General features: G+C 51.6%; 2 protein-coding genes, 1 long non-coding RNA gene and 5 other non-coding genes across 13 annotated transcripts; 6 read left to right on the top strand and 2 right to left on the bottom strand.

The window, feature by feature from the left end:
- Positions 1-12,189: 12,189 nt before the first annotated feature.
- Positions 12,190-42,896, bottom strand: SYNGR1 (synaptogyrin 1). 4 transcript variants are annotated; one of them, XM_044940847.2, is made up of 4 exons: positions 42,707-42,896; positions 21,536-21,773; positions 20,006-20,151; positions 12,190-15,993 (listed from the first exon to the last, which is right to left on the bottom strand). In XM_044940847.2, exons 1-4 carry the CDS (start codon positions 42,803-42,805, stop codon positions 15,772-15,774), a joined length of 705 nt encoding a protein of 234 aa, XP_044796782.1. In that variant the 5' UTR covers positions 42,806-42,896; the 3' UTR covers positions 12,190-15,771. The 4 variants fall into 4 exon arrangements, with proteins under 4 accessions (XP_044796782.1, XP_044796783.1, XP_044796784.1 ...); XM_044940848.2 differs by having other exon boundaries at positions 12,190-15,927; positions 42,707-42,895; XM_044940849.1 differs by lacking the exon at positions 12,190-15,993 and adding an exon at positions 18,465-18,770 and having other exon boundaries at positions 42,707-42,886.
- A 24,201-nt stretch (positions 42,897-67,097) lies between these two features.
- On the bottom strand, positions 67,098-68,402 carry LOC123333162. 2 transcript variants are annotated; one of them, XR_006550318.1, is made up of 3 exons: positions 68,223-68,381; positions 67,719-67,954; positions 67,098-67,155 (listed from the first exon to the last, which is right to left on the bottom strand). It is a non-coding gene; the product is annotated as an uncharacterized LOC123333162 (long non-coding RNA). The 2 variants fall into 2 exon arrangements; XR_006550317.1 differs by lacking the exon at positions 67,098-67,155 and having other exon boundaries at positions 67,429-67,954; positions 68,223-68,402.
- A 6-nt stretch (positions 68,403-68,408) lies between these two features.
- On the top strand, positions 68,409-74,816 carry RPL3 (ribosomal protein L3). Of its 2 annotated transcripts, none has more exons than XM_006071299.3 (10): positions 68,409-68,582; positions 69,557-69,749; positions 70,491-70,659; positions 71,211-71,346; positions 72,248-72,434; positions 72,925-73,085; positions 73,588-73,689; positions 74,057-74,152; positions 74,396-74,515; positions 74,721-74,816. In XM_006071299.3, exons 1-10 carry the CDS (start codon positions 68,424-68,426, stop codon positions 74,763-74,765), a joined length of 1,368 nt encoding a protein of 455 aa, XP_006071361.2. In that variant the 5' UTR covers positions 68,409-68,423; the 3' UTR covers positions 74,766-74,816. The 2 variants fall into 2 exon arrangements, with proteins under 2 accessions (XP_006071361.2, XP_006071360.1); XM_006071298.3 differs by lacking the exon at positions 68,409-68,582 and adding an exon at positions 68,809-68,925.
- Positions 69,046-69,109, top strand: LOC112584802. The gene has a single exon (XR_003109200.1). It is a non-coding gene; the product is annotated as a small nucleolar RNA SNORD43 (small nucleolar RNA).
- LOC112584837 lies at positions 71,155-71,210 on the top strand. Its single transcript, XR_003109232.1, has one exon. It is a non-coding gene; the product is annotated as a small nucleolar RNA U82P (small nucleolar RNA).
- LOC112584829 lies at positions 72,494-72,587 on the top strand. The gene has a single exon (XR_003109227.1). It is a non-coding gene; the product is annotated as a small nucleolar RNA U83B (small nucleolar RNA).
- On the top strand, positions 73,851-73,944 carry LOC112584828. Its single transcript, XR_003109226.1, has one exon. It is a non-coding gene; the product is annotated as a small nucleolar RNA U83B (small nucleolar RNA).
- Positions 74,817-77,388: 2,572 nt separating the features above from the next.
- Positions 77,389-77,523, top strand: LOC112584813. The gene has a single exon (XR_003109211.1). It is a non-coding gene; the product is annotated as a small nucleolar RNA SNORA2/SNORA34 family (small nucleolar RNA).
- Positions 77,524-107,725: the final 30,202 nt, after the last annotated feature.

Raw genomic sequence — 107,725 nt, forward strand, 5'->3', positions numbered from 1 at the left:
AGCTGGGGAAAGATGTGATCAGGTCTGGATTTGAGGATGATCTTTCTGATCACTGGGACTCCTGGGTTCAGGGTGGATTGTGGGTGGTGGAGAGTGCCCTGGGCATCCTCACCTTTGTAACTTTTTATTTCTCCTGAATTACTCCTTAAGATCATTTCCAGAATGCTCACCCAGCCCCATACCCTGCTCTCAATTTCTCCGTGCACTACTTCTATCCTCACTTTGGTTTACCTCTTCAGAGATGCTGAGACCAATACCAGGGACGAGGGACTTCCCTGGTGCTTCAGGGGCTAAGACTCTGAGCTCCCAATGGAGGGGACCTGGGTTTGATCCCTGGTCAGGGAACTAGATCCCATATCCTGCAACTAAAGATCCCACATGCTGCAACTAAGACCTGGTATAGCCAAATAACTAAATAAATAATTTTTTTAAAAAAAATGAGAGAAAGAAAGAAAGGACTAGGTTTTACTCATCTCTGCAACCTCAGTGTTTGGCACACAGCAGATACCAAATAAATGCTTTGTGAATGAATAAACTTTTATTGAGCACCGAACGAGTGCCAAGTGCTTTTCTCAGTGCTTTACACATATGACTTCGTTTGCAGGGTGGTCATAACTACCCCTGTGGAACGTGTTACTATTACCCTTGGATAGGATATGCCATCAGATGATGATGCAGGTCTGAAAGTCTGACTCCTGGGGGATGGCCAGTGCGGGGGGTGGGGTAGGAAGGATCTCAGATGGCTGGTAGTGCAGTCGGAGGACAGTGTCAGCCTGGCCACCTGGGGAGTCACATTAGCTCAGCACGCGTTAGCTCCCCTCTGCTCAGTCATTGGCTGGAAGCAGCATGTTCCTGCAACCTCAGCAGCAACATGAGGGTGGATCTGCAAAGGCAGCAGCTGGAGACAGCTGTCATCGATACACACAATCCCCAGTTTACAGTCATGAAAACTGAGGCCCAGAAAAGTTAGGTCACTTGCCCAAGGTCACACAGCTAGGAAGCAGTGGAGCTCCTTTGCTTCAGGGGCTGTCTTTGTGACCTCCTACTCTGTGACAGTGTTGTTAAGGGTTGGATCATGTCCTCCCAAATTCATATTTGAAGTCCTAAGCCCCAGAACCTTGTCACAGATGTAATATGCTGGATGGGGTGGGAGTGGGGAGGAATAAAGAGGATCAGATCAAATCAGTTGCTCAGTCGTGTCCGACTCTTTGTGACCCCATGAATCGCAGCACGCCAGGCCTCCCTGTCCATCACCAACTCCCGGAGTTCACTGAGACTCACGACCATCGAGTCAGCGATGCCATCCAGCCATCTCATCCTCTGTCGTCCCCTTTTCCTCTTGCCCCCAATCCCTCCCAGCATCAGAGTCTTTTCCAATGAGTCAACTCTTTGCATGAGGTGGCCAAAGTACTGGAGTTTCAGCTTCAGCATCATTCCTTCCAAAGAAATCCCAGGGCTGATCTCCTTCAGAATGGATTGGTTGGATCTCCTTGCAGTCCAAGGGACTCTCAAGAGTCTTCTCCAACACCACAGTTCAAAAGCATCAATTCTTCGGCACTCAGCCTTCTTCACAGTCCAACTCTCACATCCATACATGACTACTGGAAAAACCATAGCCTTGACTAGACGGACCTTTGTTGGCAAAGTAATGTCTCTGCTTTTGAATAAGCTATCTAGGTTGGTCATAACTTTCCTTCCAAGGAGTAAGCGTCTTTTAATTTCATGGCTGCAGTCACCGTCTGTAGTGATTTTGGAGCCCAGAAAAATAAAGTCTGACACTGTTTCCACTGTATCTATTTCCCATGAAGTGGTGGGGCCGAATGCCATGATCTTTGTTTTCTGAATGTTGAGCTTTAAGCCAACTTTTTCACTCTCCACTTTCACTTTCATCAAGAGGCTTTTTAGTTCCTCTTCACTTTCTGCCATAAGGGTGGTGTCATCTGCATATCTGAGGTTATTGATATTTCTCCCGGCAATCTTGATTCCAGCTTGTGTTTCTTCCAGTCCAGCGTTTCTCATGATGTACTCTGCATATAAGTTAAATAAGCAGGGTGACAATATACAGCCTTGATGAACTCCTTTTCCTATTTGGAACCAGTCTGTTGTTCCATGTCCAGTTCTAACTGTTGCTTCCTGACCTACATACAAATTTCTCAAGAGGCAGATCAGGTGGTCTGGTATTCCCATCTTTTTCAGAATTCTCCACAGTTTATTGTGATCCACACAGTCAAAGGCTTTGGCATAGTCAATAAAGCAGAAATAGATGCTTTTCTGGAACTCTCAAAAAAAAAAATAATAAATAAATAAAATAAAGAGGATGGAGAGGTGGAAATCCAAAAGGTTTCCAGCCTTAGGCAACTCAGCTAACTTCTCTAAACATCTTGAAAGTGAAAGTGTTAGTCACTCAGTCCGTGTCTCTTTGCAACCCCATGGACTGTAGCCCGCCAGGCTCCTCTGTCCATGGAATTCTCCAGGCAAGAATACTGGAGTAGGTTGCCATTCCCTTCTTCAGGGTATCTTCCTGACCAACAGATCAAACCTGTGTCTCCTGTGTCTCCTGCATTGCAGGCAGACTCTTTACCATCTGAACCACTAGGGAAGCCCTCTGAGCATCTCATCAATTGTTTATTTTCTTTAATGAGTAATTCTTAGGCAAAGTTATAGTCATCAGAAGTGGATCAGTGGTTATCAGGGGTACAGGAAAGCAATTGCATAGCATTGTATGTATTATTTTATAAACTTTTTTCCACTGAATGTAATTTTAATGTTTTATTTCTTTATTCTTCTACAAGAAAGTTCTTACTTCCCTTATGGTATTCCACTGTAAAAGTAAAACCAAGATTACTTAACCAGTTTCCTTTGTGTGATGTCTTGGTTGTTTCCTGTTCAGGATTCAACTGAAGTTTGCATTGCAAATCCCTGTAGACCAAGATTCCTTAACTTTCTCTGAGCTTCTGACCACTAGGAGGAGCCTCCACCACCAGCACCCCCTCCCCAATAGTATTTTAAAATGCACAAAATAATATACCAAAGTTTATAAAGGAGATCAATTATATTGAAATGCATTTATCAAAATATATATATTTAAATTGGGTACAGTGGTCCAAAGAAGGTATGAGACCGTGGAGCAAAGCCGCCCCAGCAGACCCGGAAACCCACAGTGAGAGACAGAACAGACCCAGCTGTGCGGCTTGAAGCACCCAGCCTCACCCAGCCACAATCAGCTGAAACTCACAACACCTACAGATGTGTGATTTTGTTTTAGAATAGTGTGTTAACACAGCAAAGGCTAACTGATACAGTGGGGGGAGAGTAGCCCTCCAACAGAACCCGTCACCTCAGCGCATGTCCCACTCCTTGCTACCCCATGGACTGTAGCATGCCAAGCTTTTCTGTCCATGGGATTCTCCAGGCAAGAATACTGGAGTGGGTTGCCACTTCCTCCTCCAGGGGATCTTCCCGATCCAAGGATCGAACCTGTGTCTTTTACATCTCCTGCATTGGCAGGCAGGTTCTTTACCACCAGCACCACCTGGGAATCCCCCAAACCTGGAACAGAAATGGCAGATAAGCGTATGAAAAGATGCTCCACATGTCTTCACTGTTGTTGTTAAGTCATATTCAACTCTTTTGACACCCCGTGGACTGTAGCTTGCCAGGCTCCTCTGTCCATTCTGTCCATGGAAATTCCCAGGCAAGAATACTGGAATGGGTTGCCATTTTCTTCTCCAGGGGATTTTCCCAGATTGGGGATTAAACCTACATCTCCTTGCTTGGTAGGTGGATTCTTTATCACTGAGCCAATGGGGAAGTCCCCCACATGTCTTTGGGGAACTGCAAATTAAACAACAATGAAATACCACTACACATCTATTATTATGTCTGAAATTCAAAACATGAACACCTCCAAATGTTCACAAGCATGTAGAGCCATAGGAATTTTCCTTTATTGCTGGTGGGAGTGCAGAATGGCACACACACTTTGGAAGACAGTTTGGTGGTTTCTTGCAGAGTTAAACATAGTTTTACTGTATGATCCAGCAATTATGCACCTTAGTATTTATCTAAATGAGTTGAAAATTACATTCACACAAAAACCTGCACATGGGTGTTTACAGAAGCTTTATTCATGATTGCCAAAACTGAAGCAACCAAGATGTCCTTCAGTAGACGAATAAACAACTGTGGGACATCCAACCAATGAAATATTATCAAAGATAAAAAGAAATGAGCTATTGGGAGTTCCCTGGCAGTCCGGTGGTTAGGACTCAGTGTTTCCACAGCCATGGCCCCAGGTTCAACCCCTGACTGGGGAACTAAGATCAGAGTATGCGCATTTTTAAGGATTTTGCTGCAACTGGAAAGTTGTCTCCCACTTTGCAGTTGCCATTTCCAGTCACCCAGCATAGAAAAGGGCCTGTTCTCCTGCCTCTGACATGCAGCCAAGGGTCCTGGAATTCTGGGGTTTGGGCCCCTGGGCAACACTGCTCTTTAATACAGCCCATGAGACCAAGCTTTCAAATGTTCACTTTGCCAAGTGACTTGCAAGCCATGCTTCCTGTTTCCTGCTCTGACCTGGCTGCCACTCATCACCTGAGCCACCTCCCTTCCTCTGGACCACTGCCCTTCTTCCAAGAAATGGGTCACCTCCTGCCATCTACTGACATCTCCAGGCTTCAGCTCCAAGGACGGCTTCTCTAGGCTCAACACTCTCCCTGAATTCCCTAAAACACAGCTACCACCAACCTAATAAAAATCTGACTGCAGGTTTGAGGAGAACAAAAGGCAGATTTAAACCGGAGGTCACTGCTGCCAAAGTCCACAGTCTGGGATTCTCCACGGGGGCCACATGACTGTTGTCTTTTTAGCCCACCTCGGTCTCTGGATAGGGGCTCAATACCCTCGACTGGACCCCTATTGCCCAGCGTGCAGCCTACTGCCCAGCGTGCAGACCACCCCAGATGCCACCGCAGGGGAGAAGAATCCTGGCCTCCCATCTAAAGCATGCTTCAGGTCCTGCTCTTGCACCTTCCTGCAGAGAGCAGTCCAAAATCGAGTTTGGGGTAGGGGCTGGAGGCGTCCTTTAACTAGCTAACCCAGTTTATATAATGGATTAGAATATTTAACACCTTAGTCTAAAGAAGCTAGCTTGGAACGTCCCCAAGAGCATCAGGGGGCTGTTACTTTGCAGCTGCCTGACTAAGAGGGCTGGAGGAAAGGGTCTTTCCAAAACAATTCAGAACAAAGGGAGGATCTTCTCTGTAAACAGATCCCCTCTCCTGCCCTAGAATGCAAAAGCTGTGTATAACCTATACAGTGACCGTTTCTATCATCAGCAGTTTTATACGTGCATTCTCCCATGGTACCTCATGACACTTTCATTATTATTATTGGCTATGCCAGGTCTTAGTTGCATCTGGGATCTATTTCCCTGACCAGGGATCAAACCTGGGCCCCTTGCATTGGGAGCATGAAATCTTAGCCACTGGACCACCAGGAAAGTCCCAGATAATTTGGTAAATGTTAAACAGTGCCTCAATTTGACTTAACTCATATTTCTGTGATTACTAGAAAAATTGAACTTTGGCCCATTTATATTTCTTATATGTGAATTGTCTGTTTAGATTATGAACCTGTATTTCTGTCTGGTGCTGTGCTGTGCTCAGTCGCTTCAGTTGTGTCTGACTCTTTGCGACCCCATGGACTGTAGCCCACCAGGCTCCTCTGTCCATGGAATTCTCCAGGCAAGAAGAGTGGAATGGGTTGCCATGCCCTCCTCCAGGGGATCTTCCTGACCCAGGGATCAAACCTGTGTCTCCTGAATTGCAGGAGGATTCTTTACCGCTGAGCCACCAGGGAAGCCCTTTCTATCTGGTAGTATGTAGGAAATATTTTTCCTGGTTTTTCATTTTCACTTTGTTGACATATGAAGCATTTACCTTTTTACATAGTCCGGTCTCTCAGTACTTTCCTTTCTGGTCACTGCCTCTGTGTTAGGTTGACAAAGACTCCCCCTACCCCAAATTCACATAAATAGTCACTTAAATGATTGTGTGGTAAAGCACCTGCCTGCAGTGTGGGAGACCCCGGTTGGATCCCTGGGTCAGGAAAATCCCCTGGAGAAGGGAACGGCTACCCACTCTAGGATTCTTGCCTGGAGCATTCCATGGATGGAGGAGCCTGGTGGGCTACAGTCCATGGGGTCGCAAAGAGTCAGGTACAACTGAGCAACTAACATATTCCATTTGGAGTTTTAATGCCGTGTAAGGGATCCAACTTGATTGTTTCCATATACATAGCCAATTTCATACTAAAGTCTTTTATTGAATAGTCTCTTGAACTGCTTTGAAATGCTACCTTTATTGGTTTTGTAACTCTTATATACCAGTTCTTTTGTTTTTAAAATCCTTACCTCCCAGGGATTTAACAATGCAGGAGCATCTCCAGGGCCTTTAGCACAAAAACATAGAATCTGCTCCAAACGTGTTGGTTCTTGTCCCTTCTCCTCCCCTTTTCCAGTCCCACTTGCCCCCACCTCAAGCCATACGCATCTACCATTTGACCTTGGGATTCTGGGAACAGTTCCAGATTCACAGAAGGTGCTAAGGCCTTTGCCATTTGGGCCACCAAACTGCTTTTCTGGCCTGTTAGTCATCTCAGCCAAGGTGACCTTGCTGTGAGGACTGGATGGGTGAGCCCCGGGAAGAAGATGGTAATTACAGAGTGCTGGGGAGGTGGGAGCAGGTGATCAGGGAAGACTTCACGGGGGAGGGGACCTTGGAGCTGAGTCTAGGAGCACAGAGGAACTAAGCAGACAGAGAAGGGAGAAAGGGCGTTCTGGACCAAGGGGACAGCACGAACAAGGGGTGGGTTGGGGGGGTGTTGGGCAACAGTTGAAGTCATGGCAAGAGGCTGGAGACAGGTCTTGACTGCAGTATGCAAGATTTTCGATCTTCGCTGCAGCGTGGGATCTTCGCTGCAGTGTGGGATCTTCGCTCGCGGCATGCGTACTCTTGGTTGTGGCACTCAGGATCTTTGATCTTCCTTGTAGTGTGTGGGATCTAGTTCCCTGACCAAGGATTGAACCCAGGCCCCCTGCATTGGGAGCACGGAGTCTTAGGCACTGGACCACCAGGGAATTCCTACAGTGGATGTTTAAAGCCACAAGACCAGGTGGGTTCACCCAGGAAGCGAGTGTGGATGGAGAAGAAGGCCAAGGATGGGCCTGGGCGTCTGCCATGTTGACAGCTAGGGCTCAGCCGATGCCAGTGGCCCAACTGATGTGACTTTTAAAAAGCCTGCGGATTTGGAAAAAGTTTGAGGAAAAGGCTTTTGGTTTTGTTGAAGTTTTTCCAGCATTTGAAGTAGCATTTTCTAGGACACGTAACTGGGACAGGCTTGGGACGACAGCAGAGATGGGTGAACCCAGAGGAGGGTGGATGGCTTACAAAAGCCGAAGCCTTTGCTGATCCAGAAACATTCAGAGCCAGGAGAATTGCTGCATAAAAGCCTTTAAGGATCTGTGAATTACTGGGAATATACACAAATATTTAAATAAAAGGCAGCAAAATGCCTAAGAGCATGGGTTTTGCAGGTGGGGCCCTATGGTGCTTCAGGCTCTGCCCCAGTGTGACCCTGGCAGAGCCCAGCTCCTCCTCGGTAGAATGGGATAAGCATAGTGCCTCTATCCACAGGTGTAAAAGTGAAATAGATACTACGAAGTGCCTACCATAGAGCTGGCCCTAAAGGGAAAACCAGTTTTCTTCTATACTTCTACTCCCACTTCTGACACCAAAGGTATGTGGGTTTCCCACACCGACCAATTCTCTGACACCAGCTGAGTGTCCTAACCGAAGCTTATTCGGTTTTTTGTTTTCAAGTAATTTTATTTATTTTTGGCTCTGCTGGGTGGTTGTTGCTGCGCAGGCGTTTTCTCCAGATGCAGCGAGTGGGAGCTAGTCTTCATTTCAGGGCACAGGCTTCTCATTGTGGTGGCTTCTCTTGTTGCCGAGTACGGGCTCTAGGGTGCTTGGGCTTCAGTAGTTGTGGCTCATGGGCTCAACAGTTGTGATTCCCAGGCTCTAGAGCACAGGCTTAGTTACTCCAAGGTATGTGGGATCTTCCTGGACCGGGGATCAAACTCGTGTCTCCTGCAGTGGCAGGTGGATTCTTTGCCACTGAGCCAACAGGGAAGTTCCCTATTCAGTTATAACACTATGCGCCTGGAGTTAGGATCCCATCCCTCAAGTTAGGAGATCAGTTTCAGGGACTGCCCTTACTTCAGAAACTATTCCTGAGCTACTGGATATAAATCAGTGGTTCCCATGGTCTCCTTCTCAGGTTTAATACTTTGCTAGAATGGCTCACAGAATTACAGATAGTGCTTTACTTATTACTGCCTATTTATCATAAAAGGATGCCTTTCAGGAACAGCCAGATGGAAGAGACACAGAAGGCAAGGCATGTGGAAGGGGTTGCAGGACTTCCACACTCTCTCTGGGTCTGCCATCTACCCGGCACTGACCTAGAAGCTCTCGGAAGCCCTTTAGGTTAAGATTTTTATGGAGTGTCAATACATAGGCATGATTGATTAAATCATCAGCCGTTGGTGATTGAACTCAATCTGTAGCCCCTCCCCTCTGTCCAGAAGTCAGCGGGGTAGGGCTAAAAGTTCCAACCCTTTAATCACAGGGTTGTTACCCCTGGAAACAATCCCCCATCCTTAGGGGCTTTCCAAGTCACTTCATGAACATCTGCTCAGGTGTGGTTAAAAGGGGCTTATTATGAACATAAAAGACAATTCTCTTACCCAGTTCATTCAGAAATTCCAAGGATTTTAGGAGCTCTGTGCCAGGAACTCAGATTGAATGAAGACTAAGTATATGTTTCTTATTATAGCACAATATTACAGGCCCAGTCAAGTGTAGCTGTCTACCTGACAAGGAGACTAAAAGGAGGAGAAAAAAAAAAAAAAAAAAGATTCAGAATTGGACTTCCCTGGTGGTGCAGTGGATAAGAATCCGCCTGCCAACTCAAGGGACACGGGTTCGATCCCCGATCTGGGAAGATTCCATATGCTGTGGAGCAACTATGCCTGTGCACCACAACTATTGAGCCTGTGCTCTAGAGCCCAGGAGCCGCAACTGCTGAAGCCCAAGGGCCCTAGAGCCTGTGCTCTGCAACGAGAAAAGCCACCACAACGGGAAGCCTTCACACGGCAACAAAGGCTAACCCTTGCTTGCCCAATCAGAGAAAGCCTGTGCGCAGCAACAAAGACCCAGCAAAGCTAAAAATAAATAAATAAAATGATTTTTAAAAAAATCATATATTAAAAGATTCAGAATCGAATAAAGGGGAAGTAGGACGCTGAACTCACAGGCATGTGACCAGTGCGGTTACACAAGGTCCTGCTCTCAAAAGGGATCCAGTCTTCGGTTTACTGTCTGCATTGAAATTGCAGACAGTAATTCTTAACAATTGAAATTCTTAACAATTTTCTCCTTGAGCTTGTTTTGTAAGAGAAATCCAACAGGACTACGAAGCATGTGTGTGAGCAGAGAAGACACAGCAGGTGGCAGCAAGCATGTTCTGGCCAACAAGAACGGCGAGCAATGGGCAGTCTGGGTGAGGAGCAGTTGGCCTGGCCACCGGGCATGCACCCACATGGCTGGGCAATCTGAGACACTGTGGGGCTGCAAGGGGCCAGGATCTGTGCCCAGACTGGCAGCAGTGGAAGATGGCTGCGGTCCATCAAGGCTGTGATGAGAAGGGACCCCCACATGGAAGTGGATCCTGTAGCATCTACAGAAATATAAATGCTGCAGCCCAAGTCTGTGAAAGAACTGCCAGGACTCTTGCAGTAAACTGTCAGTAAATTATTACAAAACCAAAGCATACACGTGGATGTTGCTATAGAGCATGTCAGGGAGTCATTAGAATTCTTCAGAGCTTGAACCTCTCATTTTGAAAACTGCTGCAGCGTTGCAAAGCAAGTATTCACAGGCTTAGAAATAGAAATTAAATTTACAGACCATCTTCTATAGAAAGGAATTTCATTTTCATGTGAAGTTGCATTATCAGTGAGGAAGGCATTTTAAAAATTAATTTTTCCTTGTAACTGAGGATAGAGCAAGCAAATGTATAACAGGTTATTATATACAAATCATGAAGTCACTCTCAGTTTCTTATACAACTTCCATAAGTTACAGAAAATGTTGGGGAAAACATTAAAATGTCACTGTATAAATTTACATTTAAAATTACAAGTCAGACTTACATGAAATTGATTTGCATGAAGAGTTAAATCTTTTTAGAAAATGGTTCCACAAGAATCATGTGTGGATGTACTTCAACTTATATTTTGAAAGTTTATTAGAAATTTCTCCTAATGTGACAGCCTATGAAATATTCTTAACAACTCCAGCAACAGTTGCAGCAGCAGAAAGATCCTTCTCAAAATTAAAAGTTATAAAAAATTGTGATCTTGAATTAAGCAGGAATGATTGTCATAGCTTTCCATTATTTCAATTGAAATGATACTGGCAAAAGTATGTGTTTTGGTAAATGAATTTGCAAAAAAGTGAGTCAAAAAAGTTTAATAGTCAGATATCATATTAACAAGGTGTTATTGTATTATATAAATTTATGACAATGAAAATTTGCTTTGCAATTTTAGGTTTATAGTGTTACTCATGTATCACTATTACCCTTTACATATAAGTAATAAAATATTTTGAAAGGAAAAATCTTTATATTTAGTACCTTTAACTGTACTGGTTTCTTATTGCTTTTTTTTGGCTGTGCCAGGTCTTAGTTGCAGCATGTGGGATCTAGTTCCCTGACTGGGGATTGAACTCAGACCCCCTGCATTGGGAGTGCACAGTCTTAGCCACTGGACCACCAGGGAAGTCCCTTTTATTGCTTTTCAAAGAGGCTGTGCATTTAATTTTGAACTGGGCTTTGAAAATTATATAGTGGCCCTGATTCTCAAAACTAGTAATATTTTTTTAAAGCATTTTCGCATTTCCCCCAATTGTCCTGACTCTGTGACAAGCCTTTCAGGCTTTTACAGACTTCCCTCCAGTCCAGTGAATGGCCATCATATGATGACTTTTTGAAAATCCACATTGGTGTGGAGGGCTGGTCATCTTGGAATGCTGGCAGTCTCCACTGGGATGTCCCGTTCAGCCCTTTTGGGGACCCATCTTCTTGACCCAAGACTTAGTCTTTTGAATCACTCCCCCACCCCCACCCCAGATGGCAGATCTGAGTCCTTCATTGTCAACTTTTGAAGTCTTTTGACAGGCAACATATGTGGTGCGTGGTCACTGGAGAGTGGAGGGAACACCTGAATAAAGATTCAAGGACAGAAAGTGCAAATGGAGAACAGTGTGGGCACTGCTGTTGCTCAGTCGTGTCCAACTCTCTGTGACCCTATGGACTGTAGCCCACCAGGCTTCCCTGTCCTTCACCATCTCCCAGTTTGCTCAAACTCTCGTTCATTGAGTCGGTGATGCTATCCAACCATCTCTTCTTTTATAAATCTTAAAGACTGAGGGAAAAGCTGTTACAGTGAGGCTCAGGGTCTAGCCAAACCCAAAGGGTTGGAGCCCAGTCCCACCATGTCTCAGGGGTGTGCTTCAGGTTAAGGGTCCTCTGCTCAGAGGGGCTCAGGTCTAAACTGCATCTCTGACACTCAGCACTCACGCAGTTGAGATTTTTGCTTGCATGTTGGTTTAACATCTATCTCCCCTGCTGGAAGGCCACCTCTGTGAGGTCAGGGACTGTCTACCTGGTTAACTGTTGAACTCCTAAGGCCAGTACAGAGTCTGGCACTTTACAGATCTGTTTAAGTATTAAAACAGCTCAGGGCAGCTAACTTTAAAAACAGTGTCCTGCAAACATGTGTGTACATAAGCGCATGGGAACAGTCTGGAAGGAATGAGGTCACGCTCCTAATCTTCGCTGACTCTAGAAGGGACCAGGCTACGGAGCAGCGATGGGGTGTGTGTGCGTGTACACAAGTCAAGTTGGGGAGTACTGGCTTCAACTGTAATGATTTTACTTTTTAACTAAACAATAATGAACAATAAAGCATGTTCCAGGTCAGGGGAGACAGAGGCGACAGGGAAATGCCAAGCCACACTCATGAAGAACAAAGAAACACCGTGACGCTCTGCAGTCCACTGGTGGGTTTTGAGTCTTCACTTTATTACTATGTCACCAGAAGTCACCGCCTTCACTTGGTTCACCACAAATGGACAGATGTCATAGAGAAGGGTGCCACGGGGCCACTGGATTCACTCTTGAGAGACTTAACCAGGTGGTGGGGGAGTCCAGAGTGGGGGCCCAGGATGGGGACTGCCATTCACTGCGCGCACACACACACACACACACAGATATATTTGTGGAGCCTTATATTATACATCTTATATATAGAAAATATATATATTTATACTATACACAGGCAGTAACGCTGCGGGCAGGGCAGGGGCACCCAGACAAGGGCTGTGGGCACCTGGGGATGGGGAGTGTCACATTGAGGGGCAGCGCCAGGAGATGGGTGGACACGTCTATCCTCCCACAAACTCTTGTTGGGAGGGGTGCTCCCCCTTTGTGCTCCATAGAGAATCAAAGGGGTCTTGGGCCAAGACTGGGGGCTCCCGAGGGGTAGTACGGGGTTGGGGGATCTTGGTTACATGGGGGAAGCCTGGGACCCCCAACAGACTTTGAAGATCAAGAATCACCTGGGAAGGTTGGAGTGCGGAGAAGATGCTGGGATCCTCTGAGCTAGCCCCAACAGTTACACCCCCAGGTGTGGCAGGAGCCACGCCCAGGCAGATGACCTGTGACTGCACAATCAGAGGCTGGAGACCTGGATCTGGAACCTCTAGCTCTGTGCTTAACCATGGACAAGTCACTGTCTTCCTGGCCCAGACTTCACCCCTGTAAGGGTCCTCGAAGCTCTAATCTCGTGTGGAACCCAGTTTTCCTTGGCCCTCTCTAGTACTCGATGGGAAGAGGGGGTCCAAACTCAGCAAGGTCAGACTGCAGGGGTGCCCTTCTCCAAGGAAAGGCTTGGAAGCAGAGGGGAGGCAGAGGAGGGGCAGCAGGGAGGGAAAGGGGGTGCCACTGACCTGTGAGCACTGGCTCCAGGCTTGAGGCCTCCAGGGGATTGTCCTCAGCCAACAGAAGCAGCAAGACTTGCCCACCGACCACTCAGAAGGGGAGTCAGGAGCCCTGGGTCTCAATTAAATCCTGCGCTCCACATCTCTGGTCCTCTCTTTCTCACCCACCAGGGCACAGCCTGACCCCGGATGGGGTCCTGCCTGGGCGGCACCCCAGGACTAGTGGGGAATGCTGAGTGAAATGATTCAGCACCCCCATTCCTGGCAGGGGGTCTGGTAAACCTTCCCATTCTGGGGTGGCAGGGAGACTCTGTAATAAATACCCAGTACCTTGCTCTCTCACCCAGCATCACCAGCAGCTGGTCAGTGCCCAGGGGAACAGACAGGCAGCACCCTGGGGTCTCCCCAGCAAGGGAGGCTTTTGATAGGGAGGGGACGAGGGGGAGGACTTCTCATAGCATCCTGTGTGGACACCAAACTTCTCTCTGCCAGAAACAGACCACATTCACCCCCCTGACCTGCTTTGCAAACCTCTGGTCTAGTGCAGGCTCCACTGCTCAACTTGGAGGAAACCAGAGTCCCAGCCTGTCCCAGCCCGGGCCACCCTGGGGGAGCCCCTTCCCCAGACGTGGAAAGTTGAAGTCCCCAACAAGCAGCTGTCACCCGGCTGTCTGGGGTCCTCTCCCGTCACCACTGCCCCTTGGGAGGACTTAATCAGACCTGATCCATGCTCCACTGCTAACCCACTCGTGCGCTGAGCCTCAGTTTCTCCTTCTGTTAAGTGGGGGCAATGATGCTGCTTCTCTGCCAAGGAAATTCCCGCTCCTTCCCTCACTGCCACACTAACACCTACCCATCCTCCGGGCCCCTCCGTGGGGACCTGCATCCACACAGCTGTACTCACACAGCGCCTGGCCCCCGTAAGGGACCCTGGGTCCAGCAGTCGGTTTAACGCTCATCTCTGAGGACAGTCAGCTCCTCGAGGGCAGACACCACACCCTTTGTGTTCCCGCCACAAATGCCCCATCACTGCTGAGTCAACAGGCAAGTGGGTAGCTATGACCTGCCTCTTAGGGTTCTCGTGGGGGCTGGTGGTGGGAACACCCAGCACTGCGCCAACCCACAATCCCGCTGCCCCACTCCCCGAGGCAATGGCGCGTGGACACCGTCCCCACAGTCTCCCCGCTTCAAGGCCTGCCCATCCTATAAGGCTCAGTAGAGAGCCTGCATTATCCAAGAGTCCCTCCTCACACCTCCCGTGCCTCGGGGGACACCTGCCACCCTCTCCCCTGGCCTGTGGCCTCCCCCGGACTTCCATGCCCGAGGGGCTCTTGCCACTCATCTTGGGGACAGTCTGTCCCATGGCAGCAGCTTCCAGGTGGAGGCCAAGCTGGGTCTAGAGCCCTGTCTTCCCACAGAGAGCCCAGTCACATGGCAGGCCTTCTGGAAGACCTTGGCTTGGCCATCCCCGCCCCTCGGCCCCCAGCTGACCCCGGATGAAGGAAAGATGACACAGTGTCCCAGATCAGTTCTGTTTCCTGGGAGGTCGCAGGGGCAGGGAAGGGGGCGCCTGCTGGGTGGCTGGGACGAAGTAGCCCAGGTAGCAAGCCCAGCTCTGCCACTCACTCACTGTGATCCTGGGCCAGGCACTCCCCCTCCAGGCCTCCTTGTCCACCCAGCCCCAGGCAGGGACTTAGCACGCCACTCCTAGAGGCAGGGACAGTGGTCATTCCGTCGGGAGGCCGTGAAGGCCTGCTGGAGCTCCTGGGAGGATGCACACAGCTCGGAGTGGTACATGGGAGCCAGGCCGGCCCGCTCGGCTCTCTCGCCCGGGAAGGCGGCCAGGGCAGAGGCCGGCGGGATGTGGGGAGAGGGGCCTGGAGGCAGGGCTGTCCCGCTGGGCGGAACAGTCGGGGCAGAGCAGGCCCCTGGCTTGCAGCAGAATCAGGGTGTCTCACGGGCTGAGGTCCCCAAGGCCTCCCAGAGGGACTGTAGCTCTGAGCAGCGGAGCCCCGGGCTCGGGGATGGGAGATGGTGGGGACCCTGGGGGACAGAAGGTGCTCTGCCGTCGGGTAGCCTGTGGTGGCCCCACCTCTACCACTGGCTGCCTGAGTGCCCTGACCTTGCCAGGCCTCAGTTTCCTCAACCATAAAATGGAGGCGGCCCAACACTCAGAGCAGGGCGGGGGTGTCACTTCTAGCAGGTGACAGCCCCCAGCGTCCTGCGGGTACTCACACCCCGCAGTCAAACCTTCCCAGCATCCTCCCGGTGGAACATTCTCTCCATTCCTTCCTCTGGTTAAGAGCAGGGCCTCCTCCACATCACCTCTTCCTCGTCTCCGGGGACCATCTGCCTTAGCACTCGTGCCAAGCACAGGCCTGACATACAGCAGGTGCTCAATGAAGGCTTGCAGACATAAGGAATGAACGCAACCTCCCAGGGCGCTGCACACCTGCACACACGTGGACACCCCCAACACCTCACTGCCCCCGCCCACCCGAGTGGCCCTGGACCTCAGTGGGACCACCTGGAGGTGCCAGGCAGGGCAGCCGGGGAGGGAGCAGGGGGGCTGGGCATGGAGGGAGGGGGCAGGGGGCAGCTGGGGTGGCTCAGGGGCAGGCGGGGGGCAGGTGGTCCCTGTGGCTCAGTAGCCCTGCGACTGGTAGCCCTGGGGCTCGGGCTCGAAGGCGCTGGCCGGCTGCTGGTAGGTGCCGCCCATGCTGGTGGGCTCTGGCCCGGTGCTGGGCTCCACGTAGGGGGCGTAAGGCATGCTGGAGTCCTGGCTGGGGTCCATGTAGTCCTGGGAGAAGAGGGCCGAGTCGGCGCCAATCTGGTACCTCTGGAAGGCCAGCACAGCCTGGCCCGCCTGGGGACGGGGGTTGGCAGGGACAAGGACAGGTGGGAGGGGTGGTTAGGGGAGAGACAGACAAGAGCACTGGGTTAGTAGAGGTTAGTCCACAGGACACGGACAGTAGAGGGTTAAATATCCTCAAAACACGCTTGAGGGGGGATGGAGGAAAGCTGTCCTCAGAAGCCAGCCCAGAACCACACTGTCCAGCCAATAAGAATTTCGGCGATCACCTGCCTGATGACCCCTAATGCCAAAGGTTACTGAGGGTAAAAAAAAATTCTAGAGTCTCCACTCTGGAGTGTTAAAATGGCCTAAGCCCCATAATATCCTTCTCCAACTGTGTTCTTAGGATGTTAGATGGAATGAAGAAAAAAATTTCTTGGTGGGACAGAGAAATGTTGGCCTCTCCTAAAAGTTATTCTGTCCCTCTTGCAGCTAGGCATAGCCATATCACTAAGCTCTAGCCAATGCGTCGGCCCCAAATTCCCTGTCTCACCCTTTGACTTGATGCCTGGAATGCAGACGTGAGAGTTGGCACTGTAGCTGCCATAATGGACCATGAGGTCCATGAGGCAAACTGTAGGGATGGAAGAGGCCTCAGTCACTAAAGACTTCTGGAGTCACTTATGCCAGCCCTGGACTGTCCTCCCAGACTTAGACTTTTTCAGACCACTGTCATTTGTGATTTCTGTCATTTGCTGCTGAACCTAATTCTAACTGAAATGCTTAATCAAATAAGTTTGGGAAACTGAATTAAACAGAGGACCACAGGAGTCATCAGAGCTTTGATTATTTCATGTATGCTGGGATCCCCAAGCAAGCAACCACTTAACTGACCACTGAAACCCTTTTTACATAGAACTCAGTTGGGAAAGACTTATCTACAGCTTATACACATAGGTGGGAAGCCCTTTTTAAGTAAAAGCAATTACATTATTATTAAGGACAATGAAACTGATCATACCAAGCTAGGGAATAAATTAAACCTGTCATTAAAAGACAGTGTTTACAGGTTTACACTGAAAGCCTTCTCCAGAGGTCTTCCCAACCCAGGTCATCTGCCTGTGATGGGAAAATGCTTATGTTCTACATAATTCTGTTTGGGGGCCAGGAAGACTGAGGCCTAGAAAAGGGGGCCTCATGGCAGAGTCAGTGCCAGAACCCAGATCTGAACATAGGGGTCCTGCCCCTTCCTAGGCCAGGGCCCTCCCCATCTCCTTCCTTTTGATCAGCCAGTTGACAAGGCCCTAAGTCAACCAGGAACCTGAGAGGGCCAACAGATGAGAGGCAGTGGCAAAGTGCCAGGGGCCTGGAAAAGGCAGACCAGGCCTTAAGGAGGTGGGCTGAGGAATCAGGAGTGGCCCTTTTGTATTTTCCACGATGCTGGTATGAGGTCCTGGCTACAGGGTGCTCAGATGCAGGAGCCTGGGGCAGGGAGGTGGAAAGCCCCTCCCCCACCCAGGGTAGAGACCACGTCTTCAGCACCCTTGAGCCATCAGCGAGTCCACAAGAGCACAAAAGGAATGGATGAATGAGTCCCTGAGAGGAACTTCTGCAGACATGGTCCTCCCAAGCTCCCTGGCTCTACTGCTGTCCTGCATGGAGGCAGAGGCCTGGAGCTGATGACCTTCGCAGACCCTTCCAGGGCGGGACTCTGGCTACAGGCAGCTAGTGCTGTCTCTGCAGTCACTCCTTCACCTCAGCTGAGTTAAGGACTCTCTGAGCCATCCAGTTCAAAGAGCCACAGACAGGAACCATGGAGGGGGTGTGGGCCCCTGCTGGGCCTGCGTGCAGAGGTGAGGCTGGGAGTTCCGTTCAGAGCCCAGGGACCTAGTGGTCCACCTGGCTCTGCTTCTTCAGAGCAGGCGCACTCTCTGCGGCATCTCCACTGCACAGGGCTTTGCCCCGGGGGCCGGTCTGTGTTCCAGGGCAGCTGAGGGCCCCAAGGAGGGAACCTGTGCAGGACTGGAGGCCAAGGTCCTTTGGAAGATCAGGGATTCACCACACAGGAATCACTCCCAAAGGAGAAGTTATGAAGGTGTCCCTGACTCCTTGGAGAGAATGAATGAATGAACAAAAGAAGTGACATTTATTGAGCATCTCTGTGCCAAGCCCCGTGCCAACCTTCGTTTCATCTGCACAACAGCCCTGAAAGGTTGGCTCATTATCACTCCTCAGTCCAGGGAGGTAGACTGAGGCACAGAGTGGTGCATGGTTCTGCCCAGGGTCCCACAGCACACGAGAGCAGAGTCAGACCAGGAGTCCTCTGCTGTGCTGGGCCAGGTCCCTCTTGGCAGCCAGCCTCCACGGGGGCTATAAAATTGGCCTTCATATTGCAGCTGTAGGAGGGGCTCTCAGCCCTTATGGAGCCACCTCCAGCCTGTGGCAGTGAGTTTGAGAGAGATTTCGGTTTGTCTATCTTCCCATCCCCAGCCTGTGGGCTCCTGGGGCCAGGAACCACCTCTGATTCATCACTAGGCACAGAATAGTTGCTCAATAAATGTTTACTGAATGAACAGACACATGAAGAATCATCAAAGGAGGTGATGAGGAAGTGGTGAGCCTTAACTGGCCCCTCTAGCCAGCCTTCCGCTACCCTGCACGCCCTGGCATCTTGGCTGGTCCAGGCAGTGGGCTGCCCTTCAACCTTGCCACTGGGCATATACTTAGGGCTTCCTGCTTCTGGACGCTGTGCAGGCCTACGGCTGTGCCGAGGCGGGAAACAGCGTGTTGTATTCCTCCTGGAAGGTAAGGTCCTTGAATCTCCGCACGGCCAAGGCTGCGGTCAGGCTCTGCCAGGAGAGAGCAGGGGTGAGGCCGGCAGGGAAGAAGAGGGGGTAGGCAGAGGCGCCATCTGGGAGGCTGGCTTCAGGGTGCCCGGTCGGCACCTGTCCGTCAGCCATTCAGACTCCGCCCCTGGAAGTCCCGGTGACCAATCACTCACTCCTTCTCTGCAAGCCCCGCCCCAGGGGAAAAGGGGAAACAGGGAAGGCTGGGGCAGCAGTCTCACAGGAGTGGCCGGCGCTGGTGCCTATATACAGCCCCGGGGCGGGCGGGGGGCTTCTTGCAGAAGGCCGAGGACAGCTCGAAGGCCTGCACGGGAGGGGGTTGTGGGAGGGGAAGGGAGAACCCTTGGGAAGGGGGAAGGGAGCCCATATGACCCTAGATATTTGCAGGAGGGAGACGGGAGAAGAAAAAATATGTTGGGAGGACAGGGAACCAGTGGGAAGGAGGGGTCAGTCACGCTGCCAGGCCGACTGGCGCGCGAGACCACCAGATCCAAAATCCACAAAGGGGGCGACCTCTGGCCAGGGGCGCCCAGAGACATGCTTTTTTTGACCTACATACATATGTGGAGGTCAAATATATATGTATTTTTAACACAAAAAGATCAGAATCCACATAGAAGTTCAGATTCCTGGCCTCCCTGGGAAAACCAGAAGCCCTGGCCTCTGTGGGTCCCCAGTCCTGCTCAGAACGGGGGCCGGGTAGAGGGGGCCCTTTCAGGATGCTGTACACCTGCCGCCGGCTCCACTCACGCCTTCTCTCATTCTGCCTGCCAGATGGGCACCTGTATTTGTGACACAGCCCACTGCAAACCCAATCTCCCCATTTTACAGACAGGAAGGCAGAGGCCCAGAAAATCAGGAGAAGCCCCAAGATTCAACCCAGAGACTCTCAGCCTCTGCTCCTTCTCAGCCTTGAACCTCAAAGCCTTATCTTTCCATCTAGGCCTCAGCCTTCTCGTCTGTAAAAGGGAACAGTAAATAACTACCACTCAATGACCGGAGTGGTTAGGAGGAGAAGCTGCTCCCACAGGAAGGGTGCCCTGCACCGGAGCCAGGGTCTGCTATCACCCCTGACCGTCCTGGCTGGCAAAGGGCAGCGGTCTACCTCCTCAGGGAGCAGCCCCGCCTTGTGCATTGAGGCGGGAAGCAGAACAGAGACCCTGGCTGTGCTCAAAGGCCACCCGCCCGGGAGCTCGGCTGGGGTGGGCGGGTGTGGCCTGGCTGGACGGTGTACTCACCCACGTGAAGATGGAGAAGAAGGAGAAGGCGATGGCGGCCCGGGCCGCGTCCGTCCCCTCGTTCAGCGGGTTGTCCTTGGGCTCAGAGACCTGCCACTGGTTGGCCAGGAAGCAGAAGCCCACGAACCAGAGGAAGGCCCAGAAGGCTGGGGTGGGTGCGGGGCCAGGCAGCCCACGTGGGCGGAGAGGGCGGATGGGGAGGAGGAGACAGAGAAAAAAAACCGAGGAACCAGGGAGGTTCAAGGGCGAGTCTCCCACACTCCCCACCCACAGAGGGAGAGGAGGTGGGGGGGGGGTCAGAGTGCGGGGAGCGCGGGGAAGCACAGGGGAGAACAGAGAGGCCGGCCAGACCCGGAGCAGGAGAGAGACCCCGGGGAAGGAGACGGCCAGGCCGGGAGCAGAGTCAGGGAGGGGCGGGCAGTGAGAGAGGGAGGGACGGGGAGAGACAAAGAAAAGTCAGTGAGCCTCGGCCGCGCTGCTCTAAGCTCAGCCAGCACAGGCTTCCCAGCTCAATCCCTGACTGACCCGTGGTCCAGCCTGAGGCCCGCACCTCTTCTGTGAGGGGCGGTCACCTGAGCCCCCCCACCACCTGGCTGCAGCCTCCCAGAGAACTGGACTGGGGAGGACGAGGGGACACGTCTGTTTGCAGTCCCAGGGAGCCTTGAGGTGCCTGAGGGTTCCTTTGAGAGCCCAGGTCTGGGAGTTTTTAGGGTGGGAGCCTTGTAGGGACAAGTTCTTCTCTGTATGCCTACAGTCTACCTAGAGAGCCCCAGAGCTGCTCTGGATGAAGAGCGTGCATGCCCAAGGGCTGGCACCTAGAGCCCAGCCCCTCCCAGAGGCACTGCTGGGGAGCCCTGGGGCTCCGTGGAGTACAGTTTGAGAACTACTCGCGGCATATCTGTACCTTCAAGTCGAAGGGGCCCCAGGCCTCACTGCCTGCAGACTAGACACATCCTGAGAGTCCTGGACGCGGCTGGAGGGGCCCCAGACAGAGACCTGAGAGCCCCAGGCCAGGGACACCAAGCCCAAGCCTCCTCCAATCAGTCTCTCAGACTCACTGGGACAGAGGCCAGGGCACCTCTGCCAAAGCCACTTCTGAAGGGCAAGGGCAGCTCCCCAGCCCCCAGTCTTGACCCTCCCAAGGCACCTACTGTGTGCAGGGCCTTTGGCCATCGCCCAGCTTAGTTCTCACGGGGCTCCACCAGGGAGGGGAGCCAGAGGAGGCCAATGAAAGCAGAGGAACCCTCTCCAGACATTGTGTTCCAACTCTGCTGTGAGCTGTGGGCTATCTTGGGGTCTCGGGCCCCGCCCTGACCCTACATGACCCTGCTGCCAGCCTTGTGACCCCAAGTCTGTCCCTTTGCAACAGCCTGCAACTCGGTTTCCCCATCTGGAAAACGGGCAGAAGGGTGGCAGCCACCTCTCAGGTGTGTGTGAGGCTGAGCAGGATCACGGTCAGGAGAGCCCCCTGCAGACTCTGTGCTGCTGGCGGGGGGAGGGGGGCACAGTACCCACTAGGGTGGGGCTCACCCGAGACTCCGATGTCGGACAGGACGGCCTTCTTCCGGTCCTTGACGCTGCTTATCTGGGGGAAGTACACATCCAGGGCCAGGTAGAGCAGGCAGGTGAGGAAGGCGAGCACGCCCACGGTCACGCCGTAGCCGCAGGCGTTGGGGTTGCGGTTGTAGATGCAGAACTCCTCGCTTTCTGAGGGGCTGTTGAGGTAGCCCTCATTCACGATGGAGCCGAACACCACGATGGAGAACACCTGTGGTGACAGGGGAGGGGTGGGGGTGGCCGTGAGACCCGGGTAGGAGGTGGGCAGGCCCCTCCTAGGACCAGCCCAGGGTGGGGGGTGGGGGGGCAGGAGGGGAGGGCTACCAACCCCCTCACCGGCTGCCTGCCCCTCTGTGAGCCCTCTTTACCCCAAACAGTCACAGGGCCGAGGTGAGGCAGGCAGGTCAGAGGGGGAGGCCCAGAGAGGGAGGGAAACTTGCCTGGGGTCACACAGCACAGGTGGGGTCAATCACTTCCTTCTCCAGCTGGAGGCACTGAGGACCACCCCCCTACCGCCAACCACAGATGTGGCCCCACTCCCCTTCCAGCCAGGTGCTAAGAGGCCTTCCTGGGCCCTGACACCAAGGTTTCTCTAGGACTGACCCAGCCTCCCAGAAGAAGCGTTCTCAGCCCTCCAGGTGGTGAACTGCCAAGCCCGCAAGCCCCTGGCTGATTCTGGCATGAGCCAGCCCCATCATGGGTTCTGTGGAATGACAGGCTGTTCTGGGGTCTCAGGCCCTGTCCTTGGTCCCACCCTTCCCTGATGCCCAGGCGCTGACAAGCAGAAAGAATGACAAATGAACAAATACACCAGTTATGAACAAATACACCAGTTACAACCCTGTCAATTACAGGGCAACCTGCAGGACCCCAAGTGTAACAGGTGTTACCTCCTTTAATGCCCCCAGCAACTTCCAAGACGGGTCTATTTCAGCTGAGGTGGCTGCCAGCAGGGGTGGCCGCTCCTGACCCTACCTCCTGTTATCTACATCCTTGTACTATCCCCTTCCCCTTGACTGAGGGCTGAGCCTAGCAAGTTGCTTCTGAACAAAACAGACTGTGGCAAGAAGTGATGGGATGTCACTTGTGTGAGGAGATTACAAAGCCCCGGCCTCGGTCGAGCTCATGCTCTCCGGCCCCTCCTTGCTCGCTCTGAGGGAAGCGGCTGCCAGGATTTGAGCTGCCTTATGAAGAAACACACGGATGTGGAACTGAGGGAAGTCTCCAGGCAACGGCCAACAGGGAACGCGGCCCACAAGGAATGAGGCCTGCCAGAGCCATGTAAGTGAGCCTGAGGGCAGACCTACCCTCAGCCTTCAGATGAGACCGCAGCCCTGGCCAACACCGCGATGTGCGAGGCGGTAGCACCTCACTAAGCAGGTTCCTGGCCACGGAATCTGTGAGAATACAGCGCTTTTGTTGTTTTTCACGTGTGCTTTATCTACTTGGCTGCGTCAAGTCTTAGTTGCAGCATGCAGGATCTTGGTTACCATGTGCAGGCTTCTCTCTAGTGTTGCTGTGTGGGCTTCATTGCTGCACTGTGTGTGGGATCTCAGTTTCCTAACCAGGGATTGAACCAGCGTCCTCTGCATTGGAAGGCGGAGTCTTAACCCCTAGACCAGTAGGGAAGTCCCCGAACATTGCCTGTTTTAAGTCATTGCATTTGGGGGTGTGCTGTGACGCAGCAGCAGCTAACGCACACATCAGTATCGTTGGCGTTTTGCAGACGAGACAGGGAAGGTGAGGGTGTTAGTTTACGTGCCCAGAGTCACACAGCTGGGAGGTGGCAGAGCTGGCTTCAAACCCAGCGACCTGATCCTGAAGTCCATGCTTCTTCCTCCTGCCTCTCACCTCCCCTGAAACTCTGACGATGAAGAGGCCCACCCACAGTCAATGGACAAACAGACAGGAAGACAGAGCCTCAGATGTGGCCTGCAGTGAACCTGAGGTGCAGCTGCATAGGACTTTTTTTTTTAACTTTTTATTTCATACTGAAGTATAGCTGATTAAGCTTCCCCAAAGGCTCACTGGGTAAAAGAATCTGCCTGCAATGCAGGAGACACAGGAGATATAGGTTAGATCCCTGGGTTGAGAAGATCCTCTAGAGAAGGAAACGGCAACCCATTCCAGTATTCTTGCCTGGAGAATTCCATGGACAGAGGAGCCCGGTGGGCTACAGTCCATGGGGTCGCAGAGTCAGGCACGACTGAGCAACTAAGCACATAGCTGATTAACAAAGCTGTGATGGTTTCGGTGGACAGCACAGGGACTCAGCCATACACACACATGCATCCATTCTCCCCCAAACTCCCCTCCCATCCAGGCTGCCGCATGACAGACTTCCCTGTGCTATAAAGTATGTCTTTGTTGGTTATCCATTTTAATGCAGAGGATTTTAATTGCCCATTTCCCACTTCACTTTGCTTTCCAATTTTTCCACAATGAGGAACTATAATTTAAGTGTGAACCAGATACAGTTTTGTCCTTAGCTAACACCTTGGATGGGTAGAGACTCCATGGCAGGTGTGAGAAAAAATATGAGAAGCATCATTTTTTTAATTGTGTCTTTAAGATGTCTACACATGGATTTTATAACGGACTAGATACATCTGTGCAGTAGTAATATATATATATATAAAACAAATCTACATTTTTTATTGAAGTATAATTGTATATTATATAAGTTATAAGTATATAATATATACTTGTGATTCAGTTTTTAAAGGCTATACTCCATTTATAGTTATTATAAAATATTGGCTATAGTCTCCATGATGTACGATAAATCCTTGTAGCTTATTTTATACATAACAGTTTGTACCTCTTAATCCCTAACCCCTGGAGAAGGCAATGGCACCCCACTCCAGTACTGTTGCCCAGAAAATCCCATGGACGGAGGAGCCTGGTAGGCTGCAGTCCATGGGGTCGCTAAGAGTCGGACACGACTGAGCGATTTCACTTTCACTTTCCACTTTCATGCATTGGAGAAGGAAATGGCAACCCACTCCAGTGTTCTTGCCTGGAGAATCCCAGGGACGGAGAAGCCTGGTAGGCTGCAGTCCATGGGGTCGCACAGAGTCGGACACGACTGAAGCGACTTAGTAGTAGTAGTAGTATCCCTAACCCCTGTATTGCCCCTCTCTGCTGGTAACCACAATTATTCTCTGTATCTGTATATCTGCTTCTTTTCTGTTGTATTTACTAGTTTGTTGCACTTTTTAGACTCCATATATAACTGATATACAGTATTCGTCTCTGTCTGACTTATTTCACTTAGCATAATACCCTCCAAGGCCATTCATGTTGCTGCAAATGGCAAATTTTCCTTCCTTTTTATGACTGAGTAGTATTCCATTCCAAGACAGATTTAGAAAAGGCAGAGGAACCAGAGATCAAATTGCCAACGTCCGCTGGATTATCAAAAAAGCAAGAGAATTCCAGAAAAATACCTACTTCTGCTTTATTGACTACACCAAAGCCTTTGACTGTGTGGGTCACAATAAACTGTGGAAAATTCTGAAAGAGATGGGAATACCAGACCACCTGACCGGCCTCCTAAGAAATCTGTATGCAGGTCAAGAAGCAACAGTAAGAACTGGACATGGAACAACAGACTGGTTCCAAATTGGGGAAGGAGTACGTCAAGGCTGTATATTGTCACCCTGCTTATTTAACTTATATGCAGAGTATGTCATGCAAAATGCCAGGCTGGATGAAGCACACTGGAATCAAGATTGCCAGGAGAAATATCAATAACCTCAGATACACAGATGACACCACCCTTACAGCAGAAAAGGAAGAACTAAAGTGCCTCTTTATGAAAGTGAAAGAGGAGAGTGAAAAAGTTGGGTTAAAACTCAACATTCAGAAAACTAAGATCATGGCATCTGGTCCCATCACTTCATGGCAAATAGATGGGGAAACAACAGAAAAAGTGACAGACTTTATTTTTTTGGGCTCCAAAATCACTGAAGATGGTGACCACAGCCATGAAATTAAAAGACGCTTGCTCCTTGGAAGAAAACCTATGACTAACCTAGACAGCATATTAAAAAGCAGAGACCTTTGCCAACAAATGTCTAGTCAAAACTATGGTTTTTCCAGTAGTCATGTACAGATTTGAGAGTTGGACTATAAAGAAAGCTGAGTGCTGAAGAATTGATACTTTTGAACTGTGGTGTTGGAGAAGACTCTTGAGAGTCCCTTGGACACCAAGGAGATCCAACCAGCCCATCAGAAAGGAAATCAGTCCTGAGTATTCATTGGAAGGACTGATGCTGATCTCCAATACTTTGGCCACCTGATGCAAAGAACTGACTCCTTGAAAAAGACTCTGATACTGGGAAAGACTGAAGGCAGCCTGAGAAGGGGATGACAGGGGATGAGATGGTTAGATGGCATCACCAACTTGATGGACATGAGTCTGAGCAGGCTCCAGGAATTGGTGATGGACAGGGAAGCCTGGTGTGCTGTAGTCCATGAGGTCGCAAAGAGTCGGACACAGCTGAGCAACTGAACTGAACTGAGTATTCTATTGCATATATATACCACATCTTCTTTATCCATTCTTTATCCATCTGTTTTTTTAAAAAAAGTATATTTATTTATTTGGCTGTGTGGGAGTCTTAGTTGTGGCACGTGGGATCTTCATTGTGGCATGCAAACTCTTAGTGCAGCATGTGGGATCCAGTTCCATGACCAGGGATTGAACTCTGGCCCCCTGCATTGGCAGTATAGAATTAGCCACTGGACCACCAGGGAAGTTCCTATCCATTAATCTGTTGATGGACACCGAGGTTGCCTCCATTTCTTGGCAACTGTAAATGATGCTGCTATGAACACTGGGGTGCATGTATCTTTTCAAGTCAGTGTTTTTGGTTTTCTCAGATATAGGCCCAGGAGTGGGACTGCTGGGTCATATGGTAGTTCTATTTTTAGTTTTTTGAGACCCCCCCCATACTGTTTTCCACAGTAGCTGCACCAATTTACATTCCCATCAAAGGTGTATGAGGATTCCCTTTTCTTCACATCCTCATCATGTTCTTTTTGATGATAACTGTTGTGCCTGATGTGAGGTGATACCTCATTGTGGTTTTGATTTGCATTTCCCTGGTGATTAGTGATGCTAAGCATCTTTTTATGTGCCTGTTGGCCATCTGCATGTCCTCTTTGGGGAAATGTCTATTCAGATCTTCTGCCCATTTTTTAATCAGCATTTTTTTTTTTACAGGATTTTGTGTGTGTGTGTGTGTGTTGAGTTGTATGAGCTGTTCACCTAGTCTGGGTATTAACCCCTTATCAGCCTTATCAATTGCAAATATCTTCTCCCATTCAGTAGGGCTGTCTTTTTGTTTTGTTTATAATTCTGTGGACTGTTTAGTCCATGGGGTCGCAAAGAGTCAGACACGACTGAGCGACTTTCACTTTGGTGGGCAAAAGCTTTCAAGTTTAACTAGGTCTCATTTGTTTATTCTTGCTTTTATTTCCTTTGCTTTAGGAGATAAATCCCCCCAAAATATTGCTAGGATTTATGTCAGAGTGTTCTGCTTATATTTTCCTCTATGGGTTTTATGTTTTCTGGTCTCACATTTAGGTCTCTAATCTATTGTGAGTCTGTTTTTGAATATGGTGTGAAAGAATGCTCTGATTTCATTCATTTATATGTAGCTGTCCAGTTTCCCCAGCATCACTTATTGAAGAGACTGCTTTTTCTCCACTGTATATTCTGCCTCCTTTGTCATAGACTAATTGACCGTAAGTGCATGGGTTTCAGATTCACACTTCATGGGAGGACTGACTCAAAATTTTTTTCCTAAAGGAGTGCATGATCTAAAGTTTGGAGATCACTGGTTCATGACACTGTGTGTTAAGGATTCTGACCCAAATATCCACTACCAGATGAGTGGAGAAGTAAGCTGTGGCACATCCATACATTGGAATATTATTCGGCCACTGAAAGGGGCAGAGTTCTGATACAAATAGAGGAACCTTGAAACTGATGAAGAAAGAAGTGAAAGAAGCCAGACATGAAAGGTCAGCACTATGATTTCTTTTATGTGTTATACCCATAATAGGCAAAACATAGCAAAGAGACCAGCGATCACCAGCGGCTGGGGAAGTGGAGAATGGGGCGTGACTCCTCAATGGGTATGGGGGGTATTTATGGGGGTCATGAAAAAGTTTTGAAACCAGACAGGCGGCAGTTGTACAACACTGTGCATGCACTAAATGTCACTGAACTGTATACTTTTGAAATGGCTTATCGTGGGTAATGTGAATTTTTTTCTGCAATTCAAGAAAAAAAGAAAGGATTGATAGGCTGTGTCCTGGTTCAGCCACGGGCACCGAAGTGGGCGGTGGCGGCCCGTGAGCCACACGTCTGCCAATCCTGACTTGGGAACGTACACGTCACCACAACCCCAGGCCTGTGGAGGCCCCCAGGCTCACAGCTCTGCCCAGTCACAGGCTCCGGTCTTCACAATCACCCCATGGAACAGTGAGGGCGATCCCTACTGCCCCCAACTGACAAAGCAGGAAAACCGAGGCTCCGACAGAGAAGGTGACAGTGCTGTCGGGAGTACAGGCCGAATCGGAGCCCAGTTCCCCAATCTCAGCCCTAGGCTCTCCTCCACCTGACCGAGCTGGCTCGGCCTCAGAAGGTAGACCCCTAAAGGAGGGGCGACTCTTTCTTTCCAGAGACCCAGGGGATCAGCAGGAAAGCAGGCTGTGGGGCCAGAGTGGCGGGTCTGGTGTTCAGGGTCACAGGAGGGGAGAAGCAGGAAGTCCTGACTTCAAAGCAGTTGTCAGACGGACCCCTGGGCTACTGACACAGCCCAGAGGAGCAAGGCAGACACCCACGCAAGATGAAGGCGGGCTCTGACAGCCAGCTGCCTGGGCCACGCACTGCACAGCTCCAGGGTCCACCACTCACACAGCCCCTTGGACTGTGACCGAGATCAGTCTAAGACTCCTACCAGAAAACCGCCAGGTCGGGAATCTGAGGCCCTGTCTTCAGATTCGGTCACTAGACACCACCGATCCAGCAAAACGGAAAGACAGTAAAAGTCGCTCAGTCGCGTCTGGCTCTTTGCAGCCCCACGGACTATACAGTCCATGGAATTCTCCAGGAGTGGGTAGCTGCTTTCTTCTCCAGGGGATCTTCCCAACCCAAGGATCGAACCCAGGTCTCCTGCATTGCAGGCGGATTCCTTACCAGCTGAACCACAGGGGAAGCCTGAGAATCCTGGAGTGGGTAGCCTATCCCCTCTCCAGTGGATCTTCCCAACCCAGGAATCGAACCGGGGTCTTAAAAGCCTCTTGATTAGAGAGAGACTTCAGACACGAGGAGTCACACAGACCGGATGGATTTAAATCCCAAGCCTGCTCCACATGCTGTGTGGCCTCCGGCAAATGACTTAACCTCTCTGAGCCTCAGCTTGCTGCTGCTGCTGCTAAGTCGCTTCAGTCGTGTCCGACTCTGTGCGACCCCATAGACGGCAGCCCACCAGGCTCCCCCGTCCCTGGGATTCTCCAGGCAAGAACACTGGAGTGGGTTGCCATTTCCTTCTCCAATGCATGAAAGTGAAAAGTGAAAGTGAAGTCGCTCAGTCGTGTCCGACCCTCAGCGATCCCATGGATTCAGCCTTCTAGGCTCCTCCGTCCATGGGATTTTCCAGGCAAGAGTACTGGAGTGGGGTGCCATTGCCTTCTCTGGAGCCTCAGCTTAGTCCTCTGTAAAAATCAGCCCAGGGCTGATGGGAGAATGACATCAGCAAGCACCTGGAGCACAGCAGCTGGAACTTTGTAAGGGTTAACTGCCTTCTCCAGAGGCCCTGGACACTTCATGTCAGACATGCTCCCTGGGGGCTGGAACAAGGGTGGGCCCCCCCCAAAGTAGGCTTCGAGGAAGTTGTGGGGTGAGGGGAGCAGGTGAGCGGAAGTCTGGGCTTTGGCGACCGCAGAGGAGGAACCATTAAGACAAGCCCTCTTGGGGGAGAAGAGCAGGGCATCCTCAGGGAAGCCAGAGGAAAGTGCTGGCGAGGACGTGTCCCCAGGAGGGACGTAGCAAGATCAAAACAGCCTCCGAGGGGCCTGGAGGAGCCACAGGCAGAGCGGAAGGAGGGGCCCTCGGGCCAGCTCCCAGCCGCCTGTCCTTCTGAGCTCCCCGCCCTCCTCTCCACAGACACAGCCTCGGGAAGGCATCCATCACAGGCCACAGGCTTCTTGGTGCCTTACGTTGGGCTGAGAGGGAGCGTCCAGGGGTGACCACCTCCGTGGAGACACAGCTGTCAGGAGCTGACCAGCTCTGGAGGGACAGGAGCAAGGGGGCAAGAGCCTGGGTCACAGTAGCCTGGATGCTGAATCTGCCTGGCCCCGTGTCTAGCAGGTGACCCCAGGCCAGTCACTTAACCTCTCGAATCTCGGTTTCCAAGTCTGCACAGTGGGGGCGATAACAGTACCTAAACCACTGACGTTCTGTGAGCAATGAGTGAGGTCCTGCATGCAAGGATCAGCCTGTGACCTGGAGTGACCTTGACCTGGAGCATCCAAAAGGTGCCAGACTGACCCTAAACGAGTGGAGTAGATAATGCAGGCCATGACCCATGGGAGGGAAGTGGCAGGGATCAGGGAGGGAGCCCTGAGCAGGGATTTCTGAGCTGAGTCAAGAAGGAGGCTAAAGGAGCATCAGGAGGGACAGGAGGAGACAGACTGGGTGAACGGGGGTCACCCAGTGAGCTCTGAGCAGATGCCTGTTTGCAGGGATGTAGGGCCATGGAGATATCTGGGAGAGATGTTCCATGGAGAAGTAGCCCCAGGTGCAAAGGCCCTGGGGCAGGGATGAGTCTGGTGGTTGAAGAGGCTCACAGAGTATGGCTGAAGGGAATGAGCAAGATGAGGTCACCCAGGGCTTCAAAGGGAAGGCGGAGTTCAGCAGAAGGTGAGTGACTTGATCTGACTTAGGTTTTAAAAAACATCACCCCGGCGAGGTGGAGAACACTGTGGGTCAAAGGTAAAAGCAGGGGGACCAGCGGGACCACGGAGCACCCAGGTGAGGGATGAGGGGGCGGGCTAGTGTGGGTCAAGGGATGGGGTGAAGGGGCGGGAGGGGACCGTCCTGTGGAGGGAACATCACCAGAACCTGCAGACAGAGGCCCGCTGCTGGGAGGGGAGCGGGGCGTGGGGGGTCATGCCAGGTCCCCCGGCTGCAGGGCTGGGCCAGGATAGGGAGCCTCCCCGGGCCAGGCTGAGAGTCTGCTGGTCAAGAAACTGAGGCTCCAGGAAGGGAAGAAGTACTGCTAAGAACACACAAGCAGGCCCCTGCAGTCTGCCCACGCTCCCCACAGACATTCTGAGCCCAGGTGAACTCCTCTGTTTAGCCGCAGTCTCCCCGCCTGACTCAGTGGGCTGCTCAGGATCTCAGTGGGGGCCAAGCCCATAGATGAATCCCAAGCAGGAGTATGTGCAGGGCCAGGATCGGGGAGGGTGGGAGGCAGCCCCCGCTGAAAGCAGGCCCCAGCCTCAGGTTTCTGTTCCACAGTCAGACAGAGGAGGAACCGGGATTCCTCCAGGCCCACGATGGGGCTGAAGCACATGCTCTTGACTCCGCGAGGTCCCTGTCCTTATTCTCATTCTACCCGCGTCCAGGGGACCTGCCCAGGTCACACGGCTGGTTGGGGTGGATGCAGACTCAAACCCGGGTCTCTCTGAATCCAAGGCTGGTGCCCTGTGTCGGGCGGCCTCTGGGGTAACCTGCTGAGGCCGGATCTACGGGGACGGCGAGGTGTACACAGAGCAGCCACCAGAGAACCGGAAATGAAACCCAAATGAAATTTGATGCCGGCCACAGCCGCAAAGGCAGGGGAGGGAGACGCTTACTCCAAAGAGCAGATCTGCTGCAGGGACTGGAGACAGGTCTGCGGAGGCAGAACCAGCAGCTGGGAAACAAGAGAATATGAGGGTGGGGGCCTCGGGGGGCCCTGGTTACTGGCACGCACAGGAAAAACAACATCCTTCCCTTGCACTAAAGAAAATGTTTTTTAAAAAAAAGCACCAAAGTAAACCGGGCCAAGACACTGTTTTTTTTTCACCATCTTTATAATCCAATCCTGTGTCTAAAAAAAAAGAAAACCCAGATTCCAGATGGCATTTAGAGCAGAGCTATGCCAAACTCAGAAAAATAAATCGGCAGGGACCTCAGCATCTCAGGCTCCTGGATTCAGACACACAGAGACAGAGACTCCAGAACTGCCAGACCCTGCCTGGCCTCACATCTCTTCCTCTCCCACCCCACAATTCAGCCATCCCAGAGGGCCAGTGTGGGCAAAGCCACAGGCTGTTTGACCATTTTACCCCAGCAGTTCCCACCTCCCAGAACGCCCTTCCCCACCTTAACATCAAAGAGGAACAAAATCCTTCACACCCTTCAAGAGCCTGCTGGGAGGGGGCAACTTGCAGCCGCCCTCTGGGACACCCTCTTTCCTAGTCACCCTCCCTGACCCTGACCCTGCACATACTCCTGCTTGGGAGTCATCTATGGGTCTGTCCCCCGCCGAGACCCTGAGCCAACAACCCACAGCCTCCACAGGGGCCCTGCATCCACTGGGAATGCTTGACAAAAATCATCTTGTTTGATCCCCATCAAAACCTCTAAGGAAAAAAAAAAAACTAAAAACACCCCCCTGCACATTAGGAGACGCACACCACGGTATACTAAATAGATCAAGTCCTACAGGATAGCACAGGGAACTATATTCAATATCTTGTAATAACCTGTAATGGAAAAGAATCTGAAAAAATCCATAAACATATATGTAAAACCGAATCACTCCGCCGTACACCAGAAACTAACACAACATTATAAATCAACTACACTTCAATAAACAGCAGCAAGAAAACACCCCCCCACCACCCCCAAAGCAGGTTTACTTAGCCCATTTCACAGAGAGGGAAGTTGAAGCTTATCTGGACTTTGGCCTGCCCATGGCCAGCCCACCCGGAGCAGGTCAGTGTGCCTGCCAGCCCCATTCCAGGACGTGAGCCAACCCTTAACCTTCAGCTGCCTCCCCATGAGGAAGTGAACTCCAGACCCCAAACTCGAGGAGCAGGTGAGCCCCAGGAGTGACAGCTGTGTCCCGCGCCTGCCTCCACCCACAGTGCAGGAGGGTCCTGGCCCACTTTCCTCCACGTCTGCACACAAGCTGGCAGCCTGGGCCTGGACCACTGCCGGGCATCAGGCTAATTTGGGCTTCAGGGAGAGTTGGCCCAGCTGGTGGCGTGGGGTGGGGGTGGGGGTGGCAGGGGGAGGTGGGGGCAGAGGTCACTGCTGTTTGCCAGGAACTTCCCAGAGGGCTGGCTTTAAACACCTTTAGGCACCTGCTGAGTCTTCCCCCATAAACTATGAAGAGATGAGGTTGGGAGCCTATACTGCCCACCAGCTTTGCTATTTCCAGATGGCATCTTCTGCCTCACCCTGTACAAGGACGTCTGCTCCCAAACTGGGCGGCTGGGAGGAGTCCCTGGTCCCAGCCTCACACTGCAAGGCAGCCAGCTGATCTGCTCGCTGGCTCTCCACTTCGCGGTCTGGGCTGCTGTCCACTTCCAGGCCGCAATGTTCCACTCCCAGGCCACAATGTTGCTATCTGACCCAGGACTGCCACCTCTCCAGCCTCCTCCAAGCTGGCTCCAGACAGCCGCCAGGGGGCACTCACCACCCCCCAACTCTCATCAGTCCCTCCTGTGCTGTGCTTAGTCACTAAGTCGTGTCCGACTCTGTGTGACCCTATGGACTGTAGTCCACCAGGCTCCTCTGTTCACGGGGATTCTCCAGGCCAGAACACTGGAGTGGATTGCCATGCCCTCCTCCAGGGGATCTTCAGGACCCAGCAATCGAACTGGGGTCTCCTGCATTGCAGGCAGATTCTTTACCAACAGAACAACCAGGGAAGCCTTCAGTCCCTCCTGGGCTGAGCAAAAAGTCCAGTCCCTAAGATGGATTCCCAAGGTCCCCCTGCTTGGGTCTCTGGTCTCATCTCGGGTCTCTCCCAGTCTCCAGCAACCTCCAGCCCCTTATCCGTCTGCACACTGACCCCCTCTCAGCTGCTCAGACTCCAGAGTAGGCGTGTCCTCAAACCCCATCCAACCTGGCTCATGGGCCTAGTTTTTCAGCCTTCCCCAAACAACTCTGTTTCCTCTACGCCCCACACGCTTGTCCAGGCCACCGTCCCCTGTCGCCAGGCGATGACAACAGCTTCCCAGGCCCTGTGTACCACTCCTGCCCCCTGCCCCATCCACTTCACCGCAGCTGCAAAGATCTCTTTAGACCTAAGTCAGATTACGTCACCCCCTGCTGCATCCCACACCTCCACGGTGAGAGCCCCGTCCCCACCACAACCCCCAGGGTTCCTGCCTTCCGCTCAGCCTCCTTTCCTGCCATTCTCCTCTTGCTCCCCACTAAGCTCATTCCTGCCTCAGGTCCTTTGCACAGCTGTTTCCTTTGTCTGGGATGCCTAGAGTCCCCTGGGTCTTCCAAGCTGGCTCCTGCTGGCTCCTTCTCAATATCCAAATCTCACGACAAGCCACTTCCAAAGAAAAGCCCTCCAGACCTGACTCCCAGTATTTGCCAATACCCCCATTTATTTTCTTGATAACATCACTATGTACTTTCTTTTTCTTATGTATCGGTTCCGTTGTTGGGTGTATGTCTCTGACTCAAACCTAGAGGGAGGGTCAGGAGTGAACAGCAAGCCTGAACGACGGGCAGAGCTGCAGGCAGCACGAGAGTTGAAAGAGTATTCTCTCCTTGGCACCTTGGCTTACACACTTCTGACCACAGGGAGCTCACTCCCTAACAACAGGCTGCCAAGTCCTCTCCCTCAGTGAGAGCTGAACCACCTTCCTGCCAGCGTCCCTGTGAAATCTCTGCCTCCTGGGCCTCCAGGGGAAGGATGGATGAAGAAAGGGGCAGCCAAGCATCTGAGGGACGAGTCAGGCTGCGAGGGCTCCCTTCCTGGAAATGGGCCCTGCCTCCCCTGGAGTCATGTGAGGGGAAGGGCCTAAGCCAGCACAGCGGCGCGTGACGGGCACCGGGCGGGCATTCGGCTTCCTCAAGAGCCTTGTGCGGAGCCGCGGGGCTGAGGCGGGGCGGGCAGGCCCCCTTCTCTCCTCCCTGGCCTGGCCGGCCCCTCTGCTGCCTTGGAAGCAACCTGCGGCGGATTAGGCCGTAATCTTCCTGCAAGCTGTTCCCGCGTGTGCTCTCTGCGGTGGGGGTGGGAGTGGGCTTGCTGGGCAGGGGCCCTGTCCCCAAGGCACTGAGACTCAGTCTGCTGATCCGACGGCGTCCCGTCTTCCCCCTCCTGTGGCTGCATAACCTCAGCAGGGCAGGGACCCCCCTTAGACATGGGGAAACTGAGACCCACTCGCCCTGAAGACTGGAGACTTGAATGGAGAACGTGGGTAGAAGGAGGGTGGGGCAGGGAAGTTCCCAGCTTCATTCACCCACATGTGAGCCCCGACGGGATGCCAGGCGCCGTCTAGCACTGGGGACGTGACTGTGACCTGATAGACACGGTCCCTGCCCCCCAGAACTTACATCACCACGTGGTACCTCTCGGCCTCGACCTCTACCCCTGCCATTCCTTCTGCCTAGAACATCCCCCCTCCGCCTGGCTGGCCCCATCGCTCCAGCCCGTCCCGGGCCTGAGTGAGTGTCCCCTCATCCCCTCACTCTAGGTCCTGCGCTCACCTCCGGATCTTAAGTGGTTTCTCTGCTGCATTTCCCTCTGCTAGACTGTGAGCCTCGCACAGACCAGGCACATTAAAGAGGAGGCAAGAGTCCTGCGGCTGCTGGAACCACCAGGACGTACAAACCCCTCACTGGGCCAGATGCAGCCGAGAGAGCCATTAATGACGACTGGCCGTGGGATCTGGCCACGTGAAGGGCAGAGATGATCTTGACAAGGTGGAGGGGTGAGGGCAAGGGCCTGAACGGGGCACACGTGTGAGAGAAAACCAGAGAGGAACACCGGGGACAGTGACCACAGCCAAACCTTCAAACCAGAGAACTGGGCAAGGGGGTGGAAAGAACACACGTTTGTAAGCTGACAGGAGAGAGCCAGAGTGGAGGATGAAGGCGAGAGTGGAGGGAAGGAGGGAAGGAGGGAAGGAGGAAGAGAGGGAACTCGAGTCCTTGAGCAGGTGACAGTGTGGATCTGGTGAACCCTGCAAGGCTGGCCTGGCCTCCGGAACAGGAGAGAGCCTGGAGGAGGGCGGGTGTGCAGAGGCCGAGGGTGGATGCCAGCAGGACTTTGCCAGGTGAGCGCAGCAGCGACACAGGAAGGCTAGAGCCCAGAGCAGGTGGGTGAGACCACCCGGGAGCCCAAGCTGGAGAGGGGCACAGGGAGGATGCGGCGAGGGCCGGGGCACCACGGGAGGGTCCCGGGTCCAGGACACAAGGGAGAGAGCTGGAAAGACGGGAGGGATGAGGAGGGGCAGACACCTGAGTTCTCGCCAGGAACGACAGCCTGAACCAGGGTATGCCCTGTGAGAGTGGCTGAGGCGGAGAGGAAGGAGGCCAGCCGGAGAGAAGGGTCACAGAAACGGGGAGCTGCAGAGACCAAGAAGGCAGGCAGGATGGTGCTGGGGCGGGCCGGCAGGCGTGGCACAGAGTCTCTGCATTTTCCAGGGACAGGGGAAGTGATGGGGGGGGGGGGGAGGGGGAGGTGGCGGGCTGGGCCACAGTGAGGGCAGTGACTGGTCTGGAGCTGGCCTGAGATTCCAAGCTGGGGGAGAAAGGTCTGCAAGCAGCCTCAGGAGCCAGGAGGACTCGGCCCCATCTCCAGGCTCGGTGGAGGGAGGGCATGAAGCAAAGAGTAGCCCCCACCGAGAAGGCGGCCTGTGCTGGGGGAAGCAGGGCCGGGGCGGGACCAGGTTACCCTGCAATTTTAAGGAAGGGGTCGGGGGTGTTCAGAAAAGGGCCAGAGATCACACCATGTCCTCTTGACCCCTGGACCCTGAGCTGTTTGAGGAGCCCGGGAAGGTTGGGGCTCCTGGATGCTTGCTTTCTAAACAGCCTGGGCCTGACAGCCTGGGACTGTCCCAGCCAAAAGGCCACCCCTTCCCTGCGGTGCCCCTCCCCCATGCATCTTCCCCAGCAGAGGGGGCGTGAGCACGATTTCCTCCTGGGTGGGAGGGCTTCCCCAGAAACACAGGGAGGGCGTGGGCCACCCTGCCAGCTCCAGCTGACACTGTCCAACTCACACGGTTCTGGCCCTAGGGCCAGGCCCGCTCTGCAGACCCCCACAAAGCATTGTGGGGGGCAGGGGGAGATTGACATCACTTCTTCAAACACTTACTGGTCTCAAAGTTCCCACCTGCAATGTACTAGGAGCAAGAGGTGGGTTCTTTGAGGGTGGAAAGGCTGGGAACTCACCAGCCCAACCTGAGTCTCCTGTTCCCATCTAACAGATGGGGAAACTGAGGCCCCATCTTGGCCTGTTACTCAAGTCACACCACCCGTCGACAGTTGGAGTGGGCGCAGAATGTGGCCTCAGGACTTGGGCCCCAGACACTCCTGACGCCCAGCCTGGCCTCCCCTCCTACCAGACAGCTGGTTCTTCCGGTGGAGGTGCCAACGCGGCTCCCGTGCCAGTTCTACCATCTGCCCTCTCCCTTCCCCACCCGCTCCTCCTGGCTTTTCCTTCTCTCCGCTCTCCCTCCCCCAGGCTTCGTTCTTTCTCCCCAGGCTCAGGCCCGCCTAACAGCTCTGCACAAGTGGCCGTGTGGGACTCCCCATGTGGCTGGGGACTCCCCAAAGCAGGAAGCAGGGGCCACGTCCTGAAAGTCAGGTGCAGGTTGCAATCTCACTTAAAGTGGGGGGGGAGGGACGAAACCCACTGGACAGGGATGTCACGTGCCCAGAGGAGCAGATTGGGTGGCAGGCCCTTTATACGTCCATTTTCACAAACCGAGTCAGGTTACCCCCTGGAGCCCGAGTACCCCAATCCCATGCTACTGATGAGGCTGGGACTTTCCAAGGTCCCCTTCTGGCGGCTCTGTGGTCGAAGCCAAACCCAAGACTCCTCAAGCTCCTGCACGGTCCCAGGACGCGAGATGCCCAAGACACACGCAGAAACCTACCAGCCCTCTCCTGACCCCCTCCTAGGCCTGAGAGTGATGGGACCAGCCAGTCACAGGTCAGCCACAGGCGAGGAAGATTTCAAGACCTTCAGCGATAAATGCCAAAGGAGCCCCGGACCCAGCTCCCTGAGGAGGGCAGGAAGGCAGGGCCTTGCCTGGTGCTGGAAGAGGACAGGTTGGACCATTCCACACATTTCCTGCTGGGCCACCTTCCCCCAGAACCCTCCCTAAGTCACACCTCCACCCTGACCCAAAGTCACACCTCCCACTGCAGGGAAGCTTCCAAAACATGCCTCTTTTCTCGGCTTGAACTCCCTCTCTGAGACTCTCCATGGCTCTCAGCTGAGGCTCAGCTTGTGAAACTGGCATCCAAGGCTTGCCCTGGGCTGCCCACCTGCCTGCCCCCATGCCTCTGGACCAACTTCTCACTCTCACTCACACACCCAGCGTCCCCATGAGCTCAGCATTTCTGAAGCCCACTCAGACCTGCTGTTCCTCCCACCTGGAATATAAACTTCCCCCGCCTTCTTTATCAAGATCAGCTCAGGAATCATGCCCCAAGGCAGAGGTAGCCGCTCTGCATTGGACCTCCTCCTTGACACATTCCAAGCCTTCTGGATGGCTCCTGTCGATTCAATTTTGTTCTCACTGGACGAGAGGATTGCTGGTGGGACATACAGGCAGGCACCCAGCAGGGATTTGGTGTCTGTGGAATGAATGAACGCCAGAGCTGGCCACAGGCTCTGTCACCACCCTGGACCCGTTTTACCCACTGCCACTGCAGGCTCCAGAATTTCTAGGCAGGACAGGGAGGGCAAATGGTTGGAAAGAGAGACAAGGGGGTCTCATTTTGAAGGCGCTGCCTTCGCAAAGCAAACTCAGCTTTTTTTTTGGCCATGTCCATGGCATGTAGGATCTCTGTTCCCCAACCAGGAATCGAATCTGCACTCCCTGTAGTGGAAGCACCGAGTCTTAACCACTGGACCTCCAGGGATATCCTGCCAACTCAGCTTTCAGACTCAGTGTTTGCTTGCATGACTGAGGGAATCTGATAAAAATGAGGGTGTAAAACTGCTCCCTCAAGCCACTCCTTGACGCCACCGCAACTCAGGGAAGCCACGGGTGTACACTGAATGTGGACCCAAGTGGGCTGAGTTGAAACTGCGGCTCTGACAGTCCCAGGCCCAGTCTCTGTCTCCAGCCAGCAGACAAGTCACCTCCAGCCTGCCCCTTACTTCTGTCACGGCAGGAAAGACGTCCCACTCTACTTACAGCATCCTGAGTGTTATAAGCCAAAGCCCTTAAGAGATCAACTCTGAAAACACCAATACCTCAAACAGTTTATTGTTTAATTTGTGCCAAAACAGAGAATTAATCTGGAAAGAAAAAGAAAACCTCTCATTTATCAGCGCCAATATTTTTTTCCCCATGGGTCATTTCAATGCTCTAAAAGTAAAGATGTACATTTCAAATAGAAGGAGGGCCTTCATATGAAATCAGCTAGCTCCCTGCTAAAATTCCTTTGTTCTCACCTGGCTCTGGACAAAGAAAGGGGTCACTGACAGGCTGCGGGATCAGAGCCGGATTGGGCACCTCTGACGGGGAGACAGAGGCACAGGGGGTGGCCATGGCTGGCGCCAGACCTCCTGTTCCCCCAGCCAGCACAGAGGAGGCAGCTCTGAGCTCTACCTGCTCTACCTGAACTTCACCTTGCCCAGGTCAGGAAGGATCCAAGTTGGAACCTGCCAGAGGACTCATCAGCTCCCTCCCTACCTTAACCCTCAGGGTCAATTTCTCAATCCCCATGGTGAGTAATAACCCTCACATGTTGGGGGAGGGGGCGAGCTAGGGGAGTGCAAGGCGAACAGGGGTGGAGAGGAGCTGAGAAAGCCTCAGTCATGAGATCAGGGGGTCCTGTGGGCCTGGGGGCTTGGGTTCTAGGGTAGGTCCAGGTTTGGTGACTCCCTGAAGCTTACGTGCTTTGGGGGCCCACTTTCAAATAAATAACAGAAATAACAAAGATCTTTCTTTTACAGATTTTTACAAAATCAAGAGCCCATGTGCTCTCAATGCTAGGGCCCCTCCAGGACTGCGAGAAGGGTCTGGGGAACACAGGAATCCTGGACAGAGTGACCGGCCGTCTTGTCTGTCTGGGACAGGGCTGCTCCCAGGATATGGGACTTCCTGTGTAGAAGGCAGGAAAGTTCTGGCAAACCAGGGCAAATCGGTGATGGATGCTCAGACTCCATTAGCTCAAAGGTGAAGCTTAAGACCTGCCAGACTCTGTGGGGAACAGAAGGAACACAAGGGCAAAGGACAGGTCGGCACATGTGTCCACGACATGACACCACGTGTTTTTGAGAAAGACTGTAAGGAGACAGAGGCCCTTCTTATGAGGTGGGATCACATGGGCTTTTCTTCCTTTTTTTGTGGTAAGATATATACAGTATTGGAATAGAAAATGGCAACTCCAATAACCTTGCCTGGAAAACCCTACAGACAGAGAAGCCATGCTGGGCTGCAATCCATGGGGTCACAAAGTCGGACACGACTGAGCACACACACACATAACATAAAATTTACCACCTTAACCATTTTTAAGTGTACACATCAGTGGTGCTAAGTACACATATGTCATGGTACAATCATCACAAGTGACTTGGCAGGTATTACTTCTAATGATCAGGAAAAAACCTATGTACATTTTTTAAAGTGTCAATCAGCCTGTATCAGATGCCTCTGCTCACGCAAAGGTAGTAAGCAGGGCTGGGAGGCTGTGGGGGCCTTTTGGGTATTGGATGGGGGGATGGAACCAGATGACCCCTATCCTTCCCCAATCTGAGATCCCAGGATTCCAAATGCTCCTGATCCAGGGGAAGCACTGTGCTTTGGAGACAGGAAGATTTGGGTTCAAATCCTCTCCATTTGCCACTGCGATGCTCAGTAACCCTGGGCCTCTCTGAACCTCGGATGCCTCAAGTGCGTTTCCAGGGGAAATAGGTGAGCAATCGTGAGTACAGTCCTGCACACAGTAGGTGCTTAGTGACTTTTTCTCTCTTCTGCTTGGAAGGTCCTCCCTGTGGTTGGAAGTGCACGCCTGTCAACCCTCCTCATCCTTCCAGGCCCAATTTGACACCACCTTCTCCAAGAAGCTTCTCTGATTTCTCCCCGAGCGCTCCCAGCCTCTCTGCCTGGGGGTGCCTGGCTCACTCCTCGGCAGGACCGGAGGCTCCTTGGCACTAAAGGGCTGTGTCTGAGTCATGCCACCTTCCCTCCGGGCCTAGCCGACTCAATAAAGCTTCGCTAAATGAAGCCATCACCAGCAGAAGTGACCCAGGCAGACAAAACGCCCACACCCCCTCACAAAGCCCGTGACTTCACCCTCCCAGGCCAGCAGCCCAGAGGCCAGGTGAGGGAAGCAGAGCACAGAGCCGGCCCACCTGGTCAGGGAGGTGTCCCCCAGAGCTGCACTGGATTTGCCAGGGTCTCTGCAGAGCTGGAGATGACACGGATGAATGAACTCGGCACCACAAACCCTCCAAGATGTACCCCTGGGGTGCCGAGCCATGTGCCATCACCGGGCTTCCCTGCCCCGGGAGAGCTCCCCATCTGGGGGGCACCTGAGAAGCCTGGAGTGTAAATGTGGCCACGACGCTTCCTGTGGCACCAGAGGCAGGTTTGAACGTTTTTAGACAAAGCAAAGGTAAATAGCTCCCTTTTCCTCTGGGAGGCCAGAGATAAACACCCAAGCGGTCCCACCCATCCCACGCTAACATGGCCCTGAAAATCCAGGAAGTGAGGGAGCTTGAGCATGCCTTGGCCACAGCTGGCTTTAGGTGTACCCCCTGGGGTGGCTGGTAGGGCCCCTGCCCAGTGTCCCCAATCCAGGCACTTCTAACCTAGGCCCACAGGCAGGGGCCCCAGGCCTGCAGAGGCGAGACCCTCTAGTGAGTGGGCCTGGGCAACCCGAGGGAGCCCCAGATACCCCTCTCCAGAGAGGGGCAGGCCTCCTTTCCGTGGGGGTGCCTCCCAGGCCATGTGAACCCTTCGCCGTGTGCTGGTTCTGTCCCATCCTCTCCCCGACCCCAGCTTTGAACAGAGACCCCCCACTCAGCTCTCTGCACCTGGGGTATTCTGCCCTTACCAGGCTGGAGGTCCAGATCGGGCCTCTCTGCCCTTCTCTGTGGGCAGGGGTCCTTTCTCCGGCTCCCACCCCTCGCTGCTGGGGCATCCAGGTGTATTCAGGAAATACCCCAGCCCAAGGAGGTCTCAAGGAGGCTCCTCCCATCTCGCCACAAATAGGGAAACTGAGGCAAGCCAGAGGAGGTGACGCTGCCCACCTCGGAATTTAACTACTCGTTTCCCGTGAACATTTCTCGGGTGGCTTCCAGCCCAAGGTCACGCTGCGGAAAGGCAGTTCCCGGTGGAAGCCAGGAATCCGGCTTCCGCCGCGTCGCTCCACACTGTCCAGGTTAAGCCACAAAAACCCGGTTTCCTGCCCTCTCCTCCTTGAACGTCCCTGGCAAGCGCGCGTGCACCCCCGCGAGACGATCCACGCCCTGATTCACCTCCCCCTCAAAAACAAGGCCACCTGGTGATTCAGACACACACCCCCCCCCCCCTCAAAAAAATAGCCACCTGAAACCAGTGTTTGGTCCCACGGTCGCCAGTCCGCCCAAGCGGCCGCACGCAGCCCGAGCCGTGAGGTGCCTGGTCGCGGCCTGGAGGTCACCGCGACGTGGGGCAGAGCAAGTAGTAGGGTCACCGGGAAGCCAGGGGTGGGGGCGCAGGAGAGCCTCAGCGAGCGCTGGGCACCCCCGTCCGGGGGCTCGGGAAGGAAGGAGGAACGGGCGCCAGGATCCCGGCCGGACGGCTCCCCACCAGCGGCCGCGCCCGGGTCCCCCTGGGCCCCGGGGGGAGTTGGCGTCCGTCCGGGAGCTCGGCCCTTGCCCGCGCCCCCCACCCCGGCCCCCTACCCCGAGTCCAGCCGGGCCACCCGGCCATCCTTACCCAGGACACGACGCGCAGAATGGTGTGAGGCTGCCGGACCAGGGTGTAGGGGTCGAAGGCGCCCCCGGCTTTGCCAGCTCCGTACGCACCCCCTTCCATCGTGGCTGCACCCGCGCGGTGCCCCCCGTTCGGCGCGCGCCGCCGGCCCGTGCGCGTGCGCGGCGCCCCCGCCCCCTCCCCGGCTCGCGCCACCGGCTTGGTCGAGGGTTCCCGCGAGGGGGCGCTGTGCGCGGAGGGAGCTGGGCGGGCGCGGGGGTGGGCCTTGCGCGCCCTAGATCGCGGGGGCGCGGGTTCTGCGGTCCCGGCGGAGGGCGCGCTCGTCGCCGGCGTGGTGACCTCTTTGCTAAGTAGAGGGGGCGGGGGGACGAGGAGGGGCTGTGTGTGTGTGCAGCAAACGCAGGACTTGTCGCCGCCCCCCAGGACCCGGCCGCCCTGCGTCCATCACTGCCCCTCCGAGCCTACGCAGCTCTGGGATGAAACCACCTTCGTTACTTGTTTGCTGGTTTCCTGGAGATCTGTCTTGCCCCCAATATAATGAGCGAGGAGGGACCGCCTTTGTCCTCCTTATGGGGTGCTTGGGACACAGGAGGTGCCGCAGGAAGACTTTTCGAATGAATGAACCGCGAATGAATAACCCTTCTCTCGAGAGCCTTCTGAAGCACAGCCCCCCACCCCCCGCCACCTCCTAGCCTTCCACCTTGCTTTTACGCTCACTGCTCACGTCCTGTGTGTCCTCCACTCCCAGCCTGGAGGGGTCAGCGATACTTGGCTCAGAAGCAAAGGCGGAAGAAGGGCAATAAATTATTTTGGAGAGGTCCTGCCTACCCCCACCCTACCAGCAGACTTCTCAGGTAGCTCAGTGGTAAAGTATCTGCCTGCCATTTCAGGAGATGACGGTTCAATCCTTGGTCCAGGAAGATCCTCTAGAGGAGGAAAGGCAACTCGCTCCAGTACTCTTTCCTGGAAAATTCCATGGACGGAGGAGCCTGGCGGTCTACAGCCCATGGGGTTGCAAAGTGTGGGACAGAACTGGGCGTGCAGGAACACCAGCCCACCATCATACTATGCATCCAGTAATTATTATTATTTGTTCATTGTCTTCCTCTGCTAGTGTGTGGATTTTGTCTACTTTGTTCACTGCTGTAACCAAGGGCCTGGCACACAGTTCAGTCACTCAGTCCTGTCTGACTTTGCGACCCCATGGACTGCAGCACACCAAGCCTCCCCATCACCAACTCCCAGAGCCTGCTCAAACTCTTGTCCATCGCATAGGTGATGCCATCCAACCATCTCATCCTCTGTCGTCCCCTTCTCATGCTGCCCTCAATCTTTCCCAGCATCAGGGTCTTTACCAAGGAGTCAGTTCTTTGCATCAGATGGCCAAAGTATTGGAGTTTCAGCTTTAGCATCAGTCCTTCCAGTGAACATTCAGGACTGATTTCCTTTAGGATGGACTGGTTGGATCTCCTTGCAGTCCAGGGGACTCTCAAGAGTCTTCTCCAACACCACAGTTCAAAAGCATCAATTTTGGCACTCAGCTTTCTTTATAGTCCAACTCTCACATCCATACATGACTACTGGAAAAACCATAGCCTTGACTAGATGGACCTTTGTTGACAAAGTAAAGTCTCTGCTTTTTAATATGCTGTCTAGGTTAGTCATAGCTTTTTTTCCAAGGAGCAAGCATCTTTTAACCTCATGGCTGCAGTCACCATCTGCAGTGATTTTGAAGCCTAAGAAAATAAGGTCTGTCACTGTTTCCATTGTTTCCCCATCTACTTGCCATGAAGTGATGGGACTGGATGCCATGATCTTAATTTTCTGAATGTTGAGCTTTAAGCCAACTTTTTCACTCTCCTCTTTCACTTTCATCAAGAGACTCTTTAGTCGTTCTTCACTTTCTGCCATAAGGGTGGTATCATCTGCATATCTGAGGTTATTGATATTTCTCCCGGTAATCTTGATTTCAGCTTGTGCTTCATCCAGCCCGGCATTTCGCATGATGTACTCTGCATATAAGTTAAATAAGCAGGGTGACAATATACAGCCTTGACGTACTCCTTTCCTGATTTGGAACCAGTCTGTTGTTCCATGTCCAGTTCTAACTATTACTTCTTGACCTGCATACAGATTTCTCAGGAGTCAGGTAAGGTGGTCTGGTATTCCCATCTCTTTAAGAATTTTCCACAGTTTTTTGTGACGATAGGTGCTCAGTAAACACACCCTAGTCCCCATCGCCCCATCACTGCTTGACCTAGAGCTCCGGGTGTCATGGAAACAGAGGCTGGATGGAAAACTGTTCACTGCAGTGAGGATGATGGCCTTCAAAGTCTGGCTCTTAGGATGATTCATAGTCCCCAGGGCCTCCATGTCCCCACTGGTTCCAGGAGGTGGTTGGATAAGGGTATCTATCGGCAGGGGCCTTTGTTGTCCTGGTGATGACAGAATATCTTGAATTCTGTGATGACAGGACACCAGATCTGTGCAGAGGAAACGTGGTGGGTGTGAGGGCACCTCTTATAAACATTTCATACACAAATATCCACCTTAGACTCTGTTTATTGATTCTTATGTTAACTCTGCAGCAGGCCCTGAGCTAAGGGCTTTGCATACGTTATCTCATTTAATACAGCGATCGTATTCTATGGTTGTATGAAACTTCTAAGAGAAAAGAAATTTTTTTGTGACTTTGGGTTAGTCAAAGAGTTCTTAGATGTATTACCTAATGCATGATCCATAAAAGAAAACAATCAATGGGTTAGATTTCATCAAAATTCAGAACACTCATCAAAAGACCTTGTTCAAAGAATGACTGAAAAGGCAAACCACAGTCTGGGAGAAAATATCTGCAAAGCATATTTATGACAAAGCATTTGTGTCCTAAATATATAAAGGACTCTAAAAAGTCAATTGTAAGAAAACAATCCTTTAAAAAAAAATGGGCAAAAGATTTTAACAGACACACTTCACCAAAGAAGATGTACAGATGGCAAATAAGCACACGAAAAGATGCTCAACATCATTAGTCATTAGGGAAATGCAAATTAAAACCAGAATGAGATACTGTACTTTCACACACCTATTAAAATAGCTAACATTTTTAAAATTTGACAACTTTGAGTGCTAATGAGGATTTAGAACAACTGGAACGTCTGTACATTGCTGGTGAAAATACAAAACGGCGCAGCCACTTAGGGAGACAATCTAGCAGCTTCTTATATAATTAACTACACATCTGCCATATGACCTTGCAACTCCTCTCCTAGATATTGATCCTGGAGGAATGAGAAGCTATGTTCACACAAAACCCAATACAGGAATGTTTATGGAAGTTCCACCGGGAATAGCTGAAACCCGGAAATGACCCAAACGCTCCTTTACTGTAGATTGTATAAACAAATTGTGGAACATTCATACAATGGAATATTACTCAGGAATCAAAAAGAATAAACAATTAACACACTCAACCACAAGAGACTACAGGCTGTGTGAGTTCCTTCATGTGACATTCTTGGGAAAGCAAAACTATAGGAACAGAAAACAGACCAGTGGTTGACAGGCGCTGGGAGTGAGGTGGGGTGTGTGCGTGTGTGTGTGTGGTGGGGTGGGGTGTGTGTGTGCGTGTGTGTGCGTGTGTGTGCGTGTGTGTGGTGGGGTGTGTGTGTGCATGTGTGTGTGTGTGTGCGTGTGTGTGTGCGTGTGTGTGTGTGTGTGTAGGGTTTACTACTAAGATGCACAGGGAAATTTGGGAGGATGATGGAATCATTCTATATCTTGTCTGGGGTGATGGTTACACAATTGACCATATATGTTTGTAAAATTTTGCAAAAATGTCCATAAAAAGGGTGATTTTCAAAGTGTTTAAGTTATTCCTATATTTTTTTTATGGAGAGAAAAGTGATGAAGGTTGATGGTCTGAATCCGTGAATAATATTCAGATCAGTGAGCCATACTCATTTATTTATTTATTCAATAAATATTTATTTGAAGCCTGTCTTGCATTAGGCTTGTTGCTAGGCATAGGGCCATAAGTGTGAAGAGTTTAGAGACTGTCCCTAGCCCTTCCAGCAGTAAGGTTTGATCACACTAATGAAAAAAATCTCAGCAAGGGTAGTATTTAGGAACCGGAGCTTCAGACTGAGATATTCTTGGGTGGGCATCCTGGCTCCCCCGACCCTCCACTCACTGTGTGACCTTGGACAAATGGCTTCAACTCTCTGTGCCTGTTTGCTCATCTGAAAACCGGAAATAAGCTTAGTGCCTATCCCTGAGGATTACCGCCAGGATTAAATGAGAGAACGCACAAAATGTGCTTGGAATAGTGCCTGACACAAAGGCTTTTAGCCTCCCCAGCCCCGTTGGTCTTCAAGGTAGGCCTGTACGACAGGGTAGGTAGGTATTTTCTTAAACAAGCCCTAAATGGGGGTAGCTTCCTGACTTACCTAGGAACCTCTACTTTTTACCTATCGTCGCAGGTCATAGAAACAGCTTCCTCTTCTACTGTCTGTATTTATGTGTTCTGTATTAGCAGCAAAGCCCGAAGGAGGAAGTCAGGTTGTCCTTTGTAGGTCAAGCTTTTGCAAGCCTAGAGCTGCCTTGTTCTGCCCAGACGTTCGAGTTCCCAGCCCAGACCGAGCTGTAACCTGCCTTTGCTCCTTCTCTCCTGCCCCCTGGAGGCTACTTTAGTATTGCAGGTGTTAGGTCTGTTTTCTCTGAATGTGGAGTTGCCTGGGCAAAAAATGCATTCATTGTATTTGAATGGATGAACCAAAGCCTAATGATAATGTTAAAAATTTGCCAAAGGTTCCTTTCTGGAGAGCTGTTTGGCAGTGTCTTTCAACTGAATAAAAAAAAATGTACCTTTTATTTACAAAACAGACTCACAGACTTAGAAAAGGAACCTATGGTTGAGGTTGCAGGGTGAGAGGGGTGCGGAGAATGGAGGGAAGAGATAGGGCGTTTGGGATGGACATGTACACGCTGCTATATTTCAAATGGATGACCAAAAGGACCTACTGTATATCACAGGGAACTCTGCTCAATGTTACGTGGCAGCCTGGATGGGAGGGCCGTTTGGGGGAGAATGGATACATGTGTATGTATGGCTGAGTCCCTTCACTGTTTACCTGAAACTATCACAACATTGTTAATTGGCTATACTCCAGTACAAAATAAAAAGTTTATTAAAAAAAAAAAAAAAACAACTGATGGCTTTCGATATAGCAATCCCTTTCTTTTCCCAAAGAGGGGAGGTAGGAGGTGCACACAGATCTAGTTAGCTCCAGGCCTCGGTTGCACATTCAGAGTCATTTGTTCCATATATATGTAACACCACTGTGCACCAGGTCACTGAAGAATGGTCTCTTTGATACTCCTCCTACAGAGAAGTGGAGTCCAGTTCTCCTCCCCTTGAACATGGCAGGTTTGAGATTCGTTGATCAATAGGATGACATCATGCCATTTCCTGGCTCAGGACTTAAGAAAAAAAACAGCATTCACATTCCCCTTCTGGGAACACTCAGCCCTGAGCTGTCATGTAAGGAGTCAGTGTTGACACCACTGAGACATCATGTTCACACTTGGGTCAAGCATCCCAGCTGAGGGAATTCCCTGGTGGTCCAGTGGTTAGGACTCAGCACTTTCCCAGCCACCACCACCACTGTCCTGAACCCTCCAGACTGACTCATGTACCAGCTGAATACCACAGAGTAAACACAGGCTGCCGTTGGAGGGGCGGGGGGTGGGTAGGGCGGTGGGATTTCCCTGGTGGTCCTGTGGCTAGACTCCAATCTCCCAATGCAGGGGTCCTGGGTTCTATCCCTGGTCAGAGAACTATATCTCGCATGCCCTAAGATCCGGCACAGCCAAAAAGAAAAAAAGAAATAAAGTAAATCAAACAGAATCTTTGTGTTTTTTGGCCACTCGGCTTGCAGGATCTCAGTTCCCCAACCAGGGATTGAACCCAGGGCACAGCAGTGAAAGCCCAGAATCCTAACCACTAGGCTTGCCAGTGAACTCCTTTGAAGTATTGAATGAAAAATATAAACATTGACATAAAGAACACAATCGGTGGAGAAAATAGCATGAATGCATCTGAGGAATGAATTAGTGATGAAGTTGGTCAGAGTGTTTAAATGCCCTGGTGCAGTTTTACTAATGGCTAGGGTGCCCAGTTGTTTGGTCAAACACTGGTCTAGAGGTTGCTGTGAAAGTATTTTGTAGATGTGATCAACATACATTCATTTGACTAAGTAAAGGAGATTACCCTCAATAATGTGGGTGGGCCTCTCATCTCACCAGATGAAAGCCTTAAGGCCTCTTGGAGTGGAAGGAATTCAGATTACATCAGCCCCTTTCTGAATTTCCAGTCTGTTGGCTGGCCCTACAGATTTTAGACTTGCCAGCCCTTACAACCACATGAAATAATTCCTTAAAATAAATAAATCGTACATATATTTTTCTTGGTTCTGTTGGTTCTGTTTCTCTGGAGGACCTTGACTGATACAAGTGTAATGTAAAAACCTCACCACCCTAGGACTTCCCTGGCGGTTAAGAATGTGCCTGCCAATGCAGGGCACGAGGGTTCCACGCCTGGTCTGGGAAGATTCCACATGCCTCGAAGCAACTAAGCCCATGTGCCACAACTACTGAGCCCATGTGCTGCAGCTGCTGAAGCCCACATGTCCTAGAGCCTACGCCCAAGAGAAGCCACTGCAATGAGAAGCCTGTGCACCGCAACTAGAGAGCAGCCCCCGTTCACTCAGTTCAGTTCAGTCACTCAGTCGTGTCCCACTCTTTGCGACCCCATGGACTGCAGCACGCTAGGCCTCCCTGTCCATCACCAACTCCTGGAGTTTACCCAAACTCATGTCCATTGACTCGGTGATGCCATCCAACCATCTCATCCTCTGTTGTCCCCTTCTCCTCCCGCCTTCAATCTTTCCCAGCATCAGGGTTTTTTCAAATGAGTCAGCTCTTCATGTCAGGTGGCCAAAGTATTGGAGCTTCAGCTTCAACATTAGTCCTTCCAGTAAATACCCAGGACTGATCTCCTTTAGGATGGACTGGTTGGATCTCCTTGCAGTCCAAGGGACTCTCAAGAGTTTTATCCAACACCACAGTTCAAAAGCATCAATTCTTCAGCATTCAGCTTTCTTTATAGTCCAACTCTCACATTCATACATGACTACTGGAAAAACCATAGCCTTGACTAGATGGACCTTTGTTGGCAAAATAAAATCTCTGCTTTTTAATATGCTGTCTAGGTTGGTCATAACTTTCCTTCCAAGGAGTAAGCATCTTTTAATTTCATGGCTGCAATCACCATCTACAGTGATTTTGGAGCCCAGAAAAATAAAGTCAGCCACTGTTTCCCTATCTATTTGCCATGAAGTGATGGGACCGGATATCATGATCTTAGTTTTCTTCATGTTGAGCTTTAAGCCAACTTTTTCACTCTTCTCTTTCACGTTCATCAAGAGGCCCTTTAGCTCTTCACTTTTTGCCATAAGGGTGGTGTCATCTGCATATCTGAGGTTATTGATATTTCTCCCGGCAATCTTGATTCCAGCTTGTGCTTCATCCAGCCCAGCAATTCTCGTGATGTACTCTGCATATAAGTTAAATAAGCAGGGTGACAATATAGAGCCTTGACGTACTCCTTTCCTGATTTGGAACCAGTCTGTTGTTCCACGTCCAGTTCTAACTGTTGCTTCCTGACTTGCATACAGGTTTATCAAGAGGCAGGTAAGGTGATCTGGTATTCCCATCTCTTTCAGAATTTTCGACAGTTTGTTGTGATCCACACAGTCAAAGGTTTTGGCATAGTCAATAAAGCAGAAATATATGTTTTTCTAGAACTCTCTTGCTTTTTTGATGATCCAGCTGATGTTGGCAATTTGATCTCTGGTTCCTCTGCCTTTTCTAAATCCAGCTTGAACATCTGGAAGTTCACGGTTCATGTATCGCTGAAGCCTAGCTTGGAGAATTTTGAGCATTACTTTGCTAGCGTGTGAGATGAGTGCAATTGTGTGGTAGTTTGAGCATTCTTTGGCATTGCCTTTCTTTGGGATTAGAATGAAAACTGACCTTTTCCAGTCCTGTGGCCACTACTGAGTTTTCCAAATTTGCTGGCATATTGAGTGCAGCACTTTCACAGCATCATCTTTTAGGATTTGAAATAGCTCAACTGGAATTCCATCAACTCTAGTAGCTTTGTTCATAGCGATGCTTCCTAAGGCCAACTCTACTTTGCATTCCAGGATGTCACATTCCCCGTTCACTGCAACTAGAGAAAGTCATCTTGCAGCAACGAAGACACAGTGTAGCCAAAAGAAAAAAAAAATCTCTTGTGGTTCAACTGGTAAAGAATCCTCCCGCAATGCGGGAGACCTGGGTTTGATTCCTGGGTTGAGAAGATCCCTTGGAGAAGTGAAAGGCTACCCACTCCAGTATTCTGGCCTGGAGAATTCCATGGACTGTATAGTCCATGGGGTCGCAAAGAGTAAAAATAGAAAGCCGAGCGACTTTCACTGTCTTCCTGCTTTATGTTGTAGTTGGCATATCTGTCACCTGTGCATACACTGCAAACCTCATCTGTGGGAGTTGCAATAAATTTAGAGGGCTGAAGGGAGAGCTTGAGAACGGGCCTAGTGAAAGTGGAAGCCAGAGAGGCATGATTTGTCTGTTTCTTAATGCGTGCGTGAGTGCGTGCTCAGTCGCTTCAGTCGTGTACAACTCTTTGCGCCCCCATGGACTGTATTCTGCCAGGCTCCTCTGTCCGTGGGGATCCTCCAGGCAAGAACATTGGAGTGTCTTGCCATTTTCTTCTCCACTGTTTCCTCATAACATGTATTTGAAACATTTGGACTTTAGTAGTTCACACATGATGTCGTGCACTTCAGCGTGCATCCCGTTGGGAAAGACACAATGCCAGACTGTCCCACTATCTGCTGTTGGCTCACAGTGTGACCATCAGTCTCTCCTTGATGTTGAAGTGCACTTTTCCTTGCTGATTAATAAGCAATCTGTAGCTGATACTTTGCATGACTAGAGTGTTTTTCAGCTGTGTTTCATCCAATGGTTTTAAGGTCTCTTGACAATACTTGCCTAATTCAATTAGGGATTACCAAGGGGTGATTTTTCTATTTTTATTCTGTATTTATTAAGAGAGCTGTTATCTGGTGTTTTGTTCTTAACAGCACAGTGGTAGGTTTTGATTGGTTGGATTAGAAACACAGCCCATCTAGAATCCTAAAAATAAGCAGAAGGGGCCTGGGATCATCCAGGAAAGAGATTCTGGTTCAACTGCATCATTTTCCAGAGATGAAAGGAATTTGCTCTAAGGCCCCTTCCTGGGGCTTGCCTGGTAGCTCAGTGGTAAAGAATCTGCCCACAGTGCAAGAGACAGGGGTTAGTTCCCTGTCGGGAAGATCCCTTGGAGAAGGGAATGGCAACCCACTCCAGTGTCTTTGCCTGGGAAATCCCGTGGACAGAGGAGTCTGGTAGGCTACAGACCATGGGGACACTACTGAGCGACTTCCCTTGTTTCCCTTTAGGGACTAAACAACAAAGGCTTCCAACATGAGCTTTGCAATGTCCTACAGGAGCTTCCTGGTATACAGAGAAGACATATACAGTTACTTGGATTTTAAGCTTAAATGATTTGCTCATACTTTCCCTAGCTGAGTGGTGCTTAATGGGGCATGCCCATCAAAATCACCTGGGGTTCCTTTACCACATAGCTCTGTTTCCCCTTCCCCCAGCTCCTGACTCATCAGGCCCCGGGGGTGGTATCTATATTTTGAAGAAGCCCAGATGACTCTTGTTTTGTTTCTTCTCAGAAGTTTACATTGGTTTTTATTTTTAAAATTGTATAAATAATTACCAGGTACATTTTTTGTGAAGAATAGAGCCCGGTACACAAAACTATCTGAGAAAGTCACCTGCACCCCATCCCTTATGCCCATGACACTGCTCAAATGTATCCAGTTTGATAAGTTACCTTCTGGTCATTTTTCTATTAATTTACTCACTATATGTGCATGGACATGCATCTAGTTTTTAAATAAGTAGGATTATGGCATTTGCACTGTTCCATGAATTGCTTGTTTTACTTAATGATATATTTCTCAAGTCACTATTTATAGATCTACCTAATCCTAGTCAACAGGCTGCAAACTATTTCACTATACAGAAATATCATTGAAGGAAACCAGAATATGTCACCCCAACACATGTCTTATTGACATAAGAATCCTTTTGAACTTATAAGACAACTGTGTGTGTGTGTTAGTTGCTCAGTCATGTCCAACTCTTTGCGACCCCATGGACTGTAGCCCACTGAGCCCCTCTGTCCATGGGATTCTCCAGGCAAGAATATTGGAGTGGGTTGTATTTTCCTTTTCCAGGGGTTCTTCCCAACTCCAGGATTGAACCCAGGTCTCCTGCACTACAGGTAGATTCTTTACTGTCTGAGCCACCGGGGAAGACTTAAGACAATTAAGAAGTAGCAAATACAGAAAAATCTCTCTTTCCCCTTCCCTCTTCTAGGGTATAAATTTTCCTTTCCTGGAGACAACTCTAGACTCCTAGCCCAGAGACAGCACCGGAGGAATCTGAAAACAAACTGTATTCCATTCATTTCCCCCCATATATTGGGTGGGTCAAAAAGTTCATTCAGCTTTTTCCATAGCATCTTACAGACAAACCCAAATGAATTTTTTGACTAACCCAATATTTACTTCCCCACTATTTGCCACCCTGGAAGCTTAAAGCCCTTTCCTTCATCTCGCCATTTCTCTACAACTTGGTTGTCCTTTGTTGCAGATGCAAAATAAGCCTGAGGTTGAGCCACCCTTTTGAGTTACTCATGGGTTTCTCCCGTGCGTATGTGTGGTATAAATGTTAATACACATGTCAAGAAGGAACAGATTCAGACATGGAACAACTGACTGGCTTAAAATTGGGAAAGTGCAAGGCTATATATTGTCACCCTGCTTATTTAACTTATATGCAGAGTACATTATGTGAAATGCTGGGCTGGATGAATCACAAGCTGGAATCTTGTCGATTCCAAATGTGGTCCAGGGACTTCCCTGGTGTTTCTTCAGTGGTTAAGACTAAGACTTTACACTTTCACTGCAGGGTGCATGGATTTGATCCCTGGTCAGGGAACTAAGATCCTACATGACTTGATGTGTGGTGAAAAAAATCTCCATGGATGATTCTAATGTACAGCCAAGTCTGAAGGACTCTGTCCCTTAAACTCCTCTCTACCTTTGCCAGCTGTGGGCCCCTCAACCACTCTGAGCCTCAGTGACCTGGGCTATAAAATGGGTATAAGTAATAAGATGTACTTCGGGCCTTGCTATTTAAAATGTGTTCTGGGACTTCCCTGGTGGTCCAGCAGTTAAGAATCTGCCTTCTAATGCAGGGAACACAGGTTTGTTTGATCCTAACAGAAGATCAACTAGGCCGGTACGCCACAACTACTGAGGCCCACATGCGCTAGAGTCTGTGCTCTGCAACAAGAGAAGCTCGCACACCAAAACAAAAACTCAGCACAACCAAAAAGAAAAAAACAACTGTGTTCCACGAACCAGTAGCCTTGGCACCCCTATCCTCCTGAACTGGAATCCACATTCTAACAAGCTGCCTGGTGAATTGTTTGCTTACTAAAGTTTCAGGAGATTTTGAAGATTGACTGAGATAGTAAATATTATAATTGTATAATGAATTACATAGAATGAGTCTAACAGCATCTAGTAACAGGCACTCATCATGTATTCACTGAATGAATAAATGAGTGACTCCTTGATTTAGACGTGATTTTTCCCATTTTAAACCTGAGGAAACAAAGGCTCTGTTGGCTACTGGGAGATCCGGTTAAACTTGTAAAATGCCGGGGGCGATGGGCTTGGTGTTTCAGTTCTGAACTGAGCTGTCGCTCAGTCGTGTCCGACTCTTTGCAACCCCATGGACTGCAGCACGCCAGGCTTCCCTGTCCATCACCAACTCCCAGAGCTTACTCAGACTCATGTCCATCGAGCCGGTGATGTCATCCAACCATCTGGGGGATGGCAAACAAGGAAGGTTCCAGAGACTTGAAGGCCAGGACACACACTGCACTTTTGTATATTCTGGGAGAAAGGGCTCCTTATCCTCATATCCCCCAGGGAAGAGAAATGTATTTTTGTTAGAGAGACCCAGGAGGTCCAACTATGTATACGCTAAAACAAACATACCCTAAAACAGAAGGCTCACCCTTCCATTTGCCCAAAATATTTACGCATCCTGCCTATGTGCTTGGTGCTGGACAAAACAAAAAAATAGTTTCATCTCTGAAAAGCCTGGGCTTCAGCTGGTAAAGAATCCACCTACAATGCAGGAGACCCTGGTTTGATTCCTGGGTAGGAAAGATCCCCTGGAGAAGGGATAGGCTACCCACTCCAGTATTCTTGGGCTTCCCTAGTGGCTCAGATGGTAAAGAGTCTGTCTGCAATGCGGGAGACCTGAGTTCAGTCCCTGGGTTGGAAAGATTTCCTGGAGGAGGGTATGGCAACCCACTGCAGTATTCTTGCCTGGAGAATCCCCATGGACAAAGGAGCCTAGCAGGCTACAGTCCATGGGGTTGCAAAGAGTCGGACATCAGTGACTGAGCATTAGCACTAGCACTGAAGAAGCTAAGTTAAAATCCACAGTGTGGATAAGGTCTGAGGAGGGGAGAGAGACTGGTTTACAAGATCAAGTGACTGGGGAAGGCTCCCGAAGAGATTATATAGACGGTACAATCTGAAGAGTACAGGGATATTTAAAGATTAAGAATAAGCAAGAGAGATCACTGGGAGTTCCCTGGTGGTTCAGTGGTTACGAATTTACCTTGCAACTCAGAGGAGGCAGGTTCAATCCCTGGTAAGGGAATTAAGATCTCATGTGCCTCAGGGCAACTAAGCCTTTGAACCACCACTACTGAGCCTGAGGACTCCAGGGCCGTGCTCCCCAATTAGACAGTCCCTGCACCACAACGAAAGATCCCACATGACACAAGCAAGACCCGACGCAGCCAAATAAATAATTATTTTTTTAAAAAACAGAGATCCCTAGTTATCCTTTTAATGACAAGCTAGAGTTTTGAGATTAGTTCTTTGTAGTTTAAAGGTTCTTCTTTGCCCTTAAACTATTTTGCAGCCCTGTACATTGTAGATAAAGGACAGCCATACAAATAAGCCTTATCTGTACACATGCAAATAAACCCTGTCCAGAGGAATGACACCTCCCAGCCCAGCAGAAAAAGCCAGTTTTATGTCTATTTGTAAATTCATTTAAACATTTCTTGACTCCATATAACTACGTGAGTCTGTGTTCTACTTTGATCCGTTTGTGGCATATGCCTGGTTCCCTCGTCAATTAATGAGCTAAATAAAAATCTTTGACATATGTTCATTTTATATCTGTACAAGTGTCGTGATTTTATCATCTTTTACAGTTTATGCTTTAACAAGAATAGAAGTCAGCTTGTGTTCCAGGCAGGAAGAGAAGCAGATCTCAAGGTTCTGCTTTGGGTGGGGTCTCAGGTGGAAGCGGGGAGGTCAGTGAGAGGGGCAACCTGAGGAACACAGGATGTGGTGGGTCCCAGGTGGCAGTCCTGTGGGTCTCATGGGAAGACACTGGAAGATCTTTTTTTATTTTTATTTATTTATTTCAGTTTGATTGCTTTGGGTCTTTGTTGTGGCACAGGCTTTCTCTAATTGCGGCAAGCGGGGGCTATTCTTCGTTGCGGTGGGCAGGCTTCTCGTTGCGGTGGCTTCTCTTTTTGCAGAGCACAGGCTTCTCGTTGCGGTGGCTTCTCTTCTTACAGAGCACAGGCTCTAGGCACATGAGCTTCAGTAGCTGCAGCACACAGGCTCAGGAGTTGTGGCTCTTGGGCTGCTCTGTGGCATGTGGCATCTTCCCAGACCAGGATTGAACCTGTGTCCCCTGAATTGGTAGGCGGATTCTTGTCCACTCTGCCACCAGGGAAGTCCATGGAGGGTCTTTTTTTTTTTTAATTAATTTATTTGGCCGTGTCAGGTCTTAGGTGCATCATGCAGGGTCTTTAGTTGCCGCCTGTGAAGTCTTTAGTATGGCATGTGGCATCTAGTTCCTGGACCAGAGATTGAACCCGGGCCCCCTGCACTGGGAGCACAGAATCTTAGCCACTGGACCACCAGGGAAGTCCCTGGAGGGTGTTAATCTGTGGTATAATGGTCTGATTCTTGGTGTAAAGGGCATCTAGCAGCTGGGTGGAGAAAGAATGTATTGAACGGGCAGGAGAGGGACCACGAGGGTGCGTGTTGGGACGGGTTCAGCAATCCAGGTGGGAGGTAACAGTGGTCTGGCCTTAGTGGGTTGAGCGTTGAGGAGGCAGCAGTATCAGCTGAACCACAAATAAATGGGGATGGCACAGGCGAAAGTCTACAAGGGGACATCACATCTGATTTCATTCACAGGGTAAATGCCATAGGCCTGGAAACAGAGGGAACTCAGCTGAGCTCGCATTCACGACACCAGTGTGCTCGTGCGGGGCGTGAAAGTGGCCACAGAAACCCTGAGCGGGAGGGGAAGGCTTGTGGTTGAAGGAGAGAGCTCCACTAGATGATCTCAGGGGGTTACCTAACTCTTTTTTAAAAAATAAATATATATATTCCTGTTGTTTAATCGCCAAGTCGTGTCCGACTCTTATGTACTTCCATGGATGTAGCCCACCAGGTTCTTCTGTCCATGAGATTTCCCAGGCAAGAATACTGGAGTACATTGCCATTTCCTCCTCCAGGGGATCTTCCCAACCCAGGGATCAAGCCCACATCGCCTGCCCTGGCAAGCAGTTTCTTTTTCACTGGGCCACCAAGGAAGCCTATATATATATATAGGCTTCCCATATATATAAAGACCTGGGGCAGATGATAAATTATATAAATATATATCTATATATTATATTAATATAATAAGTATAATCTGTATATTATATTCTATATATATATAACATGTATATTTATATAATTTATCGTCTGCCCCAGGTCTTAATTGCCGCACTCATGATCTTTGACCTTTGTTGAGGCATGCAGGAGCTTTAGTTGTGGCATTTGAACTCTTGGTTGCAGCATATGGGATCTAGTTCCCTGACCAGGGATTGAACCTAGGCCCCTTGCATTGGGAACATGGAGTGTTAGCCCCTGAACCACCAGGGAAGTTCCAGGAAGTTACTTCTTTTGAGAAAGCTCCTTTAAAATGGAGATGATACAAGAGTGGGTTGATTGAACAATCCAATAAAATAAAAAACTATTCCACCCTCAGTAAGTGGCAGCCAATTTTATTTCAAAGAATGAATGCCTCCAGCACATAACCTTTGCATTGGTATAGTGCTATAAATGTTTTTGAACCTTCTATAGAGCTGAGATACAAGATAAGATCTATTGTTTCCTGTGGCCGCTGAAACAAATTATCAAAAACTGGTGGCTTAAAGAACAGAAACTCTACTGCAGTTCTGGAGACAGGAAGTCTGAAAGCAGATGTCGCAGGGCTGGTTTCTTCCAGAGGCTCTGAGGGAAGAAGCTGACTGTTCAGGCCTCTCTCCTGGCTTCTGGTGGCTACAGGTGGCACCAGCACTCCTTGGCTAATCTGTTTCCCTCTTCTCACGGCCTTCTCTTCTTTTTCTCCTCCCTTAGCTTCTCTTATTAAGATGCCTGTCATTAGGGTTAGGCCCCATCCTAATTCAGGATGACCTAATCCCTAGATCCTCAGTTCAAAGTATCCTTGGCAAAGACCCTTTCCCCCAATAAGGTCACATTCACAGGTTTTAGATGGGCGTATCTTAGGGATGAGATGATTGGATGACATCACCGACTCAATGGACATGAGTTTGAGTAAACTCCGGGAGTTGGTGATGGACAGGGAGGCCTGGCATGCTGCAGTCCGTGGGGTCGCAGAGTTGGACACGACTGAGCGACTGAATTGTTGAACTGTTGTCTTTGGGAGAGCACTATTGAACCAACTAGAAAAACCCAGGTTAATTTATTTTTTCATGTGGTGAACCAGCTTCTCCAACTCTATCTGCTAAATAATCCCTGCTCTCCCTACTGTTTTGTTTTTTCGTTTTGTCCATGCTGCAGGACTTGTGGGATCTTTGTTCCCCAACCAGAGATGGAACCAAGGCCCTTGGCAGTGGTGAAGAGCTGATTAAAGACCCCAATGCTGGGAAAGACTGAAGGCAAAAGGAGAAAGGGTGGCAGAGGATGAGATGGTTAGATAGCATCAATGACTCAGTGGACATGAGTTTGAGCAAACTGGGAGACAGTGAAGGACAGAGGAGCCTGGTGTGCTGTAGTCCATAGGGTCGCAAAGAGTTGGATGCAACTTAGCCACTGAAAACCTACAACCACCTTGGCAGTGAGGCCCTTGGGCACTGGACCACCAGGGAAGTCCCTCCCCATTCATTTGTGATATCACCTTTTCAATGTACTAAGTACCTATTTGTACCAAGTTCCCATTTGTAGCCAGCTTATGTCTGGACTCTGCATTCTATTATACTTGTCTGCCTGCTTTTTCTGCCACATTGTTTTAATTACTGTGATTTTGTAATATGTCTTAATATTTGGTAGAGCAAGGCTTCCACCTTAGCTCTGCTTTTTTTAAAATGCCTTAAAATTTTAAGGACCTTGATTTTCCACGTACATCTTAGGATCAGTTTATGAGTGCTTCCCCCCCTGCCCCAAATGCCTTGGGATTTGGGTTGTAATCCTAATGACTTTATAATTTGGAGAAAATTGACTCCTTTAAGACATTAGGTTAGTTCACCGATGAACTATGTCCGTCTTTATTCTGGTCTTCTTTTTATGTCCTTTAGTAGAATCTAAGTGTTCTCTAAGAAGGCCTTGTATGCTCTGTTAGGATAATTGAGAGGGAAGAACATTCTACAACTTACAAATGACTTCTTTTTATATATCCCCTCTCCCTGGAGCTTTTTTATCCACATTTTACAGAAAAGGAAACTGAGGCCCAGAAGGGTCCAGGAACTTTGCCAAGGACACACAGAAGCGACAGAGCTGAAACCAGGCCCCCTAGCCCAGGCCCTGGCACTCAACGTGTCTTGCACACTGAGTACCACCCACCCTTGCCCCCGGCTCAGCAAAGGTTTGGGTGAACAGATCTGATGCCAGTCAATCTCTCATTGACAAAGGTAAACCATGGACATTTCGGAAGCTGGCTCACACTTAGTCATTTATTTTAAGACCTGCACAAAGAGACACATGGCGTAGATATATAGAAGAACAATAAGAATACAGGTTGCCTTGACTTGTTGTGCGAGGGCTTGCCTGGATGAAAATCTGAAGTCCATCTTGCTTGTGCTACTGCTGTGGAACCTGGTGCTAATGGGCACCTTGCTGGCCCCCAGACTGCAGCCTCCTTCTCCCTCGCTGGCATCCTTGTCCTCAACCACTAGGCACAGGCTGACGGAGGCTGGCCTGAGCCCGCTCAGGGTGGCCGGGTCAGGCCCAGGGAAGCGCTGGCTAAAAGGAATGGTGGTCACTGGAAGGACGGTGGTGATCGCATCCAGATCTTTGGAGGGTGCCTTGCATAGCCTGGCCCATCCCAGGGACCGCAGGCCACCGCCCCACAGGGCCCTGGCCACCTGTCCCACGGCCACCCCCAGCCTGTCCAGGCAGCGGAGCAGCAGGGACACAGCCGTCTGCTGCAGCACAGCCTGTGGCAGCAGCTCCAAGGCCTTGCTGTGCTCATGGTGGAAGTCGACCAGGCTGTAGTAGGCACACTGGGCCACAGACAGCAGAGCGAGGTGGGCCTCCCATCGCAAGTGCCGCTGGAGCCATGGGACGCAGCGGCAGGCTCCGTGCATCAGGGTGGCCAGCAGCTGAAGGCCCCAGCCCCGCGCGATGCTCAGCAGCCACCACAAGGTCTGCTGGACGGGCAGCAGCACCTCCATGCACAGCTTCTGGGCCAGGAAGAGCGCCCCCATCACCTGTAGATTGCTGCCCCAGAAGACGCAGAAGCCCAGCACGTAGAGAGGCAGGCAGTGGGAAGCCATGTTTGCCACGGCTGCCTGCAGCCCCAGCAGCGGCCGGTAGAATTTCACCAGGCTGGGCCCACACAGGAGCAGGAGCTGCCAGGTGCCTCGGGCCAGCCCGCTCCCATTCTGCGGCGCATCACCTTGGCAGATGGTGGTGGAGGAGCCGGGAGAGGGGCCTTCATGACCCAGAGGCTCTGTGCCCAGCCTCCCGTTCTGGGGGCATGGAGCTGCACTCATGCCACAAGCTCATATTAACTGGCGTTCTGGCCCAAACGCCCTGTCAGCTGAGCCAGGAGGTTGTGCAACAATCAGTGACAGCACAAAAGGTCAGGGTGTGAGCTCTTGTCAGAGGGAGCATTGTTGCCTCAATGGGTAAGGGAGGCAGCCTCTGAAGCTATGAAGTTTAGGTGGGGCCTGCTGTGTTCATGCCCACATCTGACAAATGACAGCCTGAGCCTTCTCGGAGCTAGGCCCTGCAATCTCGGCCACCACGAAGCTTGTGGTCTGGCGAGAGAGATGACAAACCTAGACAGTGCATTAAAAGCAGAGTCACCACTTTGCTGACAGAGGTCCATATAGTCAAAATTGCTTTTTCCAGTGGTCATGTACGGATGTGAGAGTCGGACCTTAAAGAAGGCTGAGTGCCAAAGAATTGATGCTTTTAAACTGTGGTGTTGGAGTAGACTCTTGAGATTCTCTTGGACTGCAAGGAGATCAAACCAGTCAATCCTAAAGGAAATCAACCCTGAATATGCATTGGAAGGACTGATGCTGAAGCTGAAGCTCCAATACTTTGGCCACCTGATGCGAAGAGCCAACTCATCGGAAAATACCCTGATGCTGGAAAAGATTGAGTGCAAGAGGAGAAGGGGGAAAGGGAGGATGAGACAGTTGGATGACATCACTGACTCAGCGGACATGAGTTTGAGTCAGGGAGATAGTGAAGGACAGGGAAGCCTGGTGTTCTGCAGTCCATGGCGTCACAGTCAGACACAACTTAATGACTGGACAACAACAAGAGAGATGGACACTGAAATACACTCATGACAAAACTGCCTCACTCAAGTCCTCTCTTCCCTTTTGCCCTCACACTTCTCCATCTTTTTTTTCTCTCTCTGCTATGAAAGAAAGCAGAGGGATTGAACCTGGGGCCCCGGAAGTGAGAGAGCTGTGTCCTAACCACCAGACCACCAGGGAATCCCCCTGTGCTTCTCCATTCTGCTTTTCTGGTCCCCCTAACCTCCTGCTGCCAAGGCTGGTCCACACCTTGGGTTTTACCTAGCAACAGAGAATAACTGCCCTTTAGTGATTTGAGCAAAATATGGGCCCTTTTCCATTCCTTACTAGGAGTTCCACTTTGAAAAACCCTATTGACAGAGGACCATTTATGAACAAAGTCAGTTCATTTCTTTCCAGACTCTGGATTTTTTCTTTGGATTAAATCAGTAATCAGGGATCAAGCAACCTACCTCCTTTGTTTTGACCTGCTGTAAACAGCTCGCCCAGATGGGCTCGGCGTGTCACCCAGATTTCACTGGTCTGCACAAATGTGCTGAACTGTGTATTCACTGTAGGGTGATGTTCAGGGTGTCACTAGCTGCATCCCATTTTGATCCCTTTAGGAGAACCCCATCTCCCTGAGAAATTTCTTTAAAGCCTTATTCCAGGCACAGTGGATTCCTTTGGCCATTGTTTATCATGTGGATGTTGTGAATCACGTTACTAATCATATTTATCTTTGTATTTGGCTGGAAGAGGCTTGAAGCCAAATGGAAGGACTACTATGGCATGAGCAGTGGTCTATAATGTGTGTTTTGGGTGTGATCCTGAAACTGAGTGGTGCCCTGTCAGGTTCCCGGTCATGGAGGCCTTTTTGTCCCCCATTTCTTGTAGGCAAGACTCCAGCCTCCATGACCTTCCCCGAGTTCCAAAAGGCCAGTTCCAACAGTTGCTAATCAAGGGAGGTACAGCCAAGAAACTTTGGCTGAGGAAAGATTAAAGAGATTGTCCAGTGGTTAAGAATCTACCTCAAAATGCAGGAGATGCAGGTTCAATTCCTGGTCCAGGACCTAGGATCTCACCTGGCACAAAGTAACTAAGCCTCTACACCATAACTACTGAGCCCACATGCTCTGGAGCCACACACCACAACTAGAAAGTTCCTGTTGCAATGAAAGATCCCATGTGCCATAACTAAGACCCAAGGCAGCCAAATAAATAAATATGTCAAAGAAAAAAAAAAGATTAAAGGGATCAGAGAAGCTCATCAGAGACCCTACACACACTCTTAATCTTATCAGCAACCTCACCATGATCTGTTGCCATAAAACTCCTCGCCAAACTCCCAAGCCCTTTGCCTGACAAAGCAATAAAGCTTTTCTTTCCTGCTTCAGCCAAAACCCTCTGCGTGATTCGATTCTGCACTGGTATATACAGAGAAGCTGAGCTTTTGGCATCAATCCCTCTCTGGCTTCATATTATTTCCCTTCTCTCACATCCTTAGTTTCTTCTTGTTGATTTGCATACATCTTGCTGTGTAGCCTTAGACTTGTTCTTGGAAGAAGAGATGATACAGTTAACCCCATAAATGATTCTAAACTTATATACAGAAATTAATCTATCCTTCGTAAAAGTAACACTGTGCTGTGCTTAGTCGCTCAGACTCTTTACAACCCCATGGCCTGTAGCTTGCCAGACTCCTCTGTCCTTGGGGATTCTCCAGGCAAGAATACTGGAGTGGGCTGCCAAGCCCTCCTCCAGGGGACCTTCCCAACTCAGGAATCCAACCCAGGTCTCCTGCAATGCAGGCAGATTCTTTACTATCTGAACCACCAGAGAAGCCCAAGAATACTGGAGTGGGTAGCCTACCCCTTCTCCAGGGGATCTTCCCGATTCAGGAATCGAACCAGGGTCTCCAGCATTGCAGGTGGATTCTTTACCAGCTGAGCTACCAGGGAAGCCCCAAAAGTAACACTATCTACCCAATATTCCAAAATGGTTATCTTAACTCCTGCTATCTCTGCTTGCTCTCCCAGGCCCCTAACAGTGACTCATACAAATAGTCTCCAGATCCTATGGATCCTAAAGATCTCCTGATTCTGATTGTTCATGTCGACTCTCAGGGTCCTTTTCCTGGTCATCCACCTGATGGCTTGCAAGGAATAGTTAAAGCCCTACTTTATCCCCATCTTACAGTTCAGTTCAGTTGCTCAGTCATGTCTGACTCTTTGTGACCCCATGGACTGCAGCACGCCAGGTTTCCCTGTCCATCACCAACTCCTGGAGCTTACTCAAATTCATATTCATCGAGTCAGTGATGCCATCCAACCATCTCACCCTCTGTCGTCCTCTTCTCCTTCTGCCCTTAATCTTTCCCAGCATCAGGGTCTTTTCAAATGAGTTAGTTCTTCACGTCAGGTGGCCAAAGTATTGGAGTTTCAGCTTCAGCATCAGTCCTTCCAATGAATATTCAGGGTTGATTTCCTTTAGGATTGACTGGTCAGATCTCCTTGCAGTCTAAGGGACTCTCAAGAGTCTTCTCCAACACCACAGTTCAAAAGCATCAATTCTTCAGTGGTCAGCTTTCTTTATAGTCCAACTCTCACATCTATACATGACTACTGGAAAAACCATAGCCTTGACTAGACGGACCTTTCTTGGCAAAGTAATGTCTCTGCTTTTTAATGTGCTATCTAGGTTGGTCATAGTTTTTCTTCCAAGGGGCAAGTGTCTTTTAATTTCATGGCTGCAGTCACCGTCCGCAGTGATTTTAGAGCCCCCAAAAATAAAGTCCGACACTGTTTCCACTGTTTCCCCATCTATTTGCCATGAAGTGATGGGACCAGATGCCATGATATTCGTTTTCTGAATGTCGAGTTTTAAGCCAACTTTTTCACTCTCCTCTTTCACTTTCATCAAGGGGCTCTTTAGATTTTCTTCGCTTTCTGCCGTAAGGGTGGTGTCATCTGCATATCTGAGGTTATTGATATTTCTCCCGGCAATCTTGATTCCAGCTTGTGGTTCATCCAGCCCAGCATTTCCCATGATGTACTCTGCATATAAGTTAAATAAGCAGGGTGACAATATACAGCCTTGATGTACTCCTTTCCTGATTTGGAACCAGTCTGTTGTTCCATGTACAGTTCTAACTTTTGCTTCTTGACCTGCATACAGATTTCTCAGGAGGCAGGTCAGGTGGTCTGGTATTCCCATCTCTTTTAGAATTTTCCACAGTTTGTTGTGATCTACACAGTCAAAGGTTTTGGCATAGTCAATAAGGCAGATGTTTTTCTAGAACTCTCTTTTTCGATGATCCAGCGGATGTTGGCAATTTGATCCCCATCTTTAGTTGACCTTTTGTCGTTCTTAGGCACAGTGGGCTCGGTACACATTTGCTGAATGAATGAATGAATCCTTCATCTGACAGATGGGAAAGCTGAGGCCTGAGGCAATATCTCTAGAGGAAAACAATAGAATGAGAAAGACTAGAGATCTCTTCAAGAAAACTGGCGTTACTGAAGGAATATTTCATGCAAAGATGAGCACAATAAAGGACAGAAATGGCAAGGACCTAACAGAAGCAGAAGAGATTAAGAAGAAGTGGCAGGAATACACAGACGGACTATACAAAACAGTTCTTAATGACTCCGATAACCATGATGGTGTGGTCACTCACCTAGAGCCAGACATCCTGGGGTGTGAAGTCAAGTGGGCCTTAGGAAGCATTACTACGAACAAAGCTAGTGGAGGTGATGGAATTCAAGCAGAGCTATTTAAAATTCTAAAAGATGATGCTGTTAAAGTTCTATACTCAATATGCCAGCAAATTTAGAAAACTCAGCAGAGGCCACAGAACTGGAAAAGATGATGCTGTTAAAGTGCTGCACTCAATATATCAGCAAATTTGGAAAACTCAGCAGAGACCACAAAACTGGAAAAGTCAATTTTCTTTTTTTTTCTTTTTTTTTTTTTTTGGAAAAGTCAATTTCATTCCAATTCCAAAGAAAGGCAATGCCAAAGAATGTTCTAATTACTGTACAATTGCGCTCATTTCACATGCTAACAAGGTCATGCTCAAAATCCTTCAAGCTAAGCTTCCACAGTACATGAACCAAAAACTTTCAGATGTACAAGCTGGATTTAGAACAGACAGAGGAACCAGAGATCAAATTGCCAACATCTGTTGGATCATAGAAAAAGCAAGGGAATTCCAGAAAAACATCTGCTTCTGCTTCAGTGACTATGCTGAAGACTTTGACTGTGTGGATCACAACAAACTGTGAAAAATTCTTAAAAGATGGGAATACCAGACCACCTTACTTATCTCTCCTGAGAAACCTGTATGCAGGTCAAGAAGCAACAGTTAGGAAAAAAGAAAAGAAGCAATAGTTAGAACCGGACATGAAACAATAGACTGGTTCAAAATGGGAAAGGAGTACGGCAAGACTGTATATTGCCACACTGTAAATTTAACTTATATGTAGAGTAAGTACATCATGCGAAAGGCCAGGCTGGAACTGGGCCAATGCCCCACTTTCTCGTCTTTAATGGTTGGCCTTGGAACTGGCGAGTGTGTCAGGTAGCTTGCTGATGTGTTCCAGTGAGCATACCCTGAGGCTCAAGGTCTAGTGGAAGCGGACTAGTCTGTTATCTTGGACCTATTTGGTTTTAATCAGTACGTGATGTCCTCGGGATTTGTCATCCTTTCAAAGGTTGGGCCCTGCCCCCTTCCCTTTTGTGTCATTCCCACAGCCTGGTGCAGCATCTGACATGCAGCAAGACTTCAGGAAGAATTTCTTATTGAGCGAATGAGTGACTCAGGACCCCGGAGCTCCTTTTCCAGTGAAGAGGCGACTGAACCCTGAGTCTGATGTCATGAAAACCTAACCTAGAATCAGGCTTGAGCTCTGTCCTTTCTTAATTGTATGACTTTTGCCAAATTACTCCTTTTTGACCTGAACTTAGTTTTCTCTATAAAAAGGGACAGTGTGGGCCATAATTCCTTGTCTGCCATTCTGAAATAAAAAGTTGTTATTTATAATGTTAAGTTTCTAGTATAAAGGAAAGTGATTTGGTCATATATTCTTTTTCATATTCTTTTCCACTATGGTTTATTATAGGATATTGAATATAGTTCCCTGTGGCATATAGTAGGAACTTGTTTCTCTATTTTATATACAGAAATTTGTATCTAATCCCAATCTCCCAATTCATTCCTTCCCTAACCCTTTTTCTCTTTGGTAACCATACCTTTGTCTTCTATGTGAGTCTGCTTCTGTTTGGTAAATAAGTTTATTCGTATCATATTTTAGATTCCACGAGTGATATCACAGTATTTGTCTTTTTCTGTCTTCACTCAGTATGATACTCTCTAGGTCCATCCATATTGCTGTAAATTGAATTATGAAAAAACTTAAGTCAGTTGGTGGCAAAAACGAAAGTAATCTGAATTTTTTAGGCAGCAAAGCTAGCCTTGAACTGTGGGGCTATTTATTCCACTCCATGTGAATATTCATGTCTCTTTACAGAATTAATGTGTTTCATTAAAGAGCTTAGGGAGGATTACATAATATACAGTATGTGCACCATATTGCATGATATTATCTAAAACATGAAAAACGGTGAATTTGGAAACAGATCTGGCCCCAAAGATTTCCAATAAGGGGCTGAGGACTCTCAACACTGCCACTGAGGGATGGAGTGAAGGTTAAATGAGAACGCTTTCTTAATAACGGTGTGAGCAATGGCCAGGCCCAGAATCAAAAAACAGAACAGGGTGGGATGGAGGTGGAAAGTGGAAAAGTGTGTGTGTGTGTTCACCCACAGAAAAGAGGCTGGAGCAGCTAGTTAAGGCAGATTCTTGGCTTGCAGGCTCAGGAGTTAAGCCTTAAACCAGAGGAAATAACTAGGAGTGGGGGTGGGGAAGGACATGGGAAGTAACCAAAAGATAACCTGATTTTTAGATCTGGATGGACAAGCCTGGCGGCAGGGAGAGCAACTAGGAGACTCCTAGGTGACCACGAGCCCAGGCAGAGATCAGCGAGGGTCCTTCATGCAGAGGATCTGGGAGGCAGGGAGAGCCAGGCTTCGTGACGCCCGGCAGCTGGTGAGGGTTTCTCCGCCTCAGACCTTCAGAAACCAGCGCCAGTCCCCGCAGCCCGATACTGGGAGAAATGGCCTAGATGGAGCTAGAGAGAGGGGAAACCCCAAATCAGCACACATTAAAGGCAAGCTGGTGTCGGGAAGCGCCTAAGTTGGGAACCAGGAAAACCAGGGGCTCAGTCTTTTCTCTCCAACTTTGAGTTGGTGGGGGCTGTGCAACTGATTCCACTTCAACATGCCTGCAAAATGGCAACATCGATGATCTACAGTGCCAGACGGAAATGATATACCACATGTGAAAACGCTTTGGAACTGAAGCCTCAATAGGGTTATTCAATTCCAGAGGTGACTGACCATTTTCCTTCACCGTAATAGCGCGTTTCAACGTTTCCTCAAAAGTTGGCTACTGTCCAACGCTTGTAGGGCGATAGTATTTTGATTTTCCGCCGGCGCGTCCGAGAATTTTCACGAAGTGTGATCCCAGATGCTCGCCGTAGGACCTCTAAATCCCGCCTACCAAACTGACGCCCTGGTCGGAACGCAAGCAAGGCGAGAATGAGCATGCGCAGAAATGGAGTCCAGTGTCGGCCCCGCGACCCGACGTCTGCCGCGGGTGCGCGCTCGCACGCCGGAAGGGGCGGAGCCAGGCTAGGATTTATATATCTCGCGCGGCTAGCGGGTCGACCTCTACCGGCAGCTTCCGAGGGCAGGATGGTATGTAGTGTAATGGCGGCTTTCTCTTTGTCGTGGTGGCATGGCTGAATCCGCGGCACATCCCCGCCATCTCGGTTCACCCGGTGCCGGGGTTCTGCTGTAATAGCACGGGGCACTCAGCGGAACCCGCGGTCAGGTCTATTTCCTGAAAACGTCCTGGACTTGAGGATGGTTTGGGGCCTGCCTGTCGGCTGGCTAGAGGCCTTGGCTTGTGGGGCCTGGGCCTGACAGTTTTCAAACCATGGACTATTCCTGGATTTCTACCTCAGCATTCGAGATCCAAGACGTGAGCCCTTTGGCAGGAGGACCTTGTGTGCGATTGTTTGGCTCTAGTGTTAAAAAGGTGCAGAAATCCAGGCCGGCAGGCTGGAGAGGGTATTCGGGACAGGGGTTGTTGAGGCTTCATTCTGAAACGTCTGGGAACGTTGATACAACTCCTTTGGCCTCTAGAGTTGTCAGAAACCAGAAATGATGAACTTATTGACGGGCGGACAGAGACACTGTGCTGATTGTCATGTTCTGATTTGGCTCTGTCGAGTTCTAGTGGCCACTCTTTTCCGGTTTGGCTCCCGTTGGGAACATGGGGCATCCTTCAGTACCATTGTCCGCCACCCAGCCCCTTGACAAGGAGTCCCTGGGCAAAATGGCAATAATGATGATCAGAATCTTGAGTGTAAGGCTTGTTAAGCGATCCTTAATGCGACTCTCTGGTGTGTGTTTTTCTTCTTAAAGAGGAAAAGGGGGATGCTTCGTTTTAAGTTACAAGGTGAAGGGTTGAGGTAAATGTTCACTTCAAGTCTGACTGAATAATAGCTTCTGGATGTGTGATTGTGAAGAATTAAACTTAATTCTGAATGTAGATATTTTACGTGGGTTGCTGGCATGGAGTCGTCATTGCTTGAAATCCTCCTAAAACCTAGGCCTCTGGGAACGAAGGTCCTCAGAAGGTGCTAATGTTCTTCTATTTCTCTTAGTCTCACAGGAAGTTCTCTGCTCCCAGGCACGGGTCCCTGGGCTTCCTGCCTCGGAAGCGCAGCAGCCGGCACCGCGGGAAGGTGAAGAGCTTCCCCAAGGATGACTCTTCCAAGCCCGTGCACCTCACTGCCTTTCTTGGCTACAAGGCTGGCATGACCCACATTGTGAGGGAGGTCGATAGGCCAGGGTCCAGTAAGTACATGCTGCATCTTTCTAGCTGATGGGAGAGCTGGAGTTGACTAGATGGGGCCAAGCAGTCAGAACGGAGCAGGCTTTGGGGAGATCAACAGAACCTCTGGACTTCAGAATGGAAATATATTTTAGGATTGATTAGTATTCCAGAGTTCAGGTGACTGACATTGTTTTAGGCAGAGGGGTGTAATGAAGTCAAGGAGCATGGTGAGTAAATTTGTTAAGAGCCAAAGAATAGAAGGGTTCCCCCGCTGGCTCAGTGGTAAAAGAACCTGCCTGCCAAGCAGGAGACCCCTGGGTCGGTAAGATCCCTGGAAAAGGAAATGGCAGCACATTGCAGTATTTTTTTTCTGGGAAATTGAAGTAGAAAAGTGACTAAGTAGAACACCTAGCACTGATTACTGAAACAGATAGCGTTAGACAGTTAAAATGGTTTCTGGGCTCTGGTGTTACTACCTTACTGTACTTAGTATTCTTGTATTCTGAAAGCAATGAGGAATTTGTCTCTAGAGAGGGCTGCAACAGACCAGAGCTGGAACCAGACTTACGTGGTTGAATAGGGTCCAGATGGTTTTGATTGAGTTGAAAATATCTGCGCACCAGCTGAACAGTCTGCAGTGAGGACAGGCCTGAGAGGTGCAGACCGCTGCAGACCGTCCTGTGAAGCAGATTGCTGGCCTGGAAGGGCACGTGTGGGGACTCGGTAGTCCACTCAGCTTTGACCACCTACTTTATTTGCAGAGGTGAACAAGAAGGAAGTGGTGGAGGCTGTGACCATCGTGGAGACTCCGCCCATGGTGATTGTGGGCATCGTGGGCTACGTGGAAACACCCCGAGGCCTCCGGACCTTTAAGACCATCTTTGCTGAGCATATCAGTGACGAGTGCAAAAGGCGCTTCTACAAGAACTGGTAAGGGAGCCACGGCTGGGCTCACCCTGGGCTGGGCTAGGGGAAAGGGCCGGGTGCTTTGTGGGGCCTCAGCTCCGTAGTCGGCGGCAGGGCAGCTGCTTTGGTGTCAGGTTTAGTCACCTCTTGGGCAGAACAGTTCTCAGAAACAATGGGAGCAGCGTCCCGGGACATTTCCTTTGGTGTTGACCTCGGGCGCTGCCTCGGTTCAGCAATCCTTTTGGTTGCTGACAAGTATGGGGGTCTACCTAGAGTGGTAACTGACGCCCCCAGCCCACCCCAGGTGTGTGGTCTGGTTAATGGCTAACTTGGAGCAAGAATTTGTGTATCCGAATGTCGTGTTTCATTATTAACCTTGTGGACCTCTGCTCAGCTCCGCTCGGCTCTGCCCGATGAGCTCCATCCTGGCTCCGCTTGCCGGTGGAAAAGGCTCCTTAGAAGCCGGCAATGAGCCCCGTCCCCACACGGTGCCTGTGTGCCTCCCCCTCACCCGTTGGAGGGCTGATGAAGGCTGGCACCTGGGCCCCCTCCCCAACTCTGCTCTGCTCCTGAAGGCATAAGTCCAAGAAGAAGGCCTTCACCAAATACTGCAAGAAGTGGCAGGACGCAGACGGCAAGAAGCAGCTTGAGAGGGACTTCAGCAGCATGAAGAAGTACTGTCAGGTCATCCGTGTCATTGCCCACACCCAGGTGAGTGCTCGCCAGGGCCAAGAGGAGGGTCACTGCCCATTGCTGCCCGTCTGAGGGCGATGGCCTACATCGTCACCGGTGGCTTTGGGAGGGACTCTTATCTTCTGAATTGATTCTGTGCTCAGACTGGTTTTGTGCCAGACCTCGTGATTTTAGGGACAGTAAGATTCTCAGGTCCTTAAATGTATTTTCTTGGTGGACAAGAAATTGTTAAAAGCAACAGTCCAGCCAAGGCCCTGCCTTGATACCTGGATTCCTGGGGCCAGAACATAAGGACACAGGGTAGCTTGAGAAGGCATCCAGTGGCTCCACACAGGGTTTTTTGTTACCAGCAGAGGGCACTGTGTCCCCATTGAATCTTAATTAGATAAATCCATGCCCCGTTTTTAGGAAAACTGGTTGAAGGAATTGGTGAGTCATAACTTACGTAGGTAGTCTAGCACCTAACTGAAAATAGTGTTGAGAGGCTGACTTGAGTTGAATTAGCTTTAGCTTTTAGTTTTCTGGGTTAGACTGGGTATAATCTGGGTTGTTAAACCTGTGTGTATACCTGTCATTTCTAAGTGACGAGTAGTCTTGTGTGGTTAGTGGTGACCACATTGCCGCAGATTCGTGCTGTGTGCACTGAAGGTGGCTCAGTAGTATAGCGCTGGGCAGCTTTTAAAAAGCCTTATTTGGATTTTGGTCCTCATAGCTTGTATTTGCAGTGTTATACTGCTCTTTTTAAAAGTGGCTTATTGGCAGATAACAGCGTGCTAGATGGCTAGGGTAAACCAGAGCAGGTACCCCAAAGGCACTGGCCAGAAGGACCAGTCGGGAACAGGGAGCTGGTTGGTGGAAGGTTCTTGGTGTTTGGCCCGGCTTGCGGTCCTCTCACGCTGAATTCCCTGTGCCTTTCTAGATGCGCCTGCTTCCTCTGCGCCAGAAGAAGGCCCACCTCATGGAGGTCCAGGTGAACGGAGGCACTGTGGCTGAGAAACTGGACTGGGCCCGTGAGAGGCTCGAGCAGCAGGTGCCTGTGAGCCAAGTGTTTGGCCAGGATGAGATGATCGATGTCATTGGGGTGACCAAGGGCAAAGGCTACAAAGGTGAGCTTTGCAGTGGCCTGAGTTGCTGTGGTTACCCTGGGAGAGTGATGTCAGGCCACGCTGTTCAGTGATGAGGCCCTGGAATGAGCGCTGGGCGCAGTGTCCAAGTCAGACTGCGGAAATGTTCCTTGCTGCCTTCCTTCTGGGAACAGCTCTGGTCAGGTGGTTGGGTCAGTGTGTGGGATTGGGGTGAATGGTTTTCAAACACACTGCAAAACACTGGGCTCGAGGCTTCGTGAATCCTCTTGGGTCCACATGATATTCTGGTACAGGGATGATTCTCTAAGACCTGATCTTGTTGCTGAAAAGGGTTATGTCTAAGCTGATAATCACCTTGGATGGATGGAGGTATAGTAAGGGAGAGGATTGTTGCAGTCAGGTGTTGTATTTCTTTGGACAAAGTACCACGAACTGAAGTTGGGCATTCATAGCACGAAAGGGCCAGTGGCGTGGTGCTAGGCATCATGTTAACAGCCTGTGTCTCTTCCAGGTGTCACCAGCCGTTGGCACACCAAGAAGCTGCCCCGTAAGACCCACCGAGGGCTGCGCAAGGTTGCCTGTATTGGGGCGTGGCATCCTGCCCGGGTGGCTTTCTCTGTGGCTCGGGCTGGGCAGAAAGGCTACCATCACCGCACTGAGATCAACAAGAAGGTGAAGTGCACGTGGGGGCCCTGTGGAGACTTCAATCTTAGGGGAGCAGAGTGGCTCCGTTATTGGGGATTGTGGGGTTCTGGTCCTTGTCATCAGTCCACTGGGTGGAGCATCACGTGGACTTCGTTGCTCATGCCTGGTGGCACAGTTGTGATTCATCAGTGTCCTGGTTTGTAAAGTGCCATCCTTGAAGGTGATTTTGGTCGGGTTGAGGATGGGAGCCTCGTCGATCCTCTTCTGTCCCGTGCTGTTGGAGAGGCCCCATCCCTTATCTCCCTGGATGGCATTGTTCAGGCCCAGGCAGCTTTTCTTTGCTGCAAGCCTGGGACGCCCCATCACGAGGGTCAAGGTCATAAACTGCTTTCCCAGAGTCCTTTGCAGGCTACCCTGCCCCCAAGTTGGGGAATCATTTGTCCCTAATGGCAGTCCTTGCCTCCAGTCAACTTGAGTCCCTGCCTTGTTTTCTTGTTAATCAAATATTTATGCTCATTTCTTCCTTCAGATCTACAAGATTGGTCAGGGCTACCTCATCAAGGACGGCAAACTGATCAAGAACAATGCCTCTACTGATTACGATCTGTCTGACAAGAGCATCAATCCTCTGGTGAGTAATGGGAGCTGTCCTTGCAAATCCTGTCTGGTCTGGCGGGGGATTTCCCTGAGTCCCAGGCCCATAAGGGCCAGGATCAGTTTTTACCCACAGTTCACTGGTGCCCTGGGCAGCATCCAGCCATGGTGGGGACTGTTTGGTGCGGGGTGGGGCCAGCTGTTCAGTGATGAGACCCTGGAATGAGCGCTGGGCACAGCGCCCGAGTCAGACTGCGGAAGTATTCCTCGCTGCCTTCCTTCTGAGAACAGCTCTGGTCAGGTGGCTGTCCTGGGCCCACCAGGCCCAGGGCGTGGGTGTTGTCAGACCTGGCTACAGCCTCATGCTTGATCTGTGCTGACCCGATGACCTTGCTCCTTTCCAGGGTGGCTTTGTCCACTACGGTGAGGTAACCAATGACTTCGTCATGCTCAAAGGCTGCGTGGTGGGAACCAAGAAGCGAGTGCTCACTCTGCGCAAGGTGAGGCTGGGCGGGGAGTGCCGAGCTCTGTTAGGGGAGTTGGTTGGGAGGAAAAGCAGGAACTGCTACGCCTGACGTCTTGGGAGGAGAAGATTCTCTGTCTGGCCTGGCCCAGATGTTTGTTGCTTGCCTATATATATTTCTCATCTGTGTCTTCACCTCATCCCTCTAAGATGAAGGGCTGTGAACTAAGGTGGTACAGGGAAAGGCTTGGCTCTCTAACCTTCCCCTCTTGGCCCACAGTCCTTGCTGGTACAGACCAAACGGCGGGCCCTGGAGAAGATCGACCTCAAATTTATTGACACCACCTCCAAATTTGGTCATGGTCGCTTCCAGACTGTGGAGGAGAAGAAAGCCTTCATGGTGAGTACTTACCTTGCTGCCCTCAGGCTGGGGTGGGGATGACTTTCAGCTTCTGTCACCTGTCAGCCTGCCCATGTGGTGCTGATACAGAAGGTGCTGCGTTTGTGCCAGGGCAGGGGAGACCAGTCCAGAGTCTGGCCACTGGGGTTGGGAAAGTTGTGACTGCTGCCTTCTGTCTCTAACCTTGCTGCTTTTCTCTCCACAGGGACCACTTAAGAAGGACCGAATTGCAAAGGAAGAAGGGGCCTAATAGAACAGATTGTACAGCTGGTAGAATCTCAATAAAATTATTTTCCAGTGACATCTGTCTCTGACTATGCTTTCTCAGTTCTGGCTGCTTCCCTTGGGCCCTCATGCTCCCTGGGTGCCCCCAGCTGTTTGCCCTACCACGGTGGCCCCATGCCTGGTGAAGATGAAGCAAAAGTTGAGAGCCCGCAGCCTGGGGAGTGAGCTTTGTGTGAAATGTTTGTCGTTGGGCAAGGCGTCTGGGCCGCTTGTGTGGCAGTGCACGATCTGGACTCATTGTCACCCACTGGCAGGGCAGACCCTGGCTCTGCTGAGTGTCCAGCCACATGGTTTAGTCACTGATCGCTGGAGGCATTCCAGTTGGGGCTTGCTGAGGTTCTTTCGTAGCCATCAGCCAGGTTCTGGCTGTGGGAGGGAATGGATGTCAAGCAGAAGGGCCCCTTGGGGCTCAGAACACGAATTTGCTTTGTGGCAGGCCCTGGTGATTAAAATCGACTTCATTAGAATGAGAATACGGGTTGGTGGGGGCTGAGTGCCTTGACCTGGCTCACCTGGCTGGTCATGTTACTGAAACTCTTTGCATTCTGGTCTCTCTCCAGCCCCTGTGTTGTGCTGACCATTGTTGAGCATCTGGCATCTTGCAGGTCAGTCAGCAAACTCCTGGGAGATGGAGAGGGAAGCCTGGCGTGCTGCAGTACATGGGGTTGCAAAGAGTCAGACATAAAGTAACTGAACAGCAGGCTGTTGAGCAGCTTGGTTCCTGGATCTCTGCACTGGCCTCTGGGGTCTCGCCCACCCTTTGGTGCAGTGAATCCCAGCATCTCCTTTCCAATCCCAGCTGCCCACGTCATCTGCCTATGTGGCATGTTTTGCTTTGGCCCCGCCTAAGCAGGGCAGAGACCACGGCCCCCGCACTTCTGACATCCCTGCTCCGCATCTTGGCAGCCAGCCGGTTCTGGTATTCTCTGAGCCTTGGTTTTCTATTCTTTGGAGGAGTCTTAATGGGAAGATTGGCCCAGCGAGCATGTGTGCTCCACTGTGTCGACTGACCCAATGGACTGTGTGCAGCATGCCAGGCTCCCCTGTGCCATTTTGCAGACGAGTCCAGGAGTGGGTTGCCATTTCCTTCATGGGATCTCCCTGACCCAGGAATCTAACCCAAGGCACTGCGGGTTCTGTCAGGATTACTGGAGGCGGCCTGAGTTGAGCCTCTGGTTCTGAATAAACGTGCCCCTCCACACCCCCACCCCTGCCCCCTCCACGCTTGGGTAGGTTCTGTGGTAGAGGAGGCTGAGTAGGAACGCTTAAGCCTGGGGCCCCTCCCCACCATCTATGTTTGCCCAGCTTTCCTGGAGTCCCTTCTGAGTTGAGTAGGGCAGTGGGCTACCCTTGCAGCACCTGTCTTCCCAGGACCCTGGCCCTGACTGGCGGGAGCTGCACTCAAGGCTGGAGCCACCAGGGGGCGAGTGCGCAGCACCCAGTTGGGACAGCCTTGTAGGATTCTGGACTTTGCAGGGGCTTCAGTTCCCTCCCCAACCAGGGCTCTTCAGATGCCCCATAGTCCCCGGTGTCAAGCCCACAGCCAGAGGGTCAGGACCTGCCCCAAGGTCCCCAGGCAGCTCTGGCAGAACCAGAGCATGGGAGCTAGGTTCCTGGTCTTGTCACTGCAGAAGCTCCTCTCCAGTCACGTCCTGGGGAAGGTGCTGAGATGGTTAAGGCCCCATCTCGTCCCCTCACCCACCCCAGTTGCCCTTGGCCTCTGAGCCTGTGGGCCTCTGCGGACCTTATGTCAGCCCTGGAGCCTAGCTGCCCATCCAGCCCAGGTGGGAAAGGCTTTTCTGGTTTGAGATGTCTTGGCTGGGCCTGACTCCCTTTTAGGAATCTGCCCAGGTGTAGAGGATGACTGGGGATGTGGGGTCCAGAGAACAGGCTGATGGCGTCCACACATGCTCCACAGCAGAGACAGACCACACCCTCCTGGCCCCACACCTGTGCACAGAGAGACTTCAAGAGCAGGCTTGCCTGACAGACCCTGTCTGCCGACCATCCCCATATCCCCATGTCCCCATCCTCCTTGTTTCTGCCCTGCCCCTGGCCAGGAAGTGATCTTGGGCACCTCCCAGATCACAGATCTGAACCTCAGCCTCAGCTGGTTGGAGACGGACACCTTGGCAGTGGTGGTTGTGGGACCTAGTGCAGAAGGTAGGTCCAGTGGGTGCACAGAACGGCTGGAGCTGTGGTCAGAATGAGAATTTGGGCTTCCCAGGGGAACAGTAAGCCCACCCATGTGTGTGGGATCAGCTTCACTCTTAAGAAACCCTGAGTGCCCGCCAGGCACACAGGTGCTGGGGAAGCCGTGCTGAACTTAGAGGCCCAGCTCTTGAGCTTATCCTCTAGCTGGGGAGGGCAGACAGTAAACAGTGGCAAACAGGACAGTTTTAGAAGTGACCAGGGACTTCCCTGGTTGCCCAGTGGTTAAGACCGAGCTTCCACTGCAGGGGGTACAGATTCTATCCCTGGTTGGGGAAATAAGAGCCTAGGCTGTGCCTCACAGACTAAAAGAGTAAAAAAGATAAAACGTTGGTCTGCTAAGGTTTATTATTTAGATAATAGAAGCGATGGATGCTTTGGCCCTGAATCAAGGCCAGCAGTTTGCAGAAGCTGTCAGTGTTAAGCAGGAGCCTAAAGAAATCTTTGTATGGTCTGTTGGCCTTTTCAGAACTTTGAAAATGAAATAGTCAAATGATTCAAAAGAAACATCTGAGTCATTGGTGATAGATATGGGGTAATACTTACTTGTAGTTGATTAATGCATTTGTTAGTTGATTCCAGAATTTAGAGATCCCTGATATAACTTGGGGCTTCCCAGGTAGCTCAGTGGTAAAGAATCTGCCTCCCAATGCAGGAGACATGGGTTCAATCCCTGGGTTGGGAGGATCCCCTGGAAGAAGAAATGGCAACCCACTCTAGTATTCTTGCCTGGAAAATCCCAGGGACAGAGGAGCCTGGCGGGCTACAGTCCATGGGGTCACAAACAGGCAGACAGAACTGAGCATACACACAGGATTTAACTTGTTCATTAGAATTATGATACTGTTAAACCCAATTACTACAAATAGAATTGCTGTGGATCTAAAAACAGTAGGATGATTCTGAACTGTGCGTGCTGTATAGCTGCAGTCCATGGGATTCTCCAGGCAAGAATACTGGGGTGGATTGCTATTTCCTCCTCCAGGAGTTCTTTCCAATCCAGGGATCGAATCTGTGTCTCTTGTTTCTCCTGCACTGGCAGGCAGGTTCTTCACCACTGGGGCCACCTGGGAAGTCCCTCTAAACTGTAAGCTTCTTTTGAATATTATCATTTTGTAAGGTCAGGGCCCTGACTGGTATATTTTACTCTTCATTCAAATTGGAAACTTATATTTACTATTGGGTTGTAAAACTTTTTGAGCTGATTCTTGGATTATGAGTGGCTTCCCAAGTGGCACTAGTGGTAAAGAACCTGCCTGCCAACGCCAGAGACTTAAAGAGATACGGGTTCGATCCCTGGGTTGGGAAGATCCCCTGGAGGAGGGCATGGCAACCCACTCCAGTATCCTTGCCTGGAGAATCCCATGGACAGAGGAGTCTGATGAGCTACCGTCCATAGGGTCGCAAAGAGTCGGACATGACTAAAGCGACTTACACACGCGCGCGCGCGCGCACACACACACACACACACACACACACACACACATTGGATAGTGAAAGGGCTCTATATTATAGACATTGATTGAGAACGTTACTTTCATAGTATATGCTTTTTGGCTGTGCCGTGCAGCTTGTGGGATCTTAGTTCTCTGACCGGGGATTGAACACGGGCCTTGGTAGTGAAAGCATGGAGTCTTAACCATTGGATTGCCAGGGAACTCCCCTAAATGCACTTTTAAAAAAGAAGAGGGAGGGGGGTTCAGGATGGGAGACACATGTACACATGGCTGATTCATGTTAATGTATGGCAAAAACCACAACAATATTATAAAGTAATTAGCCTTCAATTAAATAAATTAATTTTTAAAAAAGAAGTGCTAAATGCTGTAAAGAAATAAAACAGGGATCGAGAGAGATGGGGCAGGGGAGGCCTTTCTGAAACCTGAGGGTGTATCGGATCCAACCTCGTGGAGCTCTAAGGGGTGAACATGCCCCACTCAAAGAGATCAGTGGGCACATAGGCCCTGAGGTGGGAACAAGGCTTTGGGGCTCAGATCTGAGCTCTCAAAGGAAGCAACTCTCCAGGGGAAGTCTGAGTGAGTGGGCATATAGTAGGTGCTCAGTAAACGTTCCCTGCATCTCTGGGACTCATCAGTGCTTGGGTTCATCTGGGTGTCCCATTTGGGGGTCCCCAGGCCTTTCCGTGGGCCCGCAGTGGGCGGGACAGCAGTCCGGGCCTCCTGAGATCCGTGTCTGTGCGTGTCACAGAGAGCGGTCTCCAAGTGCCCAGAGGTCTGTGTTTCCTGTCACCAGAACCCCATACAAGCCTCTCTGGAATCCTGCGGTGACAAAACAAGGAGCCTCATTCCATTCCTCCTGAAAAAAAGAATAAAGAAAATACTTGCTGGAAATTTCTGAGCAAGTGAGAACATGGAGATGGCAGAAGCCACCATCACCTTAAAAGGCAGAGCCAGCGACTTCGTGGAGCTCACCTGGAGACGGGCTTGGGGGTGGAGGTGCTCTTCCCCAATCCTTGTCCCTCAGTCCTCATCCCCCATCACCCCCAGCCCTGCCCCTGCCCCCCGGGTGCCTGGCCTTGGCTTCCAGCAACCTCACCCTTCTCCCATCGGCTCTCTGCACGCAGCGGCTTGTCTGAAGCTTCTGTGGGTCCCCCGCCCTCCTTACGACATCCTGCTGCTAGGCTGGCACTCAGGGCCTGCTGTCCCCCCCAGCTTCCTATGCCTTCCGGAATCCGGTCTCCTGGCTGCTCCCAGGAACCCCCAAGAGCTCTTCCTGTCCTTCCAGCAGAGGCTCCAAAGCCTGAGCTGGACCCCTGCGAGGAGAGAGGGTTAACATCTACGAGCCCAGGAATGAGGGAGGTGGCATCCAGGACACTTCCAGGCCCTATTAACACATTGTTGTTAAGCCGCTAAGTTGTGTCTGACTCTTCTGTGACCCCATGAACTGTTGCCGGCCAGGCTTCTCTATCCATGGGATTTCCCAGGCAAGAATACTGGAGTAGGTTGCCATTTCCTTCTCCAGGGATCTTCCTGACCCAGGGATTGAACTTGAATCTCCTGCATTGGCATGCGGATTCTTTACCACTGAGCTACCAGGGAAGCCCCTATTAACATCAGAACTGTTAAATGTTGAATGACTGCCCGTGGCACCCATTAGCCCTCTGGACCAACAATGCTGCCCAGGGCCCAACTTCACCCGCTCCTTGCCCTTGATAACCTTGACTTTGAAGGCCTCCAGAGGGTGGTGCCTGGGTTAGCAGGTGGTAGTAACTACGAATAATTTATACCTATCGGGCACTGTCCTATATACTTCATATATATAAACTCAATACTCAGGCAAAGGAGAAAAGGAAAGATAAAGCCATCTGAATGCAGAGTTCCAAAGGAGAGCTAAGAAAGCCTTCCTAAGTGATCAATGCAAAGAAAGAGAGGAAAACAATAGAATGGGAAAGACTAGAGATCTCTTCAAGAAAATTAGAGCTACCAAGGGAACATTTCATGCAAAGATGGGCTCAATAAAGGACAGAAATGGCATAGACCTAACAGAGGCAGAAGATATTAAGAAGAGGTGGCAAGAATATACAGAAGAACTGTACAGAAAAAATCTTCATGACCCAAATAACCACGATGGTGTGATCACTCACCTAAAGCCAGACATCCTGGAGTGTGAAGTCAAGTGGGCCTTAGGAAGCATCACTATGAACAGAGCTAAAGGAGGTGGTGGAACTCCAGCTGGGCTATTTCAAATCCTGAAAAATGATGCTGTGAAAGTGCTGCACTCAATATACCAGCAAATTTGGGAAACTCAGCAGTGGCTGCAGGCCTGGAAAAGGTCAGTTTTCATTCCAATCCCGAAGAAAGGCAATGCCAAACAATGTTCAAATTACCTCACAATTGCACTCATCTCACATGCTAGCAAAGTACTGCTCAAAATTCTCGAAGTTAGGTTTCAAAAGTACGTGAACCGAGGACTTCCAGATGTTCAAGCTGGATTTAGAAAAGGCAGAGGAACCAAAGATAAAATTGCCAATATCCACTGGATCAAAGAAAAAGCAAGAGGGTTCCAAGAAAACATCTACTTCTGCTTCATTGACTACACTAAAGCCTTTGATGGTGTGGATCACAGTAAACTGTGGAAAATTCTTAAAGAGATGGGAATATCAGACCACCTTACCTGTCTCCTGAGAAATCTGTATGCAGATCAAGAAGCAAAAGTTAGAACCGAACATGGAACAATGGACTGGTTCCAAACTGGGAAAGGATTATGTCAAGGCTGTATATTGTCACCTTGCTTATTTAACTTATATGAAGAATACATCATGCAAAATGCCGAACTGGATGAAGCACAAGCTGGAATCAAGATTGCTGGGAGAAATATCAGTAACCTTAGATATGCAGATGACATCACCCTCTTGGCAGAAAGTGAAGAGGAACTAAAGAGCCTCTTGATGGAAGTGAAAGAGAAGAGTGAAAAAGCTGGCTTAAAACTCAACATTCAAAAAATGAAGATTGTGGCATCCGATCCCATCACTTCATGGCAAATAGATGGAGAAACAATGGAAATAGTGACAAACTTTATCTTTTTGGGCTCCAAAATCGCTGCAGATGGTGACTGCAGCCATGAAATTAAAAGATGCTTGCTCCTTGGAAGAAAAGCTATGACCAACCTAGACAGCATATTAAAAAGCAGAGACATTACTTTATGGACAAAGGTCTGTCTAGTCAAAGCTATGGTTTTTCCAGTAGTCACGTATGGCTGTGAGAGTTGGACTATAAAGAAGGGCTGAGTGCCGAAGAATTGATGCTTATGAAGTATGGGGTTGGAGAAGATTCTTGCGAGCCGCTTGGACAGCAAGGAGGTCATACCAGTCAATCCTAAAGGAAATCAGTCCTGAATGTTCATTGGAAGGACTGATGCTGAAGCTGAAACTCCAATACTTTGGCCACCTGATGCAAAGAACTGACTCCTTGGAAAAGACCCTGATGCTGGGAAAGATTGAAGGTGGGAGAAGGAGGTGACAGAAGATGAGATGGTTGGATGGCATCACTGACTCAATGGACATAAGTTTGAGCAAGCTCTGGGAGTTGGTGGTGGACAGGGAAGCCTGGTGTGCTGCAGTCCATGGGGTCGCAAAAAGTCATACACGGCTGAACGACTTAACTGAACTGAACAATACTCAGGATCACCCCTTGAGGCAGCTCCTATTATTACCTCATTTTATAAATAAACTGAGGCTCAGAGAGAGTGTGCAACTTGCCCGAGGGCACACAGTGTATAACTGGTGGGGTGGGATTTGAAGCTGAGCATTTCTTCACCCTAATCGTATGGTATTAGGACCTGCAAAGCATATTTTGGCTCAAAGGAGAAGGAGTTGGTGCTTATTTGGTTTTTGTTTGTTTGGGCATTGCCATGTAGCATGCAAGATCTTAGTTCCCTGACCAGGGATAGAACCCCTGCCCCCTGCAGTGCGGGGCACGCAGTCCTAACCACTGGATTGCCAGGAAAGTGCCCAAGGAGGCTTATTTGTTGAGTACCTACTATGTGCCAAACCTTATGTTAGACCCTTTCAAAGCTACTTTATTTAATCCTTGCAACCACTATTCCCATTTCACAGATGGGGAAAATGGAGGCCCAGAGAGATTCAGAGATTCTTCCCAGGTCAGAGAGTTAGAATGTTCTCTGCCTGGCATCTTAGATGCTGTCTCCCTGGGTGATCATGACAGTCCTCTGAGCAGTGTGACGAGGTTCCTGGCATCACTCCTGTTATCACAGTGAGGACGTTGAGACCTGGGAGACTAAGTCAGAGTCCCTCACTCAGATCGGACTCTCAGCAGTGCTGACGCAGAGAGCCAAGTCCGGGTGCCAGGAGGTTGGTGCTAACCACTGCACTGCACTGCCCGCATCGACTCGGGGCCTGGAGGCTCCCGGCGAGGAGCGAGAGAGGATGCCACATCCCAGCAGCCCCCGTGGCACCAACCCCCCCTCATAGACGCATGCTCCGGCCTCTGCTTGCTTGAGAGGTGGCGGGGTGGGGGGGCACCAGGAGGTGCTGCCCTCAGGGCGGCCAGCACACTGGCGGGGGTGCCAGGTACCACAGTCGGCCCCCTCCTCTTGCCTGAGCCCCACAGCTGGCCTCCGGGTCACTGGGCTTCATGTGACTATGGAGAAGTGACCTCTTCCAGCCGCTCCCCGCCCCAGCCCCTCACCGCCAGGCAGAGGAAAAGGGCTGTGAGAGAAGGCACTAAAGATAGCTGACCAGCCAACTTCCCCATCTCCCTGGCCACCACCTAGTCCCCCGCCACGGGCTCCTCCAAGGAGGCCCCCACCCCACAGCAGCTGCTCCCCAGAGCCTCGTCACCCAGCCTGGGGCATCACACAGGGACCCAGGCCGTGGTCCTAATGTGAAGGCTCCCCACCGTCCAGGCGCTAGGCCGGGCAGGGATGTGACTTGACCATTCTCGAAGTCCCTGCCCCCCTGCCCCCCAAGCTGACAGGAGGGGAGCATTTTTATCACCCCCATTTTCTATGTGGGGAGCCTGAGCAGAAGGGGGCAGCAGCTCCCTGGAACACAGCAGCCCACTCACGCCCCAGTGCCCACAAGCACACCTCCACCCTGACACCGTCACCTGGTTCCATCCGACTGTGAACACGCCAGCACGGCGACGCGAAGGCCCGTGGAGACTGCATGCCTTCTTGTTTCCTCGGGTCAGCTGCTCACCTGAGCGCTCCCAGACGTGTGCCATCAAAGGCAGGGCCCTATCCTGCTCCAGAGCTTTCCATGACTCTCTGCAACACATTTCTTTGTGCATACAGCAAAAACACGTATTAAGCACATCCTGTGCATCTGGCTGAGCACCGAAGAATTGATGCTTTTGAACTATGGTGCTGGAGAAGACTCTTGAGAGCCCCTTGGACTGCAAGGAGATCAAACCTGTCAATCCTAAAGGAAATCAGCCTGGAATATTCATTGGAAGGACAGATGCAGAAACTGAAGCTCCAATACTTTGGCCACCTGAGGCGAAGAGCTGACTCACTGTAAGAGACCCTGATGCTGAGGACGATTGAGGGCAGGAGGAGACGGCGGTGACAGAGGATGAGATGGTTGGATGGCATCACTGGCTTGATAGACATGAGTTTGAATAAACTCCGGGAGATGGTGAAGGACAGGGAAGCCTGGAGTTTTGCAGTCCATGGGGTTGCAAAGAGCTGGACACAACAGCGACTGAACAGCAGCAGTGTATCAGGCACCTTGGTGCGGCATTCAAAATGCACCACCTAGCCCTGGTCAACCTTCCAGCTCATCGCAGGCTGGTGTGCCCTGGTCATGTGGGACCAGCAGAGTCATCCTGCCCAGGCCTTCTGGCTGTGCTTTGATGACCTCACGAGGTGAGTCAGGCTGGATCCCAGCTCAGCCCCTTCCAGCACTGTGACAGACCCCGAAGACCTCAGTGAGGATTCAGCGGGTCCTGTGTGGGACACGCCGCTGACCTGAGTCTTCACTCAATGTCCAATCCACACTCCCTATCAGTAAATACTGAATGTGTGGACAGAGCCCCATGGAGGCAGTATTTTACTTCTCTTCCACAGACGACCAAACCATTTGCCATGAGAACTCAGTATCTGGGCCTCAGTTTCCTCATCTGAAAGAATGAGGGCTCAGGGCAGCCTGGGTTGGATTTCTCAGGACCCTTTTAGCTCCAAGGCTGAGACAGTGAAAGCCAAAGGCCAGCACAGAGCAAGGAAAGAGAGAGTGAGAAAAAGGGAGGGAAAGAGAGATTCCACGGGCAGCAATAGTCAGGGAAGGCTTCCTGAAAGAGGGAGGCTTGAGTTGAACTCTGAAAGCTGAGCAACACCCAGCCCAGGGCTAACCTGAATAGGAATGTGTGGTTCTGGAAGGGTAGGAAAGCACAGTGCAAAGGAATGAGTTTGTAACAGGGATTTCAGGCACAGCAGGAAGCAAGTCGAGAGAGATTTGGGGGTGGCTGGTGGGAGGTCTCCTCTGAGACTGTCGTTGCCCCTCATCGCAGGGAGCCCACTTCTGCAGACCAGGTTGGAGTGGGTGGGGGTGGGGCCTCATGGCCTTGTGTATCTGGAGCTTGCCACACATTGGCTCTCTCATATTTTATTTTTTATTTTTGGTGATGCACAGGCTTCTCTAGGGCTTTAGTTGCCCTGCAGCATGTGGGATCCCCAACCAGGGATCAAACCTCTGTCCCCTGCATTGGAAGGCAGATTCCTAACCATGGGGCCACCAGGGAAGTCCCCTCTCTCTCTTTTTAAAAAAATGTTTATTTATGTTTTTGTTGGCTGCATCGGGTTTTAGTCGTGGTCCGGGATCTGCACTGTGGTGTGCGGGCTTCTCTCTAGTTGTGGCATGTGGGCTCAGTAATTGCAGGGCACGGGCTTAGCTGCCCTGTGGCATGTGGGAGTTTTAGCTCCACCACCAGGACTGAACCCGAGTCCCCTGCCTTGGAAGGTGGATTCTTAACCGCTGGAGCCCCAGGGAATTCCCTGCCTTGGCTCAGTTACTCGTCACATCTAGAGGGGCAGCTGGCACGGAGAGGACAGCAAGTTCACAGACTAGGAATCCGGGCTTGACCACTGGGGTTCCTGTGTTCCCTTTTATCTAGAGGAGGGAAGGGAGAGGAAGTTTTTCACAGAAGCAGGAGGCCCACCCCTCAGAGCTTCTGCCAGGCTGTTCCCCCTGGCAGAATGTTTTCCCCTGACGCTCTCTCTGTTTCTCCTGCACCATCCACACCAGCATTATCACTCCATTATTTTTGCTGCTCTTTGCTCCATGTCTGTCTTCCCGGCCACACGGCACCTCCCCGAGTCAGAGGCCAGTCTGTTCTGCTCGTTCTGTGCTCTCTGTACACAGCACAGTGTACATAGCAGGTGTTCAACAGATACTTCTTGAAAGACCAACTGACTGAAGGCATGAATAAACAAGCTTAAGAATGAACGAAATGGTTTGTCCGAGGTCATCCAGGTAGTCAGGGAAGCGGGGCCCCGGGGGAACCCAGGGCTCCTGCCTCTTGCCTTCTGTCTGGTTTTCCTGCTTCTGTCTGGATGTCCTTGTGGAGGGTCCACCCAGCAGCTGGAGTGACCCTGTTCGAACTCAAGTCAGGTTGCCTCCCTCCATATGGAGCTTCAGTTTTACAAGATGAAAAGAGTGACAGGGATGGGTGGTGGCTGCCAACCGGGTGAATGTATATCAGTATTTATTGATTTATGTCTTCAGCCGCACTGGGTTTTAGTTGCGGCACGTGGGATCTAGTTCCCTGACCAGGGATCGAACCCTGGCCTCCTGCATTGGAAGCGTGGAGTCTTAGCTGGTGGACCACCAGGGGAGTCCCGTGAATATATTACATACCACTGAACTGTGCACTTAAAAAGGGTTAAGGTGGTATATTTCATCTTACTTGTATTTTAACACACACACATGCATACACATGGCATCGTTCCTCTGCTCAGAACCCTGCATGGTTCCCATCAATGCCCAGTCACTAGAGGAGAAGCCTGGGCCACCCTAGACACCCTACCACCCTGACTTCACCTCTCTCACTCTCCCCACACTCATGCTCATCCACGGCCACACTGACCTCTCCGTTCCTCTAACATGGCAGGCTCACTCCTGCCCCAGGACCTCTGCACTGGCTCTTTCCTCTTCCTAGAAGGCCTCTCCCTAGAAGTCTGCAGTGTGTTCGTTGCTCAGTCGTGTCCAACTATTTGCAACCCCGTGGTCTGTCTTTGGAATTCTCCAGGTAAGACTATTGGAGTGCGTTGCCAGAGGGGATCTTCTTGACCCAGGGAGACATGCTGTTTTCTCACCGCAGACATCACCCTATTTACTGCTGCTGGAACCTGCTTCCCCAGTACTCTTGACCTGGTCCCCCTTCCACACCTTTCTCTCTTCTGCAGGCTGTCCCCTGATACTGAAACCAGAGAGAAAGGGGCAGGGCACAACCTTTAAAAGAATGACATAGCCCGAGGACACAACGTAAACGGAGTAGAACCAAATATGTTCGCGATGGCAGATGAGCCAACTTCCGCTAGACCTTGAGCCTCAGAACACGCTCATTATAACACATCAGCAAGCTAAATACACACCCACAGGCACCATGACAGTCCCAAGGCCGACCATAAAGGTCAAAAACTGAGCGTGACCTGATTCCTGGAAATTCCCCACCCCTTTCCCCCAAAGAGCTGGAATACTCCTCCCACTCATCAGCCCATGAAATTACCCTCCCCTATAAAAACTGACAACCCCCATGCCCTGGTGGTGCGCAGATAAATCCACTTCTTACCTATCAGTTTGTCTCTTATTGAACTCTTTCTGTGACGAGACATCGAGAACCTGAGCTTCATGAAGTCCTGACTCCAAGAATGTGGTTTCAGTGAAAAGACTGCAGGTTCAGGTCCCAAACTAAGCTCCACGGTTCCACTACCATCTGCAGAACGGGCTTACTCATCATTTTTACTGTTTGTAGTCCCCTCTCCTGTTCTCCAGGTTTCCAGAGAAGTTGGGAGTGCGTGGAAAGGGATGTGGTCTGGAGCGCGTGAGAGAGAGAACTCCAAGAGGCCAGCAACTTCCTCAAAGCAAATTTAGGAAAAAGCTGAAGTGAAAAAGGCTTGGGCAGCTGAGGGTTTCCTGCAGGCGGTCCCAGGGGCTGGGGGCTTGTGTCCAAGTCTGAGTGTGTATGTGTGTGACTGTTTTTCTGTGTGTGTGTTTCTCTGCACACAGGTACGTGGGTGGTGGGCAGAGGGGATCCTGAAATAAGCGCTCTGCCCTCTGTGGGCTGTAGGGGTCGAGCTAAGTGGTCTCGAGACTCCCCAGTGCTGCGGGCTCAGCGCTTCTGCCTCTTGCCTGCCCAGGGCGACATGATCTAACAGGACAGCACGTGGGCTCTGGAGCCGGATTCTCAGGGCCCCCATCTCAGCTCTGCTGCTGACTGTGTGACTTTGAGGAAGCCATTCAGCCACACTGGGCTTGGTCTCATCATCTGTAAAATGGGCGTGATCTGCCCAGAATCCGTTCCTAGGTTTGTTGCTGGGATCTGATGAGCGAAGGCCTGTGAGAGGCTGGAACCAGCCGTGGGGCCTCAGTAAAGACCCACAGTCCCCATTAGTCTAAGACCCAGGTGGGGTGAGACCCCACCCAGCCTCGGGGAGTGGGTGTCCCGGCAGAGGCCGCCACTGGCAGGGCAGTGGGGCTGCAGAAGGGAAGCCCAAGGTGGTCCAGAGGAGACACTGGCCCCAGGCAGGCGGTCTCACTGAAGCCTCAGAGATGAGGATGCTCTGGCTGGGGAAGGATGGGGGAGTCAAGGAGGCTGCTGGGAAAGAAACGGCCTGGCAGAGGCCACCAGGAACTCAGTGAGACCCATGCTTGTGGGATCAGGGATGAGACTGAGTGCAGCCATAAAACCCTAATGAGAGCCAAGCTGCCTTAGACTTTGTCCCTGGGCAGTAGGGAGCCATGGAGGTGTTTGAGCAGAAGCTTAGAGGCCTCTGCCCAAGGCTTCTGAAGAAAGTGCAAGTGTTAATCACTCAGTTTTGTCTGACTCTTTGCAACCCCATGGACTTTAGCCCACCAGGCTCCTTTGTCCATGGGATTTCCTAGGCAAGAATACTGGAGCGGTTTGCCAGGCCCTCCTCCAGGGGATCTTCCCAACCCAGAGATCGAACCCTGGGTCTCCTGCATTGCAGGCAGATTCTTTACCATCTGAGCCACCAGGGAAGCCCAAGGCTTCTTCTTCCAGGCTAATGAAGAGGCACTCTCCCAGCATAGGCTGAGAAGATGAGACATTTTTGTACACAATACTGAGACAGCAAGGCCTGAGTAATTACAGCATGCAGCTTAGTGGAGGAGTGAAGTCTTAAGCAGGCAGAGAAGCCCAGGGGAACATGATCTGGGAAGGCTTCCTGGAGGAAGACGCCCTGGAAGTGAGCCTTAGTGGAAGCCATAAGAGACTGCTGCAGTGAGCTGGGTGACTTTGGGTGAACGGCTGCCCTCTCTGGTCTCAGATTCCAGGTGCCCTGCCAGGCTCAACCAAGGCCCCTCCTCTGTGGCTGTCTCAGCTCTGACATTCCGCGGTCAGGGAAGGGGACAACTGGAATCTGCCAGAGGCAGATTCTTGGTTTAGACAGAGAGCCCACCTGCCTCGGTTTCCCCTCTGCATAGGGCTGGGGCGAGGCAGGGAGAATAATAATGCTTGATTGTCAAAACCTTGTACGCCTTGGGGGCCAGATGCCAGGGATTGTTTTCCATTCCTAGGAGGGTGGGCCCTTCCTGCCAGGAGAAAATTCCAAGCTCCTCCAGCCAGGGAGGGGGTAGACCCTGCCACCCCTGTGACCACACACCCGCCGCCAGAACCTGCGACATCAAGGGCCTTCTTTCTCTTCTCCTCTCTGTTGGCAAAAGGAAGCCGCCCAGGGCATGGAGGAGAGGCCCTCAGCTCCTTCGATTTGCTCAGAAGCACCCCGTCTCCCTTCCTGCCTTTGCTGTTCCAGGAGCAGAGAAACCTGCCCAAAGCAGGGGCCAGTGGAATGACCCCACGAAGGCCTGGCTTGGTCTGCTCCTGGTTGTTAGTCTGGGTGGTGGGAAGATTCCCCGGGCTTGTGTCCTCTGGGATAATGTGCTTGTTGTTTGGGAATTTTCTGCTTAATCCGTCTGCCAATGCAGGAGACTCCAGCTTGATCCCTGGGTTGGGAAGATCTCCTGGAGAAGAGAGTGGCAACCCACTCCAGTATTCTTGCCTGGGAAATCCCACGGACAGAGGAGCCTGGCGAGCAACAGTCCATGGGGTCACAAAAGAGATGACTAAATGAAAACAGAGAGCTCTTGATCCCAGAACTCCACAGTGGAAATCCACGTTTCTGTGGTCCTGATCTTTGGTTGCAAGAGATTGCATTTCTGAAATTATTTGGTTCAAAGAGTCTTGGGGGCCTGGAATAAAAATATTTCAATATCTGATGGTCCTGGAATGTTCTCGTTGTAAGAACCCACGGTTCTAGAATGTTCTAATTCCCAGCGTGGTCCTGGACATCTGGATCCAGTTGCCTGTAGTTCTGTTGCCACACCTTGTGTTGAGGATGCCCCAGGAGCTGGTGGTAGGGCAGGAGGAGCCACTGGGGAGGGGGCAGTTGGGGGTGGCACAGTGGCAGGCCAGGTGCACTGGTGTGGGTGTTGGCTGCAGCTCTTGCCGACAGCTGGGCAGGGGCTGCTGTCTGAGCTCATGGCACCTGGCCCTGACCCAGGACTGGGAGGGGACCCAGAAGAGGCCAGGCTGAGAACCTTCCAATCACTCCGGCACCTCCTTCCCTTCCCTGGGACCCTCCTCCCGTTGCCCGCTGAACTCACAGTGGCCGAGAGTGCTGGCCCATTGAGGGAACCCCCCCGCCCCCCATGAACAAATAGGAGACTCTGGGCGCAGCCTGGTCCCACTGAGGACAGGGGCAGTCCAAGAACTGTCCCCAGCTTCCGCTTCCTGCTGCCAGTCCAGGGCTCTTTCCATGTGGTCTTACATTATACATCCCCTCAAACACCCCTCTTCTTCCCGAGACGTTTGGTGTCTGGTCATAGACTTTCACCCCCACAACATCTCAGGTCAGGAGCTTAGAGTTTGATACCCGGGGGGCCTCAATCTTCCCACCTGGGTCCTGGAGGAGGTGCACCGTGTGCCCCTGGGGCCCTGACCACATCTGCTCTGACTGTCTGCTTCTTTGGCCCCTGGCCTTCCCCAGACTCCCCTGAGCCCTCCTGGCTTCCGTGGGGAGGGCCTCCCCACCCTGCCCCACGGCCCCACTTGGCTTGCTCCCAGAAGGCTCGTGGGAGCTGGAATTTGGAGCGGTCCCTGGCGTGTGCGCGCTGCCTCCCGCCTGCTGGGGCACCTCCCTTGACTCGGGCCAGAAATTCCTCCAGCTTGCTCCCAACAAGCCCCCGGGGAAGGAGGAGTGGTGGGAAGGGGCAGGGAACAGGCTGGAAGTCAGGACTGAGTGGGGGTTGGTTGGGAGGGAGACATGGTCTGGAGACACCCAAGGCAGGACAGGCCTATGAGAGGAAGAAGAAGAAGGGGAAGTGGGTTCTGACCACGTCCCACAGCCCTTGTCTCCAGTGCCATCGTGTACGGTTGAGGACGGCCTTTGGGTCCTGCTATGCCCTTCTCTGATGCTGGGAAAGATTGGGGGCCGGAGGAGAAGGGGGCGACAGAGGATGAGATAGTTGGATGGCATCACCGACTCGAGGGACATGAGTTTGAGGAGACTCCAGGAGATAGTGAAGGATGGGGAGGCCTGGCGTGATAGTGAAGGATGGGGAGGCCTGGCGTGCTGCAGTCCACGGGGTCGCAAAGAGTCGGACACGACTGAGCGACTGAGCAGTAACAACAACAACAACATACACTTCTATGGATTCACTGATTCAAGTATTTAATGAGCACCTACTGTGTGCCAGGCGTTGCACTAGGTGCTGGGCTATACCTGTGAGTAAAAGCCTGCCCACAGGGCACTTATATTCTGGGTGCGGACAGACGATGAAGGCAGACACATCTGAGTTGTACTCCCTCAACACCTGCTCCCCAGACTGTCAGTTCCTGGGGGTCAGGACCATCTGACCTTGAAGCCTCTGGATTATTCTGAACTCAGCCCTCTTCCAGCACTTATGCCTCCCCTACCGCCCTAACCCAACAGGGTACTGGGGACTGTGGTCCTTGGCTGAGCATGTTGTCCCAGAGAATATCTGCCCCTCACTCCTATGTAACCTTGGGAGAGGTGTGGTCCTCTTCAGGCCTCAGTTTACCTATCTGTGAGACACTGGGACCATCCGCGATGGGCCCACCTCCTCCACCCCGATGGCTTCTCACTCAGGTGTCCAAGGCACACGGGAGCCAGTCATCTTCCAGGGGCCTTCAGCTGCTGGGGAGGTTGTCCTCGGGGCTGGTGACGTATTTCCAGCTGCCTGCTTGGCCCCGCTTCAGCTTGCCTGGTCCTCCAGCTGTGTGGCCCACAGCAGTGATGTCACTGCTGGGGAGACAGTGACCTCAGGTGGGGGTTACTCTGGCCTGCTTCCTACAGGGAGCCTTCATGGGTTACTCTGCTACTCTGAACACCTCTCAGCTAATCCAGACCCTCACTGTGGGCTAGACCCTCATCTGGGTGCCAGTGGAGCCACTCCAAGTCCTTCTGGCATGCCTAGAGGGCTGGGCAGTGGTTTCCCGAGCAGAGCGAGGAGTTTCTGTGAAACTCTAAGCCGCTGTGTGCTCTTGGGTCACTCTTCCTTGCTGGGCCTCCACTCTTCTCCTGAAGGAGAGTAAGTTTCCAAACTGGGTCCTTCAAGGCCCTTCCAGTGAGGAGCAGGTGGGAAGCCTGACCCATGGCAGGTGGCCCTGAATGAGTAGCAGAAAGGGATGGTTCCCTTGGTAGCAGGGGCATCTGGAATATTCCCTACCCTCAGGCTTTAACGGCATCGCCGAGCTGAGCCGATGTCTAACCCAGTCCCATGCTGGGCTGCCTGCTCCCCTCCCAAGGCCCAAAACAGAGCTCTAGACCCCCAAACCTGCTCCTCCCCGGTGGTCTTCAACTCAGTAAAGGCACCATGCCCACCCAGTTGCTTAGGCTAAAACCCACCAGTCCCCCTTGCTGCCCACAGGCAGTTACACAGGCGAATCTCACTCAGCGGGCAAGAAGCCAGGGCGTGGAAGGAGCATGGGCTGTGGCTGCACGTGTGTGAAAGTAAAGAGCAGGCAGATGTGTCCCCTTGAGCAGAGACGGGGTACCGACCAGAGGGAGAACAAAGATGCTTCTGGAGGCCAGAAGAGATCTCGTCTTGATCTTGGAGACGGTTTTGTGGGTAGCTTGAATTAAAAAAAAACTATCAGTTTTGATTTTACTTCATGCAAGCATGCATGCTAAGTTGCTTTAGTCGTGTCCGACTCTTTGCGACCCCATGGACTATAGCCCTTAGGATGGCGCGGATAAAGGTTCAGGGAGATGAGACCGGAAGAAAGTGAGGAAAGGGGCCTGGGAGGACAGTGCGAGCAATGGCCCTCAGAAGAGAGATAAGGACAGGGTTCTGATCCACCCTGCGTGGTTAGAAGAGGTCATTGTGAGGGGAGGGGCATTGGAGGTTGTCATTTTAGGGAATAATATATCAGGTGGCGCAGTGGTAAAGGATCTTTCTGCCAGTGCAAGAGATGCACGGGTTTGATCCCGGGTCAGGAAGATCCCCTGCAGTAGGAAACAACAACCCATCCTAGTATTCTTGCCTGAAAAATTTTGTGGACAGAAGCCTGGCAGGCACAGTCCACGGGGTTGCAAAGAGCTGGACATGATTGAGCATGCACACACAACAACATATATGTATATTTAAATTGAATATTTATTAATTTATTGGGCTGCCTCAGGTCCCAGTTGCATCAGGTAGGATCTTTCTTTGTGGGGCACGAGCTCTCTAGTTGCAGCGCATGGGCTTGGTTGCTCCACTGGGATTTTAGTTCCTCAACCAGAGGTTGAACCCACATCCCCTTCATTGCAAGGCGGACTTGTAAGCCCTGGACCACTGGGGAGATTTCTCTCTGTGTATTTTGATCATGCCACCCAGCATATGGGATCTTAGTACCCCGATCAGGGATGGAACCCGAGCTCCCTGCAATGGAAGCATGGAGTCTTAACCAGTGGACCCTCAGGGAAGTCCCTACTTGATTTAAAAAAATTTTTTTTAATTTGTTTGACTATGTTGCATCTTAGTGCCAGCCCTTAGGATCTTCATTCTTCCTTTTGCACTCAGCATCTTCAGATGTCACACGTGAACTCTTAGTTGCGGCACGTGGGACCTGGTTCCACCAGGGATGGAACCCTGGCCCCCTGCATTGGGAACGCGGAGTCTTAGCCACCAAGCCACCAGGCAAGTCCTGAAGAGCACCTCTTATCTGACCCCATCTGCACCTGTTGTTTTCTCTTGAAGGGGTTCCCGTCTCCCCTGGGCCAGGGTTGCCCTGAGTCCTCACCCTGTGTTGAAGCTTCCAGCTGTGCCTCCCCTGGGCGTGGGCTGGGGACACGTGTGCCAGGTGAGTGAACAGTCTCTGACAGGCTGCCCGGCCTTTGTGTATCAGGCACACATCCTCGCCATGAGGATTTGTTTGGACATTTCCCCCCTGGGTGCAGCTCAGAGCTGTTCTCGCAGGAAGAAGAGGGTGTGGGCTGGGACTCACGACCTGGGCTATATCTCATCACTGTACCTGGGTGGCCTTGGCAAACTCCTTCCTCCCCTGTCGGCTTCCCGGCCTATAAAATGGGGATATTCACACCCGGGCAGGGGTCGTCAAGGGCCAGTCCAAGGCTGGCCCACTGGAGGGGTGTCCAGCAGCCCAGGAGTGCAGGTATAAAGGAGAGGAGGCGTTCTTAAGAAACAGTAATTAACTAGGGAGTCCAGCGATTTGGATTTTGGCCTCTGTGACTTGGGGCAAGTCATCTCCCCTCTCTGATCCCTGCTTGGCTCCAAGATAGGTAATGTGGCTGCCCTTTGGGGCTGGGGACTGGGACAGGGGTGTTCCGCTCCTAGAACCCCACCTGGCAATGGGAGGACGTGGGGCGGTGTTGGCGGCCGGGGGCAGCGGCTGCTCAAAGTGTCTGGGGCAGACAATGGCTCTGTGTGCAGGGGAGCGGGCGGGGCCGGGCAGGTGGCACAGTGGCTCCCCAGCAGGAATGTGCCAGCCTGTCTGGGAATGCAAGCATGTTGCTCCCCGCATGGCCTGATCCCTGATGGGGGCTCCCACCCTGCAACACTCGGTATGTAGCCCGGAATGGCCAAGGGAGCAGAAGGCCAAGGGAGGCAGGCTAGGAATTCCTGGGTCCGCATCTCCTGCAAGACAACCTCCTGGGCATTGGAAGAGTGAGGGCGAGGGGAAGGTGGGGAGCCTCTCCATGCCATTGACTTGCTGGGTGACCTTGGACAAGCCCTTGCCTCCCTCTAGCCTCGTTTCCCCGTTTGTGCAGATGGTCTCTGATGGCCCTGTAGGGATTTCCTTGGTTAAAACATTTCTCGTGGCCCAATCATGAGAATCCCTCTGCCTCATTCTGCTCCGTGGAGTGGGGACTTGGTCTGTCTGGGTCACCACTCTGTCCCCAGGCCCAGAACAAAGCCTGGCTGTGGCTGTGCTCAGGAAACGTTTGCTGAATGAAGCCACGTTCATATTATTTGGATTATTCTCTGCTTGCTGCTCCCAGGCCCTTTCTCTGCTCATCTCATCCTGCCTTTCAGCTGTCCCATCCTGTGGGTCCTCGGGGCAGTGGGTTTCTGGCTCAGCAGATTCCACTGGGTTTCAGCCAGTGGGAGGCGCTGGTGGGTGGGCAGGTGGGAGGATGGAGGAGGGGTATTTGTCCCCCGTTCCCCTTCTTGGTCGCAGCTGGGCCTGCCACAGCTGTAGCCCCTCTGTGTGTGGCCTGCGCCCTGCCTCCCCTCTCACCAGCTTGCAGACCCTCAGGCCTCCTTGTCCCTCCTCGGCTCTGGGGACGCTCACAACTCCTCGGACACTTTTCCAGGGGCTTCACATCTCATCTGCCCATAGCTCAGAGGGGTCCATTCCCCAAGATTTCCTCTCCTAAAGCCCCTATCTCTGTTTCCTGCCAGGACCTTGACACGTTCACTTGCTTTATCCTCCCAGCCACCAGGCCAGGTAGCTTCATGAGCCCCATTTTAAGATGAGAAAACTGAGGCCCGGAGAGGGTTTATGAATGACTCCAAGGCTTGTGGCCAGAGAATGCCAAGATTTGAACCCCTGTCTCTGTTACTCCAGCGTCTGAGGACTTTGGTCCTAGGCAACACGTTATTGTCAGCTTTTTAGATGATCATGGTAGTTAAAGCTCAGAATGCTCAGCTGGAATGGCCATCAAGTAATAAAAGAAACAGTCATGTGCCCTGACTCTTACGTGAGCACAGCCTGGAGTCCCTGGCCCACTGCCCATTCAAGGGGTCCACTTCTCTCTTCTCCCTGGCTGGGGTGAGGAAAGGAGCTGGGTGGGCGAGGAGGCTTGCAGTCAGGGCCAGTGGAGTCCAGGGCTGGGCACTTCCTCCAGTAGGGCTATCTCCAACCTGTAGCCAGGGCGGACGGGAAAGGGGTGCAGACAGCCCCCTCCCAAGGGAACTCCCCGGCCGGTGAGTCCAAGGACCAGACAGGCTCCTGCACTCCGGAGGTGGCTGAGGCTGTTGGATGACTTCATGGGCCTTTCCCACCCCTGAGTCACCCACACCTAACTCACCGGCCCCTGGGCACCTTTGGAGGAAAGGAGGCGGCTGGCTGGGCTGGCGGACAGGGTGGGGCTCTATTACCTCACGGTGCGGGGCGAGATGGGGGAAGGGAGGAGGGGGTCCGCCCCTGGACACAAGGTGCTGCCTCTCTGTTGCCTGTGGTGCATCACACCATCCCCTCGGGGGGTTCATCTAGAATCCCCCTTTCCAGAGCAGGCTGGCCAGAACCGGCCACTTAAGGACGGTGGGTGCGGTTGCCTCAGTGCAAAGGAAGGAATATGTCCCTGTCTGTCTGTCTGCCTGCCTGCCTGCCTCCTGTTCTGTATGCTGCACAGGTGTGAATCAGCCCAGGTGAGGAAGCTGATTCACCTTCCCCATCTGGCCCTGGAGAAAGGGCCACTTTCTCTTCCCTGGGGGTTGGAATTGAACTTCAACTTGACTGTTTTATAAAGACAGTGACTCTGCCATGGGGGATGGGGGGAGGACTCAGGGCCAGGACTTAGAGTGTCAGACCACTAGGAGAATGTCACGGGTACCTACTAAGCGCCTGGCTTGTGACATCCGTTCGGCAGGCATTATTTCAGAGAGTCCTCAAACCAGCCTGCTGGCCATGTCCTCATTTTTGCAGGTGAAGAAAGTGAGGCTCTGGGGTTGGGGGGAGTGACCCACCTAAGGTCACACTGCCCAGGTAAGTGCCTGTGGGTGGAGGAGGTCTGACCTAAGTCCAAGATTCCAGGGTTTTTTTTGGGGGGGTATTGTACTGGGGGGTATGCATGGGGTGTGGGTGGGCTCTTAGTTCCCCAACCAAGAAGTCCCTAAGCCCAGGGGTCTTGTCCTTGGAGGAACCCTCTTGCCCCAGGTAAGGCCGGGAGGGGCAGAGGCAGAGAGGGAAGGGGGGTTCAGAGCCAGCCTCCTTTTCGCACCCCCACCCGTGTCACCCGGTCCAGGGGTCGCCTGGGAAGGGCTGAGCTCCTCCTCCTCTGTTCTGCTGTCGTTAACCTTTAAACAGCCTGATGGTTAATTAATTACCGAGACTCAGAGGGGCTCGGTCTAGCGCACTGGGTGCCTGTGACCCGGGAGCCCTCTCCCAGCCCCAGGTGAGCAGGGGGCACACAGGCAGGGCCCGCCCAAGTCCCAGAGACAGTCAGAGGTCACTCTCACTGCTGTCGGGAACCCTGCTCGGTCCCGGGCCAAGGGCACTGCACAGCCAGCCGCCAGCAGCAGGGCAGGGCAGGGGCTGTCGGAAGGAGGACAGACCTGAAAGGCCAGGCAGGGCAAGGAGGGCCGCTGCGTCCCGTCCTGGCTTCTGTTTCATGGGTCTGTTTGACCCCCGGCATGCCCTGGGAGCTGGGTGTCATAGGTGCCCACCTCCGCACCAGCTCTGAGGGCCCTCTGAGCCCAATCAGGGTCTGCCACCTGGACGGGCCATGCCCAGCTGGGTTCTGACCCCCTCTGACCCTTCACTGGGCTGAACCTCAGTTTCCCTCGCCTACCTCGCTGCCCAGCTTGCCTCACAGGGTCACCTGGGAAGAATGACCCTCCAGTGGAAACGCTGGGGGCCGCAGTTGGTGGGTGTGGAGAGTGGGGGGCAGGTCCTTGCTGAGACAGGATGGAACACATGACTCCTAAGTCAAGGGCTGACCTTGGCCTAATCCTTTCTTCTTTTCCAGCCTCGGTTTCCCCATGTATAAAATGAGGGGTCGCATCAGTGAATGCCCAGGACCCTGGGGGGACTTTTAATGGGTGAATGAATGGGTCGTTGGTGCTATGCGGAGCCCCAAGCTCACTGCTCCCCTCCCTGCCCCCGCCATGTACTGGGTGCTCAGCTCATCCTCCCAGGGAGGCACTGGGCTGTGAACACCAGCAGCCATCTCTCCAGTAACACGGGAGGCTCCTGATCTGGTCATCTGAGGACCCCTGGCGACTGTCAGCCTGGTCAGCCAGGGCCCGTGTGGGAGAGCTCAGTCCTGCCCACGGTGACAATTTACCTCATCACTGAGGAGACTGGGCCTCCCGGGAAACCTGAGACGCTGACCCTGGGAGGCAAGGGATCATGGAATACATCAGGTCTTCTGGGATTTTAGAATTGTTTTAAATTAAAATGAAATATGGGACTTCCCTGGCAGTCCGGTGGTTACGACGCCACACTTTCACTGCAGGTGGCACGGGTTCGATTAATTGGAAACTAAGACTCCACAAGCTGAATGGCAGGGCCAAAAAAGAAAAACAACTAAAATGCAATAATACAAGTAAAATCAAAGTCCATAAAGACACCTTCCGTGTAGGAAGGCACATTCACCTGCCCCCCTGCAGGGATTGAATAGTGTCCCCCAGGTTCTTGTCTACCCAGAACCTCAAATTGTGACCTTATTTGGAATAAGGTTTTTGTTTTTTGGTTTTTTTTTCAGATGCAATTAGAATAAGGATCTCAAAATAAGATCATCCTGGAATTGGGCAGGTCCTAAATCCAAGGACAATATCCTTATAAGAGAAAGGAGAGGGATTTGAAATCAGAAACATGGAGAGAGGAAACAGGGACAGAGCAGAGATGGGAGGGACGTGGCTGCAAGTCCAGGGTGGCGGGAGCCACCAGCAGCTGCGGGAGGGCAGGAAGGATTCTGCCCTAAGACTTCGGAGGGAGCCGGGCTCTCATGACACCTTGCTTTCGGACTTCCGGCCTCTGGAACTACGAGAATAAATGTCTCTTGCTTTTAGCCACTCAGTCTGTGGTTGGTTGTTATAGCAGCCCCAGGAAACCATTGCAGACTCATCCCAGAGCCCTTCCTAGTCCCCTGTCTGTCCCTCTATGGCTTCTCTCTGCTCCCCATGCAGAACTAACTTGTACACAAGAGACTGTGCTTTTCAAATAGACACACAGCCCACATCATGTCCTGTAAGTGGCTGTCACCCCTGTCCACTGTGTCTGGGGTGGGCTCCAGGTTCTTACTCCTACAGCTGACTTCATCATTTCTAGTATCTGCAGTTAGTCCGCCCCGTGATTCTACACGGCGCATTTAACGAGCCCCTGTGGATGGGTGTGCAGGTAGCTTCCATCTTTCTCCGTGTGCACAGTGCCACCATGAGCATCTTTGCACTGTCTCTTTTGCATGTGCCTGATGATTTCCGGGGCACAGAAGATCCCTCAGAAGAAAAATTCCTGAATCAAAGGGTAAGCCCGTGTACAATTCTATTGGTTTTGTCAAATTGAGTTAAAATGTGTTAGAAACTTAGATACCTGAGGAGAGAAGCAATGGATATAGACTTTTGGGGTTTATCGTGTTGGATACTTCCAACCCCAGAATCGTGAGGGAGAGAGGAAGGGTCCTTGGAAAGGACATCTATGCTGGTGTCTCACTTGGGGTGACTCAGGAGTGACCACTCTGAGTCCCTCTGGGGTGAGCAAGAATAAAGCAGAGGAGATAGGACTGGGGGTGGGGTGGGCCCTGGGAGAGCCCTGGCAGGAGTGAGGCACCTCCTCAGCCTGGGCACCCAGCTCCTCTGCCCCACTGAGGCTACCCCTTTCCAGCTGGGGTGCACGGCCAGCTGGGTCTCTATGGCCACGCACACTGGTCCCTCTATGCGTGGCACTGAAGGAGCCGTGAATGGAGGGCAGGGTGGGGATGGGGGAAATGGGGCCATCTGCTCTAGGATTGATCTGCTAGCTGTGGCTGGAGGGCTCTGGGGCAGGGCTCAGGGGGTCTGGGAGAGACAGTAGTTGCCCGCCTTGGGGCCACCTCTGTCTTCAATTTGGTGGTTTTAGAAGATGCCCTGCCCCTTGGTATCTGACAGTGTTCTTACAGAGAGGTGGGGGGAGGTGTCTGTGTTCCTTTCCCTTAAATCTGGGTTCTGGGGATGCTTGGGCAAAAGGGTGGAAGTGATGCTGTGTCAGACCCAGGCTGTAAGAAATGGCAGCTTCCACTACCCATAACCCGGGTTGCTCACGCTTGGAACTCAACCACCATGCTGTGACAAAGCCCACCAGCTCCATGGAAGGGCCACGTGGAGGGGAACAGAGGCCCCCACCCCCACAGAGCTAATGGATCCTCCAGTTCCCTGTGGAGTTGCCCCATGCCTCCCGGAGCAAAACTGTGCCTTCCCCCATGAGCTCTGCTGAACTTGCAGATCTGCTTGTTCTTGTTTCAAGCCATCAAATTTGGGGGCCATTTGTTACACAGTGACAGCTAGCTGAGACACCCCCACAGCCAAGAGAATCAGCAGCAGTGCCTGAACACGGGCTTTAGGGTCAGTCCCCCAGTCTTATCCCAAGATCTCTCTCAGCCTCCGTTTCTTCCTCTGCAAACAGTGGTTGTAATAGCACTTGCCTTGAGAGGCGCTGAGAGGGTGGAATGAGATGAGGGGTGGAGGGGCTGGCAGAGTGCGAGCCACAGTGAGTGGCAGCTTCTATGGCTGTTGCCCATTACTGTTATTTTCGTAGCCACTAGAAAGTGACCCACTCCAGGCTTCTTTACAATAGTCAGATCCTTCACTGATCAGTCCTTCAGGGGCCTCCTCCTCCAGGAAGCCTTCCCTGACCATCCCAGGCTGAGCTGCTATCATCTTTGTGCACCTACAGCCCCCTGTTTTCTCCCCACCATGACGTGGGTCCCACTGTGTGGTCATGGCCTGTTTATAGCTGCCAGGCTTGGAGCTCCTCAAGGGCATCAACAGAAGGGCTGGCAAGGGGTTGAAGAGCCCCATGGGAGGACGGTATGTGTGCACACAGGTGGGAGCCCTGGAGCTGTTTGCTGCAGCTGCGTGGCCCTCAGCCAGCCCGTGCACCCTGAGTGTGCCCTTGCGTGAGTCTTGCGTGCAAGGCCTCTGAGTATTTTGGCCGGGTTGTGCTCACGAGGATCCATGTACACATGTCTGTAGGTATACGTGGCGTGGGTATGTCTCAGTGCTTGTGCCCTGTGTGCACGCCTCTGTGCACAAGCATGTTTGTGTACATGTGCCCATGGAGGGGCATGAGTGCCAAGTACACGGGTGTGTCCATGTGTGCGGGCGCGTGCTCCCGGGGGCAGGCTGCGGCAGTGAAAACGCTCCCTGGAGCAGCTGCTACATCCGGGTCTCACCATTCCTCATTTGGGAACTAAAAATAGCCCGGGGCCCAGCCCTGTCCCAGCGGGCCAGGGGCCGACGGGCAGCCCCACCAGGCACCCTAACCAGGCTACTGCCCTCCCCCTTTCTTTGGCCACTGCCCCGCCTGCCAGTCCCCGCCTCAGGCTCCCATGAGCTCAGGCATGCCCTGTGTGGCCAGGGCAGTGAGGGGGTGGGGAGGTGCAGAGGCCCTGCCCATGTCCAGGCGCTGGACGCAACAAGGCCTGATAAGGTCAAGCGTGGTGTGGGGTCCGCCCCTCCCTCAGCCAAGGCCAGCCGGGCGGATATGAGTCAGCACAGGGGGCACTGGGCAGCCCAGGCCTGACCACTGGCTGGTGACGGGGAAGGCCCCCTGGGGTGGGCTCGCCTCCCTGGACAGGGCAGGAACTGGCTAGAAGGAATCACCTGCTGGTGTTGGCCAAGCCCTGACCTCATTCTCCACCTTGAGGAACCCGACCTCCACTTCCGCCCAGAAAGCCCCACTCAGGGCCTTCCTGCTCTCGTCTGGTCATACTCTGGGTCTCCTGAGGGCTGCTCTGCCCCACAGCCTTCCATATGCCCCTTTCTCTGGAAGTCCTTACTGACCCCCAGGCTGGCCTCGGGCATCCCCTGGGCTCCCAGCTCCCTCTCTGAGTTCCTCACTCTCAGAGTCAAGCCTGTTTATTTGTCTCAGGAGCCTGAGCTTCTAAGGCCCGGGAAGCCTCTTTTCCATCTGTGTTCATATGTGGACCCCCACTTCTTCCCTTCATAGCCTAGGACGTGTCATTCTATCCTCCTCCACAGGGGAGGAAGCTGAGACCTGGCAAGGAAGTGACTGGCCCAAAGTCCCCATTTGCTGTGTGACTTTAGGCTAATGGCACAACCTTTCTGGTCTCCTTATCGGAGGAATCAGTGGGACACTAGCCTCTTGATGATGCTGTGTTGTCTAAGGGGACACTATGAATTCTTGAGGTATCCTGCCTACAAATCCCACCCTGGACAGGCTGCACTGGGGGGTCCCAGACACAGGCTCCACTGGGGGCTGTGTAGCCCCCAGCTAGATCGGCGGTTCAGGGGTGGAAATGCTTCTGGTTGGAATCCAGATGGTTTCCAGACCTGGGGTTGAGCCATTCCCGGAAGGAAACCAGCCGCTTTGAGCCCAGCCTGATGGGCAGGAGCATGAGGGTGTGTCTGGGGGCCGGGAACTGCCCTCGTAACTTTCAGGAAGGAGTCTGAAGAAGGCGCCAGGGGTCTGGGGCCTGGGTTGGGCCAAGAAGACCTCAGACGGTGGATCTTCAGTGGACAAAGGGAAAGGGAGGAGCAGGGACACCGTGGGAACCTGGGCCCTGAGCTCTGAGCCACCTTCCACAACTTCTGGTCCTGCAGCTCAGTTTCCTCATCTGTAAAATGGGGTCATAATAGCCTCACCTCCCAGAGTTTTTGTGAGGACTGAAAGGCTCGCATGCTCAGGGCCTGGACACATATAGCAGGCCTCAGGGGGTAGCTCTCCTTTTCCATCCTCTCTAGCTCCCAGGGAGCTTGCCCCCAACCCCAGGATACCTGCAAATCCCCCTCCATGCCCCAGGTTCAGAGAGTGACAGGAGGGAAAGAAGAGGGAACAATGGAAACAAATAAAAAAATGATTCACTTGCTGAAGGCTGCTGCTCACGTGTCCAACAATTAAAATACATCACAGGAGTGGAGTGAACAGCTCCCACTCCATTCCCTAGTCCAGTTTCTAGAGTCTTCCAGGGATGACCTAGGCAGACACACATCAAGAAATGTTCACATGCTTTCCTCTGCCTTAAACACACGCCTGTCAGTGGCCTGGCTCTTCCTCTCCTGCACCTTGGCGAGTGGCCCCATAGGCCCCTTGCAGAGCTTCCTCGTTCTTTTCTTGCGGCCCTGCCTGCGGGTATTCCAGCACTTGTTCAACCAGACCACAGACGGAAGCTGGTCTGCTTTCCCTTTCTCCCTTTCCTCCTCTCTTTCTTTTTTCCTCCTTTCTTTCTCTCTTTCTTCCTGTATCTTTTCCCTCCCTCCCTTCTTTCTCTCTCAGCAAGGGGACAGTAGAATGGAAGTATTTTCCTTCGGGAATCGGGGACGGGAGATGCGGGCTTGAGTGTGGCCTCTGATTCCCGCCCCTCAGGGGGTCTCATCCATCTCGCTTCCCCTCCTTCAGCCTCGACTTCCTCCTCTGTCAAGGGGTGGTTGCTTCCATCAGTGAGACAGCATCGCTAACTGGTGGCCCACAGGCTGCATCTGTTTATGGACTGTTTTGCTCCCCTCAATTTTGCCCAGATCTAGAGATTTCACATTAAAACACAGATATCTGGCTTCTCTTGAAAAACAGAACGTCTGGCAAAGGCTGCCTATAGTCAAGTAGCAGCAGCCCCCTTTGGACGGGCGGGGAGCTCCCTTAGCCCACGTGGCTCACTGACCCTTCTGCCTGCTCCACAAGCAGGTTCGTGATGTTGGGGTTAGAGTCCTGCAAACATGGTGGGGGCTTTGTGAGCTCCCCAAGGGCACGGTCCTCAGTGCCCAGCACGGGCTCCAGCTTTACCTCTTGCCAGCTTCTCAGGCTGTCTGGGACTTTGTAGCCAGAGCCGTGAGCAATCCAGGCCTGAGGGCCCAGGCCTTGGGCGGGAGGCTCCGGAGCGTCTCCCCTACCAGAAGGGAAGCGGAAGTGCCGGCACCACGTCTGTCCGGGATGGGCTCCAGGCTCCAAGCCAGGCGGCTGTGTCCTGGGAGGCGGCAGCTGAGGCTTCTTCCCTAGGCTGGAGCCGGAAGCTAGGCTACGGGCACCTGGAGTTCCCATCTCCTGGTCCCCAGGATGTGGGTTCCTGCGCACAACCTCCCACAACTTCCTCTTCCCCACCTACAGGCAGTCACATCCTGTAGGGGTGGGCCAGGCCTGAAGGGGAGGCAAGGATGAGGGTGGAGTCCTGGTGGGACCTTGGGGGGATCCTTTCTCAGGGGCAGTTGAGATCTCTTCTTGGCTGCAGGGTACCTTGGAACACAGTTTGAGAACCACTGGTGGAGCCCTATAGACAGATGGGAAAACAGGCCTGGAGAGGAAAAGGGTGGAAGGGCCAGAGCCAGGGAAGCCCTTGCTGTTCCCCTTTTTCCCAAAGTTCACTACAGACCCAGGCACATGAAAATGTAGCTAATGGTGCCCTAATGGCACCCCACTCCAGTACTCTTGCCTGGAAAATCCCATGGATGGAGGAGCCTGGTAGGCTGCAGTCCATGGGGTCGCTAAGGGTCGGACCCGACTGAGCGACTTCCCTTTCACTTTTCACTTTCATGCATTGGAGAAGGAAATGGCAACCCACTCCAGTGTTCTTGCCTGGAGAATCCCAGGGACGGGGGAGCCTGGTGGGCTGCCGTCTATGGGGTCACACAGAGTCGGACACGACTGAAGTGACTTAGCAGCAGCAGCAACCCACCTTCCCTGGAAAGGCTGCCCTGATAATGTCTTCCCAGCATACACACACATACATACACACAAATGCCCACCAAGTGCCTGCTTCGTGGGGTTGTAAAGAGCAAAAGAGATGATCGCGCAGGGAACAAAGCTGCCAATCCTAGCTGCTACCACCTGTGAGTCTAACCAGATGCTGGACAGGCAAGCTTGAGTATCTCATTTGTTAAATAGCTTTGTTGAGATATAATTTACATACCATAAAGTTCACCCATTTAAAGTGTGTGGTTCAGTGGTTTTTAGTATATTTACATAGTTGTGCAAACATCACCATAATCTAATTTTAGGATTGCCCCGCAGAGCAAACTGATACCCATCAGCAGTCACTCCCCGTACCCTTTGCTCCATCCCCAGAACCACCACTCTAGTCTCCATGGATTTGCCTGCTCTGCACACTTCATACAAATGGAATCATACAACACGCGGTCTTTTGTGATTGACTTCTCTCACTTAGCATCATGTTGTAGCATGTATCAGTACTTCATTCTTTTTCATGGTTGAAGAATATTCCATTATATGGATGTGTTCCTTTTGGCTCATCCATTCATTCACGGATGGACATTTAGCTTGCTTCCGCTTTTTGGCCATGAGGAAGACCACTGCCACCACCATTCCTGGACAAGTCTTTGTTATGGACATGTTTTCATTTCTCTTGGCTATATACTGAGGTGGGGAGTTTCGGTCTCAAATGGTAACTCTTAGTTCAACATTTCAAGGGGCTGTTCAACTTTTTCTAAAGTGGCTGAATCATTTTACACTCCCACCAGCGATGTATGAGAGCTTCATTTCTCTATATCTTCACCAACACTTTTTCCCCATCTGCCTTCGATTATAGCCATCCTTATGGGAGTGACGTTTTAATTTTTATTTCTTTAACCACTAATCATGGTCATCTTTTCACGTGCTTATTAAGATATGTTTTGGGGAGAAATGTCTATTCAAATGACAGCATCTCATTTAATCCTCACGAAAATGTCATGAGATCTGTACTCTTATTGTCAGCTCCTTGACGTCAGAGGAAAACTGAGGTTCAGAGGAACTCATGAGAGATGGTAGGGCCAAGGCTATGAGCCCTGGGCCCTTACACTGGGACACCACGTCTGGGGAGGAGAGCCTTGTGCAGCTCAGAGTCATGGAAATGGAGGGCACAGGCAATGAGGGCAATAAGGAGGCCTGAGGAGCCCCCCTGGGGCTTCAGGCTCAAAGAAATGAGCACTGGGACTTCCCTGGCGGTCCAGTGGTTAGGACTCCGCGTTTGCACTGAGGGGCACACGTTTATCTGCTCTGGGAACTAAGATGCTGCGTGCTGTGGGTGCGGTCAAAAAACACAAATGAGCCTGTAGTCCTCCTAATGTCTTGCTCTGTCTCATTCTGGGGCCTTGCACATCTGCCTCAGCCTCAGTTACCCCATCTACCATTTATTCTGCCATGAGCATCAGATTTGCTGCTACAAGTGAACTCCTTGAAAGCAAGATGGTGGGGAGCTTCCAGACCCCCAGGTGGCTCACCCTCGATTCACTGGCCTGCCGGGGCCAGCTGAGGGCTGGGGTCTCTATTCTGGGTCTTGGTCCAGCCTGCACTCCTGGGGCCCAAATGCTGGACGGTTCTGGGCTGCAGGGAAAGCCTTGCTCAGGCTGGGGGTGGGCGGAGGGCAGGCAGGCAGTGCCTGGGCTGCTGGGCTGTGGGAAGCAGCATGCTTGTCCCTGGGTGAGCGTGGCCTCCTCCCTGCTGTCCACCTGCTGTTTGCACCTGGGTGAGGGGGTGAGGTAGGAAGCTCGAAAGGGGGCAGGGCTGGGGTCAGGCTGGCGAGCACACGAGGCTGAGAGGCCCTCCTCTGGTAAGAAACCAAAGAGTGACTCGTTCACTTGTCCATTTATTCATTTATTTAATTTTATTATAATTTTTTTAAATTTAATTTTATTTTGGTTGCACCTCAAAGCATATGGGATCTTAGCTCTCTAACCCAGGATTGAACCCATGCCCCTGGCCTTCAAAGGCAGTGTCTTAACCACTGGTCTACCAAAGAAGTCCCGTCATTCATTCATTTATTCATTCATTTGAGTGTGTGGGGCGGGTCAGAGCGGGCTCCCCGGGGGAGGTATGGGTGGAGCCAGGCTTTGGGAAGAGTGGCTGCGGCCCTCAGGTCATTTTCCAGGGAACACTGGAGACTGGGCCCCCTCCTGCCCAGGAGCTCTGTCTGGCTTATCGCCTGCCTGTCTCGGGCGGCTCTTCCGAGCAGCTCCTTGGGTTTCAGCCCCAAGTCTGTGATAGTGGGGATGTGGGAGACCCAGAGGGCAGGTGGGTGGCCCCGCTGCGAATAGGGCTCCGGGCATCCCGACTCCCCCGGGTTATCTCTGGCCTGGGACAGGCTGGGAAAGTGAGAAGCTGTGTTTATCTCCTCCACTTCCCTCTGGAGATAGGGCTGCCTCAAAGCCCTCTTGTTCTGCCCCCTTCACACCCAGCGGTCTCGCGGGAAGTGAGGGGGGTGGGGGCTCCCTGGCAGCACCGAGGCTGTGGTGGGGGGGCCAGAAGTGAGGCCAAGTAGACTAAGCACCAGGCGGGGACCAAGGGGCTGCGAGGGGTTTCATGCTCACCGAGCATCTACTATGTGCCAGAGCAGGGGAGAGATTGATAAGCGCTCACACCAGGGGGGCCCAGGCAGCGGCCAGTCAGCTGACCAGGGCAAGCAGGTCCGAGGACCCCCTTCTAGGACAGGTGAGACCCGCTAGTTACTAGCTCATGAGGAAGCCTGAGGGCTGGAGGCAGTGCTCTGGGCAGTGCAAGGGGGCATTTGGAGACCTGGAGCCGAGGCTGGTTACTGGTGGATTTGGGTGTACTTTAGGATTTAGCAACCTGGAAGGTCCCGGTGACTCCCCAGCCTATACGATGTTGAGGTGAGGGGCTCAGAGCAGAGACACCGGGAGATAATCTCTGCTCGTCTGTAAAGTGA

The sequence above is a fragment of the Bubalus bubalis genome, chromosome 4 (genome assembly GCF_019923935.1).
Source record: "Bubalus bubalis isolate 160015118507 breed Murrah chromosome 4, NDDB_SH_1, whole genome shotgun sequence".
Taxonomy (NCBI): domain Eukaryota; kingdom Metazoa; phylum Chordata; class Mammalia; order Artiodactyla; family Bovidae; genus Bubalus; species Bubalus bubalis.

What these genes read in the sequence shown, in the direction of transcription:
- SYNGR1 (XM_044940847.2), bottom strand. Translation starts at nt 42,805, where the DNA reads ATGGAAGGGGGTGCGTACGGAGCTGGCAAAGCCGGGGGCGCCTTCGAC. An exon ending in TTCTGCGCGTCGTGTCCTGG is followed by an intron (nt 21,774 to 42,706) that starts GTAAGGATGGCC and finishes CTGTCACCACAG; the next exon opens with GTGTTCTCCATCGTGGTGTT. An exon ending in GTCCGACATCGGAGTCTCGG is followed by an intron (nt 20,152 to 21,535) that starts GTGAGCCCCACC and finishes CACCCACCCCAG; the next exon opens with CCTTCTGGGCCTTCCTCTGG.
- RPL3 (XM_006071299.3), top strand. Translation starts at nt 68,424, where the DNA reads ATGAGCATGCGCAGAAATGGAGTCCAGTGTCGGCCCCGCGACCCGACG. An exon ending in AGGCGCTTCTACAAGAACTG is followed by an intron (nt 70,660 to 71,210) that starts GTAAGGGAGCCA and finishes CTGCTCCTGAAG; the next exon opens with GCATAAGTCCAAGAAGAAGG. An exon ending in ACAAGAGCATCAATCCTCTG is followed by an intron (nt 73,690 to 74,056) that starts GTGAGTAATGGG and finishes GCTCCTTTCCAG; the next exon opens with GGTGGCTTTGTCCACTACGG.